The 106805-nt window shown below is 39.9% G+C and overlaps 1 protein-coding gene across 7 annotated transcripts; it reads right to left on the bottom strand.

The window, feature by feature from the left end:
• Positions 1 to 234: 234 nt before the first annotated feature.
• On the bottom strand, positions 235 to 79660 carry garnl3 (GTPase activating Rap/RanGAP domain like 3). Of its 7 annotated transcripts, none has more exons than XM_075455159.1 (31): positions 79123 to 79660; positions 50418 to 50487; positions 32620 to 32694; positions 31539 to 31638; positions 30097 to 30215; positions 29308 to 29372; positions 26830 to 26893; positions 26638 to 26664; positions 26293 to 26368; positions 25614 to 25712; positions 25397 to 25500; positions 23577 to 23685; positions 23365 to 23410; positions 23154 to 23260; positions 22944 to 23059; positions 22400 to 22504; positions 19877 to 19951; positions 18666 to 18780; positions 18522 to 18548; positions 18322 to 18426; positions 17493 to 17609; positions 14985 to 15142; positions 14311 to 14469; positions 13841 to 13907; positions 13371 to 13478; positions 10926 to 11044; positions 10264 to 10399; positions 8216 to 8275; positions 3949 to 4164; positions 3598 to 3718; positions 235 to 3517 (listed from the first exon to the last, which is right to left on the bottom strand). In XM_075455159.1, exons 1-31 carry the CDS (start codon positions 79218 to 79220, stop codon positions 3349 to 3351), a joined length of 3132 nt encoding a protein of 1043 aa, XP_075311274.1. In that variant the 5' UTR covers positions 79221 to 79660; the 3' UTR covers positions 235 to 3348. The 7 variants fall into 7 exon arrangements, with proteins under 7 accessions (XP_075311274.1, XP_075311273.1, XP_075311272.1 ...); XM_075455158.1 differs by having other exon boundaries at positions 235 to 3514; positions 22400 to 22522; XM_075455157.1 differs by having other exon boundaries at positions 22400 to 22522.
• Positions 79661 to 106805: the final 27145 nt, after the last annotated feature.

Here is a 106805-nt window from a genome sequence, read left to right on the forward strand (position 1 = left end):
TACCATTCTCCACCCATAACTGTTTTTTTTGTACAGCTCTGGTTAAAGACTGTCTCTGTGCCTCCCTTACACTGACTGTATATAATCATACATGGGGCATATATATATATATATATATATATATATATGCCACATGTATAATAGTATAATAGTATAAATAATCATATACAGTCTGTTCCCTACACACAATTCAAGATTAGCATATACTTAACACAACCAAACAAGCAGCACCAGTTATAATTCCATAAATATTTATTACATATCAATGAACAGAATCAACTACTTTCACAGCAGTGGTCTACAGCACTTGTTCAAAATAACTGCTCAAATAATAATAATAATAATTATAATAACAATAATAATAATAATATAGTTCAGTTTCCTTTGAGGCCACATTTGATACACAAACATTTACAAGTATTACTTGGCATTAAAAACGATGGCGATACAATATTTTAAGACACTTGGTGTTTTTTTTTTGTTTTTTTTTTAATCACAGAGAAATTCAGCAACAATCTAAACAGGAAATATAGATTCCAATAAAAAAAAAAAAAAAACAGAACAAAATTTTTTTTTGGTGAAATGCCAAGGGGAGGTAGAAATCAAGAAATACTTAACAGAAATGCAGGGAAAAATAGGGCAGACAAAACCGGGAGAAGCAATTTTCCCGTTAGTCATCCACTCTCAGTTAGAGACATATTGAAGCAGATCTTTGTTAAAAGAAATGAAAAATCCCCCCTCGCTTTTCTTGTTTCGGCTTTTTTCCCTTATTCAAGTTGTGTTATAGTGTTGGAGGGATTCATGCTGTGGCAAGCAGGGGAACAGGTGAACGGTTTGGGGGAAAACAGAGATAAATAGGAGGCTCATGCAATATTTGACAGCTGCTGTGTTGTAAAACCATCATATAGAGGCGCTGTCATATCAACATTAACAGTGAGAACAACTACTTCCAGTTTGATTCCTGAAGAAGCATTTTTTCTACTCTGCTCATTTTCCCAGTTTCATGATTCAAGAGTTAAAGTTTACATTAAGACACAGGGCTGATTTTAATTCCTATGTGTTTAATATATAGAGAGAAATGTACTCCAAAGAATTAAGGTGATGGCATTTAGAGTAGAAACTTGCTGCTTTTTCATCAGGACCCCAACTGCTGCAAACTTTTTATCCTACCAGAGATAACTACAGGAGATTGTTTCCACCTGGGCTGTGCAGGTGCTGAGCTGATGGAGCTAAAAGGTAGCAAGATTCTGGACTAACACCTACTTTTGTGGTCTTTACGTATAAACTGCTGTAATTGTTGAACAAATTACATGAATTTACATGTTTCATTTCTCACTAGTTGCAATACTTGCTTTCACAAAATATTGTGTGGTTTCAAAGTGAACTTGAGAAAATAACCTGATTAGGTATTTTCTTACAACAATGATTATGAGCAGGGAACAAAGGGCATATCGTATATTATAGCTTCAAGCAGAGCATGGATCTGATTAAGGTTCATTGTGTCCAGTCCAGTCATTAAGGAGACGCTGTCACAGAGAAAAACTTAAAACCGACGGTCACCTCCTGGTTCACGTACAGCCAGGCAAACAAATATGCTGACTTTATTCATCAATTTAAGTCTGCGCTGTTGTGTGTTTGTATGGGTAGTACGGTGCACATCCAGTGCTTGGGCCTGAGTGTTTTTCCATACAGACATCACTATGGGATGAATGACAGATGGTGGGAACGTCTCACATATTAATGATTTGAGATGGCTTTATGGTTCCATGCTAAATACTATGCATTCACATTATAACACCGTATCTATAGAATTTGAGCCTAATCAAAGTAGATGTCAGTCTTTGGCTGATGTGAGGCCTTATCTAATTAGTTCTCAGGCACTTATGTAACAGTAAGTGCTGAATTGGACAATGAAGATTTCCAGCTGTAGTGATAACTCTGAAGTTGATGTGAACACCGTTTTCAAGACGAATACAGGTAATTATTTGAATCCTCTAATTTTTTGGAGTCGTTACAAATGTTCACGATAGCTGAAACAACCAGGAATAAATGTTTCAGATTTTGAACGTTGGAAAAACAGCTAAAAATGTCGTTTTTTTTTTTTAACTGTCAGGATCTGACCAAAAACTTATCAGAAAACTGATCATTAAATTTAATCATGTGAAGGTGCTATAGATTTTAAATGTGCTACAGGGATAAAAAATGAGAAAAAAAAAACTAATCACAATATCTCAATCTAAATAATTCACACACAATGTTCTTTGTTTAGTTAACAGCCTTGCCAGCTTATATTTACTTGTAAAAAATGTCTATTTTTATAACTTTATTCAATGACCATATGCTCTATTAAAACTTTTTTCTAAAATTTGTCTAAAATTGCGGTACCATCGCACACAATTAATTTTTGATGGCTGTGGTTGGCTTTACTCTCTTTTATTTGGCATTATTTTGTGGTTCAACTGCTTCCAAAGAGCTGAGTCATGCACATTTAAGGTTAGCTCTTTATTATGGGGTGAAATATTCAATTAATGTGGCTTCAAGTGAGTGTCTCTAGCAATACAGAGTTCTGGATCACCACTGTAATCCAGCGTGGACTACAAACATGGCTGCCACTGTCAGATGCCAGACTACGGTGGTCATTGGAGGACTAGTTCAATGGAGGATGCTGGGAAATGGCACTTGTGGGAGACTTTGCCTCCAGCCCTGTCAATCTGTAAAGTAGTGAGTAAGGAGAGGCATAAGGACTCAAATGTGCAGAGAGCATAAAACATCATTCTTTTACTAAGTGTGGGAATAAAATTGGTTTTTTACTTTTATAATATATCTATAAATATGCATCACAGGCCAGACAGGCTTATATGCCTGTCACTGTATGCAATTTCACGTATAAACAGGTGTACACATACATATGTATATCATACAACATTTGAAAGCGGATTTGAAATAATCACAGAATATACAACACACATTTAGTGACTTCAGAGGGAAATGTGAACGGACGTATTTTTGTGTACCTTTGTGTGCGGATTTACATTCAATTTGTGGTTTGGGGTCAAACTGTTCTCACACAGCTCGTCAGAATACACAAGAGCATATCACACAACACCACCGCCTCTTTGGGTTATTTGCCACGGGCCAACATGGACAACCAACACACTGTGGCTGAGGGACTGCTCACGAAAGACAAATACGCGCACGGACACGTCTTCCCACTCGCACCACACACATCGGGATGTCAACAAAAAGGGACTAGATAAAAAGGTCAACAAACAAATCAAAAGCAAAACAATAGGATAACAGTGACTGTACAAGAGTGGGGGAGCAGAGAAGTGCACAATGGGATTGTCTTCACTTAAGGTCCAGGACATCTTCCTCAAATGATGTGGAGAGGGCGAACGCACTGGCGAGAGGTGGACTCTCCTCCCGCAGCACCACCTTCTCGAGCTCTGCCTCCAAACTGGATGAACAGTGCAGCTGGACGTCCAGGTCTGCTTCGACGGACTCTGAGGCTAACCTGCTGAGCAAGGACGGATACGTCTTAAGCTCGGAACATTACACAAAGTCTGTTAAATGTGCCTTTGATGTTGTTTTCGTCACCTGTCGCTGTTTGTTGATATCAGTGCTCGTGCTTTGGGCTCCTCTTCAGTGTTCTTCTTGCTCATTTTTCTCTGTTTGACTGATCCACTGTCTGATTTCCCACTCGGCTCCTCTGTCAAGCCTTTAATGGTATGAGATAAGAGAAAATGGGCATGAGTTTCACATGTGGGAAATACGCTTATCCCGCTGGTCCTAACAAGGGTTAGTCATTAGACATGGATAGAATATATCCCTGTCTATTCATATATATATATATATATATATATATATATATATATATATATATATATATACATATATATTTATATAAATAAATGTTTTCATTTATCATATGCTTGTTTTTAGACTCACCGAGCAGCTCCTTCCGTGTGCGGCTGGCTATCTCTTTGATCTCCATGCGGGACAAGGACAACGAGTGTGATGAGATGAGAGGGGTTGAGGGCACCATCGTGGGAGCTGGTGTTGTCAGCACTTTGTTGACCAGAGGGGACTTCAGGGGTCTTTCAATGCTGCGGCCCACCAAGTTACAAAGGGGGATCTTAAACATGTGCTTACATGTTGCTTCACCTGATAGGATGAAATCCCAAGGAAAAGAATGATGGAAAACACAGTGGAAGGTTAGGAAATTTAGGACGAAATGATGAGCGAGGGCATTGAAAAACAAGAAAGCAAAGACAAGACCAGGAGATCAGAGAAAGGGAGGAGAATATGTGGCAGTTAATAAAGTATGAAACATGTTTTCAAAATATTACATGTTTTCTGCCACTGAAGATTTTGTTTGAAATATATTCTACTTCTTATAATACATTGCTAATGCGTCAATCATATCTGTCAATCAATCATAGTGGCACTGATATGAAGCTATCACCAGCAGTCAGTTAGCTTGTCTTAACATTAAGACAGGAATAGATACTTTGGCTATTGGTTATCTAATCCAGATAATAACGTGATGTGACTTTGTAAATGGTTTCCAAACTCTGGTTTGTGCCTCTTGCATATTGACATCATCTACATCTGTCTCACACCCGTTATAAATCTATCTTTTTTAACAGCCGTACAGAAAAATATCCCAAAAATCCTCCTAACTATCTTGATGTCTCTCACTTGTTTACATGAAAAAATTAAAACAACTGCAGTACTGATTACTACATAATTGTGACGTTACTGTTAGAAGTTTTTGTTTTTTTAGACTAACCAAACAATAAAACCATGACCTCTTCAATCAAATGAACCATTCTGTTGAACTAACTCAGCATGACATCAGCCCAACAGAATGTCAGCTTCTGCGTTTTGTTGTCACAAAGTTTAATTACAGTGCTAGACAAGAGCCTTGAGTCAGTCGTCACTTCTTTACATTTCGCTTCCAAGGAGCCAAACTTTTATTGTAATTCTAAAAGTTGTCTCAATCAATAGTTCTTTAGTCTTTCTCTTTGGACATATGCTGCCTTTTCACTCATTTTCGTCCCACTCCATGTAGTTTTAGTTCCGATTTATTTAGCTGCATCCAAAAAACCTGCTAAAAATAACAGAGTTTGCAGGGTATAAAATAATTCCTAAGGAGCGATTAGCCAAAAACTTGGTATAGCTCAGCATGGTGTGCCAAAAGAAGAAGGAGCAGGCCTAAAATAACCATCTACAGCTGGTGGACAGTATCTGAAAGTGATGTCCTTTAGGAATAGAAACAAAATCCAGCAAAGACCTGACACAGGACCTGAGAGATGCATCTGGACCTTCAGCTGATCCATCTACTGTTGGCCCAAGTCTCATCAGAAATGGTCTCCATGGAAGGGTGGCTGTCAAGAAGCCGTTCTTAAGGAAGGGAAACATGAAGAAAAGGCTGAGCTGTGCCAAATGACACAAGAAGTGGACTGAGAATCTGTGGCAACAGGTCTCATGGAGGGATGAATCCTCCCCAGAGCCCGGACCTCAACATTACTGAAGCAGTGTGGGATCATCTTGACGAAGAACGGAACAAAAGGCAGCCGACATCCAAAGAAGAGCTTTGGGATGTCCTTCAAGAAGCCTGGAGAACTACTTCTGAAGACGACTTAAAGAAAGGACAGAAAGCTTGTCTGAGAGGGTTCAGGCTGTGTTGGAGAGTAAAGGTGCTCATGCTTATTGACTTTTAAGCGTGTTAAAACTGTACAAGCAAAATATTATTGGCAAAACAGTATTTTAGAATAAAGCTTGATATTTGCTGCTGAGTCTTACATAATTTCAGATCAGTGTTGTTTTTTTGCACCAATTCACAGATTACAGAAACATCTTCTCAGCTATAATTTGTAGCTATACTTTTCATTGTGAGAGAGTGGCTGACATACTGTATTTTGCATGTGAAAATAGCTCCTTGAGGTTTTGCCAGTACAATGAAAGGTGACAAAACATGTGGAAATACGGAAAATATATTCAAAGTGGAGTGTTCAGTTACATTGCTAAGTATCTATAGAGTTTGTCAGCAACAAAAAATTTAATTTCAGTTTTAAATTTGGGATGTCTGTCTCCAGTTTGGTAACAGACTTCCAAAAAAAAAAAGAGTGTATGTCAGGAAAAAACATAACAAACAAAACGGTACTTTGTCTGCTGTACAAAAAAAAAAAAAAGAAGATTTAAAAGTCTAATTTGGTTTCCTGATCTAAACATAAAACAAATTAAGACTGCAAAGTGTCTGACGATTTTTTGCCATGCAGCAATTCATTTTGGATGAGTTGTGGGTTTTTCAAATATCGTTGTTTAATGTTTGATGCACTTCTGATGTAACAAATTTGACGCACTTTTCCTGACTTGATGTTACACAAGCCTCAACTAATGAGGTGCTGTCTTCAGCTTCATGTCTTCACATCCAAGTGGCAGCAATTCTGTTATACAGCTTTAGAGACAAAATGTATTACTATTCTTTTCAAACTCAGGGGTTTGAACCCTCTATTCACCTTGAGCGATATAATATGAGAAAATCAGGGTCACAAGACAAACAGCAAGCAAACATACCGTAGATTTTGTTACAAAATGAATTGAAAACAGCAGCTTCATTCATTTAAAAAGTATTTCTGCACCAATGTAGACGCTTTGGCATTCTGTGGACTAAATCATGCAAATATATCCTAATAGCACATCATATAAACCTAAACAGCAACTTTCACACACTGATGATCACACCCAACAGAATCAAACTTCCATATTCAAATGAGGGCACTTCAAACGGGATTAATAGTTTTGAATTTACTGAAAAAGCAGATGATCTGCAAATTAATTATCCTTGCAATAGAAAGCATATGTAATATAACTCTTCTGTCGCTATTCATAATAGACCATTTATTATTCAGAAAAGTCTATTAAGCTTAAAGTCCGTTTGGGACACATTAAATGGATGTTTGGAGTTTTGTAAATTACACAATCTGCCCACAAAGCTGCAGTGTGCCAAGCAAAACTTCTCCTTTGCGCCAGCAGGGGGCAGTATTGGGCTTCATCAGCCACACACTCTGCTCCATTGAAGCAGGATGATGGCAACACTGATGAGAATGGATCAAAGTGGAGGCAACGCTGCACAAAGAGGACTGCCTCATCTGAAATGTCAGCAGGTGAGAGGGGAGTAAAGAGGCATGGAGAAAAATAGAGGGTCACTGGTCATGTCTGGCAGGTACATTGTGTTAGTGCTGTTACGGATCCATTTTCATGTTGCTATGATGCTGCACAGCTAAAAAGGCAAAGTGTAAGACAGCATGCAGTTATTTGGAATATATAATCACAGAGAGATCAATATATTCCACATGCGTTTGTTTCTGAACCAAGGGAAGTGTCACTTTTCATCACACTGGCAAATGAATGACAAATAAATGCTTGGGATGTTCTCAGGGCTAATTGAATTCAAATTGTCCAGAGTTGTTTTGCTGCAGGTGTTTGGTGTGTGTTTCAGCCAGTGTAGATAGGTGGTGGCCAGCAGCCACCTCAGTAACAGCATCTTGTTCACATTACTGATGCAATTACATCAAATGAAAACCTCCCCAAGGAGCAGATACAGCGGGTGCACAGGCAGTTAAGAGGATGGGATTTTTGTCAGCAGCCCTTCAATTTTTCTTCCCCTTCTTCAAACCCCCCCCCCTCGGACAGCCACCCACCATCAAACTGTGGCACCGCTGTTTGGACTCCCACTTTGGATCGAAGAGAGGGCTGACAAAAGTCTCCATGGCGACAGTGCAATCTGTAAATCATGCTGCGGCAGACGTGTCTTCTCCTTCCCTCTTTGCCTTTTTCCCCCACCCTCCCACATGTACACAACCCCTCCCTTTCCTCTCTTGTGCATACCTTTTCTGCATCTCCTCTTCTTCCCTCCCCGTAATTATGAAACCCTCCGCCTTGATTGACATTATCACCTCCGTCTCACTTTTCACTTTACACTCTATCACCCCCCCATTCTCTCCTCATGCTAATGCTTTAATTAGTTAAGACAGAAGGGGGGATGGGGAAGACATAACGTTCACTTAACATTCAACCAACGTCCAAGTCAGCATGCTGCCTTGGAGCAGACAGGGTGATATACTTTGGGAGCATGTGCATGTTAGTATGGCATCATTATGAGTGTTTTTATGAGCTGAGGACGAGTTGCGGGAGAATCCTGCAGTACCTTCGGCATCCTTAGACATGTACAGGGAAAGCTTGGTACCATAGGGGATCCGTATAGAATCTGAACCAGGGATGAAGAAGAGGGTTACAAAGACTGAGCACACACAGTAACACACATTTAGGTACACAAACACAGAGTAACACAGTAGGTTTTCTCTCCGGTCTTTCAGGTGATGCAGAATTATACACATAACCAGCTAAAACACGGCAGAAAATGAAAATTCCTTTGAGAGAAGTGATTACCCGAGCCAGCCTAAGAGCATAAATCCCGTCCCTTCGCTAATTGCAGCAGCAACAGTCACATCTTCATCCCTGTTAGCTTTAATGGGACCTGTAAATAGCTGTTCCCCTCAGGAAAAAAAATCGGCTAGATGGTGCAGCAGGTACGCAACCAATTTAATAATTGTGTTCCTCAGTCCTTGTACATCACCGCTGTCACTGCTATTAGGTGGAAACATTTACGTCACATTATCAGCGAGAGGTTCTAATGAAGAAAGAGGAACTGACGTCTCCCTCATCTATCAGTCCATCAGCTGATGATGACTGGCATTAGCTGTATCTGACCAAAAAACAGCTGTATCAATCTGGAGGAAGTCAAGAGTAGGGGGAGGGGAGACTCAACGGTGAAAAACACAATAACAGATGGGGGAGAGAGTGAAAGTGGGCTTAAAGGAGGGAGGGGCTCATATTGATAGTCCATCTCTGCCTCTGCTGAGTTCTCGAGTGGTGGTGGTGGATCTGAAGGTAATTTGTCTGTCACTTGTTCAGTAATTTGTTGTTTTCTCTCAAGCAACATATCCCATTGATCTAAGTTTTACCATTCTCTAATACAACTTATTTTCAGATTGAATTTCTATGGTTGCTAAAATTATAGGTCACATTTAATTTTATTATAAATAAAATTAAAACGGAATCCCAGGCATTCTGCTGCTTCGCTCCTCTGTCGTCGTGCTTTACAACACATTTGCATTGCTCAAAGCGATAGCAGGCACTCGCAAAAAGATGTCCTCGCTCCCACCAACTCCATGAAAATGGAGTTTTACAAAATGTTTTTCTAAATAAAAACGCTGTTTGCATGTGGGTGGGAGGAGCTAACAGGGAGGGAAACCTTTGTCTGCTGTGGACAGGACCTAAATGGAAGCCTCGAAAGCAGGAAATGCATGTTGTATCGTATGTTCTGCAATAATGTGTAATGTCACTTTAGTGAAATTTAAAGTTACAGTACAGTTTGTAAACGCAGCATTCAAACACACACCGTCCTGTTGAGTTGCAGTGGTGTTCAGAGCAAGGAGGAGACTGCATAACAAAGCAGCAATTGAAAGAAATAGAATGTTAATTACTGATTTTTTCACAATTCTGATGTATTTTGAAACACGTCCATATCTCCACGCAATCCTGTGGAACAATACTGCATCGACATATCTTGTGTGTATGTTGCAAAAAGGTTAAAAGCTGGTGTTTAAATGCACTTTGCTTAAAGATTGTAACCCTAAAACGCCGTGAACACAGTCAAATGAGAAGAAGAAGGGGCTGACGGTATAAAAAAAATACACAACCAAAACCTTCTAGTGGGTCATTAGACATGGTTGAAGTTATTGTGGTATTAATTGGCTTTTCTGGTTTGAAATCCTTTAAAGTAACAATTAATGACTCAAAAATATTATAATTTTTTGGTTAGTGTCATACAAGTCAGTGTTATACACAGTTAAGTAGAGGAGAAGTACAGAAAGGAAATCAAAACTATTAAAAGATATTTTAACAAAATTTACATCTGTGTTGTGAAGTGAGAAAAGACAAAGTAAGAGTCATGGGAGAAAAAAAGAGGTAAAAACAACCACACGTGTTTAAACTGTGGGAAACTATCCATAACTCTGGAGGAGAAAGGCTGTGGTTTCAGAGAGCCATTCTGCTAAAATGAGTTCATAAAAAATGGCTTTCATGCTCTGGGCTATGATGGCATTGAAAGTCAAACTGATCTGAAGGCAGCACTGCCAAAAGAAAAGCCTTTAATATCAACACCCTCTGGCGCTTCAGATGCGCAGGGCTTACCATCACCGAGTGGCGAAGGAAACACGGGCATCTCGTAGCCGGTGGGCGTCTGTGGGGAACTCTGAGAACTGGTGTCTCTTGAACTGCAATTGGAAGCTGAGCTCACCGGTGCAGAGGAGACAAAATAGATGTCCGACTGTGGGTGGAAAAGCGGAAACACAGAGAGAGGGAATGAAATTAAAAGAGAGATAGCGGACATGTAAAGAAGGCAGGAAATATTACAGAGAGGACAGAGGCAGGAGGCAAAATAAGAAAAGAAAAACAAAGAGACCGAGGAATTTGTTTGATGCCAGGTGCACTGTTCTGTTTTGAATGATCTGAGTGTATAAATTACGACTGTAGTATTGCTTTGTAGCCATGCAGATTGTAAGCCATATTTCCCACTGGGGTAATAAATATTGATTGAAATGAGAGAGCCGAAAGACCTATTTCAATAACACAGAGTAAAGTGTCACACTGGACAATGGCAAACATTCACATCCTTAATAACTTTTGCTAAGGTATAACCAAATTTGCTGCAGCCACACATCAGAAGCACTTGAATTTACCAAAAAAACAGTGTTGGGACATAAATTAATTCAAGATAATAAGTATCAATGTTTATAAGAGTTGATGACGAAAGGAAAGGAAGAGTATGATAGTATGCCGTCAATCATACTGACCCGAGAAGCAGCCAGTTGTAGCTCTGGGACCACTGCTGTGTATACAAGGTTCCCATTGACCACCAGTCGGATCTCGATTGAGTCTGTTGTGAAGGCCAGGATGTAAGGGAAAGCACAAACTGCAAGATATGCAAGACAAGATGCCAGCATGTGATCAAAAGGAAGCAACAAGGGGCTGTTTCAAAAAGATTTTACCAAGTGTGACAACAAAACAGAAATGTGAAACGTCTCAAAATTTGTTCAAGTGCCGCAAACTACGAGACGTCCATCCGATTTTGAGCATTAACTGATAACATATATAAAAAATAGGAGTGACAAGAATAAGGCTGAGTCTCTTGCTCGTGGGCTTCAGACGATCCTTCTCTCTTCTGCTTGATGCAAAACGTGCAACAAGGTTGGCTCAGCACAGAGGACAAAGGGTCAGAAAGTAACAGAAAAGCTGCAAAAACCTTTCAACCCAGAAGGCTTGTAGTCAAACAGGTGCAAGTAGGCAGGAAGAGAAGGGTTAATGAGGTCCAGCCTGATATCAACCCGACGTTTTAATGAATAGGCAAAGAGCTGAGAGGTGGACTGAGTGCAAGCAGAAAAAAACAAACAAGCGTTGTTCAGCTAGCACCCCAATGGATTTAGGTTCAGTATTTCCATTCCTTTTTAGTTCTGCTTGTATGGAGTAAATATAGAGGGAAATATGTGAGTGTTTAGCTAGAAAAGACTATTTTAGTCGTTGGTAGGGAGTTAATACTTTATTTGCTGTAATAGACATATTAAACAAAACACCAATCAAGCTTAAATATGCTAAAACAGACTGTATTGCTATAGGTCTGCTATGGATTACCTTAAATTGCATTATGCATCCTCTAATTGATAATGATATCTAAATTAAACTTTAAGTCACCTATGGGTTTAGCATACCTGTCCACAAAATACTTTCCATTTAAAACCTCCTTAAACATTTTAATGGCATTTAATTCTAAGTTTTTACTGGGTTTTGTCATTCCAAAACCCTCTGCGTACCATTCTAAAGTCATCCCTTGTTGGATTTGCTGACATGTAAGGAATCATCCAACTGCTTTAAGATGAATTGTCTCACATTACTTTCCAAGCACTCTTTGATATAATGTTGAATTCATAGCTATGATATGGCAGCAAGCTGCCCATTCTCTGAGAAAATTAAGCAATGCCAAACCATAACATTTCTACCACCATGCTTTATTATTAATAGTGAAAAGTAGTAGTTTGTCCTGACAATACAGTATGTCTTTGCTCTGCCCGCCACAATTCTAATACTATTGTGGCCAAACCATTGCATCTCTGATTTGTTGGTACAGAGGGCATTATTCCAAAAGGCTTAGTCTTTGTCTATATAGTTAGTTGAAAACTGCTCTAATGTTCTTTTCGAAAAAAAATTTTTTCTTGGCTTGTCTACCATGCTGGTCAATCCTTCTGCAATCTTTCTGCTACAGTTACCCACAGATCCTTTGATGAGAAAATGGGTTTCTTTTTGCATCAAACACTCGTCTCTGGGACTAAATTTGATCAGGCATTCACTCCTGAGTAAATTGGCAGTCATTTGAGATCTACATCATTTGTCCGTGAGTTTCTTGATGGTGGAATCATATATTCAAAACAAATTAGAGGTCTTTAAATTTTCTTTTCAGAGTTGTTAACTTTCACAACTATGTTTCCTTTTGGGCTTGACAGCTCTGTAGATTTTGACACATCACAGTTCCACAGAGAACGTCAGGTTTCCCCTCTCAATCCATAAGGATGTAATATTTCTTATTGTACATGAAGTCTTTTTTTTACTATATGAAGAACTATAAAATTTACATTTAAATTGTATTTTGTTTGTGTGCATCCCCTTGTCTGTGAGAATCAGATGTTTGCTTTTAAAATATGATGAGCAAGGCAAAATTCCCATCATTCACTTATAATTTTTTTTTTTATTTCTAATCTAAAATGGACCAATATACAGTAATCAACACATAAAAAGTTAAATGTAAATACACCAAGTTAGCTAAAAGGCAAACTTTCATTGCCAATCTCAACGAAAATAAATTTCTCTCTCACTTATTTCATCACATGCTTTAAAATACAAATAAGAGTAGCTTTAATGGATATTTTATATTGCCAATATGTTTCTTTGGACTGGTTGCTTTGATGTGTATGTTTGCCTGAAAGAAGGGGAACATTTTAAATGCAAAGAGAATAAAAGGCCAGAATTTTGCTCTCAACAGGTTCACAGTTGCAGATTCAGTACCAACCAGCGTTAATAATAACATCCACAGTCACAGGCGCACACACAAATACACACATGCCCATAATCACAGAGGCCGGTTGGATGCTGGTGGTCACACATGGTGTTTCCATGGTGATAGCAAGCTCCGGCCAGGCCCAGCAGCATGGGCGGGGTGGGGTCCAAGCACTGTTGCCATAACAACCTACCAATAGCATTGGGCATCTGGTTCCAGCTGAAGTGGAAATCAGGTGTATTGGATTGGATCATCGGTGTGGAGCCGTTAAACGGACAAACTTTCTTATAGTAACAAATATCTGCAAAGACAAAAAACAAACCAAAAACAAAACAGGTTCACATTTCAGATTTAAGGCTTGGCCTTCTTTTTTTGTTTTTTTTTGTCTATGTGGGTAACAATGATTAAGAGCAGCATTCTATTTTTATCACAGTGAAGACACCTTTTTATACTTACTATTCAAACTAAAAAGAAACGCAGGCAAAAGCTGTAGATGGCGGCATTTTGAAGATCTATCTCTATCTACTTAATATTCTGCTGCAGCCTGTGCTATGATTCTCATTCAAGTGGCAGACGAAAAACATTAAGGCTCAGCTTTGACAGTGGAGATAGAGACCTGAATCATATAGCATCTGAAATGTGAAGAGTCAAAGGGAGACTCACAGTTGTAACACAAGAGGAGACCTGCCTCCCCGTCTTCGTATACATCAATGGCTGCTACAAAGTTTACCTGCGGGCAAAGTCAAGTCACTTTAAAGAAATCATTTGAATGTGATCCACAGGTTAGATATGGGGAATGTTTAAAAAAAAATAATGTTAGGTCACATTCCTCTAAGGTACTCTAAAGACATACAGCATGTAAGCTCCATATTGTTATTTACTCTGGTCAAAGCACAGTTTTATTTGAACAGCTGCTCCTCCTCCAGTCTCCTCAGACATTTCTCCTGTCTCTCCTCCACAGCTGGTGGCTATGAATGACAATGTGTTGATTCACCTGAGCAGCCTGGTAATCAGCAGGTAAATAAAGCCTCTAACTTGGCCAGCTGCAGCTCTCAGTTATACTCTGCTTTAATGAACATCACATGGAAACAAACAGAGAAAAAGAGGGTCTGCTGTGTGAACGTGTGCCTCACCCTGTTGGCATCTACATGATGTAGCCGATAGGCATCCCCGGTGCTCTCATTGATTAGGTCAAACTGGTGTTTGTATGCCACACAAATCATGTTGTCATTTTCCCCCGTTGGACCATCCACCAGCGCCATCACCACTGGCGGGTCACACAGACAGATCTCCTGAAGAGAGGATGGGACACATTGATATTTTCACTCTCATCATTGCACAATACCACACCTCTGCAGAAAATCACACTCTTGGCCTGGAATTGCAGCTTCTCTAATGTGGCTATAGATTCAGTGACAGCGAGCCCCACATCTGCTGCAGTCTTTTAGCCACCTTTAGAAAAGGATGCCCAATTGCGTTATTCATTTTTTGCAAAGTTTCGCTGAATATGCAGACTATCCCAGGATTACTTTGACAGAGAAGAAAGTCTTTTTCTTAGTTGTAAGCAGATTTATGTTTGGTTTCTTTGCTGTGCGCAATGGAAAAAAATGTCATTCAAAAAGTATGTATGTAAATAAGTATTCAAAAACCACACTGTCTGCTGTGAGTGTCCTGCGTTGGGAGAAATTAGTATGTCGACAGCAAATTTAAAAGCAAACTCAAGCGCTATCATCTTCACTCACTTATTTTTCAATCTAAAAAGAAAATTGCTCTTCTCTTTCATTCAATTCATTTCAAGTTTACACACCCGTATGTACTGAAACTCCTCCACTGGAGAGTCTGCTCCTGTGGCGACAGCGCTGAAACGTGGATGTTTCCTGGTAATGAGGAGGAGTTTGGTCCTGATGGCTGCTACTATTCTCAGCTCTGAGCCGTGGTGGGTGTTGATAGAGTACAAATGACAACCTGGGCCAAAGAGGAGAGGAGGACAGGAGATGGAGAGGTTAAAAGTACAGTACATTGGACATGAGCTGCACTGCAGGTGCTATTCCCTGGAATCATCCCACAGATTAATGCAGCCATCTCTAGACAGCTGACAGCAGCATTTCAGCTGCAAAATGGATATATTCTAGGACACACTTAATATTTATTCGATATTTCTTTTTCTTTTTAGATAACTAGTCCTTGACTGTCTGACCCTGTGAAGCTTTCTGCCAAAGCTAAACGAAACAAGTAACACATGCAGATAGAGTTTGAAGGGATATTCCAAAATTCTAATGAGAGAAAACTTCAATCAACAACATAAATAACAGTTTTAATAATAACAATAATAATTCTAATCTGAAACCGATTCTAACAGTATAGCTTGCCACTATTGTCGTATTTTGGTTGTGGTGTGGACTACACCATCCACTTAAATTGGAAGGGTATTTACAGCTGGCTCTGGCGGAAAGTTAGCATCATAATGTAGCTGTTGTTCTTAATTTGGACGTCCTTTAGATCCATTTTTGGTGTCTCCGTCACTAAAATATTGGCAATTATAAAAAAAACAAAACATTTAAATTCTAACCGCTTTGTTAAAGTGAGTTTCCACCATAAAGTTTCCCATAAACCATAATTTGCCTTTTTTTCTTCTTAGACTCTGGCCAATACAGAGTGTCAGGGGGTTACTGATGGGAAAGTATACACCATGGGTTTTACAGCCTTATGTGAAGTATTTAATTATTTTTCCAGTTTACAAAAGGGTTGCAACGATATACAAGTTATGTTATGTACATTGGTCTAAAAATGAAATCCTCCAGGTACATTTGCTTATCTATAATATTTGGGAAAAAGTGCAAAGAAATTGTGAAACAAAACTTTTGCCATCTTTCGCTAAAAAGCATTTGTTTAACATAAACATAAAACACCCCATTTTTTTCACTCTTTACTTGTACAACTAGTTCCACACGTTTCCACTGGACAAAGGATAGCTTGACCGAATGCTGGCCCCAGTATTGTAACCACAGTTATCTTTACGTGGCTGTAATAACCCAATAAAGCTGTTAGCCAAACACCAAAAAGGTCAAATGAATGTAATGCATCAGATCACATTTGGTTCTTATCCTTCAAAATACAGGCCAGTTCTCAAAAGGTAAGGAGGTAAAACACTAGAAGATGCATTAACATATTGCTTTTCAGTCTGCTACTCTTCCTGGTATTTAGAAGTTTATCTGATTTTATCTGAGAAGTTTATCTGACCAAAAAGAGCATTAAACATCTGCAGCTCATCCAGAACGCTGCTGCTAGAGTTTTAACCCGGACTAAGAGATCTGAACACATCACACCAGTTTTAAAATCTTTACACTGGCTTCCAGTCAGTCACAGAATAGATTTTAAAAGCCTGCTGATGGTTTACAAATCCCAGAATGGTTTAGGCCCAAAATACATCTGTGATATGTTCAGAGAATATAAACCCAGCAGAGCTTTTAGATCCAAGGACTCAGGCCAGCTGGTCCAGTCCAGAGTCCAGACTAAACATGGAGAAGCAGCATTTAGCTGTTATGCTGCAAATAAGTGGAACAAACTGCCAGTGGAGATTAAACTTTCACCAAATGTAGACATTTTTAAATCCAGGTTAAAAACATTTCTTTTCTCATGTGTCTATGCATGAAATATCTTTTAACTTATCTAGACTGTTGCCTGATTTTAAATTCATTTAAATGATTTTATTTGTTTCTCTTTATATTATTTTATGTATTTTTAATGCTTCTTGCACTCCCTGCTGCAATGCTTTTATTTTATGTAAAGCACTTTGAACTGTTTGTACATGAAATGTGCTATACAAATAAATTTGATTTTTTTTTTTTGATTATAATACGGAATCAGATATCAACCTAAATAGGCAAGGTCTTTTAACAGATTATTCCTATTTATTTACAGTGTAAATAAAGAAATAATAATAATAATAATAATGATAATAAAATTACACAGATAGTCTTTCACTAATGAGCTGCAGTCAAATGACAGCAAGAAAAGGGGGATTTTATAAACAGTAAGTTGATAAAATAATCACTTTATTCATTTAACATGCTGACAGTTGACAGTCAGATTATTTGCTTTAACTAATTTTTACTTAGCAAAGGTCCACCCCACTCAAACTTGAATTACTATTATGAGCAGGGCAAGCATATGTGTCTCATTGTGCACATGAATACCTTATTATTTTTATATAGAAGTTTGATTTTCATGAGTATTCATGGGATATTTTGCTTGCATTTTGTAGGGATTAGTTTGCAGTATGTTCAACAGTGTGTATACTCTACATGCGCTGTACCTTTAGTCTTCTCCAGTTTATTCTCCCGGCAATCACACTTGCTTCTGACAAGCTGTCTTTCCTCCAGGCCTCTCTTGATCGTGCTGAGTCTGAACACATAGAGCCGCGCATCCTTCCCTGGAAACAAAACAGAAGTGGCTTCTGTGTTAAGCATGAAGGTTACTCCTAATTTGCCGGCTCCGTTTTAAGCATCCTCCCACAACCAGACAATGCTGTCGTACTGTGGGAGGATTACTAGAAGGCTTCTTAAGGTCCCTGTTCTCTCAGAAGCTTTATCAAAGCCCACACACAGTCGTGACAAATGTTGGCGCTGCCATCACATAATCACTATAAAACCCAAGTCGACCCTGTTTGTCAATATTAGGGTTAGCTAATCATCTGCAGGGTAATTAATTATGTGCTGTTCCAGTTGAAGCAAACATGAGACAAATCCTACTGGTGTTTGTTAATCCAAGGGGACTTCTTTATAATATTTGTGTGTGTGTGTGTGTGTGTGTGTGTGTGTGTGTGTGATTAGTTATTCATTTATATTCCATTTTTTAATGTTAGGTCTGATCTCCCCTTCAGGGATTTGTCTCTAAAGGTCAGCTTCTTTAGATCACAGTAAGAGATCAATGAGTTCTCTGGACCAGAAGAGGTGAAGAGGATAAATGTGTATTCAACAACGCAGAGAGATGAGAGAGATTAATTAAGTGAGGATAATGAAAGAGATGCTGAGGTGTAAATACCGTTCTGATCAATGTGAGGATGACAAAGGATGGTACAGTAGTAGACAGTGATGTGCCGAGAGGAAGTATTATGCAGCATCATCCTCTTGGTCCAAGCCTACCTTTGTCAGCTCTGGTGATCACCAGGTCCTGAGGCTCAAGAACGTGCATCTGCTTCACTGCCATTGTTTTGTCAAACACTGGCACTGGGGGAAGAGTCTGTGGCTCTGGAGTACAATACAAATCACATCATTAAATGAGGAGTAAAATCTATCTGAAAATAATATCATAACCGAGCAAAAATTGACGGAGTGTCACTCACCACCGCTGGACAATGCTGGATCAGGGCCTGAAACATGGACAACGTCTTTATTATCATCATGGCAGCTCCTGGCCTTGACATTGTGTTGAGTATTTTGTGGATAATTTTAGAGGGCGCTTGAGATATTGACAAGAATTATCTCACCATCCAGCAGCATGACCCCCGCTGCATCAGTGGCAACCAGCAGAGACTGACCCCAGGAGTCAGCGCACACGATCTCATAGGGAAATGTGCTGCAGAATGACTGGGACTCCCATGGCTGCAGCATGCAGATAGAAGAATAAACACAGGGACGTACAGAATAATTAACGTCTTATTGCTTCGACAGAACAAAAACCCAAACATTACAATGAAATCATATTGAAGAGGCCCATATATCTGCTAGCTTCACCTCACTGCATAGATAGTCATGAAAAAAGTAATTACCAGGTCTTGAAATTAGCTAATTACAGCCTCAGGTGAAAGACAACATGTGAAATATTAACCTGAGTCATTATTTATTCAACAAAAACTAGGCCAAAATGCAGAGGCAGTGTGTGAAAAGCTAAGAACACTCCGAGATACCTTGTAGAACCCCCTTTAACAGCAATAACTTGAAGTAGTAATTTTCTCTACAATGTTCTGATGCAACTTTGCAATCACTTCCAAACAAGCCATACTTGTTCAGTTTTTTTCTAATAGTACTGTTATGAACACTTAACATGCTATCTGAGGCCTGTAGAGTCTGAGATGCAGCTCTTGGGTTTTTGCTGTTTCTCTGAGCATCGCATGATTTGAACACCATGATATTTCCCTAACTTGCTGGGACGTCCACTCCTGGGAAGATTGACAGCTGTCTTGAATGTTTTCCACTTGTAAACAATCTTTCTCCCTGTAGAATGATGGACGTCAAACCAGCAAAGCTGCCAGCTTCTGCTTTTATAGAGGTGCTCACACTTACTGATGATCAATAAATCAATTGCATTTGATTAGTAGCCCCTGGCTGCTACTTCTCCTCTTAATTCCTATGGAGGCAAAAAGGCTGTGCTTAGTTCCTCACTCACTGCGTCTACGTTTTGGTTTAGTTTGGTTTAGTTTAAAAAAAAAAAAGATGACATATGTAGTTTGTTCACCAAAAATCACTAAAAAGATCAAGTTAGTTCAAGTACTTGACAAGTACAATTATTTGCTTACTTCTGTTGTAATTCATATAGATTCCTAAACTCACAAATATTAACATAAAAAACAACTCATAAAAAAAACAATATCAATAAGCATCTTCTTAATTATATTGACCTTTTTAAAAAAAACAACATATATATTGGGTTAACATAGGGAGGTTTGTTCAGTGTGGTGTCTCAAAGCTGTGCTGCTACCTCTTTTCTGCACAAGCCTGTGGTAACAAGGCTTGTTGGCGCATCTCCTCTCACGATGGTCTTCAGCTTCAAAGCCTGGAGAGCAAAAACCAACCCAAAAACAAACACACATACAGGTTCATTCATAGTAGAGGAAAAGGCATAATGTGGGCATAATTTTATTGCTTTAGTTGGTTCAGGTTTTAGACAGTCTCTAATCATTTTCTTAAAGGGATAGTTCGCCTCTTTTGACATGAAGCTGTATGACATCCCATACTAGCAATATCATTTATGAACATTGACTTACGAAGCTATTTTAAATGCTTTTTGATTTTTTTTTTTAGAAATTTCAAAAAGGAAAACAGACTTTTTTTCAGACATTTCTAGTTGCTGAAAACTGTGATGAACTGATGACAGCCAGACTGGCTTCAGCCAATCATTTGAACCTTTAGGGAAACAGAAAACCAATTGTTCGAATGTTCAAGTAGCAACCATCCGATCATGCTGAATATTACCAGTCCAAGCTTCACAGGCAGCCATTACCTTTTACATATATGCATAAACAGGCAATCTGGAGATAATAAAATCAATACAAACCAACTGTGCAAAGGCTTAGCAGTGCAGCGTAGTGTGCCATCATTAAGAAAACACCCATAAAAACATTTTCAGACCCATAAGACATCTGGGAGAACATAAAATCATTGTGTTTTGTGTGTATCACAATGAGTGAACATGAAAAGAGCCATTTTAGTTAAGGACAAACTGGATTATCAATGACTGAGCTTGTCTTAGTTTTACAGCCCAACATGTCGACACCTCGGCTTTGTGTTTATGAGCAGAGAGCGAAAGGAACGAGGTAGAAGACTGTAACAGCTACACAAAGCAGTGGTTAAAAAATGAAGATAACACAAAAGAAACAAGAGGCATAAAGAGTTTTTCTAACAGTCAATTTTAAAATGTACAAGTTGGACTAATTTACTCTACTTCTCTGTTTCATAGTGTTTGGCACTGAACAATCGTCGTTCTAATAGAAACTCACAACATAGACTAAAAGATTGGACATGGCAGCTTTTCTCACAGGCTCTACTCTAGCCTGTTCGAGTTCAATTAGTCTGATAATGAAGCTGGAAGAGAGACCTGCTTGAATTTCAAAAGCTATCGGATTGCAAAGCAACAGGTGCCCAGTGAAAGATGACGACAATGTGGATCTCAAAATGAACTTTTGAACACATACAATTTTCATTTTGGATCTATTTTTCATTCAAAATGTAATACCAGTGAGAAAATGTGTCCTTGATATTTAAGCCTTCACATGCACAGACGTGATCACATTTTCGTTTTGGCTTGTGAGGAAAGTGTATGATTCATTGTCCTGTAAACTGGAAGCCTTTATTCAAAGACACAATGAGTAATCAGGTGTCACAGCAGGTCAGAAAATCCCATATCCATATCCCAGCCTTCATAAAAAAAAAAATTATCTGAATAGCAGCTGTCTGTCAAATAGCTTTCAAAATTAATGTAGACATAAGTTTATCATCCATTTTATTCATCTAACAAACTCATAAATGTTAAAAGCTAAAACAGAGGAGGCAGATACTCAATATTGTCTACATTTCCCTAATGCGCAATACTGAATAGTGAGCAGGCCTTACCTAGAAATATACTGGTAATTTACTGGGAAACTTACAGGATTTTTTTGTAAATGAGCAACAATTTACAGAACCTAAAATTGCTCTGCAGCCGAGAACTGCAATGTTGTTTTATGGATAAGTTCATGAATCATAGAAAAATATACTGATCCTAAGCAATAACAGGAACTGAGTGTGGTTTTTGTCTCTCCCCAAATTTAACCACTGATTGCAGCACAGAACTTAAAGGGGAAGTTTGTTTTTTTTAATCCTGGACCTTATTTCTGGCATAAAATACGTTCACCTACTCACCGATAACAGTTTGGTGAAAGTCGGCGTCCTTCGGACGATATTTAGATTTCACAAGATCAGCGTATATCCATATAACGGGAGTGAACAGGGCATTGACAATACAGCCTCTAAATAAGGCATTATCTGGCTTTATTTTACCAATACTTTAAGACAAATGAATGAATGAATGCGTACTATTGCACTGTTAGTTCAGAGCTGCCGTGTTGTTGTTATTGTAGGCTATCAAGGGCTTTTCTACACACGCGTGGGATCATCATCGACGCGTTAGCCAACCGTCACAGAGCACGGAATAAATACGCCTTGCTGCAGCGGCGCGCGTCGATGACGTCATCCCACTAGACGAGTGTGAAGAAAGCCCCTATAAGCCCCCCTGATATCCAGTTATAGAAGGAATTAATGATGAATTGTTAATAGAGAGTTTCAGGTGCTGATATTACACCCAGAGATAGAAAAAAAAATCTGTGTTTATGTGTGTGTGCAAGAGGATCTAATATGTTTGTGTTGACACCTTTGTGTCTCTTCAATGTGATGCATGCGTGTGCAAATGAGCGTTTCTGGCTGTCCTTCTTGTCGACGGTGTTTATGTGTTTGTGGGTGTGTTTACCTGTCCTATCCTGACAAATTCGGCCTGCCGTGCCTCCTCTTTCTTGCGTGCAGACTTTGGAGACTCAGGCAGCACGTCGCTGAAGGACCGTCGGTTTAACATGTTCTGAGGAGAAAAAGGAACCTAAACGTGGAACACACAAAATGTGACACACACACACACACACAGGGAAAGAGAAAGCAAAAAAGGGGTCTTAGAGACTGACCCTGGCAGGGGATGAGAGGAGCAGCAGTGAAACATAGCTTGAACTTAGTTGTGTTAGCAACCAGAAAAGAAGGAAGTGGGAGAAAACGAGAGCAATGAGAACAAGTGATGTGAGAAATTGGAGCCCTGCTGAGAAAGTCAGCATTGCAGTGGTATCCTGTTGGTGTGGTGCACTATGCAGAGGCAGACTGAGAGCTGCAGTGAAATACAGCAGAACGGCTACAGGTGCTGCTCGTGTCCAGAGTGACAGGAAAGAGTCAAGAGGGGACCACTAGGACTGGCAGAAATCACACCCATCCATGTCTCTGTACAGCAGTGGAGGTCAGAAATGTTGTGGTACCTTATGCAGGTCAGGCATGAGGTCCTGGTAGAGCGAGCGGATCAACATGTCAAGAGTCCGCTGACGCTTCTGGGCAAAGGTTGGCGTCTCCAGTGTGGCTTTCTCTCCATTGATTACTGAAGGACATGAATCAAGATCAGAGTAAGAAAAACACGCATGATGCAAACTTCTCAGAAAAATCTGGTGATTTTTTATTGAATGTTTTCTTACATTTGACTAGTAAAAAGTCCCTGAATTCTTGGTGATCAGTAAAAACAGGCGGAGATGGGAGAGGGGGTCCAAACAGTGGAACACTCTCCTCTGAGAAAATCTTCAACCTGTGGCAGAGAGCAGATATGTAACATCTTTCTTCCACCTGCAACTAATGAGGGGTGGATTAAGTAAATTCAAATTTTCTCAAGTATTGAAACTCAAAACTTACCTGTAACTGTCATTCTGGCTATTATACCTAACTAAAGCAAAAATATCTGGAAGTGAAAGTATAGGAAACCCTAATTATACAGGAGACTCAATATGTCAGCACATACAATTTCATTATTCCGACCATTCACTGGCAGAAGCTCCAGTGAACATGGTTTGTGTCGCTGGCTACCGACTGATTTCTGTGACAGTCATTGTCCACGTTAAGGATACGGGTGAAGTGCGATCGAATCATAGATGGTTTGAAAGATGACGACGCATCATCTCCTTCCTGGAATACGATGGTAACAATGTCATTTCCAATGTGCCTTTTTCTCTCCACCTGCCGCAGGGGACACACCACAGAGACGCAAGAAAAAAACAACAACAAAGTTTTCATTAATCTGTGAAACAAATGACTTTTTAGGCCACTTGGTGAAAATGCACAACTGAATGTACAAAGACTTGATTATTTTGATACAGAAAAAAAACTTAAAATGTGAAGATTTGCAACTGAGTTCTGAAGTTATAGGATTATTTCTAGGATTGCAAAGTGTATTTATACACTTGCTGACAATGGCAATTGAAGATAATAATACCCTAATAAAGTGAATGTCACACTTAATCTAAAGAACAGCCTTCTTTAAATTGTTTTCAGATCACATGCATGCATCTGTTCTAAAACACATGGGCCTCTACAGACACAACACAGAGAGATTAGATGTCAAATGACCTCCAACTGAAAAAAATGACAACATTTGCATGTTAAAAGACTAAAATGAAACACAAAATAATCTTACAGTGACACAAAATATCTTAAAGAAACATACCATGCCTACTATAAAATTACCAAACAGAACTTAAAAAAACCCAAAACATTATTATATACATTATGATAACAAAAAAATTACACACAAAATAGTCATCAAGATATGCAAAATTTCTGGAAAATTTCCGCAAGAAATATAAAATAAAATAAATAAAACAGTTGTGAAAAGACCCAAAAATAACATGTATGAGGCAAATGGTGGCCAAACTCAAGCTCACCAAAATTATACCTAAAACTATAGTAAACGTAGAAAAAAAGTTAACTTAAAAATATCACACCACTGTTGAATCGATTATCTGAATATTTGCGTATTAATTTTCTTTCAACTGACTAAATTTTGCTGTGGTGATTTAATGAACACATTCGCAGAAAATGACCTCTTCTATTTTGGACATTAAGCTTTTTTTTCCCTAGAGCCACAGTCAAAACAGAAATGCTTGGTTTGTCCAAATGCTATTTCATTGTTTAAAATGACCCATGTCATCATGGTCCAAAAAGATTTTTTAGTAACTGTTTATCAGTACATCATGATTTCTCTAGCACAACACTCCATAAAGGATTAATCTGAATGCTGTTCATGCACATCGTGCAATAAGACAGGCGAAAGACTCGTGTGCCACATTCAGTGTCACTGCAGCTCTCGTCACTCAGGTGGAGGAGAATCATGCATCACCCCAGCAGCCAAATGCTGCACAAACACAGACTGTGCCTGATTATTGACCTCCAGAGTGTCTGTTCTTTAGAGGAAATCCAATTATCTGTCAAAACGGCGAAGCACCAACGCCTTCACATCATGCTCACTAATACTGGCATTACAGAAAAGAGCCATAATGTTCTTTTTCTTCTCCCTTTCTTTCCTAAAGTGATTGTGTTTAGTGGCCGCTATCGTCTTGGCTTGCTCTCAGTGCACTGTTTAAGAGGTATCTTTTCTTTGCTAAATGACAGAGATAAGAATCTCTCAAATATACATCTGAAGCTTCTCATCTTCACTAAGAACACACTTTTACTCCAAACATAGAGAGAAGCTAAGCTTGTTAAAAGTGCAGAAAAAGAAGGTGAAAAGAAACAAAGAAGGTCATCATAAATCATTACAATGAAAACCTTTGAAAACTAAAAGCCATTAATATCATCTACACTGAGGCGGAACAGGTAACGTCAGGGGCCATAACCCAGTATGTTTAGTCTTTGATATGTTCGTAAGACACAAAAATGCACAAACACACACCTGCTGTTTGTTCTCTTTAGAATAGGGTAACATTGTGGAGACGTGGAACATGAGCTCATGGCCTTGATACACTGTGTAGATGGATTTCATTCCTGTAGTGTCATCTGCAGACACAAAAGAGAAACAGAACAACTTGATGAGGAAATATCAGCATAACTGATCTTCACCCTAAAGTCATGGTGATTTGATGCGACTGAGTGGATCTGTGCATTGTTACTCTTGGTGTCCAGCCCTCCACGATAACCTGCCCATCCCTGCAATGTAATGATGTCACCCAGCAGACCGAGAAACTTCTCAAAGTTCTCGCTCCCCATCTCTGCAACAAACACAGAATTTTCAGTTATCTGGAGTATAAAACATACTGTCTCATTGAAGAAATTGTTCCAGATTTTGAAGAGAAAAAGTCTTTGTTGTCGAGAGTTAGATGAAAATATTAACATCCTATGATTGTTAAACATAGCTGAAGCTGATTATCTTAGCTTAGTTTCGCTTAGCCTGGCATAGCTTAGCAAAGAGATTAGAAATGGTGGAAGCAACTAGCCTAGCTCAGTCTACTACAAATAAGATTCACCTGAAAGCTCACATATGCCATTTCCCACCAACACTGAACAGGTTCTGCTATGATTTGTGGAACCGTTCAGTTTTCTATCCAGAACTGGTGTAAATGGGGGCAGGTTCACAAGATACCACCAACAGAAACATATGCTAATTTGGTGGGAAACGAGGTGTAAGTAACATCAGTGGGTTTGTTTGTTGACTTTGCTTGCTGGGTGTAATAAACAAATTAAAGATTAAATGTTTAATATCTGTGCAAATAATTTATTTCTCAAAGGGCAGAGTCCTTTAAAAGCTGCAGGAAAACAAAAAGAGACAAAAGTAAGCGGAAAGGGCTTTACCATTGCTAAACATCTCGTCATCTGTGAGCTGTCCGTCTTTGGCATACAGTACACCAAATTTAAAGTTGACAGAACCCTATAAAATCATAATTGGGTTAAAATGAGGAAGCAGTGCATAGCAAATATATTTTTTGTACAGAAATAGATATAGAAAAACAATATGACACAAAAGATACATGAATTAATGATTTAAAAGTGCATTTATAATGTAGTACAATTTGACAAGAAACAAAAATACACAGAAGAATGGAAATTAAAATAATAAAACATAAAAATGGTAATTTAGAACAAAACTGACTAATAACAACTAACAAACATTCCAAATGGCACTTCATCCTTTCATACCTCCTGTTCCTCCAACACCAGCAGATCCTGGGGAAAGAGGGCAAATAAACTATCATTCACACTGACCAGCACTCCAGTTAGAGATGACACAGCCTGAGGACAATATAAATGTGCTGCTGATCAGGCTTGGCAGAAAATGGGCCGCTGCTATATTTCAATAAGAGAGTGGCGCTGCTCTAGTGTCCCTCTCACCTTCTGAATCTCCGGGTTGAGGATCTCCCTGGGGCCTTTCTCAAACCTGTCCATGTTCATTGCACTGTAAGAGGAGCACGAAAACGAGTAATGGAAGAAGCAGAGGAAAAAAAGAGAAAAGGGCGTTTAGGACTGATGGAAGACAAATGGCCTGAAGTAGATTACAGAAAAATGAGACTTGATACAGGAGATTTCTCATACGGCTCATACAATTTGTACTCATTCAGAGTTTGAGCAGTGATGCTCCTCAGCCTGAGGAATTTATAATCTCCAATTTCTTGTGTCATGCATCTTCTTTAATCCTGTTACCAGTCTCTCATGACATCTGGCACTGGAAACATAATGTCGAAGGTATAAATCACTGGTATAAATGACTGGACAATTTATGTGACATTTTAACTTAAAATGCAATTTAAAAGTACACAGCCATTGTCAACTTGGGAAGATTCCAACCAGTTTGACAATGTTTTATGTGATTTTTAAATTTTTTTTCTTAGATAAAAGCAAAATCAATTTTTGAATACATTCATGGTAAAACCCACAGGTTCACATACTTTTGCCACTCACAGATATGTAATGTTGTATCACTTTTCTCAATAAAATCAGAAAAAAATTATTTTAATTATATTCTCTTAATCTACTCTTTGGACTTGTGTAAACATCTAATGATGGTTAAGGTGATATTTATGTGGACTGTAGAGCATTTGAAACTATAAATTGCCACTGTAGATGATAGGTAAAAGAATAACTGTTGATTTAATTCGTAGACTTTTAAGCTCAAAGAAACAAAAAAAAAATCTTGTCTAAGCTTCCCAAATGTGAACATTTGTTGCTTGTTGGTCAAACATGTGAGTAGTTTTAGTTGAAGTATGTTTTCACAACTGGCAAAACTGATGAAACAACCAAACAGAAACAATCATCTGCAGACGAACTGATAAACTCTTACTTGAAGCCTTAACTTGACAGACATCCCAAGTTCCAAAAACTCATTTCAGGGAGATGCTTATCGAACCCCCGCCCCATACAGACACACTTAAGGCCAGCAACTTTTCACCAACTGTTTATTCACTAACGGTAATTAATATAATATAATAATTAGGCCTATCATTTCTACATATTTTCTTTAATTAATTTGCGCTTTATTTATTTTGCCTATTTAGCAACATATTAAATTGGGGATTTTTTAAAAGGCTTAGACAGGCTGGATATAGATAGTTAGATACTGTAGCTGGCTATTTAGATATAGGCCTACACAATTTAGTAACTAAATGTGTATTGATACTTTAAATAAGTCTTTGATACGTTTTGCTTTATTTTATAACAGCATTTAACCTACAGAAATAAAATGCAGATGATGGCGCGTTCAGCCTACCTCCACATGTTTTTACAGTCATTAAGTCAGCTGTGGGCAATACTGAAGTCACTGCTGCATACAGTGCACCTCGTCACGGTGTCATCATTCTTCACCTTCACTAGACATGGATATACTTTAGTATATTCTGCTGTAAAATGAGTCTTATATTTTCGTTTTTTACTCGAGGATTCACCCTCTGCCATTTGGCAGGATGCACAGTTTTGAGTGGTAACTTAGGTGACTGTCAGAGAGTAAATGGAAGCCCTCCCACACCGAACGTTATTGGCTTATTTTGCTGACTAAACCAATCAGCGCTCCTTCTGACAAGCAGTCGACTTGAACGTTTGTTGAACAGAGCATCGCTTTGGACAAATACGCACAGGTTTCACAAGCAACCCCTCCCCACACCCCTCTCTCTCTCGTGCCCGCGCAGTCGAAACGCGCATGGTGCACGAGTTATTGTGTCGCCTGCACGCTCTCACTCGCATTGAAAAAAAAAAAAACAAACACTCCCTCGCATAGTCTAAAATCCGGGATATTTTATCCGACTCGCGGGCATCCGCTATCAATATCAGGGAGACTCCCGGAACTTCCGGGAGACTTGGGATGTCTGACTTGACCAACAAAGTCAATTGACTTAGGTCATCACGACTTCTTCTTTGAGATAAAGGCTGCACTGAAGCTTAAATCTGTTCATGGGAGATGCTTAATCATCCAAAAGTCAAAGTGAACATACTTTTTCATGATTCTAACTATAAACAAGATAGCACTGGATTTCTTTCATGCATTTGCAAGAACTTTAAGCAGGTAAAAAAAACTGTGATATGTATTGTACAAATAAAATTTTCACTGTTCTGCTAATGTATGCATAGTTTCCAATATATACATATATACATATATACTGAATATACTGTATAAACATCCTTGGCTGCAATTATTGTGTGACTGCATCTACAGCACATGGCAGTAAACATTTGAGTATGTTGCTACCATCACCACATGTGCCTATGTCTGGGTTTGAGTCACATCTTGAAACACTGTACGTTAGCAACATCATTTACTCTCATTCATGTATGGTAAAAAATAAGAACTGTCTGCTCAAAGCTTCAGGATGCACTTCTCACCTGAGGATGGACTTGACTGATAGTGTTTTGGTCGGGCTGTAGGGGAGGCTGATCTTCAAAGTGCCCTGAGGCAAAAAAGACAACAACACAGTTCTGGGATTAAAAACTCATAGCAGAGTGTCATGCACCATTTAATCGAGAACTTGTTTAAAGAAAAAAAAGAAAAAACCTTTTATGCTGCGTATAATTAATTTCCAATGCAAATGGACGATCATGCAATGCTAAACAAAAACCAATTCTTATTGCATCTTTTCTTTATTTAGAGTTTGAGTGAATACAAAGTAGCTCTGTTGTACAACAACAAAAACCAGAAACACGACAAATGAATGTGATCAGGCAGCGAAGGTGCACCGCCCTAATCAGGTTCCAGACGATGTTGGAGGCCAAAATTAGATCCGAGCTATCTTGGTAATGTAACTGAATCAGTAAACAGCAAACACACATTAATGAGCAGGCATCCCGCACACATCTATGTGCACCGTGACTCAAAAATGGAGTAGTCTGGTCCCTCAGGAAAGCATTTTCTTCTTTTTCACATTTAAATAAAAACACCTCCTCCAACTGTGCGTTCAAAAAATTTATAATTTCCAGGATACATTTTTCCTCTAGTATGATAAAAGTTTCAGCAATCTTCCTTTAATTAATTGTGTCTTACCTTTGGGATTAAGATTTGACAGAAATGAAAACTGATCTTTAATTCTTTATGGAATATTTTAAAACTCTTGTTCGGCTTAGTTATCTACACACATCATCCACCACACTTGTGAGATACACAGAAGGTGAACTCACCGTCTTCCTCCAGAGAATGGCTCTGTACTGAGGGACCCGCTGGTTGTTCTGGTCTGAGAGGACGACTGACAGGTAGAAAGGGTTCTTCTCTGCATCCGTACCCACATAGTTCTGGTGGACTAAGGGCAACAGAGACAATGTACAGAAAATATAAAACATGCACACAAGTTATTTAACGTGTGGAGTGCCAGAATCAAAACATTACTATTAACATTTATTTTTACCCAGGACTCCCTTTCATGTCTGTGCTAACTTCCCTGTCTTTCTTTACAATTTTTGTTCTCCTTCATACCCTTTCTTTCATTATTCATTGTCCCTTCATTCATGTCCCCTAGATTCCACACAGTTGACAGGGTAACATATTCAGAAACAAGCAGACCTCTAAATACAGTTGGATACAGGTTCTCTTCTGCCTCTTTTTTTGTTCTTGACTGAAGCTTTCTTTTTCTTTATATTCATTAGCCTGGTTTTAAATAGTTTAGGTAACCAGCCTACTATCTGGAATAATTGTATGATTTAATGTCTAAAAAAAGGGAAGCAAACAAGGACGAACTGTTCTTTATTTCTGCATCAGATCATGTAGAAATTGAAGTTATTGTGTTATTGGAGGTGCTTTAGCGCACAGGAAGTGGGCTCCAGTGCATCATGTGTTGTGCGTTCCAGTCAGCTCTGCTCAGGCTGTGAGACACAGATGGTTCAGCTGCGGTCCAAACAGGTCGAGCCAACATTCGAGAGGCATGGCTCATTTTAAACTGCCCGTTCCGTAGCATTATTAGGTAGAGGTGAAAGCGTTTTCTTCCTTTTCCAAGGTTCTGCACTTTATCTCAATCTTTCAGCTGATTGCATTCTTCCAGACTTAAGTCACGGTAAAGAAGCCCAGACTGTGCTCTTTTGTTTGTGCAACTTGCATCGGCGCCTACGCTGTGAGTCTGAGAACAGACAGGTTGGTAATGAGGATGTTGAAATGATGAGGGTCAGAAAGGTGAAGCAACAACTGACTAATTCATATGTATTATACAATCTTCTTTTCTGCTAGCTTCATGCATTCTACAGGATGTACAGACAACACTTAGGTCTAAGCTGCGTTTTCTTGTGGAGGCAAGCTTTATGTTTATAGTAAGACAGTACAGTATGTTCTCCATGGACCTCCTCCCTGGGTGGTGTATGTGATTAAGTGTACCTGGGGGACCCAATTGGAATATAGCCAGATGTCAACAAGTTTTGGTCTTAAATGAAGAGCAGTGCAGCAGGGAGACAAGGCTGACTATATGAGATAAGAATCATCCAGTGGACATGGGAAGATGTTCAGAGGATGTTTTATTTCACCTGTCTCTGAAAACAAGCTCACGGTCCCTGTCTCACTCTGACCCCGTATCTATTTTACATTACCTCTGTGTGTAAGGGTATGTTTTTTAAAAAGAGCACAGCTGAGAAGCACTGACCTTTTCCCAAGAAGTATTTAAAGAACCATCTGGTGTGGTACTCTGGATTCTCCAGATGGACATCCGTTCTCCTCCAGATTCCCGGAGTGTAGTCGGAAGTCTGTTTGTCACATGAACACACAGAGACACATACCACAACGCCATCACGATGGTCACAGTTTGAGCCACAACAGTCTTCTCAGTGGAAAAAAAAGTTACACAATGCACCAGCACATATTACAATACAGGGCAGGATATCAGAAACAGATGCCGAGAGCTACACAGTCTGTTTATTACCATCAAAGTTGTATGCTGCTAGCATGTGGTAGTCAATAGAAACTATTGGCGAAAGGTTTTTAAGTACCATTTTCTTACAATAACATGTGGTCCCAAATAATAACAAGACACTGCAAAAATGAATAACAAATGCAGAAAAAAAACACAGTTTGCAGCACTGTAGAGACAATGAAATGCTAACATTTGTTGGCTGCGTGTCACATTGTTAGTGTCTGAGAGTGTTTTGTGTAATATCTATCTCAAAGTGAAATTATTACTCAATGTGCAATAAACTGAAGGTATTTTGTGAGCACCTCTGATTTTCTTTTCTCTTTTTCATTTTTGCATACTTACAAAATATTTTGTACATTATATTTTTGCATATTTTTCATTTAGTGTGGTTATTTTGTATCATATTTTTTGTATGCTTACTTGTAAACTATGCCTCATTTAAACAAGAAAATATAGTCAGCGTAAAAAGACTGAAGCATCCACAGCAGGTGCTTGGTAATTTCATATTTATCCCACAGACATGACAGTGGTATCAGCTCTCTCATCTACTTTTTTTTTTAGAGTGAACGCAAATAACCCTAAATGTCTTAGAATCACCTTAAAGTACTGTAAAGCATTTAATGGCAATTTATGCTGACTCGTAGCTGTCTGCCTGTCACCATCCTACTTCTAAATCTATCTTGAGTTAAAAAATAAAAAGTTTCCCTCTGCAACTGATCATTAAATAACTTCTGACTGCTTGTTACAAAAAAAAAAGAAATAGTAGATAGGTGGGGGGGCATTTGTACACAAAAGGGAATTAGATTGGATGTACCTCATCTGATGAGCCATTTTCCACCCTGAAGCGTCCTGCCCTCTGAATGGCCCCATCTGCATCACTGGAAATCAGCTGACAGGGAGACATGGGTAAAATTAGACATCTGATCAACCACAGCTTGTGGGAGACAATAAGAAGCTGTTCATAAATACATCAGAGCTGGCAACACTCATAGATAAAAGAGGAACCATGGCAGACACATCACCTCCATGTGATCACAGCATGTGCCCTGCTGCAGACATGAGAATTGCCCCTTCCCTTGAACAGATTACCAGCACTTTAATCATCAATAATTACTCACCTCTCATAATGAGTCCTAACTTCCTTTGCTGTAAAAACCCTCAACTTATCACCCCAATTATCGGTCTCTTGCTGACTCACCTCTCACTACAGCACTAGAAAGGGCACCGTATAAGAGAGAAATGGAGTAAGTAATGGTGGTGTGGAGACTGAGTGAAACAACAGAGTGCAGAGGACAAGAACACTATGTATCCTATACATATGCTGTATAGAAAAGGCTTTTCAGAAGAGCTGAAAGCTTATTAACTTTCTTACTGAGTGTTTCGTGAGATTTAGATGATTTCGTGCCTCATTTGTAACCTTGTTACTGTGAGTCAGTCCAAACATTAATTTAAGCCTTTCTTGCAGTTGCAGTGGTTGCTCAGAGGGTCTACTAAACTAAAAATTATGATTGCCATAAAGTTTGGCTCAAACAGTCAGGATAGTGATTCCTTTCATTTGCATCCAAAGCAGTCCCTGGGTAAAAATGTTAATTTGTGCATTTCAGGACTCAGCAGAACTTTGTTTTTAGTACTATTTAGAAAACAATATGATGGAATACTTTAAAGACTAAACATCACTGAGGGCAGGCCGCCACGCTATTAGCACTGATCTCAATGATGCCATCTGTCTACTTGGAGGGACAGAATATTTTCTCAGGTAAAATAACCCTAGAATTGAACATTTCCACTAACAGACTGGAACACGCTTTAACTCGCATTGCATGCTTCAGCAATGACCCAGTAGTTTTAGGACATATTGATCAGAAAAAAGTGGTTCAAACGTGTTATCTTTCTGAGACAAATGATAAGAATTTGACTGTCTTTTGTACATCTTTAAATGACCAAATCATGGCGTAATATATGTCCCTGCAATCTCTGTAAAGCTACAACCTGTCACTTTGATGTGCCTGGTTTTAAACAGAATGATGAACAAACCAAACATAACATGTTAATCAGCTGGTAAGCAGATTTGTTTGCCTTTGGACTGAGCCAGCTTATCTCGTCATTTTCATGCTGCATATGCACATCAAGCAAGCTACTTTGCTTATTTCCCAAATGATCAAATCATTCTTTAAAGTATCCTGAATTTGATTCAAGTACAATTGTCTTAGTAATGATACGATTTTATTATACTTGCCTGCTACTTTTATGACTGTTTTTGTTGTTGTTGGTTTTTTTTTAGACATGTGCATGTTGATGATCTGATTATAAAAGAAGAAAAAAAGGATTGAGAGAGTAATAATAAAATGTTGCCATATTGTTTTGTCAGTTATTTTTACTGATTTTTACTATCTTCCTTTTGTCCATCTACAAAACCCCCTCCGATCTACTCTTCCTCACGTCCATATTTGCCTTTAAACCCTCAACACGATCTCACTGATTGATGCTGTGTTGCCAGGCAACAGATCTTTTCTTCACATGCTGCTCCTCCTTCTCCCGCCTGTTTCCCCTTGCTCTTTGACCCTTTTGACTTTCGCGCTCGATTTTGCTCCCTTTCCCTTTGGCCTGAAATGGACTGTAGAATAAAACTCAAAACTAGGGCAGCTTTTACGCTGCAAAGCGCAGAAAATCTAAACTGAAACATAGAACAATACGATGAGTAACTGTGCAAAACTAAGCAGTGTTCATCAGCTTGGAGAGTGGAGTGGGTGGTGTGCCCCTCTTCAGCAGCTCATTAGATCGTGTCAGACCATGACCAGGAAGAATGATAAGAGGTACTTGTTACAGAGAGAAAGAGGCTTAAAGTGCAATCAAAACATTCCTGTGGGTGTGTGGGACTAAAAGGGGAGCGCATTACATCCTGAATAACATCATTAATAACAATCATTCTCATTTTATCATTCATACTAAAATAAAACCAACATGTAGTTTTTGCAGCTGGATGAGTGCAAAAGACCTGAAGTTATGATTGCGATTGAAGTTGGGACTGAAAGAATCATACGGAAAACTATGAGTAAGGTAGCTGTGCATCTAAAGTCAGACAGAGATGAAAAGCCTGAAGTAATTTCTGATGTAGGTTTTCCTTAACTCTCCCTCACTCTGCAAAGTAACAGATGGCCAACTCAAAACAATCTTTACTTTCTTTTTTTACAGTACTTACAGTACTTACTTACTGAACCAAATACTACACATGTACTGTATTACTACACATAGAGGAATTTTGCCTACTATACGCAATATCACCACTATATCCAATATCACAGAGTACTTATTCCTTCTTTATGCAAATTTTGTTACAACTTTATTGATAACATTGTAAAATACAGCAAGCGGAAATCCTTGATATCACGTTAAAGTTTGCCATTCGTATGAACATAGAATACATTTTAAAGCATTGTTACTGTTTTTTCCCCCCTTTAAACAGCAGTCTATTTATTGTTTCGGCTCTAACTTTAGTTAGAGCCGAAACAATAAATTTGTATCGATGTGTCAATTTGTTCATGGACATCTATAGGATATTTTCCTTCTTCTTCTTCTTCTTCTTCTTCTTCTTCTTCTTTCGGCCTCTCCCTTTTATCAGGGGTCGCCACAGCAAGTTGCTCTCGCATCATTGATTGTGCTCCCCAGCTCCCCAAGGAGTGAAACTCCTTTAAAAATAAAAATAAAAATCAGCAAGCACAGGAAGTTAAACCAACATTAGGTCTCCTAAGGTTAGATTTAGAGGAACATGAAATTAACACTTTGTGAACGTTTGCACACTAGTTAAGCTGTAGCAGAATGTTTCTTATATAATTTGGAAGCTAAAACCACCAATGTTCTCTTCGGGTTAATTTCCACGTTTTTACATGAACGTCCTAACTGGTTGCATTTTGGAGTAAGAATACAATCCAAGAGCATTGTACACAGGCTGACAGGTTTATTTGTTGGACCAGTACATTTTTATCCAAGACAGTTTCATAATTCAGGACTGAAAATACAGCGCCTGCAAAATAAGCACCCTGATTTTGCAGACCATGATGTCAACATGTTGTCATACAGCTTTCCAAAGTTTGATTTAAACGTCAAGGTGAGGAGAATTAGTTATTACAACCAAATGGTAATGTACTGCAAAAAGCTGTTCAAAACATGCAAATAAAATTCATTGTTATATTTCAGACAAAAAAAATGTTCTGGTGAACCATACGACAACACAAACAAGCTTTCAAAGGAATGCTCCAACCATAGACATAATTATGTAGACGCCTCATTGCGTGCTGGAACGTAACGGCGTCACCGCCATATTGGTTGGGCCTCCTCACTCGAGGCTAGCACCAGAATCAATTGGAGTCGCCGGAGAGTGAGCAACTATGTTCATATTTAGTGCAGTTTACGGTTACAATAACCAGCGCACTATTGATACCAGATCGCGTGGGATTACCTTTCACAAGTAAGATTAAATAGTCATTTTGGTTATTTTATATAATATTATGTCATCGCAACTACCGTTACTTACGTGTAACGTTATTACAGCGGGAACTGGTACTCTCAAAATTAACTACCCTGGAGTTACAGAGTGCCAGCATACGCAAGAAGCTGTGCAAAACAGTTCTTTTTCAAGGGTTTTAGCTCCCCAGCCCCAGATGCAAGCCTAACGGGGTAGTGTTACACTGGAATGACCTGGAATTACAATGCTTACTTTTCTAGGCCTTTGAAAAAAATGTACTGAGCTGGTGCAGTATATATGTGCAATATTATATTACATATAACCTACTGCGTCAATGTTTACTTCCACAATATTCAAAATTCCACCATTTTTAGAACTGTATCTTTTTTCTAATATATGTATAACTGTTTTTACTACTCGACAATTTATTTTTTTATTTTTTTATTCACGACACTATTTTATTCATTGTTGTTGTTTTGTCTGTTTTTCTTGAGTGCCAACAAAAATCTTTTATAGGAATACAATGACAAATAAAAAAATCCTTGAATCCTAAATGGGAGTTTGTATGTTTATGTGTTACAGAAGGATCGTGTGTGTGAGAGAGAGAGAAATAAATTCAAATGAACAACCAAACTTATTTCTTTATTAAAATATAAAATTTATATTTAAATTCATTTATACATTTATCAATATGCCATAGTCTCCCATATGTCTTTGTTAAAGAGCGTAATATAAAGTGATTCAGCATGAAAGCACGTACTTTTAATGTGTGACAGCGTCCTGTATCATAACTAAATCTCTGCCGTTTGTAACAAACCAAACGGTAAAAATTCGGGGAGTTATGATCATTTTAGTTGGGGATATACACCGTCCTCAGTCGAAATAAATGCAATGTGGGGGCATTGGAGACCCAGCCAAGATGGCGGCCGCGCTGATATGTCAGCTCCAATAGGCAGCGTCAGTCTATGAGGCGTCTACGTATATTATGTCTATGGCTCCAACAACCAAAAAACAACATTCTTCAAACGTTTTAGAAAACAAAAGAATGAAGAATGAAGTCTGTTAATACAGCAAACTGGTGGCTAGCTAGCTATCTGTGATGGTGCTCACAATAGAATAAAGAAATATTCAACACAGTCATCATGAGAAACAACGCTAAAACTAAGAAAATGGATGTGCTATTTTGCTTTGAGAAAGAGGATGTAAGAATCAGCTTGCGTTTTGACACGCAACGCGTTGCCCAAATCATTGATTCCAGGCAAAAGCATAATGAAGCAAAATGTGAATAACATCACTATTGTAAGATATTCCTTCTATATAATACTGACTTTCCCCAGCTGTGATGTGCACACAAGTGAAGGACTATCTGCTTTTACTCCCTGAGGTATACTGCTCATAATGAGAAAATAAAATCCAGCAGATAGGGAGCCAAGCATGTTTACTGCAGGTGTAACGCATTGATAAACAACAGAGAGCTTCCTGTGCAATAATTAGCTGTGTCTTAGGAGAGGCTGCACAAAATGCTGTGCTCTCCCCTGTCGGATGCATATTAATAGGCTTGAAAACAAATATATTTTGTGGTTTGGTGGTATGTGTCTGTATTTGCCTGTGCTCATGGGTGGGTGAAGGAGCTTTGCTATTAAGCTCTGTGTATGTGTGTGTGCAGAAAATGGAAAGTAAATGTCGAAGCTGTAGGGCTCCATCTTTGTCCATTCTCCTGCAACATTAACTGTCCAATCACAGCATAATGGAGGTGAACCCATTGCAGCATTCATACAAAGCAACGTGCCGCCTCCCTGGTGTATGTGTGGCTGAAAACACTCAGTATCAAACGCGGCAAGTGTTTGTGCCGTGGTGTGTGAATAGGCTTTCTGCTGTTTTGGAGTGAAAGAATGAAAAATGTCAGGAGGAAAGAGAGATTAAGTGCTCTGGGGAGTTTCTGTGTGGGTGTCTATGCACACATACACATCACACAGCCACTGCTTGTAAATCATGCAACAGAAGAGTTGTAAAGAGGGGAAAGCTGCACTCCAACGTGTCCCCCTGGGTTGGGGCGGTAGACGAGAGGCAACATGGGAGAAGGGGGAGCCTGTTAAGCTTCTACACATTTACAAACAACTGATAAAACACCTTCCCACTGCTGGGAAGCAATGGTGTCCAGAAGGGGTGGAAAAACAGGGGCCCTGAATTAAGGAAGAAGGACAGAATGAGGGATGAGGCCATCATAGAAGAGAGGCAAAGAACGATGTGCAATGACAACAAAAAGCCAAATGATAAAAGACTAATAGCCGTCTCCACGATATGTAACCTCCTGGGAAAAGAGCAGAAGCTTTCCAGCTTTATAGGTTGAGCACTCTCTCTTACACACACACACTTAAACAGCTAACATTTGGGGGCATGAGTTGAACATTTCACAAACACAATCAAGATCACAAAGTACTCATACAGTCTTTGGTTTCCAATGGGAGTAGTAGTGTGGTGGGATATCAAATCAGTACTTGATAGATAATTGATACCATCACGGGCCTGTTCATGCACACTCACGCTCTTTCAGGAAGGCAGAGAATAAAGAGAAGAAGGAGCAGGAGATGAAGTGGAAGAGGGCGAGGAGGGAATGGAAGGGGGAGGAAGAGAGGCAGGTGCACAGTCAAGAGAGATGAAATGATTAAGAAATGATTAAGTTGAGGATTCAGAATGGAAGAAAAGAGAAAGAGTAGAGTCAGAATAAAAAAAGGATAAATGATAAAGAAAGAAAGATGGGGAAGATTCAACAGAATTCTTTGATTAAAAGACACCGAAAGGCAAGAAGCTCAAGAAAAGGAATCATGAAAATCCATGCTCTTGTTTATCCCTTCCTCTTAGTCTCCATTTTTAAACCTCTTTGTTGTGTTGCACATTTATTCAGATGCAATCCAGATGGGAAGTGGAAGGAGCCACATTCGATGCCTCTGGCTCTGAAAATAAAAGTCCCATTTATTCTTTTCCCCCATAGAAAATGTTATGCAATGCACAGTTGAAGCCCGTCTGATTTGGATGAAACACTCATCAGTACAAAAGATGTGCCATGCATTGGAGAACATCTAGTCTAATAAAAAACCTAGGGTTTGTTCTGTGTACAGAAAAATGACGGAAGGTAGAACATATAGCTAAATGTTGTAAATACAAAACATGCACCTGGCATGCTCTCTCGAACTAGTTTGGAGTGATTCAAACTGAGCTGTGAGTTGTCAGAAGGCGATGGTATGGGCTACAGCTACGCGGTAGAGTTTACTGACCGAAAACAAAACTGGTGGTCATATACAGGAAAATAAGAGAGGTCTTCAGGAATTCTTCTCAACTGGATCCATTGTGTATATTCTTAAATGTGTTTTAGCCAATAGAGCTTTCAATAGAAGCAGCTGATCGTACATGTGATCTGTCATGTGACAGCCAGTATTTGCACGTGGGGGCCATTTAAGTTATAAATGGGTTGAAAAATGACCCCATAAGCCATCTAGCACAAAAGATTCCCATGCATGGGCATGCAATCGGTCTCTCCTCAAAGTAAAAATCCAATGTTTTTTTCTTCTGCTCGTCTTTCTGATATGTTTAATTTTTTTCTGAGTGGTGCTTGATCCAAGAGCACGAGTAGCCAGTGTGCTCGGTGGTACAAATAGGTTGGCTGTATGTGGTCAGCCACCGAGGGACCCAGTGGGCAAAATATACGTCACACATGCTTTGTGCACGAGGAGACATAGAAAACGAGCATGGATTGCCTTTACAAAACCAGTTACTCAACAAAAGCCAGCTGGTCCTGACAAAATAAATGCTAGAGGTATTTCCAGTATTCTGGCAATTTAATTTGAAAATAGTATCAATTTAAAAAATGATAAAAATAAAAAAATGACAGGCCATACTCACCACTTACCTGCTGCTCTAACACCTGATGTAGCCAATATTGTCAATTATATATGTTCGATGTAGCCACAGGGATAACATCTTTAATGGTTGAAACTTGGTGAAGTCAGACAGAATGTAAATATGTACGTTTCAAGTCATTTCAGGCTAGACAGTGAGAGGTTGGAACATGAGTACAGGAGAGAATTCGGAGATATACAGACAAAAATATCTCACAAGTCATCCAATGACTCAGACAACAGAGAATAAAAATAATAATGAGCTGCAAGCAGAGAAGGAAGTGAAACGTGGCAGATCAAATCCCAGAGTATGAGACGCAAATCCAAAACAGAGAATTGCCCTTTCATTGTCTTTTCATAAACGACCGAGCCACTTTATGTGGTCATCTTGATCATGTTTTACTAATGGATCCACCCTCTTTGTTGGTGAGGTCATAGCCGGGAAATGGTGGATCCAGCTGACCTTAATCACAGGGTTTTGATACTTTAGGAACTAGTCTCTAAAGATGAGAATGAGATCCTTTGTGTTTTTTCTTATTTTCTTAATCAGAAAAGCCAAAGCTAAAATGGCTGCTACAACAAAAAGAATACCAGATGTAGGATATGTAAAGATGAGATCTGAACCATGCACTAATAAGGCTATTCATAACAGTCTGCATCTGTTAATATCACTGAGCATCCAGCAGCTCCACTTTCCAGAACATGACGGATTTTTTTTTAACCACCTCTAACACATATTGACTATAGTCAAAGCCTCTTTAATCTGAGCTATAGACATCCATAGTTCCCACATCCTGCCAGCTTTTTATTTCTAACATCAGTGGAGCTTTAGCACCCAGGATGTGGAAATGCCAAGAGGTATCACGCTTTGGGGTCAGATTTGTTGACAATAAGAAAATAGAAAATGCAGCCAGACATAAATTTAATTTGCTAACGTACAAACACAACAATTTTCAAGCCAAAGGGTAGTTTGTCGAGGCGCTGATGGAGAACACTCTGGAGAACCTCTCAAATGCACATAATGATGGATTATTCATGATGTTGTTGTACTCATGAAATAACAACCTGTGTAGGGGAAATTTAGAGGTGAAATCCAAGACAAACAGTAGCAGCTGTGTAGCCGTTTGCCATGTAGCCCCTAAGTGCACCTGATTAACACTCCCTGCAGCGAAGTGAAATCCAGCCAAGCTGATTTCTACACGTTTATAGAACAGCAACAATGACTAATCTACTGACTCGGACTGAAAGTATCGGGCAATTGACCCGCCCACCCAAGAGTCACACTGATGGGTGCAGCCACTTTAAGGACCCTGAAGAGTGTGCAGATGTGGCAGTGAAGTCTTAGATCACAGAGCTCGGCTGATGAGTGCCATGCGTAATGTGCTCAAAGGGCGATTTGTTATGTACAAAAGAAAAGAAGAATCAAAGGGACAGAGATTAACACATGTAAATAAGAATGCTCAGATATGCACCGTCAGTCATGCCATCTTCAAATGACTTCTAAAGAGGACAACAGAAAGGTTTGCTTTTAAAATAATCAATGACTTTAAGGTGAGCTCGAAGGATTTTGCAAATGTCGTTATATCTGGAACCTCGTTTGAAGCAGGTAAACTAAGACAAAATGGCTAAATCTAAAAGAAACAGTAATGGTCATTAAACTGAGTCATGAAAACACCTTTTAAAGGAGCAACAGCAATCTATTGACTGATCCATAGTCAAGTTGTGACTGACTTCTGCAGAAACAGTGAAGCTCCAACAAAAAAAAACAAAAAAAAACATTGCCTTTTAGTCTGGATACCAACATAGTCTGGATACCAACATATGAGATTAAACACAACTATGACCAAGGAGAACTTTTTCTTTTTAAAGATTCAATAACTCAACAACATTCCAAAAAAACTGCAGGCATTTCTGGAAATAAGTAGTTTACTGAATGTGAATCATATGTTCAAATAAGTCAGTGTTTCTCCTTGTAAAACCCTGGTGGTCAATTGGGCAAAGAGAACCCCAGTGGCTGCCTGAAAAATCCTTTTGTTTGAAGAAATGTTGGGAGTTATTTCAGACTAATCCATGGGAATTTCTAATTACAAACTACATTTCCAGAAGAGCTGGGAATTTCTTAATTCTTGCCGAATACTTTATTTCACCTGCTCAGCAACCCATGTTCTTTATTGGCCAAATATTCTTTACATGATGTTCAATACATTTTCAATATAAGACATATCAGATTAGGACAGCAGGCAGGCAGGTCTTGTGACTTATATGCAACTTGTCACATATATGCAACTCACCCATGCCATGGACACTGATGGACCACAATCCCATCAGAGACGCCACTTTTCACATTTTGCTGAACAGCCTGGATAGTCTTTCTCACCTTTGACAATGCATAACCTATAACATAGACTCATCTGACCACAGAACAGACATTCTGCTGTATTTCGGTCCATCTTGATGAACTAGTGCCCAGAGAACTTGCAGTAATTCTGCACAGAGTTATTGGAGTAGTTGGCTTCCTCCTTTCGTAGTACAGTTTCAGGTTACTTTTCTAAATGCAGCGGCAAACTGTGTTGAGTAAAAACAGTTTTCCATCTTACTCCTGAGCCCATCTGGCAATACCGATGAAGGAGGTATGACGGCGCTTCTCATGCAGTGCTGCCTGAGGGCTTCAAGGTCAAGTGCATCCAGCAGTGATTTCCAGCTTTGGTCCTCAGGCATTGACATTTCCACAGACTTCCTGAATCTTTTCTCTTTTATTAGCCCACATGGTGAACGAAAACCCATCCTTGCTTTGAAAGACAGGGCCTTTGGTGGATGCTTCTTTTATAATGAATCCTGACACCCTCACCAATCACCAGCTAATATGCTGATTGAAGAATCTTCCAGAACACCTGTAATTGCATATTTTATAAACTTTTGTCTCTCCCTGCCTCTATACTAACTTTTCATCATATTTCAGACATGTCAATACTTTCTAAATCCAACGAATATGGTCAGTGAGGACACAAAAAATAATTTCCTTTGCACTTGTGTCTGTTAAATAAAGATTACAATGACTTAACAAATTGAAGATTTAAGTTTCTGTTGCTTTAATTTTCAAGTGGCTAATTGCTTCCATGTAAAGAATCTACCAGTAATTTATTCTTACAAATCTTTTAATCGAATAAATCAACTTAGCTTAATGTATGTCAATTTTACATTATTGTAAAAACTAGAAAACAGCTAATGTTCACATTTGATTGTACACAGTCACAAACTTCTGGTATTGATACTATACTGGTTATCAAGCACATCATTCAAACTAGGCCAACCCCCCTGATCTTCCACCGCAGTTGGCAGCAAGCCGCAGAACAAAGCTGTTAGCCAGAGAAATAAAACTTTTTTTGTTTTGTTTCACAGCAGTTTCATTCTAAAGCATGCTGTCTACACACACTGCAAGTTTGCAGCCCACACACATCCCAGAACACAACAGAACACGACAAAAAAACAAGCAGAGGGGGATATCTTTGCCGAGAAATACATCACCACACAGTTCTAGTGGGCCAGAAGACATGAATCATAGGGATCCCTTATATATAAGACTTATTTTGTTTACCTTTGAGGTATATTCTGCTTACTCTGCTTGTAAAAATGATCTTGATAATTAATCGGTTACAAAAACAGTTCAAGCTGCAAACTTCTTTGCCGTTCATGTCTACAAGTTGCCTGAAATTAGAAAACGAGAAGATAGGCATAAAAGTATGAAGAATGTTTCAATAAATGTGATATTTTCTTAAAATCATATCAGTGGCCTCAACACCAGGGAAAAATACAATTTGTTCAGTATGACTCAGTACGTTTTCAGGCATGATTTTTTTTTTTTTTCTACCTCAAAAGATATTTGGAGGGTGCAGTGCTCCACCAAAACACCTTATTTTTTGGATTCCTTCTTGGATTCTTCCTGGCATTGCTCCACCACTTTGACAACATTACCTCTTTGAGATCCTTTTGGTGGAATAAAATATACTTCTGCTTCACTTGGTTTAACATGATCATTAGTTTATGATGGCAAATGTTGACTAGTGTGAGCATTAAACTCAAGACACATGTTGCTTTCATTTTTTGTTACAAATATGTTATTGTCAGAGATAAACATTTGATCAGATCCTTCAAAAAAAGCAAGCATTAAACACACCATAACTCCTCTATTACCTTATAAATGCCTCGTGTCTCCACAGTAGTTGCTGTTCAGCTTAATTTATGTAGTTTATGAACACACAAACAGTCACACACAAACCTAGTGCAATGCACAAGCTGGGAGAGGGAATAAATTCAAAGTGGCAGTGCAGTCAAAAGTCTCTGAGGCAGTGACAGTAACGCTGGCAGGCAGGTGGGAGTGGAGCCGTCTGCTCACCAGTCGCTGTGTAAGACTGACAGCTAACCTCTCAACACAGTGTTCCTCGATACACACATGCAAACGCTGACAGTAGCCTCAGTCACACTCACCGCTGTGCACTGTGACACACCAAACAACACAAATGCTAAGAGACCAATGCTAATGCCCACGCAGAACCGTCAACATGAGAGCTGTATGTCTGAGGGGTTTTACCTCCGACACGTTTTTGTTTTCCTGTTGGACGCCCGTGGCTCAGGTGCCAACCTGGATGGGTTAAAAGCGGAGGACAAATTTCGTGTGTATGCATGTCTGCATGACAATAAATCCGATCTGATAAATCTTAATCTGATCTTAATCTTAATCAGACAGCCAGTGCCCACCTCGTGCCCACCTCAGTGTCACGACCTTCATCTCAGGAATATTTCTGCTCAAAGTCTCTAAGTCTTTGTGGCCAGATGCAATTACTTTAGATGTTGCGAGCTTCAGCTTTAACGCACAATGACGTTTTTGATTGGGTGTTGCCTTTATATTGTTTATCTCTGTGCATGTGTGCAGATGCTGTCGGGAGGTCTCTTCAGCTTACAATTTCAAAATGTGAGTCTTTGAGTGTTTGCTGGCACAAAGGATAACCAGGATGTCCCTTATGTAGATTAGAGTGACTGGGGCATGTATTGTGGGCAGACTGCCAGTTTGCGTGAGTCTGTGTGTTTGTATGTGTGTGCGTGTCCGTGTGTGGGTGCAGCAGCAGGATATTGATTTTCCTAATTCGTGTATTTAACGTGTTAAACTTCCTACTAATTAAAAGCATGCAGCATTTCATTAAAAAAACTAACAGAAACACACCTCAATACTGCTCTGTTTTTTACTTTTAGTCACAGGGACATTTGTGGGCAAACAATATTCCACTTCATCATCCTGATGAATTCTGTATGAAAGGAGAATTGTTTTTATAAAATTAGCTTATAATTGTAGCTACAATGGCAACAGATGATCCCCTCTTAGAATATTCTATTTTTGTCTGCAGTACCAGCAGTCATACATTTAAATTCTTTACAGATAAACTGGACTCACTGTTTTCATCTGTAAACTGTAAAAAACAATAAGTTAACTGCAAGCAATCATCATGTCTCTTTACAAAAGAAAAGATTTCAAGTATGTTCCTTCATGCCACTTCTTTTAGTTTTTATTTTCAAATAAATGTAATACAGTGTTTAAACGGGTTGCAAGTGAGTGTCGTCACATAGATCTGGCGTGTGTGGACAAGCGTGAATCATCTTGAAAGAATGGTGTCTGTTGAGGTGCACGCTCTTATAGGCCACTGCTACCGCAGCTTCCGTGATGCCAAAAATAAAACAAGCAGACAAGGTGAGTCATGGCTCTGCTTATGCTGGTATCTCTTATTAGGAAGACCCTCCTTTGAATGAATAAATCCCACTTATTTTTAAAAACATATTCGTCAAAGCAGTAGCATAAACTGTGGTTTGAAAATATTTTGTAGTTGTAATATACAGGTCACAAAGCAGGAAAATGGGTTAGCTCCTGGTTATTAACTCTGTATCTTTGAATTCCTGTTGTGCGTGTGGAGATTCACGTAGGAGTTGTCTGCACACATTTTTTATTTGCTTTTAATTGCTTTTAAGTCATCTAAAAAAACCAAAAAACCCCCATATTTTTTCACAAATTATGTGTTCCTCAGTCAAACGATTCATACAAGCAACAAATAAACATATCATAACATATTGTAAAATTAAGTAAGACAACTTCAAATAAAACATACTACTACTGTGAATGAATCAATACAGATAACTAAAATGCAGAAATCTCCATCTTGGTCTTTCGTTTTCCAGAAGTGACCATATTCAGACAAGAAGGGGGGAGCTGGGGAGTAGTACTGGAAAGCTGATTGGACAATAATGCATAATATCCTTTTAATATCTGTGGAATTATAGGAACATTTTATGGAATTATTTTCAGAAGGGCCACTAGATCACTGAGCAGAAATAAATATAATTCATCTAAAGAAACCGTAATGACTAGTGGGAAAAATGTATTGACTAACATGACCTCATAAAAAAAAATATTGATTGTGTTAACCTGACCGAAACTGGAATTTTGTAATAAATGTAAACATTTAAGTCGTGCTGAAATCATACTGAATTGATTTTTTAAAAATCCCACTGACACACCCAGATAATGTAACTGGGAGGCAAAAATTTCTCCCCGTATATGTTCATTTGGATCCGAAATGGCTGAAGTGCTCTGTGCACGCTCCACAGATCCCGCTGTAAGCTTTGACCCGCAAGTAACTGAAAAAGTTGGTGTACAAAAGAAGGAAAAAGCTACAACAACAGATCATTTGTTGCAACAACAGCACGGATGAAATGTACAAGGCTGTAAACGTGTCCACTTAACACCTCAGCATGATGCCAATTTGATGCTAGTTAAACTGTTTGTCAGTGGTTTAGGTCTGTGGGGTAATAGGTCAACTTGAAAAAGCACAATACCTACTTGGACAAAGACAGTAGCATATTTAAATGACCCAGCAGGGCTATAATCGCAGCTCGACTTAACCGTTCGTGTCGTACTGTCTCATCAGGGGCCGAAGAAGTGAAATGAACAGAGACTAGTAAAGACTGATAGGGCCATTCATGCTCAAGTTATTGAAGTCCTCTTTTTTTTCATCCAAATCATAAATGGCAGACTGAAGGGGCTATTTTTTCTCCTCCTGTCATTGTATAGCATTTCAGGGAACTATAACTAAATTTTAAAAAATTTAATTCAAAGGAATTAGTATTTTTCCAGCAGAGCTACTGTACAGAATATCTTGAAAGTGTGCAGAATACACAGACTGTTCAAATAACATTTCATTTAGAAGGACCATCTACAGACACCGGAAAAATTATTTATCATCCAATTCAATTTTAGTTGAATAATCTTGCTGGTGATTGTAAGTCTCTTTGGCTATTGGAGTTTAATCAAATAAATGCAACTACCAAAACAAAACTGCTATAAACCTTACTCATAATCCTTTGCTGCATGAGTCTGCTTTGAGTCTGCTAAATCCTGATGGGATAGGAGGCTGTGTGGCATGTTTATTAGGGGAGGTGGTGGATAATGGCAAATGAATGAGAGAGCTTGTTACACCCAGGTTAATCAGCTGAAATAGCCTCAGGGAGCTTGACCTCGTGTTTCCAAATGTACATTTTATCTTTGGTAGTTGACTATGCAGTGAAATTAAGACTTTGTTTTTTATGTAGGAAAAGAAGATAAACAATAGCCTGTGTGAACATACAGCTAAAAGTGTTTTGCTGAGTTTTAGGTACACACGGCAGAAAGCTAAAAGTCAGGGGAAGAATGATCTGAAGGTTGAGAAAGACTCTGTGGAAATCAAAGTTATAATACCTTAATTTTTAGGTCCAGAAACACTTCCCCATGCTGACAACTTTGAATCTCACTATTTGCGTAATGTGTTATGGGAAGATATGTGCATCTGATGTACATCTTGGCATGAATCATTTTAGGTCATAAAAGACACTAAATTGTCCAAGCGTGCCTTTTTTCACCACAAATCTAATTAACGCTGGTTAAATGTATGTTTATCTTCGCTGGGCTTCAGTTTGCCACTGCAAGGCTGCCAGTGCGGCAGAGCAGCACGCTCTCTTCATCTGTGGTGTCTGTGCTGGTGTGATGTTAATATGAGCAGTGTCCAGTTGAGATGACACTGTTGCGCTCAAACCTTTTAGGACTGCAGACTGTAAATTTCAGCAGAGTGGTATTTTGCACCTTATCTTTAATGAAGTTTGTTTGGCTTGGCAAAGAGGTATAAAGAACACTGTGATTGCCTAAACTTTCATCTAATTTGTGGAGTGTCATACTTTACTTGCAAGTTTAAAATGATTGTTTTTTTTATTTACTTTTGGCATTTGAAGCTTTGAACTATGCAAGATGCATACATTCACAACTTTCACCTGAAGTTATCTTGATTTGTCTTTAGACGCAGCCATTTTTAAATACCTCTCAGTTAAACCTAAAATACTTTTCCTTATGGCTAAATAACACACAAGCCTATCTAAAAAAAAGGATGATTTACAAAAAAAAAACGTTTTCCCTGTTACAAAGCTGTCATACTGACCCACAAAGGAAATATACGTGGAAATCCTTGAACTAGACTAGATTCCCCATTGACAATACACATACACACACACAGTACTTGAAGAACAACACATCTGCTGTTAGATTAGAACTTGTGCAGGGTTAAAGTTTAGAATCTTTTCATCCAGTTTTGCCATTTTAGTTTAGTAGCTTTTAGTATTTTTTTTTCATCTTAATATCTAATTTTCAATTCATCATGAAGGATCGAACAGGTCCTTTTAGCTACCTAAATATCCATCCATCATTCCATCCATTATCTTCCGCTGCTCCGGGGGTCGGGTCGCGGGGGCAGCAGCTTGAGCAAAGAGACCCAGACGTCCCTGTCCCCGGCCACTTCCTCCAGCTCTTCTTGGGGGACCCCGAGGCGTTCCCAGGCCAGCCAAGAAATATAGTCTCTCCAACGTGTCCTGGGTCTTCCCCGGGGCCTCCTCCCAGTGGGACGGGCCCGGAACACCTCACCGGGGAGGCGTCCAGGAGGCATCCTGACCAGATGCCCGAGCCACCTCATCTGACTCCTCTCGATGCGGAGGAGCAGCGGTTCTACTCCGAGCCCCTCCCGGATGACCGAGCTTCTCACCCTATCTCTAAGGGAGAGCCCAGACACCCTGCGGAGGAAACTCATTTCGGCCGCTTGTATTTGCGATCTTGTTCTTTCGGTCACTACCCACAGCTCGTGACCATAGGTGAGGTTAGGAACATAGATTGACCGGTAAATCGAGAGCTTCGCCTTCTGGCTCAGCTCCTTTTTCACCACGACGGGCCGGTGCAGAGCCCGCATCACTGCAGACGCCGCACCGATCCGCCTGTCAATCTCCTGCTCCATTCGTCCCTCACTCGTGAACAAGACCCCGAGATACTTGAACTCCTCCACTTGGGGAAGGATCCCCAACCTAAATATCATTTAAAAAAAATAAATTTCTAATTGTGGAAATCTCAAAATGAGAAAGCGCCACACATCATATCCAGCAATTAATTTGGCACGTTTAAAACAAAAAAAAGGAAGACACATTTCACACTGTTTGAGGTTATCGGTGACCTCATTCTGACTCATACTCCGTGCTCTTTAGTTTTCTCGCATACACACCCTGTCATACAGCAGCATCATGTGTAGTGTCTGTCTGCTGGTGCTGATAGCAACATGTGGTTTCTCCTCAACACTAATCTCTCACACGCGTGGGGTGCTGCACACATGAACAACCCACAATACGTCTTTGGTAGGAAGTATGATTGCAGTGCCGGGTTTCCTGTCCCTCTGGGCTATCGGGATGTACCGACTCAGCACACAGTGAAGGGAGGTATCCCAACACACACACACACACACACACACACACACACACACACACTCCACCATAGCAACACAGATTCGACGTCTTCATAATCAACCAAAAAGACACACACTGTGCAGAACTTTTAAACCTGCAGTGCCAAAACAAAACAAAAGATGTTTGGAGGCAGCAAGCAGTCATACGTCACTGCAAGTGGAGCACCCGTTGTGATCCAGGCTGCCAGAGCAACCTCACTGGACCACACCCAATTGGTCATGACTCATCAGTCCCCCTCTGTTGTTGTCCATCCATGCCAACAGACAGAGGGGATGGCAGTGAGAGTCAGAGTGATAGAAAGGGAGGGGAGATCATAAAGAGAAGAATCAATGAGGATGAGAAGACACTCATGCTGAGACACAAAGAGAGCGACACACTGATGAGTGCACTGTGGGTGGGACTCACCAGCTCGACTGAACCATAGTGTTTCCTGCTGAAGTCTCCACGCCTGCAACCCAAGTCCTCTGAGGCAGAGCTGTAACACAAACACATGGTCAGACACATGGCCTGTTTAACCTAAATCACATCACACAGAGTACAAACAAACTGTCACATCACTCATACGCAACAGCATTTGATTATCTCTATATCTCACTTATCGATCTCTGTCTTCTTATTCATTGATATTTCATTCAGATCTGTCTCTCTTCCTTTCTCCTTGTTTTTCTCTCCCTCCTTCCTGTCTGCCTCTTTTTGTCGGTGTGCTGAGGCTGCCGGTGGCATGGTGACTGGCCGGGAGCAACGGCCAACCCAGTTCTGATTGAAATGAGGGCCCTGATTGAATTAGGCTTTAGTGATAGATTGAGACTGGCTGGGAGAGCTGACTGCTTCTTAAAACAGTCAAATGAATGCATACCCCTTGTAGTTACAATCACAAATTCATAGAAAAAACCCCCCCACAGATATGCAAGTAATATACAAGAACAAATAAACAGCTCCTTAAATGTTTTCCTAATATGGTTGACATGGGGATTAAAGTTAATCCGAATCCAAACACACTGACAAGATGTGAAACTGCTATTTTTTCATAATAAAGTTAGTTTATGTGTTAAGTAGAGAACTAGTTCGACATTTTGGAGGATACACCAATTCACCTTGAAGCTGGAACCTCTGTGGAAAGATTAATTCCACTTTCTTATCAGGAATTATCGATAGAGGTGTAAGCAAAAGTCGATAGGAGCATAAAGACTGGAAAAAGGGGAACAGCTACTGTAGCTCACTGCAAGGTTCCGTCTTACATTTTTGGTCTGTTAACACAAGAGATAATGTGTTCATTTGTAAACATTAGGAATAATTGAAAGCTTTACTTTGAGAAGATGGCTCAATCCTCAATGGCTCAACCCAATCCTGCTCATATTTCACATTTTTAAGAGACAGGGAGAATGTATGAATTTTAATCATTCAACTCTTGGCTGGTAGGGAAGTTTTAGGGAAATTTTATATATATATATTTCAGCTAAAACCATGAGTAATGCCAGCTGATACCAGCTAAATTAGAAGGTAAACTTTTAATTTTTGGTGTATTTTTTTGCATTTATGACAGCCATCTGATACAATCAAGTACAGAGAGGGAGACCTGCACAGAATGATATCGCTTTACAGGAAAATGACCCTGCAAGAACTTTGGAGGAGACTAAAGTCTCAGTGTAGCAGCAGGGATTTGGCCCACAGTTTCACTGAACAGCCCATGTATCACTGCGTATGTTCAGTCATGATAATCATATTACCATTGAGCCCAAGCCTAAAATCGTAGTGATTAATTTAAACAGAAAGAACAAGCTGAGTATAATTCCAAAACGATCAATTAATCTCTTTATATGCCGCAGACAGTGTTCTCAAAGCTCCCTTACAAAAGCATTTTATGTCTTTGAAATACTAAAAGTAATACATATCTGCTTAAATCATATTAGGAATTAAGCTCTTTGTGCAGCGAAATCATTGCCAGACAGAAGTAAAATGGTATGCTAAAACAGTTTCTCATTCAGCACAGTGAAAATAATTCAATAAAAAAATGCTAAGAAAAGGAAGTCAGCTTATATGATTAATAAAGGATTTGACTGAAGATAGAAAGCACAGTGCTGGTGTGCTACCGGTGTATGGTAACACCTTACACATGCTATATATACGGCAGAGTTATTCCTTTACAGGCTCACACAAAGAGCTCAAATGGAATACAGGAAAATACTTGAAATCTCTTAACTCAAATGGTCACCAAAGATAGTTAGCACCACATGAATGTAACTGTATCGTAGAATTTTGTGGAAGGGAGCGCTGTTAGAATTGAAGCTACATCAACATTATCAGCGCTACATATGAGCTAATTTTGTAGTTAAATTGCATTCTTATCAGGTGCTCTAACCACCTCAACTCAATTCTGTAAGAACTCTGAACTCTTGAATTTCTAGCCCAATCTCAAAGAATAAGCAAAACACTGGAGAAAACTAATGTTAGCTGCTTGCATTGATTGTTCATTTGGTCTTTGCACATGGCCACAGTTGAGGGCAATGACGTAGATTGACAGGTAAGTCAAGAGAAATAGTCCCTTTTATTGCCACTATTCAACAAACATTGGGATGCTTAATCTTCTACACCTGATATAGACTATCCCTGCTAAATTGAAGGGAGCATGCCCTACTTCTCCACCGAGAACTATGACCTCAGATTTGGTTGTTGTTGATTAGAATTTCAGCTGCATTACACTCAGCCACTAACAGTTCAAGTGAGCACTGGGCGCCCTCCGGCAATGGTGCAAGAAGATCATCATCTGCAAAAAGCAAAGATGTGACCTCCCTATCATCATGCTGGGGGTGACAATATCACTATGGCAACGCCTTGAAATGTGGTCCATTAAAATTACAAACAGGAGTGCAGATAAGGTGCAGTTCAATGCCCAGACTGAATAGGTCTGACTTACTGCTGAGTATGTGATCACAGGTCTTGAACAGAGTGTGCAGGGACCTCACAGCACACAGAAACAGCCCAGTCACCCAAAAGCATGTCCCACATAACACTGGGAACCTGTTCAGAAGCATTTTACAATTCTACAAAACACATATAGACTTGTAAACTTCAAGGCACCTTTGACAATCTGCATCCTTCAGAAGGCTGCTCATGTACTCACACAACTGGAGTTACATGCATAAACTTCTGTTTTTTTCAGTCAATCAGACTTTATCAAAACAGTCCTTCCCAACCACCTGACACTATCCTACTCCAGCTCCAAACAAGGTCCAAGTCCAAAACACTAATGACCTGTGTTCTGAATTAAAAACAAATGAAACACATAAATCTAATAGATTTACTATGACTAAACACTAGAGGCGGATATAAGAATTCCAAAATTGTTCAATTCTAAAATATCGATTATCTATCCTACAGCCATGTGCCAAACAGAAAAACAATAATGAGACATCGGCTTCTGTGCAACCATAATTTTGAGTAATGGCCTCAGCCTGGACATCCCTGTAAAAACACTCTGGCTCCGCCTATGTCTTCTTTGCATATATATCTGACTGTCAAAGTGCTTTTTTGCTTCCTCTTATTTACTGGCCTACATCCCCCACTTTGCTTCTGTCTCCATCCAACTTTTCCCTCTCTGGTGAGGCTTCTCTGAGGGCAGAGTTAGGCTGTTAATACATAATTCACACTCAAGCTTTAAGGACACATTTCTGTGTCTGTACAACAGGATGTATCCATTACTGCTTCCTTACTCACTCTCGTCCCTCAGTCTTACCTCCTGTGCGCAAAGGTCATTAGGTTGACACACACCATCACAGCTTCTACCTTTTTAGCCTTCCTTTTCTTCTACTCAGCACCCAGGTCACAATCTTTCCCACCCTTTACTTTTCCTCTGACAGCGGGGGTCAGGAAAAAGGCTGCATCTTGGAGGAAGGTGATTGAGTGATATTACCCCTCCCACCTTCCTGAATGAAAACCACTCTACCTCCCAGTGAAGCCATTCCCTTAATGTTTCATGAGTTCCTGCAATGCTTGAAGGTGCTCATGGATGAGTATTTCAACTTGGAATAATTGAAAGGTGGTCTAATTTGCCCCCCCCGCTACAACACGCACCAAAGCTTTGAATTGGGGAATTTTGAACCAATGAATATTCTTTTTCAAAACCCCAACACTTGGCTGTAAAATGTCCAGAGGAAATGTGTTGTTCCCAGACTGTGAAGGTGTCTTTGTGTACTCTGGAGAATGTTCATTGTCCAATTTTAGCTTTTTCACTTTTAATCAGAGTGCCACTTTAACACATGTAAGAGGTGTAGCCGGTGGTGGACTAAGAGCTGTTTATGCTCAACGTGGTTTCTGTCACACCAAACAGATAAGAAACTTTCAAGCTGTGCTCACACCTATTAAAGAGGTAGAAGAAGCCGAGGGATTAAAGTGCTTTGACTGTTGAGGAACATGTGCTTGTCAACAGAGCTGCTGGATCTCAAAACATTCTCAGATTTCAAGAACAGTTTGTACGAGCATTCGAAACTATAAAATATTATTCCCTACGTCTGAGTTTGGTGTTCAGAAATTCTAAATCTACTGCAGCCAAGCAAACCAAGGACTGAAACTTATTTCAAACACGATATTAGTTCCCAATATCATCCATCCATCCATCCATTTTCTATACCTGCTGAATCTGTTGGTCGGGTCGCGGGGTTCCCAATATCAATCCTCTCTATTTGAACTTTGTTTTCATCTTCTTTTTTAATCCTGGCTCTGTCCCCGATTTTCCGATTTCAAAAATCTAACTTGTGGGGTCTTGAAAGTATGAATTTCTGATAAGGAACTCTGAAATTCTGACCTCCCATTTCTGCATGTTTGCATTGTTAGTGTTAGAGTGTTAGAGTTCCTGGTGTTTCTGTGACAAACTCCAAACAAGCCGCATCAGATTTTCAGTGACAGGATATTGAATCACAGTTTAAATCTTTATCCTGCCCTCAAACCGCTCTTAATTTTCTATAACATGAACTTTGAACTCCAGTGTCTAGACATCCACTTTCCAGCAGCATAAGGGATGTTAGCCAACGAAAGGTAACTCTGTATGCTTAGACTAAAGAGAAATAGAAAGGGGTAAGACGGATATTTAATACGCAACTGCTGCCCTCAGTGATGGAGTACAGGGAAAGGTTTCAAAAGTGCTGGTTACCTCACAACACAATGGACAATAGCCACTGGAATGCTAGAAAGAATGGATCATGCAGCCACTCATCACACTATACTCACTAGTGTTTCTCAAAAATAAACCCAAATGACTCTTTAACCAGTCCACAAAGTGACAGACTGTGTTTTATCGAAAAGTCTAAACATGTACCAGTACCAAGAGTAGAAGCAATGCTTTTGGGATTGAAAAGCTTTTTTTTTTAAAAAGAAGAAAAAAAAGGTATTTTGATATAAAACTAAGAAATCGCAAAACATTTCAAAGGCTTTTGAACGGGATGTGTTGGAATGGATCAAATAATGGAACTATAACAAAATACTCACTAAAACCTAAATTCAGTACTGTCCAGAACATGTTACAGTTGTGTAGCACAGCTGCTTGACGCACTACAGTATGATCACAGTCTAAATACTGCTCCTCCTAAAATGTTCAGTCATAGTCTCGAAATTCTTCTTATTAAAATACGTCACAAAGTGTTTTTGGAACAGTGGTGTTACTATAAAACTCTACGAACCGGACGCAGACTATTCTCAAACAAAATGGGACCAAAAAAGACAAATCATGCCATGACAGCAATATGATAAGTCGTTACAACATTTTCTTTGATGAATGAACATTTCAGCACTTATCTTACCACACATATGTTCCAGAGTAGAAATAGTGCCTCTGCTTTTGGCAGCCCAGCGCCATAAAACCCTTACATTTTAATTCCTCTCTGTGTATTTAACTGTCACTGCAGCCCAGAGCTCTCCAGCATTACTTTTAAGTTGGTGAAGAGCTGCAGTGGTGGCATTTTCGGATCCGGCAATAAGAAGCTGGAAGAGAGCAGCAACAAGCCAACCTTGAACTACATCTGAACTAAGCTGCACAATTTCAGCCAGATGCCTGAATTAAATGCGGCCACGTACGCTATTCTGCTGCTGTCATACTTCCAGGGCTGTATGCACCTCCACTCTACCTTGAACTGGAAAGCAGGACATGAATAATTCACATTTTTCCGTGTACACACAGTAATGCCTGTTGTCTGAGAAAAGGACCGATCAGTTGACCAAAAACATTTTGTAGAAAACTACATAGTCTGAACTGCGCATCAACCAGCTCTGTAGTTTAATTAAAAGCTGTCGTGGCCGACACTGTTGCAAAGCGTAATTACTTCCAACTGAGACTTGTAGATTCGAGTGGTGACCAGTTTTCCAGCAATCCACGCGTAAAAGCTCAACAAATAATTCACATTGCATATAAAGTATTAAAAACTCAAGCAAAACTGTCACTTAACGTCAGCATTATTAACCGATCCAACAGCGTAATGAGGCACTTAGCGCACCAACAAACGGTCTGTACACAGGAGCAGGTGTTCAGCTCATTCTAATCTGCTCTGGGCTGCATGAAACGCTGCAGGGATATTACAGAGAGCAATATGCATTCAACAGATGAGCATGCATGCATTCACACAGGTATGAGCAGGATTTAGTTTTTCATTCTTTTGTTTTCTTTTTTCTTTTCTTTTTACCGCTGATTGAAAGTCAACAGTTTGTTAGAGGCTGGATCCACACTGTTCATGTCCCCATGCGATGTCAGTCCAGCGGACAAGTCGACAACAAACCGGTGCTCTCTTCCCCTCTGTGTATGTTTCTCTTGTTGCTAAAAGCGCAGGAACATCACTGCTGCGCAAACTCCGACAACAGCTGATCACAAACCGGTTGGTGGTCCGACTCCCTTTGGCTCTTCTCTCAGCACGAAACTGTTCCTCACTGCATTATGATGAAGCGGAACGGATCTGCCACAGGAGCTGCGTGTTTACTGTGTTATCTCTCTTCTCTCTGACTACACCCCCCTCCCCTCTCTCTCTCACACACACACACACACACACACACACACACACACACACACACACACACACACACACACACACACACATCAATGTTGCATTTCAAGTCACCACACATTTGTTCATTTTTTTTTTGTAAGAGGTTCTGCAGAGAAAAAAACCCCCACCATTAAGAGCAGCTTATTCTTTTTTAACATCACCGTTAATTACGCAGGGGTTTGATAGTAACCTGGAACGCAAAGTGATGTCAGTAGAAGTGAGGCTGAGCTGCATCTCGTGTGGCACATAAGCAAGATCAAAACGTGTATTTTCTCTTTAATGACTCTCAAATGCCTCTGCTGGTCAGTGCAACATGATAGTATTAATCTTACAAAGACGGTTAATGCTTTGCAGTTTCCACTTCCTTGTCAGCCATATTCAGGTTTAGGATGTTCTAAGCATGTAAGCAAATAATCCTTGACAACATAATCATATCATGTAATATGATATCAGTATATTTACTATACCTGGTTACCTTTAGTGATCTGATGACATGTGTTACTATCCATTTCCAGTCAACTTTTATGAAAAGATTGGCTGGTTACTCAATCGTTTCCTAATTACATCGCTGACTATCTGTGAATAGAAACAATAATTACATAATTATTCCCTCTCACAGGTAGTTATCCCTTCTATTTGGTGCCAGGGGCAAATGTAATAACAAAGCGCTTGATTGCTTTTCAATTAACTGTAAAACTAAACTGGCAAACTAAAAGATGTTCCTATCAAGAGATTCTTAGATATCTCTTCTTTAGGAAACACTGATCTCTGTGTGTCTTTGGCGTTGATGATTCTCACCAGTCAATGCCTCCAGTGTGCTCTCAGGTCTTCAAAAATGTCCCTCACAACCACAGATCCAGACAATAATGAGATCATTCATCCACTCTTTCATTCATCATATCAACTCTATGTTGTATTTTCTTTTTACCTTATCAATATAAATCTTTCTCAAGGTTATTAGTAAACTCTGCGTATTTCGCACTAAGAAAGTTACGACATTCACAGGTATGTACGCAGAATTATGCCACACAAAACATAACCTTCATCACCTTTGTGTTACACTGATATTTGTTTATCATTCATTTTTATTTCATTTATATATATTTCCTTATTTTAAAGACTACATAAAAACTACAGATATGCAGAATGTCAGCTTTTCTCAAATTGCCATTTTATGTTTTTTTTAACCCGCTTTGCGACATGCATGTATGTAAGCCTTATCAACCAGGGTTATAAATCAACAGTCTTTGGTTGATTTATAAGCTTTGTCTTTGGCACCATTGGTTAGGTTTAGGCACAAAAGAATTGTTGTTTAGATTTTGGTGAAATAAAAGTCACATGGTTGTTGGCTTATCATGTGAAGCATCTATACATAAGATCAGAATCACAAGAGAATTCAGGCTCAGAGTTTTCTGATTGGGCCACAAAGGTTTCTATTCATCAACATGTACTGACAGCTACAGGTGAGTCTTAGTTGTGAGTCTTAGTCAACGAAGGTGGCTCATATTTACTGCTTGGCTTTGCTTTGTAGTACTGCAGTGATCTGATTTGATCTGCGATAGTTTGCTAGCGATAGACAGATGCTATATCAAACAACCTGCTAAGTATTTAATAAAATTGCCAAGAAACATCCCAGATGGTCTGTGTAAGAAACCATGTGGTGCTTCAGGTATACTTGGTCAGGTTTAGGCATCAAAACAACTTTGTTAGAGTTGGGAAAATGTCCATGTTTGTTCAAGTTTTGGAAACATGTTTTTTCTAAATATGTGATGTGAGGTTTCAGAGGTGTGTCACTGAGACACTGGTGCTAAAAAAGACGGCTTTATGTATATATATATATATATATATCTACTTGGGTTGAAAGAGTGGGTTGATGGAATTTTTTCCCTTGCTCATGCTGGATATAAACAAATCCCTTCTCAATGACATCCCACAGTAAATGATGGGGAAGACTGCCGCACAATTACCTTTTAGTTTGAATTCCCTTCATTTTATTTGTCACAATAGTTTCAATACTTAGCAAGTTTCCTTGCTAAGTTGCATTTGACGGATAAGGGGAAGAAAGAAGACATTTCGTTCTAAAAAGTCTGCAGTTCAAAACCAAACCGCTTAATTTGTAAAGTCAGACTACCGGGGCTTCAATTAGCTTTGACTGAAGATGAAAAATGTGTCTTTGGAGAATAACAGAATAAGCTCTCATGTTGGAACTGCATTAGTAATAGATCTCAGAACTGTGTGGACAGTGGAAAGCACTTCAGTCACCAAAAACTATTTGAAATACAGTGTTATAGGAAAAACAGTTTCCCATTTTAATGTTGCAAACATGAAACACAATAGTTTGTGGCCACAGAAAATACGTATCACATGTCAGCATGTGGGAAAAAAGAATGGAGCAGACAAGGACAGCAGAGCTGAGCAATGAGGGCAGGACATAGAGTATCAACAAAGTAAAAAGAAGGACATGACAAAAAACAGGTCATGATGGACCTTAATTCTTGATTCTGTGCACTCCATCTTTTCAATGCAAACACACACACAGCAATAACGCACACACACACACACATATAAAGACAGCAGGTGAAACATGAGCTTGGGTAAATCTGATACCTTCTCAATAGTTTAGCCACACAGCCTGTATCTGCAGTTCAGTCTACACACACGCTCACAACATAAAAGAGTGCAGGAATGTTTGGCTCAGGCTACACGGCACTCAGCTGCTCATTAATTTTTAATCAATAGAAACCCCCCTCTGTGGTTCACCACACCGTAGGGAAACACCTAAAGCTACCAACACACATGACATTTACTTTTTTTCCTTTCTCTTTCTAAATGTGACTACCTTTAAATATAGCTCACGTTGAAATGCAACTGGAATCTGCAAAAAGCCTGGAGCCTCGACAAAAATGAAGCCTTTTCAAAGGAGAACAGCGAAAACAAAGGCTTTGTTTGGCTCATGTCAGGATCGCGTTACAAGCAACCAACCTGAGACACCTGAACACCTCTGACTCCAATTAGAGCTTAGAAGCGGATAAGTCACACGCACAGAAACAGTCATAAATCTTACATAACACAACTTCATCACACACCCTCCTATGGTCACACTTTGCCACCCACTGGCCCCCGTGGCCTTTGCATTATAGTACCTATTTTTTTGCAAATGTTTATGAGGTCACTCTTTAACGAGGGGAAGTAAAAATGGGGAAGACTTCCTCTATTAAGATCAAGCTGATAATGTAGCTTAGGGGCAATCATCCTGAATACGTAACTACACTGTTATGCACAGAGAGAGCTGGTGTAATGTGATCACAACCTCCTTCAGGAGATGTATGTAATCTACCAATTCCGCACGAGAAAACAAGGCTCGAATCTACAAAAATACACAAAATACATGATTTACTTTGTCAATTGTGCAACTTGTTTTTATTCAAATAAACTTGTGATTATTTTCTCGTTGGACTGAAACGGTTTGGTTCTTAAAAAGTCAAATATTTACATTTGAGGAAGTGCAATCTGAGACTTTTCGCTTAAGAATGTCAGCCATCAGAATACAGTTGTGTAAATGTTCACTTAACAGATCAGTTTACCTCTTTGACATATTTTGCTGTAAATTTCATAGAGGACGAAGACAGAAAACAAACAGAAATGGTCCTTAGCTGAAATCAAACCATGCATTTAGGATTAAAGGATTAAGTTTGTGAAAATTATCTAAAAATGTCACAAAAGTCTCAAATGTTCTTATTTTATGAGTTGCTGAAATCATAAACACAGGTTACATTAGTTGTGTACTGACAACTGGTGCAAGACTGATGCAGGTGGTGTACTCTGTGAGTTTGGTAAGGTTTGCAGAAGATCCCGAAGATCAAAATGACACGTGTCAAGCTACACTAATGTTACGAAAAGCCTTTGACTTTGATTCCCTTAAGAAAGTGTGGTTAAAGTGTTCTTAACATTGTGTAAGATGGACTAGAATACATTTGGATGCGAGTTGCATGATGGTATTGGTTAGAGTTACATGGGCTAATGAGTGAATGTAGAATACATAGATGGTATATTTAGATTTACTGTGTTAAGAGACGTTTGTGTTGCCAGATCTCACAAGAGTGTGCTGCTGAAACACATACAGGCCTTAAACAAAGTCGACTTTTTCCTGATTCATCCAGTTTATTGTCAGAAGATGCTGAGCTTGCGTAAAGCCATCTTGTTTCTGCACATTCTTCGGGTTTGCGTAACAAAGCTGTTGTGAACTCTCAAAGTTGTTGGGACCCTGCGGACTTGATTTCTGTAGAACACAATTGTGGAATACCTCTTTTTCTAGATTACAATCAAATGCACAGATATGGAGCATGTCCTTCAAGTGCAAGCAGCAATGTTATCAAAATAATGCTTTTCTTTAGAGTTTTTGACCATGAGCAATACAAGCTAGACTGACAGCAGGTGGGGGTAATGTCATGGAAAATCTATCTGCAAAAGGATTCCTGGCATCGATGAACACAAAGCAGGTTTCAAAGTTACAGGCCTGCAAATGTTTCATGAGGAAGGGAATTCATTTAGCTTGTTTGGGTTTCAATTATGCACACCAAAGAGAAGTAAATAAATAACACACATTATGATTTCTACAAAATTTGTGGGTTGATTTTTAATAGATTCAACATAGTTTTTTTTTTTATGCACACCAAAGAGAAGTAAATAAATAACACACATTATGATTTCTACAAAATTTGTGGGTTGATTTTTAATAGATTCAACATAGTTTCAGCTGCTTCTATGAAAAAAAAAAGATTCTAAGTAACATTGTGCCTTTAAATGACCAATACTCTTCTTCCCTTGTATCTTGTGAGGGCGTCAGCATTGATCAGGAAGAGGAATAACCTCTACATTTCAGTCTTCGATGTTGTTGTATGCATGAGTGTGGAACCTGGCAGTGCTGGACTATCCCAGGCTCTTTGATCCCCAGACAAATGCAACTTCAAAGATAGGGATTTAAATGTAGGTGTGAGCGTTACTGTGCGTGGGTTTGCAGTCCATGTGTTTATGCCACTGATGTTGTGGTGCACAGGTACACTGTGTCAGTTCAGGCACTTGCAAGGTGCAGCCGTCGGCAGCTGAAGTGCATGAGGCTGCACGTTGCGGATCGGGAGCTGTCGACTCAATAATTCCTCTGAGCTACACCGGCTTCTCTCTGGACAGCTGCCACTCTGGCTCTGTAGTCTCACAGAGAACGCCACTGCATCTTTCATGCATACTGTTAGAAATGATGAAAGGATGTGCGCTTACTGACACTAGATTATATCAGGAGTCTTTTCTTTAAAAGGGAATATATGAAAATGAGTAAAAACAAATACACTGCACACAATGTTATGCAAAGTGGATGACAAGGTGCTTCAAACTCCAACACAATGGGGTTTTTATCTGTCACACATGTCACGATGCAACATGCAAATCAACAGGCCTGTACATTTTTTTAATGAACCTGCAGGAGGAAAGGAGTTCAGGAAGTCATCCAGCTTTACCTTTTTAACAATACTGGAAATAAACTAAAAATCTTTACTGAGGGATGCCATCTTTTTTTTGTGCCTCTTCAAATATTTCTTTGTAAGATCATTGTGATTATCTTCTTTTCTCTACATAAATTATCCCACAACTGCCTTTCTGCATGTTAAGTATCTGAAAATTTGCATTTTCTGCATAACAAATACTTTTACTGTCATACCTCATATTAGGGTGGCCCTGAGGTATTAAACCCCTAAACACGGAACCTAACCAAAACCGCAACAGTGTTTTCAGAAAACACGACAACGACAGAGATAAAGCAACAGTATCTAAAAAGACGACATTTTGTGAAACGCAAACTTTTTCTTTAAAAAAAAACAAAAACATTTTGTAGCTTAGTTTTCCACTTTGTGGCCACATTAAGATATAAAACTTCACATATGACATTTTATTTTGTATAGCTTTTAAGCACACTGGGTTCTTATCAGGCTTCTTGGGCTACTCAGTGGAACTTAGCCATCACTTATTCCACCCGTGCTTTACAGTGGAGCAGAGCTGGAATATAGTTTGTTTAATTAGTCCACATTAAATGAATCAGCACTATTTTAAAAAACTGCTTAACTTGTTCATTTCATGCATAAGTGTAAAATATCATCTTGTTACATCTTCTTCTCCACAGTGCAGAAAAAAAAAAAAAAATTGGGACTTTTGTTTGGATAAAAGAAGATCTCTGTTCAAGTTTGAAATTTCAAAGATCCTTTTCCACAATTTTCAGCAAGCAGTAAGCTGTATTCCACTCACGTGTTGTTCTAATGATACACACATACACACACACACACCCATATACTCACACACATGCAAACGATTTGGATTCAGGCCTTGGCCTGTTTGCTGTCTCAAATGCCAACAAGTCACCACGTGGCCTCTGTGAAATGTCACTATGTCAGGTTGCAGCAATTGCTAATGGTGGTCTCATTTATTGCAGTCTGCTGAATTAACCTTTTGTCTGTAATAATCAGGCAATCTCTGGCCACAAGTGACTAGACATATGTTTTTATATAAGTTTTTTCAAATGAGCAGTATAGAAAAAGGACTGAATTAGAAGGAAAGATAATTGTTACAGAACATAAAGATAAACAGTGAGCTTTGTGTCTGTCTGAATGAAGACCTCTGCTGACTCCACTTGCTCTCCACATGAATGCTACTTCCTCGTAATGCACATACTTGTTGAAAGGTGTGACCAATGTATCAAGCATGGCATTTCTACACTGTTTCAAATAGTTACAAAGAAGTCACCATGATTCTACTAAACAGTTTCTGTTTTGTAATAAGCTCACATTGTAGGCAGACTGTGTGAATATTTGTTATTATATCCTTTTCCCCTCTTTATCATACCACCACATCAGTATTTTACAGGGGTAGTATGCCGCCCCCTTGTGGCTATTGTGTTTATTGCAGATAAATTGGAAGGAATTATTTTTTAAAAACACACAAAAAAATGAGCTATTTTGGGTAACAACAAAGTGAATGAAACATCTGTTTACTCTAAAAACAGTCAATTTCTTGATGATATTGATTCAACTTGATTCTAGAGCAGTCATCATCATTTCTACATCTTATCAGCTGATACAGAACATCTCAATGCTATTCTGATGGACTCGGTCATGTTAAATGGTGTAGAAAAAATTAGTATGGTAAATAAAGTGGAGCCTATTCCTATGCCCGGTTTTAGTTTTTCTCATTTATAACTATTGTAAAAGGTTTCCCTCCTTAAATATCTTGCTTTATTTCCTGTTCTTGAGTTTATTCCCATCTTTTTCAATTACCTTGATAGTTTCACCTAACTTTCTGTATATTTGTGGCTCTAGCCATAAAGGCCTGCAAACAAAGCCCCCTCTTCCTGAATGAGGTCCATTCATTTCCAATCCTTTCTCAATGACACTACCTTTCTATTTGTGTAGTTCCTGCTTGGACTGAGTGACTGCTTTTTGTTCAGTTTGCCTTCAAACTTGTTCCTTTTTAAATGTGTGAGTTTATTAACGTTTCTGAATTTTATTCATCCCTCTTTTTCTTGGTGCGAGTGTTCCGTGTGCTTTGAACAAACCAGTTTGACCATTCTCTCTGACCTCTCAGCAGTGTTTTCATCCGCAGAGCTGCTGTTCATTTGTACTGTTCTGAGTTCTGACTGCTGTGTGTAAAAACCCCTGGAGATTAACAGTTTAATACATGCTCAAAACCTGCCATCTGGCACCAACAATTATGCCACTGCCAGAGGGGCAGAGATCACACATTTCCTCATTTTGATGTTCAATTTGAACATTTACTGAAGGTTGTGACCATCTGCAAGGTTTTCCTCACAGCACAGCTGTCGCAAGCATAGATTTGTCACAATTATCAACTTTTAGTGCACAATTAACTGATACAATTTTTTTTTTTTCATCAAAACCCCCGTGCCCACAGTTATGCCAAACAATAGGACCAGAGCAATCTACAATTCAGGTGTTTTTTTTAGGGCTGGGCAAGTTAACTCGTTATTATCACGTTAACTCCCTAATTATTTAACTCCGACAAATATTTTATTGCGCATTAGCGCAGGTTTTATTATTTATTTAATTACTGTAAAAGTCTGTTGCTCACAGGCTTTTATTTTGTAAAAGTCTGTTGCTGTCTGCTGCGGAATCGGAAAAGAAAGTAATTGGCGGATCCACCAAACATGGAGAAAGGTACGGAACTTTTACTCGGCCATTTTCATTCTAAAGTTCTTCCAGACGGTGGAGTCGACAGAACCAAAGTCATCTGTAAACACTGCTAAGTTGAATTGTCTTATCACCGTAGTAGTTCCAGTCTAAAATATCACTTAAAGGCAAAACACACAACTGATACCAGCAAGTCATTCAAGGAAACAGACAGTGGAGCGAGGCTTCTACATAAAAACTACATAAAAATGCTGATGTTAAAAGTGTGTTTGCACAACAAATGTTATGACACTTTCATTCATATGGCAGCACATTTAAAATAAAACTAAATGCTAAAAGCTATACATTACTTTTGATTCAATTTTTGGATTTTGCGTACAAATGTGATTAATCGTGATTAATCAGTGAAATCATGAGATTAATTGGATTAAAAATTTTAATCGTTGCCCAGCCCTAGGTTTTTTTTTCTTCGGTTTTTGGATTTGGACATTTTTAAAATGTTTGTATTTGCGTGCCATCTCAGCTCACGTCTGCCATTCAACTGCCCTGCAACTCACAGCAGTGAGCGTTACTCTTAACTTAACCTCAACAAGCACCTTTATCGGTCAACGTAGGGACTTTTTAAGCCCCCCTACTGGCTTCCATTTCTGAAAAAGATCTAACAGTCTGGAACCAACAACTAAAGAAAAAGAAAAGCAGGAACGAATGACTAACTAACTAACTAACTAACTAACTACTTACTTACTTACTTACAGGGAAATCACGAAACTGAGACTCAACCAGTATCTACGACGTACAACAATCTAGAAAATTACATGACTGACCGGAGAACTATAAGTACTGGGAGGGTTGATGAGTTGAGTGGCAACAAGTGGGAGGAAAAACAGGAACAGGTGTGAAATGAGACCAAGCCACAAAACCAAGATGACTGAGGAAATCTAGGGGTAAAGACAGAGAACATAAAAACATAATCTAACAGAGGACTGAAAACTAAAACAGAATACAATTAGAAAACTACAAACAAAATACCAAACAGGAACACAGAGCAAAAACTAATTCACAGCACGAAAAAAAGGACTAAACCAGATCAAGGACTAAGAAATCAAAGACAGAAACCAACACACCAAAAATGACACAGAGACCAAAAACTGATATTTGGGACAACCCGATCACATTGTTTCCATTATCCATGACACCAGGGTAAATAGAAGATCACATGCAGCTGCGCTTGGACAAATATTAGGTGAAGCACCTCGAGATGAACAGTTGGTGGTGCTAACTTTCTCCTCAGGTCTCATCATTACAATTGAATTTGTACTGGTTTACTTTCTCTGTAAAGTACCCTGAGATTATTTCTGTTGTGAATTTGCCTTATTTAGATAAACTGAATTGATAGAACACAGCAGAAGAAGCGGGCCAAACAACATGATTATACTCAAAGAAACCTGAAATTACAGAAATGTCCGGTTTATGGAAGTTTAATCCAGCTCTTGATATAAAAGTTAATGAAAACTATTATGATCATTATGGAAAATCTGTCATTACATTTGTTATTACACTTACTCATTAGCAACTGTAGCCTAATAGGGAGTGTGAGAGCGAGCTGATGTTACAGTTAAGCTCTTCAAGTCAAAGTGTGGCCTAACAGAGCCTGAATGTCTACAAACATAGTCCTGTTTGACAGGAGGTTATCTTGAACTGTTAAACATTCACATTTACAGTATTTGACTGTTTTCTGGCCCTGGGTCCTACTGTTGCTTATTCAGCTTGCTGAGAGGGTGTTCCCACTCTTAGTTGCAACATTGCCAACACACTTTAGTTCCTCATTTGTTCATCAGTACACACTATAAGTGAGAGGGTGTTAAAATGACAGTGTCTTCAAAGGTGATACAGAGTGGAAGAGTAGTACTGTAGTAGAAGGTTAAATGAGTGATTTATTTTTATTTTTTATCTCCATCTTTGCTTCTTGTGTGGCTAAGCCGCTGTGTTGTCTGTTGTATATATGTAAAGTATTTATGTGCAAACCAAAATGCATTGGGAATGTATAAAAAGAAGTATCAAGGTATCATATAATCTGTTAAGGATTGCAGCAAGAGGCCTACAGTTGGGGAAACTCCATTTTAAATACAGCATTTTTATACGATAATGTCAAGAGCATCTGCAGAAAGTATGCCTTTATGTGTCTGCAAGCGCTTTCAAACCCTTCAGTACATTTCATTCTTTCATGTCTTGTTCTGTTTCTCACCATCTGACCAAGAGAAAGTTTTTTTGGCCGGCCTCCCATCAAACCGCAGGGTAAAAATGTACAACAGTAACTCTTCATAGGCTCCATTTCCTCCTTCTGTCTCTCTCCCTTTGCAGGTTACGGTGGGAGCAGTGGGTTGATGTGAAACAGTGTACAGTGTACACACATATTCTGACTGCTTCCACACTTCCTTTGATCTCTCTGTTATAATCTCTAGCACTTTCACACTCACTTTCAGCTTGCTTCACCTTGGTTTGAGTGACTTTGGTCATAGAAAAGAAGTTTACACAACTTTAAGAAGAAAACTTTTAAAAAACACTCCCCACATCATAAGTTTTGAGAGTATGTGGCTCGTGCCCCAGCTCAAGGTGACCACATCTCAACCGGTACCTAACTTTATCTTCAGCTCACTACACTGTGTCTATTCCTGCCAACTATAATGGGAAATGGTTTTCCAGCCTTCGAGCTTTCCTGGAGCAGTGCACAGTGCATTCTAATGTTTAGGTATGTCTTAAAGCTTTAAATGGAAGCAGATGTTTCCAGTCAAAGAGTAAAAGTTAACATAGGGTTGTAATCAACTGAAGGATTTTTTTTCCTTTGTATTTTTCTTCTAGTAATTTGGGTCTATTTTTCAGCCTAAATGAGCCTGCTGCGCTGCATTGTACACATGGCCAAACTGTGCCGCCTTGCGCTGAGCTATGCAGCCACATATGGGAGTGATTACAGTCCAGTGTTTACCAGAACTCACTGAGGGACTGACTGTACGGCTAAGCAGAGCAGAACCAGCCTATTTCAGTTTCCCCACTTACAACCTTCTATGGAGTTTCAGACAAATGAAAACAATGTAGCACAAAGACTGCGCAAGCAAGCAACGCTGTTCCAGAGATTAAATGGGACTAACTAACGAATCACTTCACAGAAAATTAGTCTAACACACTTTGCATAGTTGCTTAAATATTCTACATTTCTAGAACACATAAAGGTCTGTTTATAGATCTGTTCTCTGTATGAAAAGATGTTGTATGAAGCTGTTTGGGGTTTCAAAGAGAGAGCTGTGTGAACTGGCAAAGGGAACACCTAAATCTCAGAGCAGACTGCTGGCAGCCAATTCGCGATTTTTTTTTTGTGATGCATTGTGGGTAATGTAAGTGCCAGGTTTTGACAAGAAAGATGAACAGAGTAAAAATCTAAATCTACAATGTCAAAACTTTCTATTTCTAGCTCGTAAGATGTGAATACTTTATAGTTGACTTACACAAGTTATTGTAAGCTTATCGGAAAAAAAAATGTTGTCATTTTGGGATCAGTTTGAATGCATTACAAATGACCGATAGAAAACACCAGCATTAATACAAATAAAAACATAAATACTTGTAATTAGGCCCAAAATCATTTATATCCATGCCAAATTTTGATTTATGTTTCAGGTTTTTTTCTGGTGGGTGGAAATGACAACAACAAATCATGAAAGACAGTGAGATATTGCATTAAAAGTATTAGTGATAACACTCATAAAAATGTAAAAACATGTTCAAAATTATTCAGCTCCTCTTCTACTTTTCTCACATGAGTGCCTTTCTTTGCACCACAGAAATTCCTATCATTGCCAATAAGATTTTTGTCTGGCTCTAACTTTGATTTTGGACCACTCTTCTATGTCGATCCTCCGGTCTTTGAAGTTGGAGGGCTTCCTTGTCATTACTTTGCTCTTCAGTTCCACTCACAGTCTGGATGGGATACTGATCAGAGGTCCATTTCACGTAGCAGGTTTAGGGAAAACTCTGAGTAGGTTAACCCTGAGTTTTCCGTTTCACAAAGAAAGGTAACTCAACCCCGAGAAAAAGGGGTAACTCTAGCCTGTTTCACAAAGAGAGGTAACTTAACCTCACGGTCAGTTACCGGAGTAACAGACTCTCTGAACCTAACCTGGTCGGGACCAGGTTTTATTCAAGAAACCTTGAGTTTCTTTCTGTCTCCGCCCTCTTTCAGCCACACACCCCATTTGATTTCCTCATTCATTCAGTCAGCAGAGCGAGTTTTTCTAGAAGTCCATTAGGCACAGTAGGAGGCAACTTTTTTCACGAACATGTCCTTTTGACAACGATCCCGTGGATGAAGGTGCAGCATTATTGCGCAGAGAAATAAATATTCGTCGGAGATGGTTATCAGACCGCGCATAGATTTTTGCATTTACAGACAATTATCTTTTTGAGCGGCACCATCAGAATGTGTTGGGACAAAAGAAAAAAAAGACATAAAAGACAAATAAATATTTGTATGAATAGGCTTAAAAAAGACATATATAGGCCTATTATATTTTATAAAGGTACTCGTGTCTTGGGGGTGGATTCCCTCCGGGGATTCCCTCAGCCACTGCCCTCCCGTTAGAGGTGGTGGTGCTGGGCAGCACCGGTTTTACGGGCATCTGCCTTCTTTCTGTTGGCTCAGTAGAAGTCTGTGTTAGTTTAAATTGGCTTAATCATTTAACAGAACATGATATAGATGATGACTAAACTGTCCTTCGGAGTGACTGTGAGTGTGTATGGTTGTTTGTCTCGTTTGTCTCTATGTGGCCCTGTGATGGACTGGCGGCCTGTCCAGGGTGTACCCCGCCTCTTACCCATTGACCGCTGGGATAGGCTCCAGCCCCCCCGCGACCCGACTGACGGATTCAGCGGTGTATAGATAATGGATGGATGGATGGTATAGATGAGAAGACATAGTTTATGTGTGTGAAAACAGCATTATGTTGGGAATAAAACAACTGCACAGTCAAATAGCCACTTAATATTTATTTTACAGTGTAAAACATGATCAAAATGAGGTACCTCCATGCCGAGGTCTCACCTGTTTGAACAATGTTTTTATATTTCATCTTAAACTGCTGCCAAGAGCGCTTCTCCCCTGCGGGATTGCACCTAAATGAAATAAATGAATAGGCTACCATTCAAGCAGTTTCCCTGTAATATTATTGTGATTGCAAAGGAATACATTTAAACTTACACTTTTGCTGCTGCAACGGTGTTGCACTTATTTCTAAAAACGTATTGAAACTCGCCGTATGAGCGCATTAAGATTTCCAATTCGAGGTTGGTGAAAAACGTAGCCCCTCCTCTTCCCCGTTGCCAAGGTGACTCGTCGAATCGGGGCTCCATTGATGCTGGCTTTTTAAAGTTGTGGTGCACGCGCTAAACTCAAGGTGAACTTACTCAGAGTTGATTAACCTCACTCAAATCAGCGTTTCTGGAACCGAAAACTCAGGGTTTTCTATCTCAGAGTAGATCAACTCAGAGATCAGGAATAGACTCAGAGTTGGTTGAACCTGCTACGTGAAACGGACCCCTGGACTCCACAAAATGCTGTTATGGTTTTCAAGTAACCATTTGTCCACCACTTTAGCTGTATGTCTTCAATCAGTGTGGCGTTACAAAAACTTACAAAGTGACCTTAATTTCTTTCTTTTGTTTGCTTATTTCCCAAAATCTAACTGTCCTTTTTTCCGAAAGATAGAGGATCGTCACCTTGGTATTACTCTGATGAAAAGGGAGCAATTACAGTACCAACATCATAGGGCAGACACCTGAATTCTCTCCATGAATATCAGCTATAGCTGCATGATATCAGGAAAATATGCTATATGCATTACTGTAGTGGCGATTGTTTGTCAAATCAAACATCTTATAAGTTGAAACAAGCCACTACTGAACTGGGTTTCGTACGCAGGCAAAAGAGAAGTCCAATGTCCAATACCTAAAGATTGCGTTTTGTCGGTTTATTTTTCCAGCTGGCAAGCAAATAATACAGATACAACCTTTATTTGTCCTCTGCTGCTTCTCCTGCTCTGGTAAAAAACCATAGGCCCCACCCCAATCCATCCTGGTCCTATACCACTCCCTATATTTATAGGGACTGGACCCACAGTTCTTCTGCCTAACTTAAAACAAAGAAACAAAAAACAAACAATTATTAACCTACAAGTAAATTCTGTAAATAACCCCCCAAAATTTAAAGTAACCCAAGAATAAATTTGAACAAAATTCAAAGTAAAGAAAGATAAGGAATAAATAGCTCCAACAATTACCATTGTTGAATTATTTAATATTGCGATGATGATATGACTTAAATGCATTTTTTAGATACACTTCACCCTACCATAACCATTCTTTTGTCATGTTGTAAAGCCCAACTGTTTGGGAGGCCCAGGGAAATAATGCTGCCCTGTTGGAGCCTGGTCTCAATCCCAGCTCATCAAATACCACTGCTTAATACGTTGGATACCCTCGTGCAGGCCTTCTTTTTTTGTTCTATAGTAAGCGTGAGAGAAACCATGATCCTAATCATAGCCTAATCATAACCAGTTCTGTTGCTGAATTTGACCAACAATTGTTGCCAAAGGGGGAGTTAAACAGGAAGAAACATGATTCACAGGAATGCAAACCTCAGCCTTCACTTAAAAGTAAGTGGAGAGAAACTGGTCTCAGCCGGGAGTCGACCTTGATCTACAAAAAGAAAAAAAGAAAAAAATACTTTCACTTTAGCTCTGCGGCCACCCTGTCAACCTTCTAATGCAGAACTCGTTGCTCTTTGACAAGGTGGTGTTTGCTCCACATGTAAAATATTTCTGCAGCCAGTACGTCACAGCAAAGGACACCCTGTGGATACGTGAGAAATGACACCAATTTTGAGAGGGAACGCAATACCTGATGATCTGGTTCTGAGAAAGGGCTGGAACGATGTATACCTTGTTTAATTTAGAGGATGTGTTGAGTCAATTCTTCAATTAAGACATAAATTGATCGAACTGCAACCCACATCTTTCAGATTTTGAATTAATACCGTCTACATTACGAACTTATTTTCTCATGTCAGACACAAACCTAATAACCAATACATTTTATATGTGAGACAATTTACTATATGAAAAGCAGAGGGGTTCCCTAAAGAAGTGTCAGTCAGTTCATCAATGACACTCCCTGACGGGTGTTTTATAACAGACTGTAACGCAGAGGGACACCCAGCAGCCCAGAGAGCACATCATGCTCCCTCCATGATTTGCTTGTATATTCCTCGATCAAAAAACACGACTGACATTCAAGACATATGTTCCCCATTTCCATAAAGCTTTGAAGCTTCTGTAAAAGCTTTAACAGGAAACCACAAGAGGACAAGCCCTAATGCATATTTCCCTTTTTAAAAAAAAAAACAACTAAAGATGCATATGCTCGCTGCTCCATCTCATGTTCACTTATAAAACTTGTGAACGCAGCATGGCATACTTCAGCTACATCTGGATCCAGTCTCATGCCAATCTGAGGAGCTGCAAGCTAGAGAAACACTCCCGGCAACTGCAGTCACAAAACATTTGGGTTTGGCAGCAGGCAAAATGAAGACACTGATAGCATTTCAAAGCAAATTAACTCAATTAACCGTTCAAGTGAGAAACTGAGGGAGAGAAGGGGGATGAGAAGACAATCTGCTCCTGCATCATTAACGGGGATGCGCTTGCAGGTGAAGTTATCGCTGCTTTGTTGTGAGAAGCTTTTTGCCTAATAAGTGAATGGGGGCGTGCATTGAAAGACATCATGACATGGGAGTGAGGTGATTAATGAGCAACATACTTTTAAAAACCATATCCAGGTCAAACCAAATGTTTCCCACCTGCATTTTAAACAAACTCCTTATCTGTACATATTCGTTAGGTTTGTGTTACAACATCCAACCAAAGTAACGTATTCTGATCACCCATTGTTAGCTGGAGGATGAATTGGCTTTTCTTTCCTCGTAGTCGAGTCAAACTGCTCTCTGCCAGCGCATTCCTTTCCTGAAATGAACCACGAATGTTCTGAGAAATATTGATGACAAACCAAAAGACTCCACACTACGAAGCTAGTTTCCACCACATCCGAATTTGCTGATGTTGCCGTTAGATTCCTAGAAAAGATTCAGATGTCTGATACTGGCTTCATCAGAGAACATCTTCCTTGTGTGCTCAAAGCTTGAATGTTTGCTGGTTTATGAGCATTCACATAAGTCCTGTCTGTCTCTCTGGCACTGTCTCGTTTGCCAGTTTGTGGTCAGTCAAGCCAGTGCTTTCTTGGCTCCTTTGAGTATCACCATGTAGCCTAGTCTCATTCACACAGGATCAGCAGAGACTTCAGTGACAAGCAGCCTCCACAATCAGACACTCAGCAATCGTTATGGAAAATAATGGAAAGAGATTCAAACTAGGTTAGGATTTGTTGTTCCTGGAGGATGTCCAAGTTCTCCTTCTGTGAAGCCCAAGATTTGACGGCGAAAAACATGCTTTGTGTTTGCCTACTTTTGCACTGGCTTGGTAAGGTCATATTTCTTGAAGGAGCCCTCCACTTAACTGTAACACTGTTTAACGTGGATGAAAACTGATTCAGCAGAATCAAAAATATTTACATTTTTTCAACAAATCATTCGTCTTCCTTGTCAACACCCTTTTTCTTTGGTATGTGTGTGTAAGTGTGTGTGTATGTGATTAATGTGGTATACCAAATAAGCCCTAAGCAGTTTACTGTAAATTGTTTACAACTCATCTTGGCAACCATCATTTTTGTTTCCTCAACCTAACCAGGAATCTCTTAGCGCATTTGAATGACACTTAAAAAAATGAAAAGAGAACAATATTTGTGTTAGTCTGACCAAAAACGGATTATTAAAATGCATGTAAACGAGTTAGTTCGACCAACATTGAAAGCAATCAAGCTTCTCAAAACTAGACTAACAGTAAGAGCTCACCTCTGGTCAGCAGATAAAAGAGCCAAGCGTAAATTCTTTGGTTTATATTTTCATGCACATGAATATACAATAGAATATTCACTACTTCTGTTTAGCCATCTGTGTCCACAAATTTTGTAACTGTGTACAACAGTTTCCAAACAACTTCTCTGGCACTTAGTTTATGTCTGCACAGGACTTCAGTCCCGCTGCTAAAAGATTATGCTATGTCGTTATTTTGCAACGTTGTTCTTACTTGAGATTCCCTCCTGATCAGTTAGTGCAGGGGTCCCCAACCACCGGGTCGCGGACCGGTTCCGCGAGACATTCGAAACCGGGCCGTGAGATTGGGGGGGGAAAAAAAAAAAAAAAAAAAAAAAAAATTTTTTTTTTTTTTTTTTTAAAAGACATGGAAATCGGGAATTCTTTCATTTCACTCGCTAGATTCTATACTTGGAAACTGCATAGATTGCATTATGGGAGGCCGATTGTGCACGTTTATTTTTTTCAATGATGACTGTCTGTCTGTCATCAAATCCTAATTTGTAAAAGCATCTGCTAAATGTAATGTCTGTTGAACGTAAAGTACAAAAAAAAAAAAAAAAAAAGTATCCCCCCCCCCCCCCCCCCCCCCCGGGCCGCGGGAACAAATTGCAGAACCAAACCGGTCCTTGGTGCTGAAAAGGTTGGGGACCCCTGAGTTAGTGATCTATTGTGTTTTCACATTAGCTCACTTAAGACGGCTGAGGTAGTGTTTAAAGAAGCATCAACTGTGTTGTACTAATGGAAAACTGAAAATAAAAAGTCGAGCTTTGCTACTACTTGTGATGGAAAAGGGACATCAGTGAACTGACTCCCCATTTGTGCCAGCTCTATATTTGACTTTCACTTGCTTTCAGTTTGTCTTATTCATTTCTTGTTAAGTTCTTCTGGAATTTACCACTTTAATCTTTAGGAATATCCCAAGTTTTTCCCCCACATTAAAGTTGTTGGTGACGTTTCCCTTTAAGCCCTGATAAATATAGGGGTGTTACATAATAATAATAAAAGCTAATATAAGCAAATAATCTGTACAACCATCCAACTTCAATCAGCAAATCCGGCACCGTGGAGGAAAATGGAGGAAAAACATTCACTGTTTCCAGTTGTCCGTCCACGTTTTCTGCTTCCTCCTGCACCTCTGCAGCTACCTGCTGTCACTGAGAATACCCGCCAGCTGGCAGTTTGCTGACATTGTAAGATAAGGCTTAGTCACGATCAAACGGCGTCAAAAACACAGTTGGAAATCATAATGTGATGTGCTTATACCCAAACAGATTACCTTCAGAAGATTAGAACAGATCATGACAGCTGTACAGTGCTAAATTAGATTTTTATGCAATTAATGGATTACTTGACCCACAGATTAACTATTTTGAATATCAGTTAATTGCTCATTAGTCATTCTCTCTGTGGCAAAAATGCAAATAATCATTTGCATCAGAATATCCATTGAGGGGATTTTGTTGCTATATACTTAATATTTGGGAAATGTTTGTGCTTTCAATAGCTTGCTAGATAAAACAAGATGTTTGGAAAAAAAAATTATGGCCATTTTCCACCACTTTATAAATCTGACATCGAACAGTAAAATGAGAATATTCAGATGGACTGATGATAAAACAGAAATGAGCTGCAGCCCTTCTTTTAAGTGCAAGAAGATGTCTTGCATACTGAGACTGTCTGCTGCCTGGAGATGGAAAAGAAGCCAGATCAATGTCTCAATACAGTCACTTCATGACATACTTGTACAGGCAGGCATGTGGAAACACTTCAGCCAGCGTGTGTTGAAAGCAGGTTTCTAATATACAGCGAGTGTACTTATGAAGCTGTCACAAGGTCTTCTGTGTGTATGGCCATGCATCTCTGCAGCACAATAAATTATACACAGACCTCTCAGCAGCAGCCCTTTCCTTGAGTGTCTTTCCTATCCTCTCTTTACAGCAAAGAATCTATTTCCCCGTTCAGTCGCACTTCACGCCCAGCTCTGATTGATTGTCTGTTAAACCGCTTGTGCCTGAGAGACAGACTGCAGGAAGATTTTCACTGTGACTCTGGGTGAACAGTGTACAGACAAAGGTACAAGCTCCTTCACTACGCAGGGTAGATCAGGCTAATTAGAAGGTGTGTGTAAATTTAAAAGTAAGCGCTCACTTGGCACTAAACTGGCCAAATCTCACTCCGGCACACACAGAGCACCCTGAACACTGTCCGTGCTTCTATTTGGAAAGTGAGACCTGGCAGCCTGGAGGCACACGAGTCTCACCATCACACATGTAGTGAGACAAAGTGGTCCACCATAAGAGCAATGGAGTGAGATCCGTGAGTAATCTTGCACTGCTGCACACCTCCGCAGACTGTCTGAAATAGCAAGAAATTAGAGTGGAGGTGGGAGTGGTGAGATGACTTGATTGGAACGATTATCTACCTTTATCAAGTCTCATATTAACATAAACTGAATATTTTGGGGTTTAAAGATGAAAGACAAACAATCAATCCACTATCACTCACAAAGAAAACAACTGGATCAAAATGGACCCAGTTTGGGTTATTTTCGGCAAGTACCCATAAAATATTCTGATCCAGCCATATGTATGCAACTTTAGCCATTTTATTATTTTCTGCAAACTTTTACAAATATAACTGAACACAAAAAAATACATATTTACCATTAACAATCAGATGATGCACTGTAACCGAGCTACGCAATCAGAATTTCCAAACAAACAGTCCCCAGCTTGGGGGAAGAGAACTGCAGGCATATGAGAAAGAAAGTACACCCTCTTTCATCTATGAAGGTTTTACACGTCAGGGCATAAAAAATCATCCGAACCCAACCAGGTCTTAACCTCAGATGATCAAAAACATTATCTATTTAACAAAAACTAAACCAAAAATGCAGAAGCAGTGTGTGAAAACTTAGTTGGTCTTTACTGCTTCCATAGGAATTAAGAGGGTAAATAGCAGCCAGGTGCTGCTACTCAAATTTACTTGATTAAATGATACTCAGCGAGTGTGAGCACCACCACAAAAAAACAGAAGTTTTGTCAGTTTGTTGGTTTGGTGCATTCAGCTGTATGTTAACACAATGCCAAGGAGTAAAGACGTCAACAAGGATCTTATTGAAGCAACTGTTGCTGCCCATCAATCTGGGAAGGGTTATGAGGCCATGTACAAACTATTTAGAATCCATCTTTCTACAGAGAGAAAGATTATTCATAAGTGGAAAGCATTCAATACGACTCTCAATCTTCCCAGGAGTGGACGTCCCAGCAAGTTCACCTCAAGGTTAGACTGCACAGCGCTTAAAGAAACTGTGAAAACCCCAAGAGCTACATTTCCTAAGTTAGCACTGTAACTGTTAAAGTTCATGACAGCGCAATTAGAAAAAGACTGAATAAGTATGGCATAGGACCTGGACACCTTGCAGTCATTGAGTCCACCATGAACTCCTCTGTATATTCTATTCTAGAGTCAGATGTGAGGCCATCTGTCTGACAGCTAAAGCTTGGCTGAAACCAGTCATGAAAAAGTCATCAACAGGACAATGATCCCAAACACAGCAGCAGATCTACGACAGAATGTCTGAAAAAGAGAAGAATCAAGGTGTTGCAATGGTCCAGTCAAAGTCCGGATCTCAACCTGACTGAAACGCTGTGGTGGGACCTTAAGAGAGCTGTGCATAAACCAATGCTGCAAACCTCAATGAGCTGAAGCAACGTTGGAAAGAAGAGTGGGACAACATTCGTCCACAATGACGTGAGAGACTGACAACATCTTACAGAAAATGATAACTTCCATTTATTACTGCTACAGATGGTTCTACAAGCTGTTGAATTATGGGGTGTACTTAGCTTTTCACACAGTGCTTCTGCATTTTGACTTAGTTTTAGTCAAATAAATAACGAGGACATGATTTTTGTTTTTATTGATGTCCTGCTTTTAAATAAAATAGGGTGCTCTTTCTTTTTCACATGACAGTGTCATCAAGAGGAATACTGGGAAACTACATGTAAACAAGCTGGACCACAAGACACCAACATTTGATGGATGACTCAGACCGCATGAAGAGAGGGAGCAGGTTGCAGAGCAGGTCAGTCTGTCTTCCTGTGGAAGTGCCCACAGGAGGCTACATATCTCAGAAAACAAGTCCTTCCATGCAGCGAAGCCATACCAGCAGCACATTATGCGGTCCATTTGTCACCAGGACCTCCTGCCTTGATGTGTCTGTCTCCCCAGAATGTGTTTGAACTTATTGCTGTCCAGCTGTGCCTCCCTGGTACAAGACATCCAGTGATCTCATGCCAAATCATGTAATGCCCTTTTATTTTTTTTCATGTTTTCTGTTTTCCCTCTATGGCTCACATAAATATAGCGTTTCATTGTATTCCCCATCAGCACCCGAGTTTCATTTTTAAATGACGATGGACTTCCACTTAGTCAATATTGCGGAGTCAGGTGCAGACGAAATTTGCCCGTGCGTAACGCATCCATCCACGGTCCGATGAAATATGTGACTGCGCGGTTCTCAGATCACAAAAATAACAACGATGGTGTAAACGAACGGCGAGGTAAGGTGTATTTTTAGTCATAACGGAGCTAATCGAAAACAATCTTACGACCACGCTCATTTTAGACATACGTATCCGTGTTGGGATATCCCTCTTCTCCCAGTTTCTATGCGCGCACTTACGGCAAAACCTGGCCACAATAGATCACTGGGCTACGAGGCGAAAGACACATTTAAACTCATTGTGCGGCATTGTGAAAAGTGCCACTTCAAGACTGAGAACGCTGCTTCTATGGGATTGTCGAGCCATTTTGATCGCCCCCCTTGTCCCAGACAGAGGGCGATCAAAAAGAGGACCTACCTGGTTATCTCGAAGCTGCAACCCTTCCTAAGGAGCAGGGCTCTCTTCCGCATGATGCCTTTGTCTCTGCCGAGGTACACATCTTTATCCGAATTCATGAGTGCTGGACGAGCAGGTAGACTCTAAGAAACAACGGCGCTTTGGTTGAGCAGAGAAAAAGTAAAAAAAATGTTTTAAAAAAAATCGAGCAGTGGGCAGACAGAGACGGAAGGGTAAAAAAAAAAAAAAAAAAAAAAAAGATAGCTCAAAAATTGAGAAATAGAAAACGTTCCTCTGACGCGCGGTTTACCCCAGCGGAGGAAGGAAAGTGAGCTTTCCGACTTTCCTCTCCTTCGGTTAGACAAAAGAAAGCGCGTTGAAGCCTTCAGTGGTGCATGTTTTCGGGGATGGTGGTACTTCCATATGAGCAGGCTGTACGGGGCTGCTGCAGCTGTCACCCTTAGCGGACGGAGCTGAGGAGTCTCCTGAACTGTGTGGAGCTCACAGATAGCGCTCCTTGAGCTTCAGCCCGACACTGAGTGGCTGTTGGGCAGTGACTTCATGAGACCGACCGTGGAGGAGAGACAGAGATGTTAGATTACACTAGGCTAAGTGTGTGCGTGTGGGTGCGTGCGTGTTTGTGTGTCTGTTTAGGGTTGAGTTAAGCAACTATGAGCATGATGAAAGAAGAGAAAGTGCCTAAACGAGAGCTGAAAGCCCACGATACATAGGTATTCTGTTTAATTCAATAAAGTCTGAACTATGGATCCTGTTTACTTACGTTTAAGATGAGGGGCATGTCTGCTGCCTTGTCTGACTTTGCCAAAGTCATAGGCTAAGAGAAGCGCAAGATATCTGCACAAGTTTGGAGGACTCATGTAAATAACTTGGCCTTAAATCATTGGGTGCACCACCCAGGAAACAACAGTAACATAAGGGAGCAAGACAAGCACATGGACACTGAGCTCTAATCAGGACACTAATCAGGACATGTGAAAACATAATAAACGCTACCCTTTTTTGGAATGGGATTACAACCGCTGACACCAACCAGTTCAGGACCTACCTGTTCTGAAAATATTTTGCGTACCAGATACAGATGTCTGACGTGAAAAGTTATAAATAGCAAACAGCGCCCCGGCCTCTAACAGAAACAAGCCACCAACATTTGATGGATAATTTAGACCGCATGAAGAGGGATTAATATGCATACACCAACCAGACTGCCCACCTACTATTGATCATGTCCTCCCTATGTCTCCAAAAGAGCTCTGACCAGTCAGGGTCAGGACAAAGAACATCTGAGTGTGTCCTGCAGTGTCTGGTCCTGAGACATTAGCAACAGATCCTTTGGACCCTTTGTGCACTGTGCTCGCTTCACACAGATCCCGTCAAATTGGAACTGTATCTGGAAAGTTTGGGGGCTGACTGAAAACCTTAGACTCTTTGAGCCCTTCCGTAGCGGTTTTTGTGGGACACACGGCTTTCTTGCTAGATACTGATACTGTAGGGGAGAGTTGTTGCCATGGGGGGACGGCAGCTTACTGGCCTGCAAAAGTATTTTGGGCAGATGGCGAAAGTCAATGTAACACCCATGTGAATGCCAGGATGCAGGTTTTCCCAACAGAGCCTTGCACTTTAACAAGATGAGCTGTGTTACTCATTATCTGCCAGTCAGCGCTATTACATGCACAGATGAGTTGAGCTACGGTCACAGGTCGACTTAGCTGCCTAATTGGACCATCGTCTTTGTCCCACAATACACAAAGAGGAGCGAAATTGAGTTATTGACTGAAGCGTGTCTGTCGTAGTGGACTGTATGAGAAAATAAAGACATTGTGCCCCTACCAATTCCAATTTAGGTCAGACTGATACAAAAAGGTTTATTACTATACCTGTGAGGCACATTAAGAAATGTGCATAAAACTTTTTTTTTTTTTTTTTTTTTTAATAAATCTCAGTTACAGACAAACTATACGCATGTGGGTGGAGAATACAGGAGAGGAAAAACTAAACTTTCCACCACATAACAGGCTGTAATGTGATATTTTAATGGTAGTAATCTTCTAGGATGACAGAGTGTTGTTAAAAGTAATGCAACCTGACACCACTGCAAAAAAGCTCAAAAGAAATGATGGTACCTTTTGCCATTATAACACACAGTGCAGCATGCCGCTGCAAGTTTTTACAAACTCGAAATGTTCCCTCTGTTACACCAACACTCAGCTGCAAGTACGCCCAGCTGGGCTGGGATATGGATAAGTTGATCAGTTCAACAAATTGCCTTTAAAAATATAGTGGTGTGGGCTGAATGTGCATCTTGCTTCATGAGGGTGGGAAGTCAAGGGGGTGATTCATAGGAAACAGGAAGGGCTGAAAGAATTAGTTTGCTCCATATCTGTTTGAAAAAGAAGCAGTTTCCTAATGATCGGTTTTTATTGATTCAGTTTGTCTCATGAAACACAAGTAACTCTGTTTTAATTGCCTAGATTGTGTCAGCCAGTCCATACAGAATGTTTTGGATGGTGGAAGAGCATGAACCAACGGTGTATGTCCTTGTAAGATGTAAAAGGTCATTAAGACGTTGAACTTCCAATCTTGTGTCTTGAAGTCCCCCTCCAGCAGCTAATAATGAACTAAAAATCCATCTGTTTTCATTTTAAATCAAATAGTACATAACATGCCTTTCTCTGTTAAGCAATAGCCATTTGTACCAGGAGCCTGGCTTGCTTAGCCTTGCTTCTGATAGGTTCTCCACCAAATTGACTTTTCTTCTAGCTTACTTGCTACTCATTTCATTGGTTCTTCACAAACTGTATGTGATGCTCTGCAAATTCAGAGCAGAAATCCTCAGGCACAACACTGATGGCTAATATAGCTCAAGATACGTCGTGTACCACATGAAAAAAGAAAACATCTCATGGATTTGTTAACAAATAGCAATCAAATGCATGTAAAAGTATCAGAATGCTGTTTAGAATAGATTTTGCAACCATAAACCAGTGATCTCACCAAACCAATCAAGGCAAAGCAGTGGTGGTAAAATCTCAGATACCCCCCTTTCTACCAAAAGAAAATAGTTTTATTTCTACTCATTGTTTTTTTTTTTTAAAAAGAGGATATCAGGTTTGTGCATCTAACATTAAATATTCCTTAGCATTTATACTTTCATTTAATTGATTAAGAGTCTGAAATTGTTTCTAAACTGGTAGCTGAGGTTTTTGAGTGCTAGCAGTGACGATATAAGTGGGTGCGTCGTAATTGCGGATTCAAAACAGGATGTGTAACACCTACCACTGATGACACATCCTTGATTATGTGGCTCTGTATAGCTCTGGTGAGGTTGCTCACTCGATCACAAGAGTCACCAGATTCTAGAAATTCTAAATGGCACTGATTCAAGAAGTAGAGCTGATTTGGTCAAAAAGGACAAGAGCGTGATGAGTCCAGCGAAGGTGTGCTTTACTGCTTCTGAATTTCAATTCTGATCTTAGAGAGAACGAACTGTCGCTTTATTTGACGTTCAAACAAAAGTGTGGCTGTGGGAACTCATCAAAGTATAAGAACCTGTTCCAACAGACCATTTGGAGTCATTTGAAAAGATGTGTTTGTCAGCAGGTAATATTGTGTAAAACAAAAGTGAGAGAGAGAGCTGTGTTTAATTCCATGAGATGAACATTTTTTTGCTAAATTATTTGTCGAGGCAGCAGAAGTTCATTTTTTAATTTGATTCTAATAAAAATACGTTTCAATTTCAGATCCATTTGAACTTTGGGAAAATTGCAACCTTCAAAAGAGGAAGAGCACAAGATTTCTTATTTCTAAAATGGCAAATTCCCTTGAGTTCTTTTTCTGTAAAACATTGGAATTCATCTACAAATTCCAAAGCTGTACAACCGGATGAAATAAACCTCCAACAGCTTGTGGAATTAAATCTTCCAACACAAAGCATAGACTGCATGAAGACGTGATGGGCGTCATGTTAGAAATGCAATAGGAAAGCAAATATAACATCAGATTATATCAGTGGTTTCTGCATTGATTAGGTGTTTGTTGCTTGTTGTTTGCAAGTTTGAACTTTTCCATCCAAAAGTAAGAAAAGTGAGCTGATTACTCCCACATATGTACATGTGCACACATGTACACACTGTCCATTATGTCATCCCAATGTTTAGATGAGGGATTCTCTCAACATGACTCACAGCTGCAGTCAAAGAAAGACTTGGCCATGTTTGTGCAATTGGAAAGACTGTTGCTCAAACCTTCTGACTCACTGTGATTCAACACTACTGCTGTAACACACACACACACACACACACACACACACATATGGCTAGAGAAGCCTTTAAATAGCTGCCCCCTCTTCATAATTGTACTTATTTAACTTAGCAGGGTTATATTGTATCCTATAGAGCTGCCAACTGAGAGATATATCTAAGACTTTCTCAGAAATTATTATTTTCTCATCACTAAATGAAAAAAAAGTTTTATTTTACTAGTTAATACAAAATGTCTCAAAGTGCAAACACATTAAAGGTGGATTTATGTGAGGCAGCAAGGTTAAACAGTGTGTGTGAGTATGTTTGCTGAAGAAGCACACATAGCCTTGGGAGTCTGCAGCCTGCAGTGGGCCTTAAAGAACATGAACACACCGTGGCCTTTCGACAATCCTGCATATCTGTAGAACTCTGGTGAGAAGTGATAAGGTAATCTCACAAATCCAACTTCAAATGGTTGGCCTTTTGGACATGCAGCAGATCTGCGGCAACATTAGCATCCATTTAAATTCTAGCCATGTAAAGTCCAGCATTGACTCTTTTCACTCTGTTTTTTTGTTTCTGTTCACCTATTCCTGAGGGAAACACATGAATCTGTTGGCTAATTGCTCTGCTGTGTTCAGAATCTAACTGTGTTGAGATGTTTGGTGCCAGGCAGGTCGTAAACAGAAGCCTCATCAGAGCTTTTTTTTAGCTGCATATCAAAGCAGGTCTGATGGGAGTAAATCAAAATGGGGTAATTTTACATTCTGTCAAAATTTCTGACAGTTATCAGAAAAGACATATAAGCTATATTTTCACTTATGATTAATAAACAAAAATAGCGTTATCTCACTTTTTTCTTATTCTCTGTCAGTGGGTTAATGGTAAAGAAAATGCTGGTTACATCTCATGTTGGTTCAGTGACAATCTCCACATTAAGGGCTAATCTCTAAACCTTTGCAGACTAAACCCAAACACATCCGCAGTGCTGACTGAGTTCACTCAAAATGGTTTGAAATAAGAATGACACTCGCTATGGTGACAGCAAACAATGTATCATCAGTTTAAAAAAAAAAAAAAAAAAAGAAGCTACATCTCCTGTTTGTATTCGACAGGCACTGCTAATTTATTACCAGTAGGCTACTATCCGTTTGTCACATTAATACATTTATAAAATGCACCAAAAGTAAGGAAAGAGCCAAGAATAATTCTTGTGCTAGTGTTTGATTGGAGACATACACGACAAAAACAAGAAAATAATAAATCAGCTTGTTCTTCTGAGAATTGTGTACAGATTTTAAGTCTCTAGTGACAACAATCACAAATGATATGAACATTATTCAGCCAGCCTGTGTCTCTGGAACAGCTCTAATGCCAAAGCTTATTTTTAAAGCCGACAAGTCACATGCTGTCACTTACAGCTAAACCTCATTTAATTTCCTCCCCACCAGCTATGCTTTCTTGGCGCACATTTTGGGGGGCAGTTGTTTACAGATTTTCCGGTAAACTTTGTGAAGGTTTCACAGAGGTGCATCCTCGCAGAAAGGGCCCATCGACATGTTGAACAAGCGTCCTTGCGTCCTTGTGTCCTTGTGAACTTTGCATCAGAGCCTGTGAGCTTGCAGTTGTGGAAATTACAATCAGGCTGTCGTTCCAAAAGCAAATAAGAACATTTCTCAAAGTGATCATGATAAAGTTTCAGCCTTGAGTGATACTGTGATACTCCTCTTGTAAGTTAAAAACACATGAAATTGTGTTGTGGCTGTTTTGGTAATACCATAAATGTAAAATGAGTCAGTATTAGATCTAACAGATTTTTTTTAGCCTGTAAGAGGTGCGTTTGTAAAATGAGACAGTTTATATGTTTATAGTCCACACAGCCGTAAATTCTATGTATTTGCTTTGAAATGTGGTTGACTAATGTGCAAAAGAGCTGTTTGATAGAACAGCTGTCTGGTTCTCAGTTTAAATAATAAATATCCCCTTGATCCACACATTCATTTCTAGGTGTCATTTTTAACATGCATGAGTCTTGGTAGAGTATTGCTTGTGTGTTTTGCAGTCAGCCTCCACAAATCACACAAACCAATGACTTCTGGATGGGCATCTTAAGGTCAATTCATCCATAAAGGAGCAGAGTGTAATTCTGTTTGCAGTTTTAATTAGTCAAGAGGGAAGCGAGATAGGTCTAAGATGAGGACAGGGCAGCACACTTAAAGAAAGAACCCCTCTGCTTCGTGCTTCACTGGAGTGATGGAGAAAAAAATGGAAGGTAGAGGGCAATAAAATGTGAGATAAGGAGGTAGGCGGCCCGTAAATAAGAACCTGTGTGTGCAGCAGGGGCTGGTTTGACAGAATGAGTCCAGTGTTGCTGACCGTAACGCAACAGTTTGACAATTTGGTAAAAAAACGTTAGTTTATTTTGTTGTTCCTCCACAGAGGTAAGAGTGTGGCCAGGGAAATAGTATTCATTGAGCATTCTTACAAGACACACAAAAAATAAAAAGATTGTTAGTCCAACAAAAAACTGTTGGACTCATTTTTTAAAATGTAACTAACACACCCAGATAATGTTATAGATATAGATAATATCTATATATTATCTATATCTATAACATTATCTATATATATATATATTAGGGCTGGGACTTTAGCGCGTTAATTTCGATTAATTAACTACACACATATTAGCGCGTTAAAAAAAATAACGCATTTTAATCGCACACTATAATTTTTTTTTTTTTATTTATTTTTTTTTTAAATACAGACGGATGGAAGCATCGACAAGAGCGTGGTTGTGTGCAGATTATGCAACAAGGAATTTGCGTATCACTGCAGCCGCAGCCGCAGGGCTTAATTTGAGCCGGAACACGCCGGAACATGTTCCGGCACCTCTGAAATTGGATCCGGAACCTTTTTTATTGGATCCACCACCTCCCGTGTCACTATGAAAAATAAATCGCCAAAATGAAAAAAAAAAACGACTGTTTGTGCGGTGTTCAATGTTGTCATATGTCTAGTAAGTCTTTATTCCCAATTGAAGTTCCTCAAAAATCTTGTGTTTGCCTTTTTGATGTGTTTCAATTTTCAGGGTAAGAGCGGGGGGAGAGGGGGAGACGAGAGGTGTGACACATACGCTTGCGCTAGTTGAATAACAGTTCTGTCAGAACCACTCTCGTCAAAACGAGACGAGAAACAGAGATGAATTTCAGAAGCTTATTCTGAATCCATACAATTGTGTTTGGCGGTATGGCTCTGTTCGGAGGAAGTTTCCGACTTTTCCATGAGCTCCATGGAAGCCAAGACAGGGAACAGCAGCATCCTCAGGTGGAGTGCAAGCAGAAAGCAAAAAAAAAGCAGTGACAGCAAACCAAGTTTAAATGAAGTGCCCCAAATGCCAGCATCCAATTGCGAGCAGCAGCTGATTACCCATTGAGCGCAGCTGGTTGTGACAGCCCTAAGGGTTGGGTCGGCGTCAGCCAATAGGCAAAGGGCGCGTTCGCATTCGATTAATTAATTTCAAAGCCTGTAGTTAACGCGATTAAAAATTTTAATCGAGTCACAGCCCTAATATATATAGATAATATAGATAATGTTACAGATAATAGCTTGATTTACCATCACATGTTTCACCTAGGCTCAAACTGGCTGAAGGCACTCTGTACATGTTTCACATAAGAAGCCAGTAACAAAGATGAGCCACAAAGGATACCAAGCATTTTGGGACTGTTGTTCTGCAACGCCATCTGACAAAATCCCCATTATAGGACAATGTCTTTCCAGTGAATTTGACTATACTTTCAAGTACGATGATCTCCCTGAAAAAAAAAAGGTAGAAGCAGCAGAATCTTCAACGTTTTCTCACACAGTTCACAGCAGTGCAACATCGGACAAACTTTCGCCAATAAACTGACTCCCCTCCTGCACATGTATTATGGGACAAAGCTAAGTGGTACAATTTACTGGCCAAGTTGAGCATTAGCTGTACTTTGACTTAACTGCGCATGTAAACATACTGATTGATTGCTGTTTGTTTGTTTGGCACACAATATAGAAGCTACCTTGCCAAATTTCATGTGAATTTGGGCAGAGGTGTATCATGAGCAAATGAAGGACCATTGCAAAGTTTTGGTAAAGATTGTGATCATCTACTTTAAAATTGTAATGTGTCCTCTGAGCTCCCTTGTCTTTTTAGAGTGTCTTCTCAACCAGTGTTGGGAGTAACTGCGTTTAAGTATAACGGCGTTACTAACGGCGTTATTTTTCCAGTAACGGAGTAATCTAATTAATTACTTTCCCCATCGTTACAACGCCGTTATCGTTACTGAGAATATAAAGTGGCGCGTTAGAACCAGAGCAACGCGAGCTTTAGCTTTGCTAACAATGTCAGGAAACAGCTAGCCTTGCCAAAAATACCACAACACAACAAAAGCACCTCTCTACCCCACAAGTTAACGGATTATCTTTTACACTAATGATTTGGTTGGTATGTCCTGGACACTCGGGTGAAGAGAGGGGCGGAGCTGTCAACTGATCACCACCTGGTGGTGAGTTGGCTCCGCTGGTGCAGGTCAGACCTGGCAGGCCCAAACGTATTGTGAGGGTCTGTTAGAAACGGCTGGCGAAATCCCCTGTGAGGAGGAGTTTCAACTCCCACCTCCAGCAGAGCTTCAACCATGTCCCAGGGGAGGTGGGGGACATTGAGCCCGAATGGGCCATGTTCCGTGCCTCCATTGTTGAGGCGGCCGACCGGAGCTGTGGCCATAAGGTGGTCGTGCCTGTCGTGGCGGCAACCCTCGAACCCGCTGGTGGACGCCAGTGGTGAGGGAAGCCGTCAAACTGAAGAAGGAGTCCTATCGGGCCTTTTTGGCTAGTGGGACTCTGGAAGCAGCTGATGGGTACCGACAGGCCAAGCGGAACATGGCCTCGGCGGTTGCTGAGGCAAAAACTCGGGCTTGGGAGGAGTTCGGGGAGGCCATGGAGAATGACTTCCGGACGGCCTCGAGGAGTTTCTGGTCCACCATCCGGCGGCTCAGGGGGGGGGAAGCGGTGCACCGTCAACACCATGTATGGTGAGGGCGGGGCTCTGCTGACCTCAACTAGGGACGTCGTGAGTCGGTGGGGGGAATACTTCGAGGGCCTCCTCAATCCTACCGACACGCCTTCCGATGAGGAAGCAGAGTTGGGGAGCTCGGACGGGGCCTCCCATTTCTGGGGCTGAGGTTGCCGAGGTGGTCAAAAAACTCCTCGGTGGCAAGGCCCCGGGGGTGGATGAGGTCTGTCCTGAGTTCCTCAAGGCTCTGGATGTTGTAGGGCTGTCTTGGTTGACACGCCTCTGCAGCATCGCGTGGACATCGGGGGCAGTGCCTCTGGACTGGCAGATCGGGGTGGTGGTCCCCCTCTTTAAAAAGGGGGACCGGAGGGTGTGTTCCAACTATAGGGGGATCACACTCCTCAGCCTCCCTGGTAAGGTCTATTCGGGGGTACTGGAGAGGAGGATCCACCGGATAGTCGAATCTCGGATTCAGGAGGTGCAGTGTGGTTTTCGTCCTGGCCGTGGAACAGTGGACCAGCTCTATACCCTCGGTAGGACCCTGGAGGGTGCATGGGAGTTCGCCCAACCGGTCTACATGTGTTTTGTAGACTTGGAGAAGGCGTTCGACCGTGTCACTCTTGTGGGGGGTGCTCCGGGAGTATGGAGTGCCGGACTCCTTGATATGGGCTGTTCGGTCTCTGTATGACCGGTGTCAGAGTTTGGTCCGCATTGCAGGCAGTAAGTCGGACATATTTCCTGTGAGGGTTGGACTCCGTCAGGGCTACCCTTTGTCACAGATTCTGTTCATAATTTTTATGGACAGAATTTCTAGGTGCAGCCAGGGCGTTGAGGGGGTCTGTTTTGGCGACCTCAGAATCGGGTCTCTGCTTTTTGCGGACGATGCGGTTCTGTTGGCGTCGTCGGGCCGTGACCTTCAGAAGAAGGAGCTGAGCCAGAAGGCGAAGCTCTCGATTTACCGGTCAATCTATGTTCCTACCCTCACCTATGGTCACGAGCTGTGGGTAGTGACCGAAAGAACGAGATCGCGAATACAAGCGGCCGAAATGAGTTTCCTCCGCAGGGTGTCTGGGCTCTCCCTTAGAGATAGGGTGAGAAGCTCGGTCATCCGGGAGGGGCTCGGAGTAGAACCGCTGCTCCTCCACATCGAGAGGAGTCAGATGAGGTGGCTCGGGCATCTGGTTAGGATGCCTCCTGGAAGCCTCCCCGGTGAGGTGTTCCGGGCCCGTCCCACTGGGAGGAGGCCCCGGGGAAGACCCAAGACACGTTGGAGAGACTATGTTTCTCGGCTGGCCTGGTAACGCCTCGGGGTCCCCCCAGAAGAACTGGAGGAAGTGGCCGGGGACAGGGACGTCTGGGTTTCTCTGCTCAAGCTGCTGCCCCCGCGACCCGATCCCCGGACAAGCGGCAGATAATGGATGGATGGATGGATGGATGGATTTGGTTGGCAGGGCAAGGTATGCAGTTCGGTTAAACACAATGTTTAACCCAAAATAGTGCAAAGATATTGTTATGCTGAATAACTTGATGTCAGTAACACATTTAAATGAAGTGGGACGGGGGTGTGTTTATCAATGTGTTGCATCTCAACTTTTAATAAAACTCTCTTAAGTGTTTAATTGTTTCATATAAGATTTCAGCTTCTCAAAATCAAAAGCTTGTTCCACGATGTATCAAATGTTTATCATGGCTGACAGCTCTGGATCAGATAAGGCAAGTTTAGCATCTGGACACTTATTACAAAACCATATTGTTGTAATACAAGCATTTTGAGGTTTGGTATTGTCTTGCTGATTTAAGCAAAGTCTTCCCTGAAACAGTTATTGTCACAACAGCATATGAAAAACGTTTTTTTTGTTGTTGTACTCCTCTAAATTTCAATGTAATTTCCAGTGGAATTCTTTGAAAAGATGATGACAAGTTGAAGTGCTGACAGGGCAGAATGAGAAAACAGAGAAAAACTTTTACTTTCATTTATATTTCTCAACAGCCTTGACATATAGCAGAGAGCTTTGTACACTTAAATTGTTGACTCTGCAGTCACTCCTAACAATTATTTAACTAAAATATGTTTAGGTCACTATAAGTAAATGACCAGTCTCTAAACTGTGTTAGCAGTAGACACAGAAAAATACAGCATGACAACATGAATGCGGCGTCTTGTTCATGTCTCTTCACCTTCTGTTATTTGCAAACGCACTGATTCATCTGCCTTCTGCTGACCTGAGCAATAAAGAAAGCACAGCTGAGGTGAGTCAGTGACACCAGGTCCATTGCCAGCAGAAGACAGCATCCTGAATCTCAAATACATCTAACAGAATTATGCCAACACGGGCACAGCTCCCTGACTCGCAAGGTTTTTCAGGGGGTGGAGGGGCTGTTTGTGGCTGGCAGTGAGTGCACAAGTGTCAGCAGCCTTGTCATCCCCTGAGAAGTCTCAACTAGCTGCAGCATGGAGATGACGAGAAAGAAATGCTGCTGCAGACGACCACAGCTTTAAGCTGTGACAGAGAAAACCTGTTATTTGGCTCTGAATCCTGACATGATCCTATGTCAAAGCACTCCTCAATTTATTTGTTGTGTACTTTCCCTTTGACAATCACTTTGACAAAAGTCATAACTGATCATTACCCTCATGTGAAATTATTAGAATACTCCATTTTCAAAACATTTACACATTTGATGTGGCAAATATATAAAATAGGCTGTATAACTATCATCAAAGATTCACATCTGAAAGAGGGACTTTATTTGAGGTTTCTTTGATGTTGTGTGCTTGTTATGTCCTAAAGCTGTGTTTTTCTATATGAGGGCACCTCAGTGATCTCAACCAGACACAAAGAGGACCGACTCATCAGTTTTGAGCGAGAGAATATGGAAATTTGTATCATCTCTCATTTTTCACAAGGAAACAGTTGCTCCTACCTTCAGGTTATTTTGTATTCATGCACTAAAGTTAAATGTGCCAAAAGAAGATCAAAACAGAGATTAACATTTAGTAATATTGTCTGTCATGCAATGGGGTGTGTTGAAAGGGAGTAATAGATCCAAACGCAGATGAAATGCTTGAGGCAGGCAGGACTGAATACAATAATGTCTTGAAGAAACAAAAGGCCCTGCTATAGCAGAGAGAGAAACCTGCATAGAGCTGACATTGCTCAGTACTAGATATACCAGGAATAAGATAAAGGTCTGAAAAGGAACAAACAAAAACCATTATGTATATATGCTGAAGGAGGTAATTACTGAAACAATGCAGGTGTGGTAATTGGAAACAAGGATCAGGTGAATAGGCAGACCAAAAACAAGACTAACTGAAAAATAAGGAACAGAATCTGGAAAACAAAAAGAACAGGAAATCAAAAGCAAAGAACCATAAAATCAAGAATAACTGAACAGAACCTAATTGCTGTGAAACCCAGAGACAGGACACATCATTCTCTTGTGTGTGTGGCAGTATTTTCACATCATTGGTTTAGCCAAGTAACATATATGCTGTATGTCCTGCAATGAAAACCCAAAACAACCCAGAGTAGAGTTGAACCATTGCACACTATAAAATGGAAAACGTGCTGGTTTGACCCAGCTTTAGTGGGCATTTTGTTTTATAATTCAGTTGTAATTCACTGTATCAAATGAAAATATTTTTGGCCAGAATTACAACAGAAAAATAAATAGATGTGGATGATGAAACACGACATTTATTGCTCATTTACACTGTTGAACATTTTGAGTGTGATATCATTTGATGATACAGCTTGGAGCATTTTTTTAAACTAAATAAAAAGCAGGAATGACACTGGGCCTTACATTCATAGGAAAAAAAAATAGATGTCCTTAACATTTTTGGAATGAGAAGTGCTGCTGTGCTACAGTCCTTTACAATATGACATCTCTTCACAAACAATCTTAATCTTTATTCAGATCATTTCACGCGCTGTATCGGTCTGCCCTTATATGTAATTGTGGGTGAACAGGTGCAGGGTTTCTTTGGAGTTGACAATGTTCATTCAAGCTGAAGAAAAAGACTTCAAGGGCACTGTTGGTGTAGTAAATGACGGCCTTTTGTTTACTTCCAGAAGACACAGCTCCCCTGAGCTCCAATATGCAAACATACCTACACAGTCATGTTCAAGATCCCACACATCTTTCACTCTCTCTCTCCTGCCTGATTAGAAAAAAACACACAGCCAATCACAGACGCGACTTCTCGTACTGAAATCATGATCACAAGTGGAACTCTTTTGTGGGAGAATAAAGGGATGATAAGTGTTGGACTTGCTCATCAGCTACGAAAATCTCCGATCATTTTCGCTCTTTTTCAGTAGCTGATTGCAGCACTAAACACATAGTGTTTGAAACTCTGAGCAATCAGACAGACACGCTAAAGCTTTGGCATACTGATGTCCCGCAGTAATTTGCTCTGCAATCACAGCTGAAACAATCATTTCATTCTTGTGTAGCCTCTGACACGATAGGATGGGCTTTCTAAAGCCATCAGCAACTGAAACATGGGAAATAACAGAGTGGTTTTTAAGCCAAAGCGTCCAAAACAAGAACAAAACACAGTCTGGATGTGGACTGATCCTGCAGCTGTCTCAAGGGCGTGTTTAACAGCTGTTACACACGAAAACAAACAGCTACAGAATAGCCATTGGTGTCGTTTTGGGAGAAGTGGGTGATTATGTATCCACAAATGAGATTTTGAAATAATCCTATCATGTAAATGGATCATTTCATATTCCACTGATCATTCTAAAGTCTGTGCCTCCTTGTGAATTGTAATGGTCTCATCCATGTGTTTAATCTCAGTTGTCTCATGGGAGAACATCTCTGCTGCCATTAATAAGTACAATTATTCAGAATGCGACAGTCACCCTCTCAACATTATAATTCGACCTCTCACCATCTGCTTAATTGAAGCGAGCCTTCTTGGAAATGCTTGAGTCTTTATTTCAGCCCTGAGTGCATACAGTTTGAGCCTGAAAGCTCAGGGTGGACACTTACGCAACAGTTACAGCCCGGTGGTTAGAGATTACAGATAAGATGTTTATTTTCTGCATGTGCTAAAGAAAGAGAACAAATGGACAAGGTCCTCACTGTGGGTGTTTTTAAAGGCTTGTGTGTGTTCTGGTTAAGGTTAGTTAGCATCTCGGCTACCTCACAGCAGATCCCAACTAAACTCCGTTTTTAGATCTCTGTCCTCGTAGGTTATCATAATGAGGTAGACACACTCTAATGCACACACAGTCACACTCACACATAGTTACCAAGACTTTGTCAGACAGCCATGTAACCCTTTTTCCCTACTCTCAGCTCATCAGTAGAGTTTACCAAAAATGGCAGTGTTGAACGGACAGAAGGTGCCACTAAATCACTTCCACTTTGAGAATGGAAAGCCGAGAACAAGACCATCACTTGGATTTATACCTAATGTCTCTCAGTGGCCATATCTAAAACATGGCAATATCAATGTAAAATTAACTGGAGAAAAACCTTTCAGGCTTTCCAATATGAAATAATTTAGACATGAGCATACAAAAGCAACATATTCATGATTTAAAGTAAAAGATTAGGCTACTAATTTATTCACGCAGATGTCATGAAAGGACAATTAGTCTTCCTGCATGGCTCTGGAGATGCCAATGTATGTCCATAGTTCATACCAACACTGGTCTTAAATTCTGAGGAAAAAATCTTTCACATTGCTCATGCCACGTCTGTCTCTTACCATGGACTTATTGATGACCATGTTTACTGATCGACCTGGGAGGCCTCCTTAAATCCAAAGGATCAAACATATGTCCCTCAAAGGCATTCCTACCTTTCCAGTAACACTGCAGTAACTCTTAAGCTAAACTGTTTACTGGAAATAAAAAGAAAAAACTCGCAGCCTTAGAGGGAAATTAGAAAAGTTGCACCCCTCCTTTGCACAAGATAGCTGCTGAAGATAACAGTTCTGAAGATCAGAGAGAAAAACGTATCGCATGTCATGCATGTCAGTGAAGCTTTCGTCCAATCCAGACAGAGATGTGTTTTCATAAAGATGTATCCTGACAGGTGCAGCCAGAGGAGAGCAGCTGCAGCACCTGACATGGTGATGCAGCTGGGGAGGACGAGCCAAAACTAAAAGCTGCTAAGATGGGTGCCATGAGAAGAACACATTTTTTGCCATGTGAAAGAACTAAGACTTTCCCAACAGCTCAAGTGAGAGCTATTTTGTGGATTTCTACACCATGTAAATATATCAGACAGGTGTTTACTTTTTTCTCTACAATTTCTTAACCGTAGTATAAAGTGGAATAACTCAGTGCAAATGTGTATGCAGAGATGAAGTGGTGTAAAAATCAACAATCCTCAACTCTTGGTGAGACTTCAGATAGGAAAACAACCCTATACCTCTAACTAAAAAGTCAAAGATTCATGTAGTTAATATCATAAAACAAATCCATTTATCAGCCTGCTGTGCTCATGTAAACATACACACAAAGTGAAAAGTGTAGTTTATATGAGCCCACATGAGAAAAAAGCTATAAGGTGAGAGATTTCACATGATGTTTTTACTCTTGTGTGGCAGTGGCCATCACCATAAAGATATGGATGCAGTTAGAAAGGCCTCTCTGGTTCTGTCATTAAAAATTTGAAAACAAACAATATTTTTTCAACATTTACTGTCCATAAGGGTCTTTTGTGTGCCAACATGACATTAACTTTTGGGTCATTTGTTTTTAGTTTGCTCTACATACTCCCCAGATTTACAGGTATACTAATAGCTTTGGTGATCTATTAGTCTATAAACTAATCGTCGAGTCAAAGCATCTATTAATTCACTACTTTGTTGTATCACCAAAGAGCTGTAAAACTCCCATCAGCCTCAAATGGGCTTCATGTTTAGTTCTAATTAGGAACTTTTAGATTGCTAACAGTAATTAACATTTATCTTGTTAGTATCAGCAAGTAAACATGTTAATGCATGCTGATGTCAGCTTTTGACTCAAAGGGGTACTAATGGGAAACAGTCTTGTTTAAAAAGAGATCATATCTCCAACCAGGGCAGGCAAATGTCACAGCAAAGCCTAAAGAAAGTACAAAGGCCTCACTGGCACATGCTGGCAGCTGTGCACGAACAAAACCAGCAATATATCATTTGACTTCTAGCTTTCCCTTTACTTCCATTAACTTGTTTGATACTTTCCTGGCTTACTGTTTGTCTCTGAAGTGACCGTCTACATCAGCTGAAGACCCAGTGCACAATACGGTGTGTGCGGTTCCGCCAGATGAATCAATGTTATTACAGTCTTCTGTAGAGCAAGTTATTAAAGCAGCAGCTTTAAACATGTAAATCAGCTGCTTTCCCTTCTCTCCATCCTCCCCGGTTGTTGATTGCTTCCTGAGACGTGGGAGGATCAGAGGAACAGATGTCAGTTATTTCTGATGTCTCTGTGTCACAATGACTCTCAGAAATTAGATTAAGGTTGTCCGATGCAGCCGTGTAATAACCACGTATTTCTCTGTAAACGTCACTTTGACCGTTTGGTAGCTGTTATATGAAAAACATCAATTTCTTTTGGCATTTACTGTAAGTGGATCCGATTCGGCAGATGGGACTGCGCGTCTGTTTGTTTATGCAGTGTGTACCTGGAGTGATTGCACACAACAGGAACAGCAGGATGTGTGTTGTCCTGGGAACGTAAAAGTGAGCAGGTGCAGTGGCTTCATTGCAGGGATTCCCAGTCACAGCTGTCAATCAACCAAGTGAAAACATAAGGAGAGGAGTTTCCTTTTCTCCACACTCAATTACAGATGTGATATTTAAAGAAAAGAGAGGTAGGAATTTCACAAGTGCCTTTCGGTTTCATATTTGTAATCTCTCTCTACTATGAATGATGAAGCTCTAAGCCCTTGTCACCTTTATTCTCATCCTAAATATTCACTAAACTGGTTCAGACTGCAGCATTGTGTGGCAGAGAGTTTAAAGCACTGCTCCACATGAATTAAACACTGGTTTCTACAACAGGTACACCTCTCTTAAGATGCACAATACATCAAAGTGTCTGTCCTCCTCCGGTTTGCTTTACTGATCAAAGCTACAGCAACCTATTATCATGTCTCGTTAATGAAATGTTCAAACAGTAGCCAGAAGGAAAAAAAAAGAGGTCAATTGTGCCCATTATTATTGTGATGCTGAGCTGTGGCACTGAGTCAGTTGCAGCATTTGTTCATAATCAGAAGCTTAATCAATGGACTGCAACCTGTCAGCTATTTCTAGTTAGAATCAATTAGCATTCATAAGAATACTAATATCCCCCCATCTTCCAACCTGTTCCGAGTCCCTTGTGTCGAGCCTTCGAGAGCTACACGCATGATCCCACTGTATGCCACTATGAGGTTTTTTCTCCATGTTCTCCCAATGACTTTTTTTGCAAGAATTTGATTTTACTATCTGACAACCCAATCTCACAGCAGAACGTGTAATAGCTATGTTGGTGCACAGCGCAAAACGCTGCAGTTTTACAAAAGGCTTAAAATGTATAACTACATTGTTCCAGTTAATGTCCTTCTCTAAATATGTAGATTTAGTTTACATTTGGCTACGTGATCATTTTGACATCTAAGGGTCTAATGATTCCATACTGCAAATGTTCAACATCTTTCTACATCTGCTAACACTGCTAATTTTTCCATTGACACTTGTAAGGAGGTCGAAGGGTTTTAGATGGGAATGTTTGTCAGCTTCCATGCAAGACACCTGAGAATTAAGAACTACACTGGTCAGGTTTGAAATGTATACATGTTCAGGGGTTCACAGGTCACACATTCGCACTCATGTTATGTGGATCCTGCTCCTCACAAAACAACATGTCAGCGATACATTGCCATCTTGTTTCCTAACCAGTGATTGTGATACAAGTACCCTTTGAAGAAATGAACAAACGTACCAATTACATGTTCTATGCGGCGACTGTGCTTTCTCTGAAAAAGATAAGTGATCAATATGAGATTGTGGAGACCGGGTAGAAACTGTTACTAATGCTGCTTAAGTCCAAGCTGCAGGCTCTTCCTCAAACAATCAGTCGCTGACAATCAAATCTGTCACCCACACTGATGTCAAAATTTGATGGCAGTTCTTTCAGCAACTCATTAACATAAGTGAAGATAAAACATTGCCCATGAACACATGAATGCATATTGATTTGGCACACAAAGACACACAAATTGTCCAACCCTGTTTCCAAAGTGGAAAATGAAAACAGAATAAAATGATTATCAGATCATTTAAACTCCAAAAAACTACATATCAATTGTTGAAACTAACAGATATATATATATATTTCTATCACTCATCAAACCTACTGGGTTTTTCTCACGTATCCCTGAAATATCTACACACACATTCATCCTCTGGAATCCCTCTTTTAATAGTTAATGCACAGTGAGGAGAAGAATGAGAGAAAATGATCTTGTCATACATTGTTCATCAGACCATAAATGAAGTGAAGGTTTTTTTTAATCTATCATTCTTTCATCAGACTGCTTCGCCTGCTGTCAAATGGTTTGGACTCCTCTTCTCTCCCTCTGAGTGTATTTGGAAAATACTGTATGGGAGTTCATGGGCGCATTGATTTTTCTTTATTTCTAATAAGATTTTCCTCTCGAGATAAAAGACTCTTGGGTTCTAGCAGATTCAGATTTATCATGGCTTTGCAATCTTAATAAAATTACATTAATCAAATTTTTCCATTTTACACTCTCTCCCAGATACATGTGATGTGGAGATGGTGACCTTCGATTATTTACACAATGACTGAGATTCTGGTGGTACACTTCAACAATATGGCCACAAACGTCTGCAGCAAACAGGCTAATAACTGTGTTGAAGGTTGTTATGTTACATTTTAAATGTCTGCTATATGGTGCGTCAGGAATGCATTAAAGCTAGTGATACTTTGAAACCAGAATTTTCATTGTTCGCATTTATCAATTCTGCTAATTTGTGCCAGAAGCCATGTATGCCATCTATGATCTTTGTGTGATCAAATTCACAATTCCCAGCTCGTTGCTGCCATCAAAGTAGATATGAGCTAATATTTTACATGAAATAGGAAAACATCTCCTTTTCAGCGTTACATGTTTTTTATGGTCTAATTGTAAACAGAATGTTGGTTTATGAGTTGTATAATGTAGACAGTAAAATTCCAGCCGCTGAAGTTACTGTGTTTTGATTAAAATGAGACAAACGAATATAACAAGGAATCAAAAAGTATTGCTGCTTCAGGTATTGTATGATTCCTTCTAGGGGGAGGTTCCAGGTTGTCTTTGAGGTCCTCAAACAAATTAAGAATAACATAGCCTGGCACATGTTCTCATCACATCTTCTGGCATGCCAAATAGATTTGCATGAATGTAGAATAGCCTCCACTTTTTCGTTTTTTTCTGTGGTAAATAATGGTGTCTTCAGTCACTGAGAGCCTACAAACCTCCCTGCAGTGCGCACAGATCAGGTTACCAGGCAGTCTGTAGTCATCCTCTAGCCCTGAGCTGAGACATCAGCCACAGATAAGACCGCGTCTTCCCATCCCATTCTTTCTGGTTCTCCCAATGTTGCGTTTCCGGGTAGAAAACTGATCAAAACCTCGACAAATTTTATTCTGTCTCTATATCTCAGACCAAAGATAAACAAGAAAAGAGAAGAGGACCTCTCCCAAACCCTGGCACCAGGTTCTCTAAACATCTTTAACTGGGGAGAGTGAACAGAACACCCATCTGCTTAGGTCCAGATGTGTTGTCTGTTTGTAGCTTTTGCCCAGTGCTCAATCCTCCACTGGAGTCCGTCCAAGCATTCCTCAGTGGGTGGCTTACACAAGGACAGCCGACTTCCTTTAGAAGAAACTTTGTCAATCCTGCCAGAGAGGGTAGTTGGGACACTTCAATACAAGTGCAGAACAGCTGCTTCTTAGATTCTCTTTTAATCCGGTATCCCCAACAGCAAGAGACAGAGGACAGCATACGTGCATTCATCATCGTGTGGCAGCCACAGCACAGTTCCCAGCAAACGTCGGAAACTTGTTCAAGCTATAGCAAACCTGTCGGAAATGTTTAGCCAGAAATTGCCAGTTAACGATCTGGCTAAATGCTGTTTTAATGTGCTCAACTAATCATACTGGAAAAACACTACTACAAGATATGCAACTTTTCTGGCAAGTTAAATTTATGTCACATTTACTGGAGCCCAGGAGCACAATAATTCCATTTGTTTGGCAAATATTTCTTCTGGAAGCCCCTTTGAAAAAAGTTTCGATAAGCTGGAACACCGACAGACATATTTTAAAAATGAAAGAATCAACTCGGGGGGGGGGCGGGGGCGGTCGGGGACAAACTGCGGTCGAAACAGTGACGTACAGATGGTGGCTGTCACAACTTTTAGGTTCGTCTTTGCTTTGAGACCAAGAAAAAAATGAACTCTTGCTGTTTATGCAGTGGAGCTGGATGAATGGAGCTCTGTGTGTGGCTGCATGGAAACAGAATCAACTTTCTACAATAACACAGTCACCCCCTTCCCATAAAATAAGAGGATAAATTAAAACACATAAATCAGACAGAAACAGATAAATCAATGGTTCTCGGTTCAGCTTCGTGTTTATAGCATGATGTATAATTTTGTGTGTGTGTCCCTGCGTGCACACACTTACCTTTGTGACAACTATGAGATTTAGTGCCGCAAATGAGACGGGATGTTTTTCCGTTATGTGTCTCTCCAGATAGTGGAGCACATGCTGCTTCAGCATTGCTCCAATCAATCTGTCACTGTAGTGCAAATAACTTGATTAATCTCCATAAGGAAGGAACTCATTTTAAAGAGGTAGAAGATGCAGGGCTTTGCAAAGCTTCCCGTATTTACCTTAAAATCTTTTTCAGCTAATTCATGGTGTCAATAGAATGTAAATTCTCTTTCTTGTTCATTATGTTTATGAATGCGCCTCTACAGTATTCCACTTTATTGTGAGGTCAAACTGAGTCTGCGGCACAACGAAGACTAAACAAAAGCTAAAAACTTAAGTTGGAATAATTCACATTTATTACAGGCGCTTCGGTTGTGTTTTTGCTTTGTCCTTTTTATTCTCTTCAAAGATACCGCTTTGTGTGGCAGCATTATCTCAGCTTTTTTTGGGATGGGACGAAACAAAATTCGAAACCAACTCAGATTTGAAGAGAGCTGAAATAGCACGGTTGCATAAGCTTGTTCTTACTGACTCAGTGCTTGCTCTTTCTCACTGATAAGTGTCACAAACAAATACTCAAGTTAGAAACCAGACAGATGGGGTCTCGTAAGTGGTGACCATCACATTTAAGGAACAAAGAGACTGAGAAGCAGGTTTAATTTGATAAGAATACGGCCTAAAGCTTCCTGTTTGTACACAGCTGATGAACAGTATCTGTCTGAAAGTGTTGTCCTTCAGCATCTGGACCTTCAGCTGATCCTTCTACTGTTGGCCCAAGTCTCATCAGAAATGGGCTCCATGCAAGGGTGGCTGTCAAGAAGCCGTTCTTAAGGAAGGGAAACGGGGAGAAAAGGCTGAACTATGCCAAATGACACAAGAAGTGGACTGAAAATCTATGCCAACAGATCTTATGAATGATGAATCCTCCCCAGAGCCCGGACCTCAACATTATTGAAGGAGTGTGGCATCTTGACGGGGAACGGAACAAAAGGCAGCCAACATCCAAAGAAGAGCTTTGGGATGTCCTTCAAGAAGCCTGGAGAGCTATTCCTGAAGACTACTTAAAGAAATTACAAGAGAGCTTGTCCAAGTGTCTTTGTCTCAGTGCCAGTTAAAACAATCCAAAAATCCACCATCATAAAAGTCCCACATTCCACATCTTATCCGAAAAAAAAGCAGAGAAATATTAGGCCAAATTGTGAATTAGATTTGGAAGTTTCAGCCCAACAAGTTTTCTTCTTGTTAAATGCAGTTCTCTGAAGTAAATGACCAATTCGTCCACGTCCTCTAAAAGCTGAAACATGATGATGATCCTTATGTGCGATTTTCAAAGCCATTGCCCATTTGCATTATACTTCAATTTCATGCTGAATTTCCATTAATTGGTTCGTAGATGTTGGATTTAGCTGCAGTTGTCCCAGAGTGTTCCCTGGCAGAATGCTTGTGGTTTCCACTCGACCTACTATCAGCAATAAAACCCATATTTTCAAGAAACCTACATTTCTTTCACCTTTGGACACTACAGGTCTTTAAACAGAAAACACATTTGCTCCATGTTGTCTGATAAAGAGCAGAAAACGACAACAAACACGCTCTGGATTAAAGAAAACACTTGTTCAGTTTTCAGGTCAAGCACTGTGCAGAAACCTGGCCCTGCTGTTTTACGAAGAGAAGTCATTGAATGCAAGTGAAGTGTTTTATCAACAAACAATTTTCATTGCAAAGGGCAGTGAGTCACTCTCTCCCACTATCCATGTGTATGAAGGCTGAGCTCAGCACTTTGCCCAGATGGCAGATTATAAGCAAGGTTACACACACAGATAAACATGGTGGCTCCTAATTAAATAGTTCTTCACAGCTGTAAAATCAATGAGTACTATACTATTAGGGTAACCATGAATTTTGAAATTTTACAAAAACATGGCAGGCACTTAAAAAAAATGTGACTATAAGTGGTCACATTTGTGCAGAGGGGGGGGCTGTGGGCTGTTGCAAGAGCGGCAAATGGAAAATGAATAGAAATGCTGAGCATGTTTTTCTGGCCCTCGAAGCCAGAAGGAGGTACTTGTGGGAGAATGAGACGAATCCTTTGAAACAGGTCAACCATTGCAGCTTATCCGACAGTTTGATGTGCAATGACATGTTCGTTCTTTATCAGGTCACAATACTGCTCCAATAAATAAAAACACGGCTTCAAAAGCTTTCAAAAATCGTCTTTTTTTCATGCGCTGGGTGTGATTTAAGGTGGTTGGTGCAACTTGAAAGCAGAGAGAGGGAGGTAGTGGGTAGAGGGTATGCATGTGATGACATAGGACATGTGACTGTACTCAGTTGGGCCTGTTTATGTTCACTGAGTGGCGAAACACAATGAATTCAGGAGAATCCTTTGGGATTAAGACCATCAACACTCTGCTGTTTTACCTTACAAAGTATCTGTTTGTTTGTCACAGGAAATGAGAGACGGACAGCCAATATTGTACCATACCTGTCTGTCTGTCTGATGATGTGATACTTTAGACTCCAAACTAAGATGATGGTCTTACAGGGTCTGGTTGCGGCCTGGTTGATATCTGGATGAGAGTGCCAAGCTATAAAAGACCCTCATGACAAAAGATGGACAACTTGCCAAAGTTTAAGCAGACACAAAAGCACAAGTATCCAGATCTAGTTTTGCCTTCTTTACAGAGATCCTCTTCTATGTATTGTGGAGCATACCTCCTGCTAAGGAAATGGCTTGAAAACACAAGAAATAAGTCATTTTGTTGGTTATTACCAACAAAGGAAACCCTAAATAAATGTGGCACAAACATGTTTCTGAATAATATTTTGTGTCCAGTGGGTGAAAACGTTCTGTTCTCCAGTCTATCGTGTCTGACAGTGTCTTTAATATTGCGCACTTGCCCTTTTGAAAGCAGAGAATAAAACATATAAAGTGGGCTGATGGGATAAATGGATCTTGGATTCAATTACACGGGTCGCAGAATCTGTGCTGAGAGCCTGGGTGCTGTAGAGATGCTGCGACCGAAGGAAGAAGGGAACATCGTGAAATTAGTTTGTGATCTTCCAACAGGGGTACTCCCTCGAAGAGAATGTGGTTTGCTGATGAAAATGCATCGTTTAAAACAGCTTCTAACCCTCTGATACGAATGTAAAAAAAAGTTTTTTGGGGTTTTTTATTTAGAAAAGCTTTGATATATGCGGCAGTCTGATGATCCGAGTTCCACTCCTTACATTTCACTCAGAGACAGTGCTGGAAGAGAAAAGGTGAGAACAGACACACCAAGGTTCTCCTACTTCTTTCTTTTTCCTGTTTGTGATTTATCACATGCTCGAACAGGTGAGCTTGATAATGAGGGTTGGAGAACATAACAGGAACATAAATTGTGAAAGTGCACTGAAATGGGTGCTGGTTATTTAACCCACGGGAGCAGTGAGGGCTTCAGGTTTCACAACTAACAAGCTGACAACATCAGAAGGACAAGAACAAGTGATCTTGTTATGAGCTAGGTTGTTCAAAAAGAAAAAAAGTTTTTATTCACATGTCTGAAGCTCCAAGGGATGAAAAACCTCCAACACTTTGAGGCTGTCTGAAATACAGTATCTCAACAAATGCTGGATAGATTTCCATATATTGTACATATATAGAGAAGTCCTACTTATTTGTTTATACACATTTGACCTAATGGGTGTATCATAAAAGATAATAATTCGTTATCAGCTTGTATTAATGATAATTAGCCTGGCCACTGGGCACAAAACTAAGCAAATCTTACTGGTTTTCCACTTTAAACTGGAATGTGTTCAACTTGTGTGTGACATCATTCCCAGCTCTGAGCACCGACTTCGGAGGCAAATTGAATGCAGCATTGTATGCGTTTCATTTGCCAATAATGTATAATGCCAACTTGTTGTGGCCTCGCACACTTGATTTGTAAAGAACACAAGCGGAATACCTTCTGTACATGCCTGTAAGCTACAGACATATGGAACAATGTGTGCACACAGCTATGTGTGTGTGGTGCCTAAAGATGTTGTATTGGTTTGTTTTTCCTTCTTCTTTTTTTCAGCCGTTACACTAATTTCTAAGCACATAACTAGTCAGCACCACACAGCAAATCGGTGCTCACAAAGACTTGAAACATTCAACACACACAGTTCCTCCATATTGTGCCAGAATCTCCCTCGCCTCTCTGCTTAAATGTTCAGTGGGGAGATGTGAGGCTGCCGCCCGTCGCCCACAGCAGTCAGGGGAAACCGCAGTGCTTTTCAGTCAGAGCTGCCAGAGAAAATATTATGCTGTAATTCCATATTCCTTACTTTCTGTGCAAATCATCAATTATCATATCCCAGAGATGCCGTCTGGATATTTTGCTTTATAAAGAAATAATGTTTATAGTGTTATTTGGTCAATATTAAATCTCTGCATAGTTCTGCTGTCCTCATAATAGAACACGACTTCAGCTCTTCTGAATTACTCCTGTGTCCATATGCTCTATACATACATTCTGTGTATGTGTGCTCATTGCTGTCATGTGTTTTACTAACCATGTATTCTTTGTGCTTTTTGAGTAATGGGAGTCTGACTCACAAGGCAAAAGAGATAAATAAACACATCTTATTTGTATTGTATTTTTTTCTTCACAATGTTCTAAATTGATTTACAACCAGGGGTAAGGTGAATTAGGTTAGATGGAACATACCAGTTCAGTCAGTCTAAGAAGTGCTTGGGGGAAAAAGACCATTTAAGGCTTTGAAGGTGAAAAGTAAGCTTTTAACATTTATATGAAATCTAGCATGGAGCCAGCGAAGGGAGACAGTGGTGACGTGTTCATGCCATTTGTATCTGTAATGAGCCCAGCTGCAGCATTTTTAATCAGCTGGAGACTTTGGAGAGCTTTGACTGATACCTGAGTATCGTGTATTAAAAGTCACGGCGAGAGTAGACAAAAGCTCGAATAAACGTGAAAAAAAATAAAGTGGGCAGTTGAAAGAAAAGTCCTGATATTTTTAGTTGTCTTGAGCTGGAAAAAAAGAAGGCCGAGCATGTTTGACTTGAGCATTGAAAATAAGGTTTGAATCAAATATTGCTTCGATGTTCATGACAGTCTCTGTGATAGAATTTGAAACACTGCCAAAATTTGAGCCAACAGGACTGAAACATTTTGGAGGACCAAGCAGAATTATCTGCCAATTATGTGCCAATATCTATCCAATTAGGAACATTTTGAGGCATCCAGGATTTAATGTCAGAAAGTCAAGCTGTACACGGTTGCTGGTAACTGCTGGTTTTATTGGCATCTTCAGCTAATATAACTAATGGTTTTGATTAAACTGGACAAGAGGTAGCATTTAAACAGAGAACAGAATAGGGGGCCAAGGATTAAGCTCTGTGGTACACCACAATTTAGCTGAGCCAGCCAGTGAGGGGGTAAAGTTATTCAGACAGACCAAAAAGGCTAGATTAGAGAGGCTGAATACTTTATTCTAACCCAGGATTCTAAATGATAAAGGAGGATGTTGTGATTGACAGTATCAAAGGTAGGACGTAAATCTAAAAGAACTAAAACTGAGCGGTGTCCTCTTTGTGTGCTCAGCAGTAGATTATTGGTCGCCTTAACAAGAGTCTGTCTCTGTACAAAGAAGTGATCTTCATAGTCATTGTGCAAACATTAAATCAGTGTCAAATCCTCAGCAAAAAAAGAAATGACAAATAATTCCCAAAATCTCACGCTGCACCTTCGATTTTTAGATTAATTGAGCTGACTTGCCACCGGGGACGTGGCACACTTCAACTCGCCTCCTCGGCTCTCTGATGCTCCAAACAGCTCTCACCCTCCAGCTGAGCTCTCATTATCTAGCCATCTTTATTTGTACAACCTCTGGAAGTCAACATCAAAAATCATTTTCCAGTCTGAGTCATTACAAGTTATATTTAGCTTTGTCGACAGCCTGGGCGTATCAAATATCGAATAAGACGAGATGCTTTGCTTTCACAGTGTAGCTGACCTTTTTTTGCGTAAGGTTATGAAAGTAGTGGCTTGATACAGTATTGCTTTTTCTCCACTTGACCACAAAGAGAAAACATTTCTGTAGAAGGCCAAAAGTTTAAACCTGGAGTAATTGTATTTCCTCCGAGGTCATACTTTGAACACAACATTGCTTTTTCAGGGGTGCCTTACAAACTACTCAAACAGCACAAAACAACACTTACTGCCCACCAACACAAAATCATTAAATAAAAGAGTGTTTTTATTCATTCAGAAGACAAAAAATGGCCTCCGCACCCGACCATACACGCTAGTCCTGTTTTAAATAGAGAAGATGGCAACGTATGCTAAAGGTGGGGACTATCTGCTGGCTGACTGTTGCATGTGATCATGCTGCTGGCCATCCAACAGTAGATGAAGGATCAGCAATCAATAGGTGCAAAAAGGTTTTCGAGGCAGAAAGCTGATTGAGGAAGTCAACAAGAGATGTGCCTTTCTGAAGATTCCACGAGCTAAAGGAGATACAAGCAGCAGATGGTTATAGGAAACACCTTCATTGAGGTTATTTTAGCCAAAGGGAGGAAATAATAGCTGAGTTTATAGGGAACATGTGTGTTAACTCTTTCCAGTGGAAAATCATTTTCTTTTATTTGTCGTGAAAGAAAAGCACCTAAATTATCTGAAA

This window comes from Odontesthes bonariensis, chromosome 22 (genome assembly GCF_027942865.1).
Source record: "Odontesthes bonariensis isolate fOdoBon6 chromosome 22, fOdoBon6.hap1, whole genome shotgun sequence".
NCBI lineage: Eukaryota > Metazoa > Chordata > Actinopteri > Atheriniformes > Atherinopsidae > Odontesthes > Odontesthes bonariensis.

Excerpts from the sequence above, each read along its gene's own strand:
- garnl3 (XM_075455157.1), bottom strand. The coding sequence starts at position 79,220 with ATGAATTCGGATAAAGATGTGTACCTCGGCAGAGACAAAGGCATCATG. Across the intron at positions 32,695-50,417 it reads ACTATGGTTCAGTCGAGCTG|CTGATTTCCAGTGATGCAGA; the intron begins GTGAGTCCCACC and ends TCTCCCTGTCAG. Across the intron at positions 31,639-32,619 it reads AAAATGGCTCATCAGATGAG|ACTTCCGACTACACTCCGGG; the intron begins GTACATCCAATC and ends TGTGACAAACAG.